The sequence below is a fragment of the Lethenteron reissneri genome, chromosome 43, assembly GCF_015708825.2.
Source record: "Lethenteron reissneri isolate LAM-NWPU_2019-01 chromosome 43, ASM1570882v1, whole genome shotgun sequence".
NCBI lineage: Eukaryota > Metazoa > Chordata > Hyperoartia > Petromyzontiformes > Petromyzontidae > Lethenteron > Lethenteron reissneri.
The window spans coordinates 1,684,936-1,809,824 of record NC_083821.1 but is presented as its reverse complement, the minus strand read 5'-3'; the positions used below and the strand labels follow the sequence as shown (position 1 = coordinate 1,809,824).

General features: G+C 52.0%; 3 protein-coding genes and 1 non-coding gene across 4 annotated transcripts; 1 reads left to right on the top strand and 3 right to left on the bottom strand.

The window, feature by feature from the left end:
* The first annotated feature begins 5,791 nt into the window (after nucleotides 1-5,791).
* Nucleotides 5,792-21,504, top strand: CLU (clusterin). Its single transcript, XM_061569311.1, has 9 exons — nucleotides 5,792-5,945; nucleotides 11,778-11,906; nucleotides 12,641-12,789; nucleotides 14,032-14,293; nucleotides 14,991-15,410; nucleotides 15,847-15,972; nucleotides 17,218-17,432; nucleotides 19,606-19,790; nucleotides 20,759-21,504. Exons 2-9 carry the CDS (start codon nucleotides 11,786-11,788, stop codon nucleotides 20,778-20,780), a joined length of 1,500 nt encoding a protein of 499 aa, XP_061425295.1. The 5' UTR covers nucleotides 5,792-5,945; nucleotides 11,778-11,785; the 3' UTR covers nucleotides 20,781-21,504.
* Nucleotides 21,505-41,544: 20,040 nt separating this feature from the next.
* LOC133353310 (RNA-binding protein 24-like) lies at nucleotides 41,545-69,169 on the bottom strand. Its single transcript, XM_061569447.1, has 4 exons — nucleotides 68,856-69,169; nucleotides 47,297-47,420; nucleotides 46,690-46,744; nucleotides 41,545-45,317 (listed from the first exon to the last, which is right to left on the bottom strand). The coding sequence occupies exons 1-4, from the start codon at nucleotides 69,021-69,023 to the stop codon at nucleotides 44,990-44,992; spliced, it is 675 nt and encodes a 224-aa protein (XP_061425431.1). The 5' UTR covers nucleotides 69,024-69,169; the 3' UTR covers nucleotides 41,545-44,989.
* Nucleotides 69,170-70,488: 1,319 nt separating this feature from the next.
* TRNAK-UUU (transfer RNA lysine (anticodon UUU)) lies at nucleotides 70,489-70,561 on the bottom strand. Its single transcript has one exon. It is a non-coding gene; the product is annotated as a tRNA-Lys (tRNA).
* A 13,712-nt stretch (nucleotides 70,562-84,273) lies between these two features.
* LOC133353359 (dyslexia-associated protein KIAA0319-like protein) lies at nucleotides 84,274-124,365 on the bottom strand. The gene is given in 22 exon segments (XM_061569547.1): nucleotides 84,274-89,101; nucleotides 91,071-91,159; nucleotides 91,397-91,487; nucleotides 92,255-92,377; nucleotides 93,430-93,572; nucleotides 95,156-95,315; nucleotides 97,425-97,563; nucleotides 98,364-98,515; nucleotides 99,243-99,391; nucleotides 100,517-100,649; nucleotides 101,802-101,925; nucleotides 102,175-102,403; nucleotides 103,200-103,329; nucleotides 104,247-104,339; nucleotides 105,532-105,619; nucleotides 106,607-106,719; nucleotides 108,235-108,333; nucleotides 108,985-109,234; nucleotides 109,673-109,783; nucleotides 110,433-111,022; nucleotides 118,426-118,600; nucleotides 124,164-124,365. Coding segments are annotated over 21 exon segments (3,300 nt in total). The 5' UTR covers nucleotides 118,547-118,600; nucleotides 124,164-124,365; the 3' UTR covers nucleotides 84,274-88,928.
* Nucleotides 124,366-124,889: the final 524 nt, after the last annotated feature.

Here is a 124,889-nt window from a genome sequence, read left to right as displayed (position 1 = left end):
AACGCTGAGCGGGATTGAAACGGCAGAGGACGTGTGAACACTTACCAGGGTTATTATAACATTGCTCTAACTCTTCAACGCGTGCGCCCATTACTGTGAGTATTTATTTTACCACGAATATTCGGTAAATCCTATAGGAAATAAACCTGACGATAAAATATATCTTGGCCATTTTATGATTAAATACCAACAAAGCGAGTTACTTTTAGAACTCCCGAGTACAGGGGGATTGTGGGAAGAGCATGAGAATGACAGTCGCCTCTTACTTTCCGTTGCAGGGCAACAAATGTCTCTCGACTGGCGATTATTAAATACATAACGAGTGAATGAGGCTCACTTAACGGGCCGGCTTGTAATCACCGTGCGTGTGTCGCCCCCACTGTGCGCCAGCAAACATTCGCATATCCCGCACACAAACAAACAAAGATCCCCCGTATAACCTGAACCGACTGTTGGGGCAAGTGCTGTTAGCGAGCACCTATGAAGGGCCGGCACGGCACGCGAGGGTGTGGGTGGTCGGCACCACGCCCGGCTGCATTTGTCTCCCCAGTGGCGATGTTTTAATGCACCGAACCAGGGGCTCATTTGAGGCTGAGTCGACCTAGGGGAGGCTCAGAACCGGTTCAAATAATCGTCACTGGTGTCGGCCGTGAGCGGGAATCGAACCCGGGTCGAAAGTTTCGTAGCGCAGCGCACTAACCGCTACACCACCGCTCCTCCACGCACACACAGACACACACACGAAGACACACACACACAGACACACACACGCAGATACACAGGCAGACACACACAGACACACACACACGCACAGACACACACACAGACACACGAAAACCCCCCCGCAGCAGCACACACGGACCGGACGCACTCTGTACAAACAAAGATATCGCTACTTACTAACACAATAAACACAAACTCGAACGTCAACACCGTCCGCATGGAGCTGTCCACGGGGCGTCCTCGCGAACGACGCGGCCACGCGCGGCGCAGTGACACGGAAACACGGACACGTCTCGCCAAGCCGTGGCACCCACACGCGCCGCGTGTTTGCGAGCACCTATTGAGGTCGGGGCGATTGAGTGGTGGTGGTTGGCCCAACGACAACACGACACACGGACGCATCTCGTCTCGTTTATTCGTACGGGCGGGGCGGCGGTGAAGTTGGCTGGCGCGCTGCGCTATGAACCCCCGTCTCTCCGGGCCACCCGAGTTCGACTCCCACTCACGGTGGGTTCGATCTCCCGGGCGCGGCAGGATGAACAACGGCGCCAAGATTATTCTTAAAACGCACGCCGCATTTGTGCAACCCGGAGCCCCGATGCTGAACGAGTAGAGCAAAGTCGATCCGATCCGAAAGTAAATCCGCGTGTGGTGGGGTAAAGCGGTGGGCTCTTCTGCCACCTCTGCCAAGACGTCTGGCCAACGTGCAAGAGGCGAATGAGCCCACAAAGTCCGCGAGAGGGTCGAAAAGAGTGGAGGGGGCAGTGGCGCTCAACCTCGGGTCCGTGCACCGCCGTCTCGCGTCCGCCGTGCGGCGCTGTCGGCCCCAAGCTGACGAGGGGGTGAGGTCAGTGCCGGAACACATTGCCCTGCGGAGGGAGCTGGTAGGAACGTTGGGTTGCTCGGTCAATGGCCAGGGTCAACGGCGGCGTGGTGTATTCCGCAAATATGCCCGACTGTGAGGGCGGGCACAAGCCCCTCTCCACCCAGTCCCACCCATTTTTGGATTCACGACGGACGGACGGACGGACAGAATAATCCCCTGTGGGCTGGTGTAACCAAAAGGTTTCAGTTTTGTCACCAGAAAAATGGGGAAAACCCCTATTATTATATTTTGGTACTGGCAAAGGCCTCATGATGTAGATACTTGACTATTTGTTTGTGTTTCTCCCTTGTGATGGGACTTTGTAGGATGAACAGTGAGATTTACAAGGGCACGGGGTGACCAATGAGGTCTGAATTGGTCTGTAATAAGGTAGGGTGACAGGTGTGGTCTAGTGTAGTGTATAGTGTAGTGCGTAGTGTAGTGTAGAGGATGAACGTTGAGATTTATAAGGGCACGGGGTGATCAATAAGGTCTAAATTGGTCTGTAATAAGGTAGACACTGATAAGGGGTTGACAGGTATGAACAAGGTAGACACTGATAAGGGGTGACAGGTATGAACAAGGTAGACACTGATAAGGGGTTGACAGGGATGGTGCTCGTACCATTGCCCGGTTGGCTCGTTGGTTAGGGTTAGCGGGTTAGAGCTAACGGTAGGGATAATACTAATAGCTAGTTCATTATGGCTGGGGTAGTGTTTGATTGACTAGGGTTAAAGTAGACCTATCACTCGCAGCTAATAGGAAGGGCTATATGGCTAGGGCTAATAGGACGGGCTATATGGCTAGGGCTAATAGGAAGGGCTATATGGCTAGGGCTAATAGGAAGGGCTATATGGCTAGGGCTAATAGGACGGGCTATATGGCAAGGGCTAATAGGAAGGGCTATACGGCTCAGGCTAATAGGACGGGCTATATGGCTAGGGCTAATAGGACGGGCTATATGGTGAGTGAGAGCGCATTCCATTGGCCCGTAGACTCCTCCCAGGCACCGCTGGGCCCTCCTCCCCCGCTGCGAGGCGCGCGTTGTCCTGCCGAGTGTGGTTCACGGGCTGTGGTTCACGAAGTGTGGTTCACGCGGGCTGTGGTGCATGGAGTGTGGTTCACGTGAGCTGTGGTTCACGCGGGCTGTGGTTCACGAAGTGTGGTTCACGCGGGCTGTGGTTCACGGAGTGTGGTTCACGGAGTGTGGTTCACGAAGTGTGGTTCACGCGGGCTGTGGTTCACGGAGTGTGGTTCACGAAGTGTGGTTCACGCGGGCTGCGGTTCACGAAGTGTGGTTCACGGAGTGTGGTTCACGAAGTGTGGTTCACGCGGGCTGTGGTTCACGGAGTGTGGTTCACGGAGTGTGGTTCACGAAGTGTGATTCACGTGAGCTGCGGTTCACGAAGTGTGGTTCACGGAGTGTGGTTCACGAAGTGTGGTTCACGCGGGCTGTGGTTCACGGAGTGTGGTTCACGGAGTGTGGTTCACGCGGGCTGCGGTTCACGAAGTGTGGTTCACGGAGTGTGGTTCACGTGAGCTGTGGTTCACGGAGTGTGGTTCACGGAGTGTGGTTCACGTGAGCTGTGGTTCACGTGAGCTGTGGTTCACGGAGTGTGGTTCACGTGAGCTCCGGTTCACGGAGTGTGGTTCACGGAGTGTGGTTCACGGAGTGTGGTTCACGCGGGCTGTGGTTCACGGAGTGTGGTTCACGAAGTGTGGTTCACGCGGGCTGCGGTTCACGAAGTGTGGTTCACGGAGTGTGGTTCACGAAGTGTGGTTCACGCGGGCTGTGGTTCACGGAGTGTGGTTCACGGAGTGTGGTTCACGAAGTGTGGTTCACGTGAGCTGCGGTTCACGAAGTGTGGTTCACGGAGTGTGGTTCACGAAGTGTGGTTCACGCGGGATGTGGTTCACGGAGTGTGGTTCACGGAGTGTGGTTCACGCGGGCTGCGGTTCACGAAGTGTGGTTCACGGAGTGTGGTTCACGTGAGCTGTGGTTCACGGAGTGTGGTTCACGGTGTGTGGTTCACGTGAGCTGTGGTTCACGTGAGCTGTGGTTCACGGAGTGTGGTTCACGGAGTGTGGTTCACGGAGTGTGGTTCACGCGGGCTGTGGTTCACGAAGTGTGGTTCACGGAGTGTGGTTCACGTGAGCTGTGGTTCACAAAGTGTGGTTCACGGAGTGTGGTTCACGGAGTGTGGTTCACGAAGTGTGGTTCACGGAGTGTGGTTCACGGAGTGTGGTTCACGGAGTGTGGTTCACGTGAGCTGTGGTTCACGGAGTGTGGTTCACGGAGTGTGGTTCACGCAGGCTGCGGTTCACGGAGTGTGGTTCACGGAGTGTAGTTCACGTGAGCTGTGGTTCACGAAGTGTGGTTCACGGAGTGTGGTTCACGAAGTGTGGTTCACGCGGGCTGTGGTTCACGGAGTGTGGTTCACGGAGTGTGGTTCACGCGGGCTGCGGTTCACGGAGTGTGGTTCACGGAGTGTGGTTCACGTGAGCTGTGGTTCACGAAGTGTGGTTCACGGAGTGTGGTTCACGGAGTGTGGTTCACGTGAGCTGTGGTTCACGAAGTGTGGTTCACGGAGTGTGGTTCACGAAGTGTGGTTCACGCGGGCTGTGGTTCACGGAGTGTGGTTCACGGAGTGTGGTTCACGGAGTGTGGTTCACGAAGTGTGGTTCACGTGAGCTGTGGTTCATGGTGTGTGGTTCACGGAGTGTGGTTCACGTGAGCTGTGGTTCACGGTGTGTGGTTCACGGAGTGTGGTTCACGGAGTGTGGTTCACGCGGGCTGTGGTTCACGGAGTGTGGTTCACGGAGTGTGGTTCACGAAGTGTGGTTCACGTGAGCTGTGGTTCACGGTGTGTGGTTCACGGAGTGTGGTTCACGAAGTGTGGTTCACGTGAGCTGTGGTTCACGGTGTGTGGTTCACGGAGTGTGGTTCACGTGAGCTGTGGTTCACGGTGTGTGGTTCACGGAGTGTGGTTCACGGAGTGTGGTTCACGAAGTGTGGTTCACGCGGGCTGTAGTTCACGGAGTGTGGTTCACGAAGTGTGGTTCACGCGGGCTGTGGTTCACGGAGTGTGGTTCACGGAGTGTGGTTCACGGAGTGTGGTTCACGAAGTGTGGTTCACGTGGGCTGTGGTTCACGGAGTGTGGTTCACGGAGTGTGGTTCACGAAGTGTGGTTCACGCGGGTTGTGGTTCACGGAGTGTGGTTCACGGAGTGTGGTTCACGGAGTGTGGTTCACGCGGGCTGTGGTTCACGGAATGTGGTTCACGGAGTGTGGTTCACGCGGGCTGTGGTTCACGGAGTGTGGTTCACGAAGTGTGGTTCACGCGGGCTGTGGTTCACGGAGTGTGGTTCACGAAGTGTGGTTCACGCGGGCTGTGGTTCACGGAGTGTGGTTCACGAAGTGTGGTTCACGCGGGCTGTGGTTCACGGAGTGTGGTTCACGAAGTGTGGTTCACGCGGGCTGTGGTTCACGGAGTGTGGTTCACGGAGTGTGGTTCACGCGGGCTGTGGTTCACGGAGTGTGGTTCACGGAGTGTGGTTCACGCGGGCTGTGCTGCGGTACATGGGCTGTGGTTCACGCGTGGAGGTTCATTCTGGAAATCTCTGAGCGGCGTGCGGCTGACGCAGCTCCACGCGGAGGGTGAACTGCGTGAGTGAGTGTGTGTCTGTGTGTGTGTGAGTCTGTGTGTGCGTGTCTCAGTGTGTGTCTGTGTGTGAGTGTGTCTCAGTGTGTGTCTGTGTGTGTGTGGGAGCGGTGGTGTAGCGATTAGCGCGCTGCACTATGAACCTAGCGACCCGGGTTCGATTCCCGCTCACGGCCAACACCAGTGACGATTATCTGAACCGGTACTGGGCCTTCCCTAGGTCGACTCAGCCTGAAATTAGTACCTGGTGTGGTGTGTAAACATCGCCACTGGGGAGACAAAGGCGGTCGGGCGTGGTGCTGGCCACCCACCCCCTCGTGTACCGTGCCGACCTTCATAGGTGCTCGCTATCAGGACTTACCAAACAGTCCACACGGTATTGAGCCCTCTGTGTAGCGGTGCGTGCGTGCAACGTTACGGGATTTACAAATGCAAATGTGTGCGCGTGTGTATGGCTATGGTATGGGCGTGTGTGTTTACGTGGTGGGGGAGGGGGTGTTTTCGTCTTCTGGCATGTGGGATTCATTGGCAAGCAAAGGGTGCACAAACGCTTCTAATCTCATCGCATTACTGAGTGCGTGGGTGTGCGCGTGTCTATATATACACAAACACACACGTCTGGCCTCGCCATACACAGGGCGCTTGGGGTTAGACGACCGACAGAGCAGTCCAGGTACAGCCCGGCCACAACCAAGGTTAGTACCGATACTTCATCACCACCACCAACATCATCATCCATGATCAATCCACTGCTGGATGGAGGGATCTCTCCACCCAGTAGCCAGCTGACGCCTGAGCTTATTGATGTCATCGCTTCACCCCACAAAATCATTCCAACACAATCATCATCATCAGCCATGATCTGTCCACTGCTTCATACATTATTAGAGTTGTTTAGGGAGATGGCGATCTTCGTTTGCATTTTGTGCAAAGTATTTCATTTAATCTGGCGTGTGAAGAACTAAAGACTACATATCTGCTTGCCATAACAACAACAATTATACATAATAACGTAATAACCCTCTGTCATTCCGAGGCTGGGTGAAGGTCGCGTGAGTTCTTTGACCATACTTCACCACGTTGGTCAGTGCGTGTTGGGTGGAGGGGAGGGGGTGGGGAGGGGGAAGCAGGGTCAGGTTTGCCGGGTTCATATAGCGGTGCGCTAACCACTGCGCCACCGCTCCACCCCTGCACCTGCAAGGTCTTAATTTGTGGTCCGTTAGTTGCAGAGCTGTGGTTCTAGGAACCTGCCACAGCCGGGTTCGAGTCTCGGGTCAACATCAGCGGCACGGGAGTGGTGTTTTCCTCTGCCCTCCTTGACAATCCCGCACTGACCAGCGTGGTGAAGTATGGTCAAACAGCCCCCCTGGACGACACGGCGTGGGGAGTCCATCCATCAGGGATAGAAAGCTGATCAATGTAACTTCTAACGGTTGTTCTATGGCAGGGCGAGAAAGCTGAGCGGTCGGTGTTAAGTTGAGTAAACGCGCATTCGTCAATAGCACTGACTTAAAATAAAAATATATAATGGGCAACGTTTCGGGCAATGTCCCTTCTTCATGTTAATTGTGCTTGTGCATCACTGCCAACGCAGCAGCATCACCAACGTCACGCATTGAATGTACATCCTAAGTCTATTCTAGAAGGTGCACACATCTGAGCGACCGATATAAAATCATCGAGATATTCCAGGCGGGCCAAATAACTTGTTTACGCAAAACAACGGCGCGACAAATGTACGGAACTCGGTTCCCAGTGCCATGCAAGGGCAATGTACTAAAATAATAAACCTCGCCACAAACCATCAACATCGCTTCACAAGAGCGACACTGCATATATGATCCTACCCATGCAGTCCACATGTCTACGTTGGCCCCACGTGTTTACTGGGCAGCGAGCGTCGTTCAGTCTGAGAGTTTCTGAAATGTCGAATTTACGGGAAACCCGATCACACGAAAAAAATCGTTCAAATCTGCTTGCTTATCCGCTCTACCGTTTACAAGAGTCTGGCGCGAGACGCCAGGGCCCCGTCTCAAAATCGTACAATGGATAGAGCCGCGCGCCACTGAATCTTTGGACGGAGATTTGGCGCGGGTGAATACGAGGCTAACGTTTCTGGCAATGGGCCTCTTACTCTTCAAGGTTCGCGGCCCAAAACGATAGCGTCACGGACGATTGTAGGGCAGTGTAAATGATGAGGGTGGTGATGTTTGTTTCTTCACTTGTGCTTTCATGCACATCTTTAAACGGACTCATGTCGTCTTCGTCGTGGTCATCAAACTTGTTCCCATTCGTGACGGCTTCCTCCATGGTCCACGAGATGGGGCGGCAGCCTACAGAGGTTCAGAGTTTGTTGCGGTCCAGTCGCCGGGGGCTACGCACCGAGCGACTCGTCACATTCAGTTCATACCGCCGACGTTCCAGCTCTGAACATCTCGAATACGTTGGTGTGATTCTATATTGGTGTGAATATATTGATGCGAATATGTAATCGATATCATAATATAATGAATATATTATACATATCTAATATATCCTCATTATCGCAATATATTGATGTCATATATTGATGTGAATATATATAATAAATATTAATTGTAATGAATATATATAATCAATGTATAATATAACATCATTAATACCGTAATATATTCATGTGAAATGGGGTGAGACGAACATTGCTCTTGGCGGTAACATGGGTTAGAAAACGGCGCCCCCTACCGCGTTGATCAGAGGTCACTTGAAGAAGCGACCTCAGAGGCAGCTCTGTGGCATCCGCTTCCGCGGACCACTCTCTAACACGCAGCGGTCGAGACACTGGCGCGAGGCTTCTGAGCGGATTACGCGCTCGAGACGCCGAGAGCGCAGTTGGGTGTGTGTGTGGGTGGGTGTTTGGGTGTGTGTGGGTGTGTGTGGGTGTGTGTGGGTGTGTGTGTGGGTGTGTGTGGGTGTGTGTGGGTGTGTGTGGGTGGGTGGGTGGTGGGTGTGGGTGTGTGTGTGTGTGTGTGGCTGCGTGGGGGTGTGTGTGTGGGTGCATGTGTGTGTGTGGGTGTGTGGGTGGGTATGTGGGTGTGGGTGGGTGGGTGTGTGTGTGTGGGTGTGTGTGGGTATGTGTGGGTGTGTGTGGGAGAGAGAGAGAAAAAAAACATAACCCATGAGAAAGTTGCAATAAAATACATCAATATTTATTTATGGTATGAGTCTCAGACTCGGAGCCGGGGGGTGGTTCAGGGTTAGGTTCAGGGTCAGTCAACATTGGCACAGGCGAGGGTTGCAGAACAAACTCCCTGCCAGGACAATTCTGCTGATCTGCCCTGTTTTTTAAGTCCACTCACGCACGCAGTGACCACGCGTGGGATGTGAGTCTCACACACACACACTGCCCTGTCTCAGCCATTATTTATTCTGAAATCCGCCACCCACCCCTCCCCCCTCCCACCCCGCGGGTCTCCCGCGCAAGTTTCTGTGTTTAACAAAAAATCTCAGTTCACTGCGGTTACAATTGCCGCTGGGATGTTCTCATAATCCATCCTCATCACCATCGTCGTCGTCGTCATCATTATTATCGTCATTATCAGACAATTTTTTATTGGAGGGGTTTTTCTTCTTCAATAATAAACTTTTGTGTTTATTGTTGACCGCCTTCTTTTGTACCGTCGTGACCCCGAGTTTCCAGTCTGTGCGGCCGCACAAGCGCGCCTTTGTGCACGCACGGCGAGCGAGCGCGTGACGCGGATCAGACTCGACAATGGGGTCCTGTTTCCCCACTTGCCCCCCCCCTCCTTCCCTACACCCCCCCCCCACCGCATCCCACCTCCACCACCACCAACCCCACACACTCGCCCATTACAATTCCACAATCTTGAAAATCGCCACCGCGTGTGGGGTTTTTTTAGACGCGTTCATCAGAAACCTGCGATTCATGTTTTGTTTAACATAATAATCGTTTTTTTCCCCCTTTTTTCTGGCGACGAAACTGAAACCTTTTTACGAGGAATCACGTTTACATTAACCACAATACTTGCGGTCAGAATGCAAACAAAAAACACACTGATCATTTGTTTAACATCTCACTCAAATCTTTTCCCTGGAGGCCGCGGAGTCTCGCCTTGCAGCTGTGATTGTCGACCTCAAGCGCTGCCCACTTGAGTGACAGGCATGCTGCAACTATCCCGAGCAAGCCGCTAATTACACGTGCTAATTAGATAATCTATTATATAATTACAATAACCCCACCCACTCCTCCTTCTCTGATCTCTGCACCTGATGGGTTCACAGCGATGGCGTCTTCCTGCCCGAGTTAAGACCGAAAGCAGGTGGATTCGTTCACTATTCTGGTAAATTCGCCCGATGATGCTGGTTGATGTAGTTGCCAGCGAAACGTCGTACTACTCAAATTGTACATTTTGTGGATTTACTCTCCAACACACCGGTGGGCTGAAGTAGCAACTAATTGCTGTGTTGTGTTTACTTAACAAACCTTGCTGGTTGTGTCGGGTGGTGGAGGGTTACGACACGTTTATGCTTACGTTATCTAACCCAAACACCTTTATTATGAAGCCTCTATATATATTCAGCCTATACTTTCTCGTACTCCTATAAAACGGGTCTATAACAGGTTAGATGCACGACCTTAGCCATTGGGTTTCGTTATCATCAAGGCGAGATGCATCCGCGTGTCCAAACATAATTCCCAGATCGTTCCGGCTAAAAGTAAAAAACCTTTTAGAATCCATCATCATCGGTCATGGTCAGTCCACTGCTGGATGAAGGCCTCCCCCAAGCCACCGTCGTCTCTCGTGACGCATCAATCCGTCTTGCTCCGGCATCGCGAGCCGATGCGAGCCCGCCATCTCAATCAGATCCCTCTCTCTCGCCAGCAGTGGAGATCCTAGGTACTACAGATCCTAGGTACTACAGATCCTAGGTACTACAGATCCTAGGTACTACAGATCCTAGGTACTACAGCTCATAGGTACTACAGATCCTAGGTATTACAGACCGGCCCACAGAAGTGAGATCCTCAACTTATTTAATTGACCTCTGGTCCACACAATAGGCCCTGCAGTGCTTTCACTGGGTACACTTTGTAACTTGTGGGTGCACTTTGTAAGTTGTGGGTACACTTTGTATCAAACGCGAGGCACTGGGAGATTCTTGCTTGCTTTGGCAGCCGCGTGTGGAATTTATTATCTGGCCACGATTGACTCCATGTGATGAGGCGGGTGCGATGGTTATGAGAATGATGATGATGATGATAATGAAGACGGTGAACACAAGGATGAATACGATGATGACCTTGATGATAAAGACGTTGACGATTAATACTAATGCCATGATGACGATGATTGATGATATTGGTGGTGATGAACCTGACGACATTCCCAGCGTGCGTAACCATGGCCATAAAAACACGGCAATGACGACGACTCCGCAGACGATGACAAAGATGATGATGCGGCTGATGATGATAATGACCTCGTTTCTCCATCCTGAGCTAGTGTTGCCAGATTAGGGATAAGTCTTTAATCTGGCAACAGTCACGTGCCCACGCGTAACCACGCAGGTGAGAGGCAGCGCACTTGAGAACACGGCTCAGTGTCCTGCTGCATCACTCACTTGGGGTGACACGCAGCAATCATCGGCCCCTCCTGGCAGATTAATGCCCACTAGTAGGCGCCTGGTGCCGAGTCACTTTGTGCCGCACAGGGACAGCTGCCGCTGGGGGGGGATGCCCATTGATCGTTTGAGATGTCCGCGATGTTTTAGTTTTAGATAACATCGTTCGTACAAATCGCATCTGACAACTGCTGTGGGAGAGACGAGCTGGAAGGCAGTAGACCAGGCGGTTGGCCTCAGCTACCAACAGTTGCCTAAGCTCTGCAGTCCTCTGTATATTAAGATATTTTCAGTCAATCAATGAGTGTCATATACACACACGTGGGAGGAAACTGGAGCTCCCGGAGAATACCCATGTGCGCGACAGGGCAACTCTGGCCCATACACAAGTGGACACACGATATTCGTCCACATTTGCTGTACTGCCATAATAGAGGTTTGTTTTGGGTTAGATCGCGTAAATATATACATTTGTCGTGAAACCCGCCACCACCCGACACAGCCAACTAGTAAGGGTTTTCACGTAAACAGAACGTGCCAATTCATCACGAGTACAGCACACCGGTGTGTTGGAGAGCAAAGCCACAACATTTACAAACTGAGTACGACGTTTCACCAGTAATTACAACCAGCTGCATCAGGCGAAAGCCAGATTTGTGAAGTCCACCTACTGCATCGTCTTGGATGTGGTCACGGCCATGACCATCCAGATGATACACGGTTCTCCGACGTGTCGAGATTATTCAAACGCCACAAATGCAGCAGCAGCAACACAACGACAATCGGCACACCACTAACTCGCGTGCGGATCTCGCTGTGGATGAGTGAGCCGGGAGAAATCGAGGATGTGGAACGGGGAGAGCGACGGGATGCGGATGAGTGATGTCTCACGTCTCTGCGCGGGGCAGGGACAACCATGGGAGCGACGGCATCTCGGCGGCTGCTGCTGCTCATGCACGTGGCACTGCTGATGATGCTGCTGATGATGATGATGGGGGCAAAGCCAGGCGCAGCTCTCACTGTGGAACAGCTTCAGAGTAAGATGGTGGCGGAGGTGATTGAAATGGTGGTGGTGATGATGAATGTTGGTGACGAGGATGATTGTAGTGGATGATGATAATGGTGTTGAGGATGGCTGTAGTGGATGATGATGATGGTGGTGGTGGTGAGGATGGCTGTAGTGGATGATGATGGTGGTGGTAGTGGTGTTGAGGGTGATTGTAGTGGATGATGATGGTGGTGAGGATGGCTGTAGTGATGATGATGGTGGTAGTGGTAGTGTTGAGGATGATTGTAGTGGATGATGATGGTGGTGGTGGTGGTGAGGATGGCTGTAGTGGATGATGATGGTGGTAGTGGTGTTGAGGGTGATTGTAGTGGATGATGATGGTGGTGAGGATGGCTGTAGTGGATGATGATGGTGGTGGTGGTGGTAGTGGTGAGGATGGCTGTAGTGGATGATGATGGTGGTGGTAGTGGTGTTGAGGGTGATTGTAGTGGATGATGATGATGGTGGTGGTGAGGATGATTGTAGTGGATGATGATGATGGTGGTGGTGGTGGTGAGGATGGCTGTAGTGGATGATGACGATGATGGTGGTGGTGGTGAGGATGGCTGTAGTGATGACGATGACGATGATGGTGGTGGTGAGAATGATTGTAGCGATGATGATGATGGTGTGACTACGAGGCCATCGCTCCAGCACCGCTGGCTTGAGTGCTGCTGCCACTGCCGCCACTGCTAATGAGTGTCCCCCCCCCCCCCCCCCCAGAGCTGTCGACGGACGGGGAGGCGCTGCTGGACCGCGAGCTCAAGCGTGGACTCCGCGGACTGCGCGTCCTCAAGACGTTCACCGACAGGAACGAGGAGAAGCACGCGCGCCTGCAGGCCGAGCTCAAGCGGGCACTCGAGCAGAAGCAGGTGCCGCGGCGGGGGGACATGACGACGGTGGTGGGGATGGTGGTGATGGTGGTGATGGTGGTGGTGATGGTGGTGATGGCGGTGGTGGCGATGGTGGTGGTGAAGGTGGTGGCGATGGTGGTGGTGGTGATGGTGGTGATGGTGGTGGTGATGGTGGTGTTGGCGATGACGACGGTGGTGGTGGTGATGGCGATGACGATGGTGGTGATGGTGGTGATTGCGATGACGACGGTGGTGGTGGTGATGGTGAGGATGGCGATGGTGACATATGTACGCATGTTGAACTTCTTTCGCACCGTACGTATCCAACCGTGCTAATCGGAGGCACGAATCGGAGGTTACGATTACAATGACGCTGCTGCTGCTGCCGATAGCTCGAGCAGGGGTTGGCGATGCTCTACGACGACAAGGACAGCCGGCAATACTTCTAATGGCAAAATCGCAGCCGCTGCAACGATTTAAATAAGACCGCTCGCTCGCTCCTCTAAAACATCGACGTTCGTCGATTCTCGTCGACGGCTCTCCCCCCCCCGCCCCCCCATGGGTGGACAAAACCCGATTTTTCCAGCGGCAGGCATCGGGTTTTTTCTTTAATACAATTAAACCCGATTTCGGGGAATTAAAACCTGGTTTAATAAAAACGAAACTGATCCAAGGCTTAGGCTGCTTCCTCGTCGGTGCTGCTATCGTACTCGGGGGGGCCGTCGGGCACGGGGTAGTCGTACAATGCGGCGGGCAGGTTGGTCGTGATGAACACGAGCTTCTCCTCCACAATCGTGGGTGCCAGTGAGTTCCTTAGCTGGGAATGGATGAAGCCCATCGTTGAGAAGTGCGGTTCTGCAATTAGAACTAATTACACCGGATTTCTCCCAATCTCAGATGATCGGGTTTAATATAAAAAGACAATTAAATATTCTTAGGTTTTTTTCGGTAAAGTCACGTAGGTAAAAAATCAAAATTAATAAAAAATAAAATAAAATAAAAAAATCACGACGTTTCAGAGGCAACACAAGCTTCCGTGCCGTGACGGTTCCACCTGAAGACGGAAGCTTGTGTTGCCTCCGAAACGTCGTGATTTTTTTATTTTACTTTTATTAATTTTGATTTTTTACCTACGTGACTTTACCGAAAAAACCTAAGAATATGAATACTTGCAGTCACGAAAGCTTCAAATCAAGACAATGAAACCCGATTGTAAAAAACCCGACTGTGCCCCCCCTCCCTCCGCTCTGCACCCCACAGGAGGCCATCGAGTTGGCGAGAGAAACTCGCGCGCGCCTGGAGACGCGTGGCAAGACGTGCAACGCCTCGCTGTGGCCCGCCTGGGAGAGCGAGTGCCGCCCCTGCCTCGAGCGCTCCTGCAAGCGCTTCGTGTCGCTCACGTGCGGCGGCGGCGGCGGAGGAGTCAGCAACTTTGGCCGCGACGTGGACCGCTTCTTCCAGAGGTTCAACCCCTTCTCGTTCATGCTGGGCGACGAGGCGGACGAGTGGCTCAACTTCACGGGCAAGTGGGGGCACGGGGGGCGGGGAGATAGGGGGAGATGTGGGGGGGGGGGCTGCGGGGTTGACGTCCGTCATGTGGACGACGGAAACCGAATTGCCACGTGAGCATTGATTTCGGGCTGGACGCGCAGACTTAACGGCAGAACAGCGGTGTGCAGCTTTGCCTGTGAAGCCCTCGGCTTCATCTAGATCGGTGTGTGGGGGGTAGGGGTGGGGCATGGATGAGTGAATCCCCAGTTGATTCCAGGGCACCGCGGTGGGGAAATGTTAACTACCTCGCCTGGTATACAGGAGGTCGTGGGTTCGATTCTAACCCTGATTTCTGCTGTATGTTTGGAGTTTGCACGTTCTCTCCGTGGTCCCGTTCGATTTTTCTCCGCGTCCTGCGGTTTTTCCCGCCACATTAAGAATCAACGTGCGTTTTAGAGGATTTTCCTGCTGCTTTAAATTTCCACGCGATAGGCCGCTTTGTTGGGCTACCGAGCGTGGCCACGTCGCTTCTGACAAAGAGCTGTACAGCTCGAGTGGACCTTACCTGGTAAATTAAAAAAAATAATGGAAAAAAACTGTTCGTTCACCTCGGCCCCATTCCCCCAGCGGTGAAAAGGGGGGGGGGGGGGGGGTACGCGCCGTGGCACTGTCACATGGCTCTGTTCACCGGCGTTCCTCCTTCCCTCTTCCTCCCTCCTCCTCCTCAGACGTCGCCAACGGTGACGGCGGCAAATCATTCGACACGATGGAGGAGCACTTCCACAATCTGAGCAAGGAGGTCACAAACCTCTTCCAGCGCAGCTCGTCGGCCCTCGCCTCCGTCACTCCCACGCTCGCCGACACCCTCGGCCAGGACCTCGTCCGCTGGTTCCGGACGCCGCTGCCTTCCCGCGCCGGCTTCCGCGCTCCCCGCTCGCTGGACTGGATGGACCACAGCCCCTTCCTGCGCTGGCCCGAACGGACGCCCCTGCTCGGCCTGTCCGAGGATCCGCTCTTCTGGTCTTCGCCGGCCAGCATCCGCCACGGCCTGGGGCCGTTGGTGTCGATGAAGAACCTGCTGGGACGCTTGTTCGGCGTCCAGAGGGAGGTGGCGACGGCCGGGGACAAGGAGGAGGAGGAGCACACGGGTACCGCTGCTGGGGCACGCTGCCTGTCGATGTGGAGTGGTGTATAGCCGTACGATCATCTGTGTCGACATCCACGCGTTCGTCTGCCTGTCCCTCTTGCGATCTCTCTCTCTCTGTGTATACGCGTGTAGAGTACACACATCCAGCCAGCATTCTGGGCCTTGTCCGTTGTTCTTCTCAGCCATCAAATGAATGTTCTCGCTGATCCCTCAGTCAATGCGTACGCCTCTTCATCTGTCTGTCAATCCATTTCAACCATATACTTGGCCTTTTAACATATCCATCTTCATATTTATCCATGTAACCATCTTTTCATCAAATATCAACGCATTTGTCCGTCCATCCATTCGTCAGTCCATCCCAACCCATCTGCCCATAATTCTCAACCTGCCGGATCCTCTATTTTACCCCCTCGCCCTCCCCGCGTGACCGTCAGTGACCAGCAGCGGGGGACTCGGACAGGAGGGGGGAGACGCCTTCCGATGCAAACAGATCCAGCGCAGCTCCAAGGGCTGCCTCGCCATGAAGGACGAGTGTGAGCGCTGCCAGGCGCTCATCAGGGGTGAGGAGGCTGCTCGCGGGAGCTTTGGGGGGCGTGGGGCGGAGGGGAGGGGCACCCGAGACGCTAGGCTTGGGCCCAATAATCCATCAGCACCAGGGAGGGACGCCACGGTGGCTGGGAGATGTTAACTACCTCGCCTGGTATGCAGGAGATCGCGGGCTTAATCCCGATCCTGACGCCTGCTGCTGCTGTATATTTGGAGTGTGCGTGTCTCTCACCCTGTGTTCATACTCTTAGTTCTTTCGGTAAAGTCACGTAGGTAAAAAAATGAAATTAAAATTCATAAAAAATAAAATAATAAAAATCATTATTAAAATTAATAAAAAATAAAATAATAAAAATCATGATTAAAATTAATCTTCTTCTTTAGTGCTGCCTAACGGCGTGTGCGACTTCACAATGATATTGGTCCCGGTATAGCATTAATAAAATAATAAAAATCATGATTTTTATTATTATTATTTTTATTAATTTTAATTTCATATTTTTACCTACGTGACTTTACCGAAAGAACTAAGAGTATGAATCCTTGCAGTCACGAAAGCTTCAAATCTAGAATTCTCACCCTGTGGTCGGTGGATTCTTATCTGGGTCCTCCGGTTTTCCCCTCCACGTTGAGAATCAACAACACGCGCTTACAGTATTTGGCTGCTGCTATAAATGTCAACGTGATGAGTCACTTTGTTGAGCTGTCATATGTGGCCTGGTCGCTTCTGAAAAAAAGAGCTATACAGCTCAGTGAGCCTTATCTGGTGAACTAACGAAAAATTATTGTTTAGTTGTGAGTTGACGAGTGGCGGTGGTGGTGCAGAAGCACTGATAACAAAATAGAACTCAACATTTGTGACAACACTGTTCATTTATAGTAAAGAAATATAGGCGACGTTCCGGGCAATGGCGTGTCTCTCTCCGGTTTTAGGGACAAGCAGCGAGGGTGGATTTCCGCGCTGATGTTGTGAAACTCCCTCCCCGTGGGCTTCGGGGTGATGCCCCGTACCCCGGCTAGCCGGGAGAGTCGGACTGGGGACATAGCATTGACCCCTAGTGCAAGGCGTGGGTTGTCACTTTAAAATCATCTACATCGACACACTCATTTCTTCAGAACTGATTTTCGTGTTTAGCTTGTCGTCCTTCCCCCGCACCTCCAATTAGCGCGGTTGGCCACGTAGGTCGCGAAAGAAGCTCAACACACGTACGTACGTACATTTCGTCGTCGTCATTGCTGTGATTGTTACGGCGACGCAGAGTGTCCGGAGCTGGGCAAGCTGCAGCGCGAGCAGTCGCACGCGCTGGACGCAGTCGAGTCCAGCTGGGAGCGCTACAACCGCACCCTGGATGTCACGGGCCGCCACCTTCGCGAGAGCGCGCGCCTCCTCGACAGCATGATGCACCGCTTCGGCTGGGTGTCGCGCCTCGTCGAGAGCCTGGGAAACAGCTCGGTGGACTTCCACGTGGAGACGGTGAGGCAGAGGTCGCAAATGGGTTTTGATTCATATTCTTAGGTGTTTTTGGCAAAGTCACGTAGGTAAAACATTAAAATTAATAAAAGTGAAATAAAATAAAAATCACGACGTTTCGGAGGGTTTTGATTCCTTACCCGTACCCGTACCCGGCCGCACCAGGGTCGCAATCGGGTACCCGTACCCTACCCGATACACGGCTACCCGTACCCGGCCGGGTATCGGGTAGGTTACGGGTACGGGTACTCGATTGCGACCTCTGGGATGAAGCCATGTTGCAGGCGCGGGTGGGTTGATTCTAGGAACTTGAATTGTGAGAAGAGACAAGATGTTGGGAAATGAGTGACAAACGGTTACTCACCAGTGACTCACGGCCTACCCGTACCCGTACCCGGCCGCACCAGGGTCGCAAACGGGCACCCATACAAGGCCGGGTACGGGTAGCCGGGTATCGGGTAGGGTACGGGTATCGGGTACCCGATTGCGACCTCAGCGGTGAGGTCGCCTCTCCCTCCCCCCACCACTCCCTGACCCCTGGCGACCCCCACCCCCCGCCCCGGTTCCTCTCCCAGCTCACACCGCACGGTAGCGAGATGTTATCTCCCTCGCCTGGTGTGCAGGAAGTCGTGGGTTCCATCCCGAACCTGACGCCTGCTGTACATTTGGAGATTGCGTGTTCTCACCGCGGCCGCGAGGATTTTTCTGCGGGTCCGCGGGTTTTTCCCTCCACGCGTTTGGAATCAACGTCACGCGTGGAGGAGCATTTGGTTGCAATGGATGCCCACGTGATGAGGCACTTCGCTGAACTGCCATGTGTGGCCAGGTCGCTTCTGAAAAATGAAATTGGTTCAGTTCACCGCTCCTTGCGGCTCCTATCGGTGTGGCCTGGGGACTGTTGGGGCAGGTGGTGTCAGCAAGCACCCGTTAGAAAGCCGGCGCGGGTGACCAATACCACCCCCGACCGTCTTTGTCTCCCCAGTGCCGATATTTTCACACCACACCACGGTTCTCATTTAAGGCCGAGTCGATCTAGGGGAGGACCAGGACCAGTTCAAATATTTGTCACCGTCGTTTGGCCACGAGCGGGAAACCAACGGCTCGGGTCGCTGGGTTCGTAGTGCGTCGCTGTGCGAACCACTGCACCACCACTCCCCATCTCGCACACGCACTCGGATAGAGGGGTGACGATGCTGCGGCGGTGACTGGACATTGCCCACCCACTTTGAAACAGCGCGCTAAGCGACACGGCGTCTTTGCAAGCATCGTAGCCGCACTAAGCGGGAGACTGGAGGGTATTTTTAAATCCTTTATATTAAGTTTGCTTGCTTGCTTGCATGCTTGCTTACGACCGTGCAAATCTTTCGGTCGTTTTTTAACCCACTTCCCGTGATCCAATCGAGCTGACATTTTCCACACAGACTCGTTGTGCCAGACAATTAATGTTCGTGAAAAAAAATTCCCAAAATTTTACACTTTTTAGGCAAAAACAAATTATTTTACATATATTAAAATAGAACTCATTTATCGCTTTGGCTGAACGTCACAGTATAAGAGCCCAGAGCGTAACCCCTCCACAGGCCGTGGCGGAGTAGCGCAGTTGGTAGCGCCCTCGCTTCCCATGCCAAAGGTCACGGGATCGATCCCCGCGTCCTCCACAGGCGAATATATTTTTAAATCCTTTATATTAAGTTCGCTGCCACGCATATAAAGGATTTATAGTGAAAAACTTAGTTTTTACAGGTTATACTTATTTCTCTCCAAACCTTGCCACTCTGCTACATGTAGGTGCCCGCACCTACACGTAGCAGAGGGCCTCGCATTAATGAAACAACGAATCTCCCCCCTGGTAAATCTTAACGAGATACCGACCGTCGTCATCTCAATGGTGGAAAACGGGTGGGGACATCGCTCCGATCCCCATGGGTCTGCTAACGACACAGTTCAACCCAAAACCGGAGGGGCACCGCAGTTTCTCAGCGTAAGCACCGCTCCGGTTGCGCCACGTCGGTTCAGGGGGCGGGCCTCCTGCAGGTCGGGGCACCGCACGAAGACGAGAGCCGTCGCATTCGTCTGTGTCTGCTATCCGGCGACCGCCCCAACGGTTGCCCTTCGCCCATCGTCGCGAGCCCCCACCCCCCCTCACCCCCCCTCACCCCCCCGGGGCCTCCTGCAGGTGCTGAGCCGCGAGGGTGGCGAGGGCGCAGCGGGGCCACCGGACACGGCGGTGAGCGTGCGCCTCTACGACTCCCAGGAGCCCGTCACCTTCTCCGTGCCGGGCTCGCTGCGCTGGGACGACCCCAACTTCATCCGCACCGTGGTGGAGCGGGCACTCCGCCAGTACCAGGAACGCGCCAGCGGGTACGCCCCCGTCAGGGAAGTCCCTCTTGAACGTACTTCACCATCCTGGTCAGAGAGGGGTGGGGGAGGGGTGGGGGAGGGGTGGGGGAGGGGGGGGGCGAGGTGATGCCGTGACAGAGGATCCGTCGCGGAAGGGAAAGAATGAGATGGTCTAGTTGACCAGGCTTGTAGGATAAGGGATATAGGTTTTGATTTATAGGATATGAGATATGGCATATAGGATATGGGTTGTGGGTTATTGGATATGGGTTATGGGATATAGGATGTGGGTTATAGGATATGGGTAATGAGTTATAGAACACGGGTTATGGGATATAGGATATGGGTTATGAGATGTAGGATATGGATTATAGGATATGGGATATGGGTTCGAATCCCCACCCTCGGAATTGTTTTGTTCGTCACCCCCTTGGCGGCTGCAGCGTCCCTCCGAGTGAAACTGTTTTTGTACTTTAGAGACCCGCTGTCAGTGATATTTGTATGCAATTTGTTATTTCATACATTATCGTTACATTTCATTCAATGAGCTCCTCTCCTCCCTCGAGGCCCACAAGGGTTGTTTGTGGGGCTGTCGTTTCTTGATTAACCCCCCCCCCCCCAGTCTACTAAGTTGAGGGGGGGCAATGCCCCCCTCCCCCACTGCCACCACCTATGGTTGCTACTCAGGGATCAATGCCACCTGTCAACCAGAGTTCGACTCCTGGCCGAGGTCCACGTCAATGCTGAGTCGTCCAAAACTGCTCCTCGGCCTCACGTCTCATTCATCAAACCCTCCCTGACCAGCACGGTGAAGAATGGTCAAACGACCCCACCTGACTAATCAAGGGCATGGAGAAGCCTTCGTTAAAGCCGCGTATGGGACAGAGGCTGAACAGCGGCCTTTGTTTCGTGACTTTAAATGTGCGCTCTGCAAATAGGATTCAGATTTCCATTGTGTGTGTGCGTATGTGCGCTTTTTGTTGTTTCAGAGAAAATGCTACCGTCAAGTAAGAGGGAGGAACTGGGATTGAACCGGAGGCTCAGTGAGCGGAGGCCGCACTGGGGTTACACACCAGCTAGCGACGTGTTAGCAATGCTTCAACTCGTTGAACGTTCCTTTGATTTCAATTCCCGCTCCCGTTAAACCTTAGCGGTGCATATACAGTAGTAGTCCGTGACTGGAGACGCGGTGTTGAATTGTGTTGTTGAGCCTGTGGCATCGCTCTCAAGTGTGCAGGCGGTGCAACTGCACCGGGACCCATGGCTCACCAACTACACCACTGGATTTGAGACGCTAATCACCAAGGCTCGCAGAGCCAGACGAAGGCCACCAAGTCAGACTGGGGCTTGCCCACGCTCTGACAGTGAAGCCAGTGGTGTAGCTATCGAGTGTGCAGGCGGTGCAACTGCAATGCCATCCCCCCCCTTTCATCCTTTGCACCAGGGCTCATGCCAACAAGGCCACGCCACCGTTAGCACGCAATGATTGTTTACGCATTATTCAGAGATTCGGCTGCAGCTTTATTAACCGCACACTTTAACGCGCTATTTGCACAGCTCTTAACTGCAATGCCGGGGGGTTGCCCCACGTCCGACTAACCATGGGGCACACTGCACCGACACGATCCACACATATATACGTAACCAAGAGCATTGCGTCCAGAGAAATCCTGATAACCGTGCGTCCGTGATATCTGCTCGTCCTATTAACCGCAAAATAAAAAAGCAGACTCGAGAGCGTCTCGCCGAGTGTTTGTCTCGCCGCGCGGGGGTGAGGACGCCGAGATGCACGCGGAGTCGCCGCCACATCTCCGTTGCGAGCCATGATGGGGAGAGAGAGAGAGGCCTTCAAGGAGCAGTGGGCGATGGAGGAGGCCGTGTGCTCGGTGGCAGATGACGGAGAGCTCTGCATGGAGATATAAGCTACCTGTCGGAGGCTGTTGGCCTGCGAGAAGGGCTGCGTGCAGAACGAGAGAGAGAGCGAGCGAGAGGTGGGGCTTTACATAAAACAGAGTTTAAAAATGTAAAAAAAAAATTACGAAATGATGAACGAAGCAAAGTACCGAATACACCGAGCATCTTCTTGTTTCCACTGATCGTTGATGATGGGGAGAGAGAGAGAGACGGCATCGACGGAAGGGACTTCGAGCAAGAACAGAGAGCAGGACGGCACGGGCAGTGGGGCTGGGAGACCCGAGCAGGAGAAGTTGCCAGCGAGGACGCAGCGGGAGCACGCGGGGAGGACGGTGACGGATAGAAGAATGTCGAGAGGCTCTGAAAGGTGACCCCCCCCCCCCACCCCGGGTGGGACAACAGGGTCGGAAGAAGATGTCTCGAGTTCGAGGACCGTGCAGAATACACGCTGTGTGTGTGTGTGGTTTAACACACTGTGTGGTTGTGCGCGGATAACACACACACTGTGTGTTCTTGCCGAGTGTGTTCAACCACAGTGTGTTCAAACACACACAACCACACACAACCACACACAACCACAGTGTGGATTTACAGCAGCGTTCTTCACTAATTTTCAGAGCCGGGGGGTGGCCAATGTCGCCGACAAGACATCTGTGTGAGGGCCGCCACAACCGTAGTCTTCACTTGAGTCACGGCAACTTTAAATCGCGTGCACGCTCACCTTCAGGGTTCACGTCGTAGCGTCATTCCACTCCTGCCGCCACCAGGGGTCGCTATGTACTTACCGCCGTAACCACAACATTCGACGGTGATGACCTGACATCTTTCCCAGTCTTTCCGCTCCCTCTGTTGGCAAGAAGGGACAGGGCAAGGATCGGGTGCCGAGTGGTGGACACTCGAATTCACGCAACCGGAAAAATGTCACGCGCACACACACGTTCATTAGATATCGGTTTTCAGCCGCCAATCACAGTTTGGCTGCATAAATGTCATGTACATCGTAAATGTCATGACTATCATGAATATTCATGACATTTAGCCGCTAAGGGGGTGGGAAACAAAACAACTCCGAGCGTGAGGATTCGAACCCATATCCTATAATCCATATCCTACATCTCATAACTCATATCCTAAATCCCATAACCCGTATTCTATAACTCATAACCCATATCCTAAATCCCATAAACCGTATTCTATAACTCATCCCATATCCTATAATCCATATCCTACATCTCACAACCCATATCCTAAATCCCATCAACCGTATTCTATAACTCATTACCCATATCTCAAAACCCATATCCTATATCCCATAACCCATATCCCATAACCCATATCTCATAACCCATATCCTATAACCCATAACCCGTATTCTATAACTCATAACCCATATCTCATAACCCATATCCTACATCTCAACCCATATCCTATATCCCATAACCCATAACCCATATCCTATATCCCATAACCCATATCCTATAACCCATAACCCACGCCACTCGCCACATCTGGACGAGTTTGTCCTCATCGTTTGAGTTCGTGTCGAGATATGTATTAATTGGTGTGCGCGTGTACTTGTGTACGGTGTCTCCCCTGGTCGACTCAGCCTCAAACGAGTACCTGGTGCGATGTGGAAACATCGCCACTGGGGGGAGACAAAGGCGGCCGGGCGTGGTGTTGGCCACCCACCCCCTCGTGTGCTGTGCCGGCCGTCATAGGTGCTCGCTAACAGCACTTGTCCTTGCAGTCTGTCAAGGCTATAATGGGGGGGTTATTTGTCTTTGTATGGTGAACTTCTTTTGCACCGTACGTAGCCAACAGCGCTATTCGGAGGCGCGTGTGTTTCGATGAAGAGGTGGAATGTATCTCTCCTCCACTCACGATCGCCCACTAATTTCACTCCCCGCTTGCTTCAAGCACGCATTTTGTTAAATTGTATTTGTTGCAAGCGGCGTCGTCCCAGTTTTTATTTCCGCCCATTTCACTCGAGGACCGATCACTTTTGTATTCCACAGAGGCCGTCCATAAATGACGTCACGCACCTATGGGGGGGGGGGGTCAGACATTTGTGACGAGGGAGGGGGTGAGAAATGTGACTTCAAATCAGAATGCGCAATTAAATAAATATAGACAACACGTTCTGCTTAATTTAATATACTTTTTACTAAATGTTTTCTCCTACATCAGAGTGCAGCGGCACATTAAATACGCACTAAAACGATAATTGTTTAAAGCGATTTGAAGCATGTTTTATATATTTTTTGGGGGGTGGGGCAGAGTTTTGTGACGTCATATTTGAGGCGGGGGGGGGGGTCTGACTTTTTGTGACGCCGTGTGACGATGGGGTGGGGGGAGTTAAAAATCGTTCAAAATCGCGTGACGTCATTTATGGACGGCCCCTTCCCCAACACCCACAGGGCTATCAAAGCCGCACAGTGCTCAAGGCTCTCAAACCTTGAACCCGCAACCATCGACCGCCTACTCAAAATCCACCACCACCGCTCACAAACAGCCCTGCAAACCTTCCAGCCAAACGTTTCTCCTCGCCGTGAACTCTTCAACAAAATTCTAGATTTGAAGCTTTCGTGACTGCAAGGATTCATACTCTTGGGCTTTTTAGGTGAAGTCACGAAGGTTAAAAATAAATTTAATAGAAGTAATAGTAGAAATAAAATAATAAATCACGACGTTTCGGAGGCAACACAAGTCTCCGTCATCAGGTGGGACCGTCACAGCCAGATTTACTGTCTCAAGTGAGGCCTGATTACGGAGACCTGTGTTGCCTCCGAAACGTCGTGATTGATTATTTTATTTCTATTACTACTTCTATTAATTTTATTTTTATTTTCTACTTACGTGACTTTACCGAAAAATGCTCTTCACCACAATCAGCACGACCGTCGTCCACAAAGAGGACGATTCAACCCCCCCCCCTCACATCTCGCAGCCACTGCACGACAACGCGGAAAGCCATCATTTCCACCACCAACTTCACGAACATCTCAGATCCCACAACAGCAACAGCAACCCGCCACTAATAATAACCATGATAATTAGCGACGGAGTTTGTCACCACGGAGTTCCGTGCTGCTTTGCGTCGCCAAAAGGTGGCAGCATGGGGTCAGAACTCAGATTCTAGATTTGAAGCTTTCGTGACCTCAAGGATTCATATTCTTAGGTTTTTTCGGTAAAGTCACGTAGGTAAAAAATAAAATTAAAATTAATAAAAGTAAAATAAAATAAAAAATTAAATTAAAATCACGACGTTTCGGAGGCAACACAAGCTTACGTGGAACCGTCACTGCACGACTGCTGCATCAAGTAACTGCTGCATCAAGTAACCGTCACAGCACGATAGCTGCATCAAGCAACTTGATGCAGCTATCGTGCTGTGACGGTTCCACCTGAAGACGGAAGCTTGTGTTGCCTCCGAAACGTCGTGATTTTTATTTTATTTTTATTTTACTTTTATTAATTTTATTTTTTATCTACGTGACTTTACCGAAAAAACCTAAGAATATAGAACTCAGATTGTAAATGTTGCCGATTTTTTTCTCCAACACTTCAGTGTGTTGGAGAGCAAAGCCATGTCAATGTTGTGTAATTAAGGTTTTGGGTTCGATTTGCCAGAGTATTCTGGCAAATGTTCCCGATGATGCTGGATGTAATTACCAGCGAAACGTCGGACTACTCAGATTGTAAACGTTGTGGATTTACTCTCCAACACACCGGTGGGTTGAAGTAGTCACTAATTGGCGTTTTGTTTACGTGACAAATCCCCTTACTAATTGGCTATATCGGGTGGTGGAGGGCTACGACACGTTTATACTTACACGATCTAACCCAAACATCTTTATTATGAATACTATTGCTCGCGAAAGCCTACGTGTTAAACTAAATGTTGTGGATTTGCTTTCCAACACACCGGTATTGCTGTACCAGTTACGAATTGGCATGTTCTGTTTACGTGACAAACCTTACTAATTGGCTGTGACGGGTGGTGGCGGGTTTAACGACACATTTATATATTTACGCGATTTAACCCCCAAAAAAATCTGTATTGTGGGGTAAGAAAGTCCACTCGTCTATCTGGCCATCGCCCAACAAATTTTCCTCCTGCAGCCCACCCTCTCCCCTCCCATCACGAACATGTCACCCGCTCATCTTGCTCGTCCTCGTCTCTCCCTCCTGTCGTGCGGGTCGGAAAAAACGCCGAGACGCTGCCTCCTCCGGCAGGCCGCGGATGTTGGGGCCTGTTGGAGCCCAGTGCTCCTCAACCTTTTGTTTCGTTTTTTTTTTGTATTCCGCTGCACCCACTCACGTTTTCGAGATGGCCCAAACTTCGCGGCCACACCGCACCAGCGACTGGATGGGTGCGTGGGGATGCGTGGTGGCTGATAGATAATATAATTGACGAACCCCGTTGCTCGTTCTGATCTCACCGAAAACAAGGAAATCAAAGTGGCGCTGCCAAAATCCGTAACAAGAATTTTCCCAACTGCGCGAGTGTTTTTGTGTGTGTGAGTGTGTGTCTGTGAGTGTGTCTGTGGCTGGGTGTGTGAGTGTGTCCGTGGCTGTGTGTGTGTGTGAGTGTCTGTGTGTGTGTCTGTGTGTGTGAGTGTGTCTGTGGCTGGGTGTGTGAGTGTCTGTGTAAGTGTGTCTGTGTCTCTGCGTGTATGAGTGTGTCCGTGTCTGTGTGTCTGTGTCTCTGTATGTCTCGGTGGCTGTGTCTGTATGTGTGTCTCGGTGGCTGTGTGTGAGTGTTTCTGTGTCTCCGTGTCTCTTTGTGTGTCTCTGCGTGTGTCTCCTCCTCCCTGTGTGTTTGCCCACCTGTGCATGCGAGTTGGGAGGGCCGGGGGGTGAGGGCTGACGGCTGCTTAGGAGAGCGGTGGGGGTTTGGACCTTGAGGTTCTTTTCTACGATTCCGAAAACACCGGGGCACACCCGGGACTCAACGAAGCCATACCCCTCCGCATAACAACATGCAATCGTTTTTTACACATCGCATCAGTCACACGGTCTTCTGGGACCGCATACCTTTCAGCAGTCTTGCTTCAAAACAGCGCACGACTCCGGACCCGGTTTCGACACGCGGCGTCTCATCGGCAGTGTCAGGCTTGCAATGTTTGTGGTGAATTACCGGACGTTTATATATGCCAGGGTCCTAGTTGAATGCAACACCATATAATAGCATTATTACGTAATAAGCATTCTCGTAGGCTGCAGTGCACCGTGCAATGTTGGTTGTCTGTTGCTTGCCGCTTGGCATTTTGGAGCCGTGCTCACCGACCGTGATTTATTTTGACTTAAAGCTTTCGTGACTGCAGGAATTCATATTCTTACGCGATTTATTTATTATAAGTAAAACAACAAATCTAGGCTGACAAAATTACGCGGAATGTGCCGGCATTGCTTTCGCAAGCCTGACTCGTGATGAGACCCACAAGGGCCGAAGCCGCTCCAGCGTTTGCTGGCTTTTGAACAAATGCTGCGTCGATAGTATATTGGTCTCGAACGCCAACAGGCTGATGGGCCAAAACATATTTCACCTTCACGTCGGGACACAGAAGGGAATTTGTGATATATTCTGTTACCCATCGTGCTCAGTAAGAAGGCGCACTGAGAGTGAGTGAGTGTAATGTCTCGCAAGACTTGGAGGAGATAATTGGTGGGAGAGCGATTCACCAGCTGAGAAATCCCCCCCCCCCTCCCCATCCTAAAACCAACCCCTAAATACATTCCCATCTAAACATACACGTCTTCAGTTTCACTGCTGATACCACGAGCATCACGTGGTGGGTTGGTGGTGTTAGCGGTGCGGCGGGGGATCGCATTTGCTGACCCCAACACGGAGTGGGTTGGGGGTCAGGAGGCTGTGGGCGCAGTGGTCAGCAGCACGGAGCTCGCCGCTCCGACTCGATCTACCGGCGCGGCACTTGGGAACAATGGGGGTGGGGGACGTTTATTAAATCCCAACTCCCTCCCTCCCCGTGGGCCCAGCAGTTGAAATGGCTTACGCCACAGTGAGTCTATGATCGGTGAGTCGCGTGCGGTGGGGTAAAGCGTGGGTACTCCCGCTTGGAATCATATGAATACTTCTTCAAAGACGCCTGGTCAGCCTGCAGGAAGCAGACCAAATCAACGCTCGAGAGAGAGAGGCTGGCTGTCTCTAGCCCACAGCCCCTCTTCCTCCAGCAGTGCGGTGAGGGATAGCAATTGCAGGGCTGCGCCTCTACCCGTGGGGGTGTGGAAGGGAGAGAGGGGGGAGTGGGGGCTCTGGCTGCAGGGGGTGAAGCCGGCCACGGCCCACGTGGTGTGCGCATCACGCCACGTGGCCGGCAGGCTGGGGGTGGTCCCGTGATGGCCTGGCTCGTGGCACGCGCGCTCACTCCGCACCTGCCCTTTAAAGCAGTGGCTCCCAGGCCGAGGGGGTGCGCTGTTACCCTCCTGGGGGGCACACGTGGTAATGTCTCGGTGGGTGGTGGTGGAAGGGGGGAAGTGGGTAACGCGAGGATGATTTATAAACGTGTGAAATTATATCGTGCGCGAGAGTCATTGGTGAATAAGCGCGTGTGAATTTGCCCATATAAGATAACTACGAGAACATTTACATCCTTATGGTGACCTATAACGATACAGAACACCTTTCTAAACTCATTGATAGTAAACTATTTTGTTTTCCAAGAGCAACCAGCTCGGACGAGCAAATTACGTGACGCGTGCAGTTACTTCGGTGGTAAGGAGACCTCACGAAATGGACAATTGGTTAAAATACTGATGTTCATTAGTCGTACATTTAGATTTGAAGTTTTCGTGACTGCAGGGATCCATACTCTTTGGTTCTTTCGGTAAAGTCACGTAGGTATAAAATAAAATGAATTAAATCACGACGTTTCGGGCGCAACACAAGCGTCCGTCATCAGGTGGGACAATTGTTTCTTGCTGTGGTTGTCCCACCTGACGTCGCGACTTAATTTATTTTATAACCTACGTGACTTTACCGACAGAACCAAAGAGTATAGTCATACATTAGTCAAACATTTCTCAGAACCATGTTGGGTCAGGCAAGAGGGTGTCTCGTTTGAAACGGGATTCGACACGGGGGGTAGAAGACCACTTGATTTACAGCAATCGTTGTGGTGCGTCTAATAAATATTATATTAGTTCGTACGCCGATGTCCATGATCGTTCTTCATAGCCATTGTCCATCCGGCACGCCGCCTCTTCCACCACTGAGGGTCACAGCGGTGAGCGAGTGGTGGTTATTGTTGTTGTTTGTTTGTGCACCACTGCCACAGCAGCAACACAAACACGCGTGACACAATGTGTTGCGTAATGTACCAAGAAGGCGCATTTCCCGAAACGTCGCCTGTTATGCATCTTTGTTTCCTGTAGGGCGATGTTGTTCACGAATGCATTGAGCTATAATCCGATGGGTGTGTGAGTGTGACAGAGAGCGGTAGTGCGCTGCGCTACGAACCTGGCCACCCGGGTTCGATTCCCGCTCACGGCCAACACCACCAGTGACGATTATCTGAACCGATCCTGAGCCTCCCCTAGGTCGACTCAGCCTCAAATGAGTACCTGGTGCGATGTGCAAACATCGCCACTAGGGAGACAAAGGCGGCCGGGCGTGGTGCTAGCCACCCACCCCCTCGTGTGCCGTGCCAGCCTTCACAGGTGCTCGCTCACAGCACTTGCCCCAACAGTCTGTTCAGGCTATACAGAGGATCTTTGTCTTTGTGAGAGACACAGGTCAGATTTGATTAACCGTATTGAAACCGCGAACTAATGCGTGATGCGTCTTACTTTCGGGAGCGTCTTATAATCGGGAGAACCACGACAGCCCCGGACTCTGCTCGGTCTGTGGAATGCAATGGTGACCGCCGGCTGCGTCGAGGCGTTAAACCTCATGACTGTATGCCACTCACTCGCCGGGTGGTCGTGATGTGTGTGTGTGTGTCTCTCTGTGTGTGTGTCAAGTGGGGAGCGGTAGTGTAGCGGTTAGCGCTACGCTGCGCTATGAACCTGGTGACCCGATTCCCGCTCATGGCCAAAATCGGTGACGATTGTCTGAACCGGTCCTGGGCCTCCCCTAGGTCGACTCACTCCAGGAGGGTTGATGGATCACACACGGATTTCACGCAACTCCCTCCCCCTGGGCGTCGATGAGGTTGCCCTGCTCTGGCTCGCCAGTGTGGACTCCGCCTGTTGCCGTCGGTGTGGGATAGAGTGTTCCTCCCTCGCACGCGTGGGGTTTTCTCTGGGTATCAGTTGTGAGTGCGAAGGGACTGGTGGCCACGGGAGGTAATGACAGGGGAGTCAGTTGTGAGTGTGAAGGGACTGGTGGCTACGGGAAGGTAATGACAGGGAAGTCAGTTGTGAGTGCGAAGGGACTGGTGGCCACGGGAGGTATTGACAGGGGAGTCAGTTGTGAGTTAGAAGGGACTGGTGGCCACGGGAGGTAATGACAGAGGAGTCAGTTGTGAGTGCGAAGGGACTGGTGGCTACGGGAGGTAATGACAGGGGAGTCAGTTGTGAGTGTGAAGGGACTGGTGGCCACGGGAGGTATTGACAGGGGAGTCAGTTGTGAGTGCGAAGGGACTGGTGGCTACGGGAGGAAATGACAGGGGAGTCAGTTGTGAGTGCGAAGGGACTGGTGGCCACGGGAGGTAATGCCAGAGGTATCAGTTGTGAGTGCGAAGGGACTGGTGGCTACGGGAGGTAATGACAGGGGAGTCAGTTGTGAGTGCGAAGGGACTGGTGGCCACGGGAGGTAATGACAGGGGAGTCAGTTGTGAGTGCGAAGGGACTGGTGGCCACGGGAGGTATTGACAGGAGAGTCAGTTGTGAGTGCGAAGGGACTGGTGGCCATGGGAGGTAATGATTGGGGAGTCAGTTGTGAGTGCGAAGGGACTGGTGGCCACGGGAGGTATTGACAGGGGAGTCAGTTGTGAGTGTGAAGAGGGACTGGTGGCCACGCGAGGTATTGACAGGGGAGTCAGTTGTGAGTGTGAAGGGACTTGTGGCCACGGTAGGTAATGACAGAGGTATCAGTTGTGAGTGCGAAGGGACTGGTGGCTACGGGAAGGTAATGGACAGGGGAGTCAGTTGTGAGTGCGAAGGGACTGGTGGCCACGGGAGGTATTGACAGGGGAGTCAGTTGTGAGTGCGAAGGGACTGGTGGCCACGGGAGGTAATGACAGGGGAGTCAGTTGTGAGTGTGAAGGGACTGGTGGCCACGGGAGGTAATGACAGGGGAGTCAGTTGTGAGTGCGAAGGGACTGGTGGCCACGGGAGGTAATGACAGGAGAGTCAGCTGTGAGTGCGAAGGGACTGGTGGCTACGGGAATGTTCGAGAAGGGAGCGTGGTCAGGTGACGGAGGACAGTGGAGTCTGCCGGTGGACCGAGCGTCCTGAGTCAGCGAGAATGATCGAGAAGGGGGGCGTGGCCTCGTGTCGGTATAAAAGGGGGAGATGCGCTGGAGACTCGGGGCTGTTGCAGTGGGGGTCTCCGCCTGACGTTAAGTGGACGTGTCTTCAATAAAGTGCCATCTCAAGAGAAAGTGTAACACGAGTTTCAACCGGCGGTATTATCACTATTATTGTTGTTGTTCGAGGCCGGTGGTGTGAATGCAATTTAAATGATTGCCCGGTCGCCCCCCTCCCCCGTTTCCGCGTTAAACGTTAACCGAGCCGCTCCGCGTGAACACGCGCCTTTGTCGAGCCTCCTGCTCGCCACGAATATTATTGCTCCTGACAATGTTTAACCAGAACCAGGATGCACGCTACCTGCCCGCTTGTTTGTATCACGAGACAAAGAGACCCCCACTCACCCTACCCCGTGTAGCCTTAGCAGACTTTTTTCGGGCAAGTGCTGTTAGCGAGCACCAATGAAAGCGCCGGGCCGTGGGTGTGAGAGCACCACGCCCGGCCGCCTTTGTCTCCCCAGTGGTGACAACATCGCAGCAGGTACTCATTTGAAGCTGACCTATATGTTATCTGTAATATTATCCGTAATAAAGGTTTTTGTTGGGTTAGATCGCGTAAATATAAATGTGTCGTTAAACCCGCCGACACCCGACAAACCTTACTAGTTGGCTGTGTCGGGTGGTGGCCGGTTTTAACGACACAGTAAGGGTTGTCACGTAAGCAAAACGTGCCAATTAGTTACGAGCACAGCACACTGGTGTGTTAGAGAGTAAACCCGCAACATTTACAATGAGCGGGAATCGTAATTTGTGTGATCATGTTAGCAGCGCATTGCCGCTAACCGCTGCACTACCGCTCCCCACAAAAAAACTAAAACACAAAGACAAAGATCTTCCTATAGCCTCAACAGACTGTTGGGGCAAGTGCTATTAGCGAGCACATATGAAGGCCGGCACGGCACACGAGGGGGTGGGGTGGCCAACACCCACAAAGAGAAACACGCACACACACACCATCCCCTTCTCGACGTGTGTACCCCTCACCCATCCATGCTCTCTCCCCCCACCATCATCACTGCCGCCCCCTCCACTCAGCACAAGCCCAACCCCTCACCCGCTGCTCTCTCCGTCACCCCCTTTAATCCCCCCCCCCCCGCTACCCTCTCCTCCTCACCCCTCGCCACCCCTGGCCGCCTCTCCCACCCCCCCAGGAAGGGGGCAGTGAAGCAGGAACCTTGGGAGCGGACCTCCCCCAAGACCGAGCCACTCAGCCGAGGACAACCATGGAAATTGAATTTTACTACGACAACAACAACGACGACAACAACTACAACAACAACTAAAACAACAACGCAGAGTGTCGAGGATTTTTTTAAATCAGAATCTTTATTTACACTGCAGGAGGAATCTGACGAGCTGTAAAGCGCCTTTTCACAGATGTCCAGTCTGGAGCACGGGGTCAGAATGTTACAACAAACAAACAACAAAACACGATAGGAGCGCAAAGTGTCGGGTCCTGCCAAGTTTTTACAGTCGGGCGCGATGTTTCTGTCGCGCGTAATCCCAACCGTGTCATTTACAGGTGACGTTCTCGGCGTTGTTTGGTTAATGCCGATTACATTGTATGGGGGGTGGGTGGGGGTGGGGTTCGTTTAGCTACGGCAGGAGGAGGCAACCGGAGAACCCGGAGTAAATGAACGCAGAACAGGGCGAGAACGGACACAAGTCCACGGAAAAATGAGCCCGGGTTGGGAATCTAACCCTGCTACTCATCCTCCTTGCCGTGTCGCATAGTCTTGCCCCGTGGTCGCAAACAACGACCCTTACGGCGCGGTGTCCCTTAGCCTCAGGGAACTGTACGACAAAGTGAACGCAGCTCCGACTGAGCACTGGAACATGTCGTCTGCCAGTCGGAGGGGTGGAGGGGTGGACGACTGCAGCTCTTGGTTATCCCAATCAATGAACGCGACTCAACAAAACCCCGTTTCATCTTCTTGGTTCTTTCGGTAAAGTCACGAAGAATGGAAATAATAAAATAATAAAATAAAACATAATAAAATAATTCTCACGACGTTTCGGCCACAACGCAAGCAGCCGTCCTCAGGTGAAGACTAGGTCTGTCAGGGAGACAGAAATTTTAAACCCCGTTTGCCCAACAGCTCCCAGCAAACGCTTGCCACGCGTCAATCAGACGCTCGGCCACGGCTCACCATCGGGTGGGCGAGCGATATCTGATGCGGCCCTGGGTCCCAACCACCCTCTCTCCACCGGCGGGTTTGCTACTGGGTCATACTTCACCGCGCCGGTCAGGGCGCGCGAGTGAAGGGGCTGAGCCAGGAGCGTTCCAGACGGCGCTCGCCACTGATATGAAAGCCGTGGCCGAGAATTGAACTCGGGTCGCCCTGGTTCGTGGCGCATGTGCCCTAAGCCACGACCAATTTAACACGCAGGAGGCTTTCGCGACCAATATCATCGATAAGAGGTTTTTTGGGTTAGATCGCGTAAATATATAAATGTGTCGTTAAACCCACCACCACCCGACAACCCTTACTAGTTGGCTGTGTCGGGTGGTGGCGGGGTTTAACGACACATTTATATATTTACGCGATCTAACCCAAAAAAATTCTAATATGGAGCCACGACCACCACCGCTCCACCCTTTCATTCGCTAATTGACTCTTCATTCATTCAATAAGCCACTTATTTATTCATCCAAACAAGGGCACGCGAACCTCCGACTGACCGCCTTGCAATAGAATGCGGGAGCCTTGAGAAAATAGTGTCATCCGTCGACCCTCATGGGGATTTCCCTGATAACCAATTAGCTAATTAATCACTTAATCGATTAACGTACCAATTGATGTATTGATCATGACCGTATATGTTCCTACGTGACGGGTTTATTGTACGCATGCGTTCGACATTGGAGGAGGTTCGTGCAGAGGCCACGAATAACTCGCAATCGATCTTCAGACGGGGGCAGGCACAGAGGGCGGCATCGTGCTCGCATGCATGCGTTTGTGAGTAGCCTTCAAGTGTTTGCCAAACACGGCAAAGTGTGCGTGGGTGTCTGAGTGTGTGTGGTGGTGGGGTGTGTGTGTGATGGTGTAAACATCGGCACCGGGGAAACAAAGGCGGTCGGGCGTGGTGCTGCGCTCCCCCCCCCCCCCTCTCGTGTGCTCGCTAAGAGCACTTGCCCGAAAAAGTATGTAAAGGCTATACGGGGGATCTTTGTTGTTCGTCAGTGTGCGTGGAAACACGTGTGAGTGTGTGCCACACTCACTGACTCACAATCTTAAAGTCACCAAAACACACTCACATTGACACAGTCGCACTCACACCTTCACCCTCGCACGCTCTCACACACACTCACACACACTCACACACTGACACACTCACACCTTCGCTCTCACACGCACTCTGACACACTCGGTGTGCGCAGCTGGGTAAATATTGATGTCGCCTATCCTCCCCTTCCCCCGTACGGGGTGCCCCCCCACCTCCCCCCCACCTCCACCCCCCCCTCCACCCCCACCTCCCTCCCCCCTCCACCTCCCCCTTTGCGCCAGGTGGCTCCCACCGAGAGAGCCGGGAGACCCACGTGGCCGGCTCCCACGTGGGGTCCGCGGACACAAAATCTTGCAACCCACGTGGCAAGCCTGCGGTGTGAGTGGGCTCACCCATCCAAAGCAGACCCACCAACCCCCCCGCCCCCCCCGCTTGGCTTCGGTGAGATTGGGCTAGGGGAGCGCAGATAAAGAATCTCAACGGCGCTCCGCCTGGTTAAATATGGGACGTCAATAAAATAAGCGAGTGTGGCCTTGTAGAGAGGGGGGGGGGGTCTGGGTTCAGCTTGCAAGGAAGGCGTGATGCACATATAGGGTCGTGGGTGGCCACGTGTGTTGTGTGTGATGTTTATTCCCTCGTTTGATGTTTAGTGTGCCACTGACTTCAAATAAAAAAACACGCATGGTGAAGTATGGTCAAATCATATATTTTTTATGCTGGAGAAATCCGATGAGCTATAAAGATCTTTTTCATAGATGTTTCAAAGATGTCCATTAGATGTCCAAATACCCCCCCACCTCCCACCACGACCCGCACGGTGTGTGTGGGGAGGCCCTCATCCAGCAGTGGATTGACGAGAGTGCTGGGCGCGAACTTGGGGTCCGCTGCTGCTGCTGCTGCCCGCGCCGCGTCGCTTCAGACGGCACCCGACTCGGTCCACGCGGGGAGTGGCCGGGGACCTTTGTCCTGGCGAGTCACGCAGCTTGCAGAGTTCACACAGCTCACACACACACACAGATACACACACACATACACACACAGCTCACACACACACACACAGATACACACACACACAGCTCACACACACACACAGATACACACACACAGATACACACACACAGCTCACACACACACACAGATACACACACACATACACACAGCTCACACACACAGATACACACACACAGATACACACACACAGCTCACACACAGCTCACACACACACACAGATACACACACAGAGATACACACAGATACACACACACAGATACACACACACAGATACAAAGACAAAGATCCCCCGTATAGCCTTCACAGACTGTAGGGGCAAGTGCTGTTAGCGAGCACCTATGAAGGCCAGAACGGTACACAGATACACACACAGATACACACGCAGAGATACACACACACAGATACACACACAGCTACACACACACAGCTCACACACAGATACACACACACACAGATACACACACACACAGATATACACACACAGATATATACACACAGATACACACACAGATACACACACAGCACACACACAGATACGCACACACACAGCTCACACACACACACAGATACACACACAGATACGCACACACACAGCTCACACACACAGATACACACACACACAGCTCACAGACAGATACACACACACAGATACACACACACAGATACACACACACACAGATACACACACACACAGCTCTCACACACACAGCTCACAGACAGATACACACACAGATATACACACAGAGATACACACAACACGCACACAGATACACACACAGATACATACACACAGAGATACACACACAGCACACACACACAAGAGATACACACAGATATATGAGCATACACATACAGATACATGGACACACAGACACACACACACAGCTCACACACACAGATGCACACAACACACACACAGATACATGCATACAGCACACACACAAAGATACATGCATACAGCATACACACAACAAACCACTGTTGGTGGCCTCGTGGCGGTTGGTAGCCAGCGCACCGCATCCTGCCGCCTTTGTCTCTCCCGTGGCGATGTTTACACATCGCTCCAGGTACTCATCTGAGACCGAGTCGACCGAAGGAAAGCCCAGGAGTGGTTCAGATACAGCATTCGTGAGCTGGAATCGAACTCGGGTCGTCGGGTTCGTAGCGCAGCGCCACCGGACCACCCCGAATACTGACACACGCACTCACGCACAAGACACACGCGTGGAGTTGAAGGGGTCTCTCCCCTCCTTCCCTCGCGTCTCCCCAACTCAACCCCCACTCATCCCCACTTCGTCCCGTCCCCTCTTCGTCTCTGTGGAGCAGGAGGCGGCGGCGTGCTCGATCGTTCGAGAGCAGTGCTGCTGCTGCTTCTTCTTCTTCTTAACCCTGGCTGCACGCTGCAGCCCCTGGGGTCGCGAGATGACCTTTCTGGGGGTGCGAGGCACGGCCAGATTTGGTTTTAGAAGGGAAATAATCGCAAACACAAATTGAGAACGGGCACGTAAGTACAACTTACTTTCACCATTGGAACCTCATTTGCCAGTAGCAAAATATGATAATTGGTTTTTTACCCTTCTATCTGGCAACAAAACTGACACCTTTTTTTACAAGGAGTCATGTTTGCATTGACCACAATACCTGCAGTCGGAATGCAAACAAAAAACATAACTCTGATCATGTATGCACTGTCCTTGAAATTGATTGGTCCACACCCGAGACAGCTTTCTTTAGAGCCTAGTCTCACATGGTTTCATCAAACGCTGTGTAGTTATTAACATTCTAATTAATTTTACGGTAAAGAGCCACTGCTCTCATGACATCGCAACAGCCTCGCGCCTTGCTACGGCACACGGCGAGAGCCAACGGTAACATGTCACATTGGCGGAAATTAAAGTCCTGCTTATTTTTGAACGCGTAAACATACTTGCTTCCCGCCTCCCCCCCCCCAAAACCATCATGGACCGGCGTGGTGAAGTATGGTCAAAGAATCACGAGCCCAGCGGCCTCGCGTCATTGTTGCCTGCGGGCAACATGAGTGGCCGGTTATCGCAACCTCTGCTGGACCTCCCTTTGGGCGATTCAGTCTCAGCGCCTGGTGCGGTGTGTGAATATCAACACTGGGGAGACAAAGGTGGCCGGGCGTGAGGCTGGTCACACCATCCTCTCGTGCCCCGTTGCCGGCCTTCATAGGTGCTACTCGCTAACGGCACTTGTCCCAAAGTCTGTTAAAGGCTATACGGGGGATCTTTGTATTTGTCTTTGCTTATACCAAGTATATTCCTTTTTTGCTTGTGGTACAATATTTGGTCCACAACATCTGACATCTCTATCTGAGCAGAGCTGAGCCAGCGACGTTTCTAATTCCCAACAACTTCCCTGTTTGTTAAGAAAAAACCCCACCACCACTACCAACATCAACAACCCCCAGTTTCCTCCTTCTATAAACAGGGGGCCGCAATCCGTGTGGATACACATAGTTCTTTTTTACTGAGGCCTCAACAAAACACGCACGCACACGCGTGTCGGTCAGCTACGATTTCGCAACACAAACAAAAAAACAACCACGTTACTATTGTTGACGTGGTCGTAGTTTTGTCCCACATTTGGAACTCATGGAGGGCGTTTGACACCGTGTCCGCTCAAAATAAAAACCCACTTCAGCTGTATTCGCAAAACTCAATCAGCCGAGAAATATGAAACGTCGACAGTAGTGGCGGTGGTGGCTGCTGCGATCCAGCGCTGTGGGGGCAACAGCGAGGGTTGATGGAACACCAACACACACAGATGTTGTGGAACTCCCCTTCTTCCCGTGCGCGTCGAGGAGGTGTCCCTACACATGGCTCGCCAGGGAAAAGCGGTACAGCAAAACAACGTGGAACTCCACCTGCATCATCTGTATGGGATCGAGTATTGCACCCTCGCACGCGTGGGTTTGCTGCGCGTGCTCTGGTTGCCTCCAACATGTATACACACTCAATAATTGGCAGCGAATATATTTTTGTACACATATAGAGGACTGCAGAGCTTGGAGGGAGGGATTTGGCACCGACTCGCCGCCTTGCTGCTGGCTTCCCGCTCGGCTGTGGTTCCTCCCCGCGCCTCTGATTCGTCCTCCCACCCCCCTCCTCTCTCTCCACGAGCACGAGCGAACCCCGTGGGGTGGCGGTGCAGTGTGACGAGTTTAATAACGTATCCTCGTTGGGAAGCTAAACACTGCACACAACATAGGGCCCTACCGACTACACTGGGACGTTTGGCCAATTCCCTTCACGTCGCAGAGGGTCTCGTAAAATCTACACAGGGGTCTCAAGTATATTGCTGTGATGGTCTCAGCCAGGTCGCCAATAAGCTACACACACAAAAACCACGAGGTTTGGGTTTAGCACTTGGAATTGGATACACTTCAGATTTACGAATTTCACTCTCAGGTTCTCGCGTGATGAACATTACTCACCTTTGCCGGGGTGTGGGGATGCAGATACTCACCCCTACCTCGTGGACCACAGGTCACGTACACGGATTTCAGCAGTAGCTCTGTGACATCCGCACATCGGGGTGTACTCCTCTGCGAGTGATCCGGTGGATTATTAATGACAAGACACCCGTCACGCAGGTAGAGGCGGGACCCCTGCAATTGCCAGCTCGTGCCACTGCTGGCGGAAGGACCTCCAGTCAATGGGGCTCTAGAGGCGATTGGCCTACTCTTCCACGCTGACCATACAGTCTTGGAAGAGATGGGCGTACCTACACGCGACCCTGCACATCATAGGTGGGCTACCTATGGTGTAAACCATTCATAACGGCTGGGTTGGACAGAGGCGGGTCAGGGAAAACACGTGTGATTTCAGAAACGTGCCCTAATTTGTCCCACATGCCTTGCCGGGAGATCGAGTCGAACCGGCGACCTCTGGATCGCAAGTCCAGTGCGGCGCGGCTGACCCATCGCATCGGCATTGTGGCAGCAGCAGCAGCGGCAGCAGCGGCATCTTTGGAGGCGCGCACGCGTCATAGGGAGCGTAGCCCCCCGACGAACGCGACCACCGCTCCCACCGCCGCGTCTCCCTCCATCCAGATCTCCGCTTCACCACCGCTGATCGTTATCGGGCGGCGTGCGGCCACGCCGGGCAGAGCCACAGCATCTGCCGAACGCTTATCAGGCCCGAGCAGAGCTGCTGCCCCCCCCCCCCACCCCTTTCGCGACCACCACCACCCCCCACCGATCACCGCCGCAGAGCGCACAAACATCCCTCGGCGATCCTGCAAAAGCCTCACCACCTCGACACCCCCACCCCACCCCACCCCCACCTCTTTCTCTCGGTGGCAAAAAAAAGATGTTGAGATTCGTTGCTTAGTCGAGGGTCATTCTACTGCACGGGTCGAGCTGGTGATGTCATTAACCTGCCTGTGTTGCTCTTTCTGTATCTCGGCGTAAATATTCTTCAAGAGTAATCATCACGGCTCAATGTATCACCTGGTAGTCGACTTCAGGAGGTGGCGAGTCGTAGCCGCAGCCATCGCCAGAGGAAACTGGATGTCGTGGGCTGGGTTGGTATTGACATTTTCCAGATCGCCTACCGGGACAGCATTGTGCGTGACGATCCGAGTGGGTGGTGGGAATCGAACTTAAGACTCGCAACTGCCAGGATTGTGATCTGCTGTCGGTCCATGTAAATGCTTGGTCCACATGAGCCGTGGGTTTCCATGAACGGGGGTTCAGTGTCAAACACGAGTTTTATCTGTAACAGAGATGTTTCTGATCTCGGGCTCTGTGTGAGTATATGGGTCTCTCTGTAAGTCTATGATTTTCTAAGTCTATAGACCTCGAATGTAAATCGAAGTTGGTCTATGGGTCTCCATGTAAATCTATGCAAGTCCATGGGTCTCTCGAACCCTTTATGGACCAACCAGTCTGAAATAAACAGGAGCCAGCCCCCTTGGAAATGTCAGTGGCCACACGTGAGATGCCCGTGTGGAGGTAAACACTCCCCGCCCGGAGTGACTGCTGCCACGAGGGTCGTCGGCCTGTCGCCAACCGTTCTGACACCAGCTGGAGAAAGCGCCAGAGCAGAGCGAGCACCACGAGAGTTGCTGGAGGGAGAGGTGGGATGGAGGGGACGCTGTCACAGCACCGGAGGCGAGGTCAGAGTTGAGCTGAGCGAGGCGGCTCCATACCAGCAGTCGGTGGGTCATGCTTCACGGTTCGGGCTGGACGTGGTAGTATTTGGTGGCCGATGCGAGAGTCGGGCCGTGTTAGGGGCGGCTGTCGAGTGTGCCGGCGGTGCGACTGCACCGGAGTCCATGGGTTGGGCTGGAGGGGCACAGGTGCCGGGACACGGTCAAGGCTGGGGGGCGGGGGGACTGGAGCCGTGCCAACCACGCGACGCCACATGGCTGGTCGTGGCAGGTCGGCCTCGCGTTCGTCCTGGTGGCTGGTGGGCTCGTGTCGGCCGACTCGCGTGTTGCATCCCACCGCTCCTCCTCGTCGCCACCCCGGGACTTGAAGGCGACTCTCCCCCTCCCGCTCGCCGCTCTCGTTTCTCGTGTTTACAGCGGAAATGTTTTTTTGTCGATCAAGGAGAGAGATTAACGAAGGGCGAGTGGCACTGGGCAGAGTCCTCCAGCGAGCGTGTGCATCGCTCCGATAATCTCAGCTAGCGGATTCTCGATTACAAAGACGCTCTGGAAAGTAAGACGCGCCCTGCACTTGTTGCACTCGACGCAGACAAGATCCCCCTCCACCCGTGTAGCCTGTAACAGACTGTTAGGGCAAGAGCTGTTAGCGAGCACCTATTAAGGTTGGCAAGGCACACCAGAGGGTGGGTAGCCAGCATCACGTGCAGCAGGACAAGCCTCCACCGCCACCCGGCTCACCTCTGAACCCCAATTCGCCCGGCAACAGCAGCTCCCCCAGCTTAATGGGGGTGGCTTGCCGGGTGAAAGTATAAAGTCTGAGCCCGTGTCCCTATAAACACATCATCACCGCCGCCACTGCAGTATCACGAAGACAAAACAAGGCGAGATGGATGTTGGCTGGGTGGAAAAAACTGTTCCCGGAACAGCGGCGGGTGTTCCGGACTCTCCCGTCCGATACGAATCACGGTCAAGAACGATGCAGGGAGCGCGCAGGGTGAACGGACGATGCATTTATTGGCATATCCACCATAAGTGAAATGTTGTGCTCAGTGTAACGCCAACGAAACACACAGACGTTCCGCTCTGTGTGCGAGTGTGTGTCCGGCGTTGCAACTAAATTACTTGTATTATCATGAATTAAATGTTTAACATTTTCATCTTTGTTTAAGTCTATGCACGTGACTTGTACAAAAAAACCCGACAAGTATCCGTTCTGCTATTTGCACATGATGCATCTTAACATTTTATTTCTTACAATAATGTTACTAATAGTACTCTCAATAATAATAAAGACGATAACGATGACGACGATCGTAAAAACGAATTGTAAAAAAAAATTGACCAAAGATGTACAGCGCAACGTCGTGTATCTGATCCGCCGAAGGACTGACAAGACAAATATTAGGCGTACGTGTCAAATGGTCGCATGAGTGGATAACCCCACAGACATCAACAGTGGCGCTACACACAAGCAGATTACGGAACAGTGAATGTACGTGAGATCAGCATCGCGCGAAAGGCTCAGCTCTACGGACACCTCGGGGAAGATGACCGTCACGCAGCACTTGGGGCTGCGAGCGGTTAATCGATCACGGCAGACGCGTGACGGGTCGGATACGCGACGTTCTACTGTGCCACGGAAGCCCCCTTCGGGGATGATCTTCTTGAAACCCCTCCGGGGCTGTGGGGTGACGGAGGAGTTTGTAAACAGTTTAAACAGTAGCTTGTAGTCATCACATTCGTAACGTGGAAACGCACGGCGGCGCGCACACTCCCACCAGGCACAGGTGCAGCCTTGCAGTTGCTCGCTCACACGACACTGCTGGTGGAAGGGGCCTCTCCGCTAAGAGGGAGCTTTTCGGGGCTTATTTTGGCCTACTCTTCCACGCGGGCCAGCTTGCTTGGAAGAGGTGAAAGCAGCCACACTTGACCCCACCACAAACGACCTGCAGATCGCCTGCGGCGTAACCCATCGACACCGCTGGGTGGGCAGAGATGGGTGGGTGGGGTGGGGTTAAGAAACTCGCCACTCCGCCCATTTTGTTTCAACTGCCACGCAGGGAGGTGGAATCGATCCGGCGACCTCTGGATGGGGAGTCCAGCGCGCCGCTGATCGTTGCACCGCTGTGGCAGCATCCCGTGCGCCGTCATGATACGTCACCAAACGTCGTTACCCCAAATTAATTTGCGTAAATGAGTCCCCCCCCCCCCCCCCACCCTGAGCGACTATTTGTTTCCGCACGCGAGCGCACGGTGTTGGCGAGTTGTTAAGACGCGAGCCTTCTGGAGACAAACACTCGATGATGCGCCCGTCAAAAAACACGTTTCCTCGCTTGTGAGAATTACATTTTCACAACCAATTTTACTTGCCAATGCGCTGCCCTACAACGCGGGTTCCCTAACGTCTGCCAAATGACGACACCGCCCATTAGAAAAATACCCACAATCCAGTTGCTCACAGTTGTGTTACAACTCCACATTACCCTTCACCCCCCCCCCACCTCCCCAATAAGCCCCACCACAATTATCCAGCATTTGACGTCACCGATTTACGCTATGAAAATAAATAAAAAAGCAACAACAAAATAAACACGAGGAAAATACCCAGGGACTCCTTTACGGAGCCGTTTTAGATATACAACTCGACGTCCGCAGACTAGGACAGTCGATGTCCGATGCTGGCTCGACGTACAAATCTGCTGGCGTACGGTCGAATGTCGGAGCATCTCTCTGCATGGCGAGCGACGGAGAGGGAGACTTGGAAGCCGCCGACATCTTTGCGAGGCTCAATCGTCAAGATTCTCAGATCTTTGTTTTTTTTTCGATTATTCATCTCATCATCATCGCGCTGTCGATCCCTGGAACAAAGTCGAACAGACCGACGGTGGCCTCTTCGACCGTGCTCTGCCTCGTTCGTGTGATCATAAAAAAAAATAACTGCTCCAATGCGTCGTCTCATCCTTGCCTGCGAACGCAAGATTGATTTCACGTTGCATAGATTGTCTTCATGGAGTGGGGGGGGTGCTGTTGAGTGAGTGAGCGAGTAATTGAACGAGTTAGTAGGCAAGCGAGCGGGCAAGGGGTTGAGTGACTGAACAGGCAAGTGAGCGGTGAGCGACGGAGCTGTTTAGTGCCCGAGTGGCAATACTAGTGAGTGAGTGAGCAGGTGAGCAGGCGAGATCTTTGCTCTGGATCCGAGGTCCCGGGAGGGTTTGTCCACGGTGACACTAAGAATCTGGGTTGGTCCTAAGCACTCGCCAAAATCCACAGCATGCCGAGGACTGCAACCGGACTATGGTTGGTAAGCAGGAAGCAACAATAGCTGTTATGAGAGACAGCCGGACTGAAGCCAACAAAGTCACGCAGCCAGTCTTACAGCTAACTAGCCAAACAGGCCGACTGCAAAAAGCAAGTCACCCAGCCAGACTACAGAACAACAAGTCACACAGCTGGACACATCACCTAGCCACAAGCCATCAGGAGACACAGGCAGACTTACAGCTAGTCTGTAGGCAGCAGGAGACACAGGCCCACTGCAGGCTGCACGAGACATTCGCAGACTGCAATTAGACGACAGGCAGCAGGAGACACGCGCGCAGGATGCAGCGATACTTTGGGCGGCACGAGACACAAGCAGACTACACGCAGCAGGAGCCAGGCAGACTGCAGAAGCGGACTACGGAGACCCACTCGCCTCTCCTCCACCTCGCCCTCTGTGTCGAGCTGCAGGAGGAGGACCGTTGTCTGTGGCAGCGCAGGAGTGAGGGGGGGGGGGGGGTGAGAGTGGTGTGCGTTTCCTTTTTACACCGAACGGACCCAGGAAGAAGCCGGCGTACCAGGCACGCGGCCGGTTGCTGTCGAGACCCCCGTGGCCGGTCGGCTTCGCCGTAGTTTCGTGTGTGTCGTCCCCCCCCCCCCCACCCCGGGGTTCCGTTTCGCCGTTCACATCGGAGGCATCGTTTGCCGCAGTGATGGTGGTTGCGGTGGAACAGTGCGCCGTGCGCCGCCGAGACGGAGCAGTGTCGTCAAAAGTAAAGACAAACGGAACGTAAAAAATAGAACAATAACGATATAGCGTGTGAATTCATTAATATAGTGCTCAACATTGTTACGCTGCTGCTGCTGCGGCTGCTGTGCGTCGACATTCAATCTTCTCGCTTCGGGAAGGTTAAAAATAGAGACCGGGCGACAGAACGTGTCTGACCCATCGCAGCAAAGTAGTCGGTACAAGCTCAGGGCGTGTCATCGTTCGTGTTCATTATTCTTCCACTTGCGATTTTTTTTTCAGAATTTTCCACCGTTAACTTTTTTCTTTGCTTACCAATTATTACCTTCCCTCATTTCTGTTGTCGTTTTTTTTTTTCCTTTTTCCTTCCCGCGCGTCGCCGTCGAACGATCACCATCGCCGCCGGCCGGCCCACCCCCCCCCCGCCCGTCGTCTCACTGCACAACGCGATCCTGCATCGCGGTCGGCACGACGTACTGCTGGTGGTAGGCCGAGGCGCCGGCGGGCATGACGCCGCCAGAGCCCGGAGCCGGCGCGTATCCCGCGTACCCGGCGGGGAGGAACGCCGACGCGGCCGCGGCCGCCGCGTAGGAGTAGTCGTACGCTCCGCCGTACTGCGCCGCAAAGCCGCTGCCCGGGTACTCGAGGTAGCAGGGCGTGCTGGCGCCGGTGCTGGCGGCGCCGGCGCCCGGAGACGTGTGGGCTCCCAGCAGGAGGCCCGGCTGCAGCATGGCGTGCGGGTAGACGTATTGCGTCGCCAGCCTGATCGCCGAGGGAGACGGACATGGGCGTCACCACGACGGCCTCACGCGCGCGCGGGGGGCCCCTGCCGCTCAGCCGACCGGTGGCGGTGACGAGGGCCAGCGAGGCCTAGCGGCCCCCCCCCCTCCTCAACAGCCGCTATTTGCCACGAAGTGACAGGGACGTCACCACGGCGCTTGTGCCAGGCTAGGTGCACGTTAAGGCCACGTGAAGTGTCTAATGCCCGCTGGCAGGAGGTGACGGGACAGACGCAGGTGCCATGGCTTAAATGACCGAGATGAGTGGCCGATGCACCACCTGTGCCCCCTACTGTGTTTTAGCCACCCGGCGCTCCGCTCGTTGTTGCGAGCATCGCTCCTCCGCCCTCCGTTGTTGTTGGAGGGCGACTGCCTCCAACTGCCCAGTAGCGTCCTTCATGAGCCTCCTCCACTGAGGCCGATCTTGACACCGCTGGTACCAGTCATCGGCAAGACCACTCCGCTCCATATCCTCTCGTACCATATCACTCCATCTCTTCTTTCGCCCGCACTGCGCCTATTTAACCCCTCTATTCGACCGAACAAAAGCCGATTTGGCATGCGGTGGCTGGGCATGCGGGCTACATGACCCAGCCAACGCAGCCCCCTCTCAACCCGGCGTTCCCACACATCCCGCACGGTAAACATCGCGCAACTGGACCTAGCGAGAGAGCGTGGGAGGCCACTGGTTGGCATAGCACGCGGCCGATTGACGCAACCGGAGAACACATGCCCTAGGCCGTACCAGGTTACATCGCACTGCTTAGCGTTGTTTCGCAAGAAAAATCTATCATTGGACGGGACCGTACACTTTCCATACTCCCACGCCAAAAGCCACGGCCATCTCTCATGGGCTCGAGACGACGACTGCTGTTTGTCTTGCAAGGTCTCGCAGAAGAACGCCTACATAATAAATATACGGACAGATATAATATACCGCACTGAATGGATGGTGCGTGGATTGGCGACCGTCATGCACAAACAGGGCGACAGTCGGTGCTGCTCAATGAGACTGTGAGAAGCAGCAGCATGGCGATCACATTTGTTCCACGGCTACAATGTGGCGGGGGAAGGTCATAGATCAGGGGTCAGGGGTCACGGTGGAGGGGGGCGGCACCGAGACCCCGCTGGACCGTGGGGATCGCCGTTTGATTCCCACGTGGATCGCTTTGTGCTTGAGAAACATTTCCCGCTTAGTTTGGCCTGCATAGCAGAGCTTTACAATACCATACTAACGATGATGATGATAATGATGATAATTTGACGGCGATGATAATGATGATAATTCGACGGCGATGATAATGATGATGGTTACCACGACAACGAGGAAGATGGGAAGAGGGGCGCAGACTCACCCGTACTGCTGCCGGAGTAGAGCCGGGTGGATCTGCTGCATACCAAGGCCAAACCCTGCGGACAGCAACAAATGCACGCACGAAAACACGTGAAAGAAAACGAGTCAACAAAACGAACGCACGCACGCACGCTCACGCGCAGACAAATACACCCATGAATGCACAAAATGCATTGCAGATATACACACACGAACATACGCACACAAATCTACACACGCATACATGCACAAAACACATATTATCGCCGAAACATACGTTTTGGGCAAGTGCTGTTAGCAAGCATCTATTAGTTGGCACACGAGGGAGGGTGAGTGGCTAGCACCACGCCCAGCCACCATTGTCTCCCTAGGTGGGGATATTTACCCATCGCAGCAGGTAGTCATTTGAGGCCGAGTTGATCGAGGGGAGGCCCAGCAACATCCACCTCGCCCCATAACATAGAATTAATATGGACAGGCGTAACTTGTACTCTCGTGGTAGTGCCTTATGCCCACAATATCGGGTGAGAGATTCAGCCCTGTGTGTGCCCCATTGATATTATTTTTCATGAATCCGGGGAGCCTCTTGAGCTACTTGAGGCCCTAGACTTTTGCTTTGTTGCCCTCACCTGGCTGCAGCACGCGTGGCTTGGCCCCCAGGTACGCCAGGTTTACGTTGGCCTTGCGCCCGTCGATTATAGGGTTCGGGTCCTTGCAGGCTCGTTCCGCTGCTCCCCTTTCTCCCATCGTCACCTGCAAACATCGTCATCGTCGCCATTATCATCACTACCACCGCCATCACCACTAGCAGCAGCAATCAGCATCACCACGACTACCACCACAGTTAGCGGCAACAGATTCATCAGCACCACCATCATCAATAATATTTGTATGCAACAGATACAAAATGATAAATGTTCAAGCAGTGCGAGTGTGGTAAACATCTGTCAGATGGCAGAAGCCCTCCTCTCATCCTCCTCGAACACAACAACGCGAGACCACACGCAAACCCGAGTGCATCGGAGGCCATCGCTCAATTGGGCGAACAGTGTTGCCCCATCCACTCGTGGAACCTCTATCCTCGTTGAGGACTGAGCTCTCATCCACCGTACTGTGTTCAACCACCACCACCTTGCAGGTCATACCCACCCACCCACCCACCTTGCAGGTCATACCCACCCACCCACCCACCTTGCAGGTCATACCCACCCACCCACCTTGCAGATCATACCCACTCACTCACCCAGCCACCCACTCACCCAGCCACTCACCCAGCCAACCACTCACTCACCCAGCCACCCACTCACCTCACTCACCCAGCCACCCACCCACCCACCCACTCACCCACTCACCCAGCCACCCACTCACCCACTCACCCAGCCACCCACTCACCCACTCACCCACTCACCCAGCCACCCACTCACTCACTCACCTAGCCACCCACTAACCCAGCCACCCACCCACCACAACACTTCACTTTTGGTTTCTTCCCTCGCACTGCCGCACTTTAGAATTCTCTTTGCATCATCGACTCTTTCCCCAATCTCTTATAAGAACCTTGTTCAACTTAAGAAACGTGTTACACTCTTGTCCATTACATTGGCAATAGTACCGCTTGTCACTGGCCACTTGGCGTTTTGGGCCTTCAGGCCTGTGCTCAGCGGCCGCTTTCGGGCCATGCCGCGCGTCGTTCGGCACAATGGCCGGCATTCCGCTCCACGTGCCGGGACCTTATTCAGGAATGGATTCAGGAGCTGCAGACAGTTCACGCATTGCACTCCTGAGCTCGCTTGCTCACCCACCCACTCGCCAATTCATTTGCTCAACAATTCACTCGCCCGCCCACCCGCTTACTCATTTACTGCCAGAGAGAACTTTGGACAGAAGCAGCTCCCAGCACGTGCGAGCGAAACGTCGGGCACCGGCGGCAGGCTTCAAACGGCAACAAAACCCCGGAGCGCATCGTGGAGCCGGACATCGCGATCGTGAGCCGCCGACGCCACGGCCAGGCCGATGCCCCCCCCCCCCCCCCACAACGAGCAGCGGAGTCTCTGGAAGCGGCAGCGCTCGCAAGGGAACAAAGGGGGCTCCGCTACTGCCCTTTCCCGTCTTCTGAAACATTCTCTTTGTTCTGCCACCAAAGTGACGACAATCGACCTATCTTCATCGAGCCCCGTGGCGTCGGGGTGCAGGAGGGGGCAGAGCCCCCCACCCCGCGGCCATTGAAGGCTCAGTGCCCCCCCCCCTCAATATTATTATTATAAATTCCTGTATTCTAGTCAAAGAATGTAGCTCGAAAGACATTCATGGCGGTGGTTGTTGTTGTTGTTATAATGATGGTGACGATGGTGGTGCCAACAACGATGGGAGGTGGAGCGATGAATGCAGCCCTTGCTGGGTGGATCGTTATGTCGCAAGATTCGCGAGAGACGGCGGCAGTTTGGGGAGGGCCTTCATCCAGCAGTGGATCGACCATGGATGTTACGGTGACTAAACTTGCGGTTATAACCAGGGCAACCTCTACCACAACATCCACTCACAACGTAACCGGCGTTAGCCAAACGTCGCAATGCTGAAACATTACTTGCAAATTACTCGATTGCGATCACACCGAGCAAAAAATTAGCGGAAAAACTAAAAAATAACGGCGAGCGGCAAAACGCGCTCCGGTGAGGCCACGTTAACCGCCCCTCCATCCTCGCTCCATCGTGGCCCAAATCTCTGGTCGTGGGGTCACACGGGGGTCACACGGGGGTCACCAGGTCAGGCCGTCACGGGCATCGCACTCATGCCGTGTAAGGAGGGTCCGTCGTCGCCACGCGCTTTCAGGGCCCGGCGCACAAATTCACAAATTCACAAATTCAACGCCCCGAGGCGGAGGGGGGACCTGACGGCCCCGAGGAGGCCCAATCCCAAATCCCTGCCCCCCTCCCCTCCCGTCTCCACCTCATCGATCGCGTCTCTTATTGAACCCCCACCGGGCGCGGCGACTCAATTCCATTAACGGCGGTTTTAACGCGAGCGAGCGTCGCAGAGAGCCGCCATCGACGTCCGCGGGCGTTTTGAAGTCGGCGGAGCGCGGCGGGCCCGGGGCGGCGCAGCGGCACCAGCGGGCCGGCTCGCAATCGCGAGGGTGCGAGTTCGAATCCTGGTTGGGGGGTGGTTGACACAGCCCATCATCACTTTCCTTCGGGCGTCGATAAAGCAGGTACCATTTCATGGGGAAGCCAAGAGCGAATGTCTATGCGTAGACTCGTCCCCGCCACGTGAATGTGGAATTTCAACCACTGACGATATTCACTGTACAGCCCTTTTGTCAATCCACTGCTGGATGATGGACTGCCCACCAGCGGCGTATCGGGTGTACAGGCGGTGCAACTGCACCGGGGCCTACGGGTGTCAAAGGGGCCCAGGATTTGGGATACGAAGAGGAATGGGGGGGGGGAGGGGGACTGGGGGCGTGAACTGGAGAGGGGGCCCCGTTCCATTCCTTGCACCAGGGCGCTCATACCAACCATGCTACGCTACTGCTCCCCATTACGTTTTAGTCACTCGGGTTGATTGGCCATACTTCACCACAGTGGTCAGTGCGGATTTAGTGACTGGTTGGTATATCACAAGTCGCTGATGTTAGCCGTGGTTAGGAATCAAGCTCGGGTTGCTGCTGGGTTCACAGCGCAGTGTGCCGACCACTGCGCCATCCCTCCCTCCCACCGCATAATGTCAAATTCCCATGCTATTGTGGGTCTCCAGCTGTCCGTTAAAAACATTTATAAATGATAGTCATATTATTTACACATCTGAGTGGACTATTCTTGCCTGGTTAAACAAAGCACATTCATTGACCAGCAATCATCCAAACATATATAAAGTACCAGCAATATCCAATAATGGTGCACGTATGTGTGACACAGACACACTCAACAAAGACCCCCCCCCCCCCCTTACAGCCTTAAAGAGAGATGGTTGGGCCACGTGCTGTGAGCGAGCGAGCACCAATGAACGCCGGTGCAGTACTTGAAGGAGTGGGTGGGCCAGCACAACGCCCGGGCCGCCTTTGTCTCCCCAATGACAATGTTTATGCAAGGCAACAGGTACTCCATATTAAGGCTGAGTCGACCTAGGGAAGACCCAAGCACCGGTTAACATCATCGTCACCGATGCTGGACCTGAGCGGGAATCGAACTCGGGTCGCCCACCTTGTAGTGCAGTGCTCCAACCACTGTCACACCACTACCCCAAGACACACACCGACACATGGATACCTATATGGTATGTAAAGGGTTCTAAATATGGGGTATGTAAAGAACGCGTTTCAAGAGTTATCAGAGAACGCCTATTAAGTCCGGCAGAGCATACGAGGGGGTGGTGGGGGGCCATCACAACGATTGGTTGTCCTGCCTCCTCCGTGCTGACATTTGCACACCACGCCAGGTGCTCATTTAAGGTTGAGTCCACCTACGGGAGGCACAGCGTGACATTGCCAATGATGACGATGTCCCGAAGCACCGACCCAGCACCTCCCGTCCAGCAGCACGCGTGCGAACGGATGCGAAACTTTATTTTCCAACCGTTTCCCACATTACCGCTTGCGTGAACAAACCGATCATTGGCCGGGTCACCGATTGCTTAACCAATCAGAGAGCCCAGCTCCGTCACGAATCAATCTGTCCGTCCACCAACCTATGCCCTGTAAACAACTGGCCACTCCTTGGCCAAATTCTGGTGCTGCCAAGCGGAAAGTGGGAAGGGAGGGGAGGGAGAGTGGCGGTGGTGGTGTGGTGGGAGAGGGCGCGCGGGGCTGCGTGGCCCCAGATAACAAGTGGTCGGCAGGGGTTGGCGGGTCGCGGTGGCGAGCGGTGGGGAGGCACGGCGCGGGAACACCTGGGCCACCGCCGGCTGCTCGCTCCACAAAGAGGGGGCACCGGCGATGGCCGTCACTCAGTGGCACGGCGGGCCAACCATCGAGTGTGCAGGCGGTGCAGCTGCACCGGAGCTCCATGGAGCCACCAGGCTATGGAAGAGGGGAGACTGGACATGCGTGGGGTGGTGGGGGGGGTGGTGGACTGCATCTAACTTGGTGAACCAGGAGGCAATGTCAACCATGCTCCCAGCACCCATAGACTCACTTCCGATAAATCGACTCGCATACAGACACACTCACATATTGCTTAATATACCATTGGCTTACAGAGAGACCCATACATAGACTTAGATCGATTTCTTGACTTGCATAAAAACCCATAGACTCGCATATTGATGAGGACGAGAGACTTGCATAGAAACCCATAGACTGAAAACCAAAATCCATGGATTCATATATAGACACACACAGAGAAAACCTCCATCGGCTCAAATACAGACCCCATGGATTTACAGTGACCCACAAGCTAACACAGGGCCCGGTGAGACTCCACCGGAGCCCGCAGGCTGGATGGGGCCCCAGGCTGCGGGGCTTCGAAGAGGCAGAGGGGAAATTGGGCAGCCCCCCCCCCCCCGGCCCACCACCCCTCTCCCCATTTAATTCCCGGCGCCAGGCCCCGCGCGAACAACGCCGAGCCGCTGGGCAGAGCAGCGAGTGGACCCATTCACATTCAACACGAGTAGTGAAAGATGTGTGGCAACGCTTGGAATATTGTGACACGCATAGAAACAAACGCGCGCACACGCACTAATACATTTGGACATATGTGGGGATATATGCTAATGAACATGGAGGTCGATGCACATAAACGAACACGTACAAGTAAATATATACGCCTGCCCATGAACATATTTCTACAAAAGACAAACATCCCGTATCGCCTTTAACAGAACGTTGGGGTAAGTGATGTTAACGTGTAGCACCGGTGAAGACCAGTACAGCACACGAGGGGTGAGGTGGCCAACACCATATCCGGCCACCTTTGTCTCCCCAGTGGTGATGTTTACACATCGCAGAAGGTACTCATTTATGGCCGAGTCGACCTAGGCGATGCCCAGGACCAGTTAAGATAATCATCACTGGTGTTGGCCGTGACCGAACTACTACACGAGCACTCCCAACACTCCGACGTGTTTCATGGTTGTACCGCACACGCCGTTTGGCACAATGGCCGACGTTTCACAGCCCGTGTCGGAGTGCTTCCTGAAGAAGGTACCAGAAAGTGCAGCGGAACGTCGGAACATCGTGCCGGCCAACCCGCGGGCACGACACGAACACACCCCGTAGTAACGACCAAGAAAATGTACACCGTGGAATGACTGTACACTGCTATTCCACTTCCTGATACAAAACAAAAATCCCTTGATTTTAAAAAAACCAAAACACGTTTTGGATTCGCTAACAGCAGCGGTAATAACCATAGCTGGAGTAATAATAATTCGAATTTGCAGCTTAAACACGACAAGCATCTGGTAAAATCCATTTGAAATTTACGTAAGAATTTGCCGAATTCAAAGCGTGTGTTTTTAAATTATGGGGGGGGGGGGGTTTCAGGGTCCCTAAACATCTACGGATCGAGAAACGAATTCCTCTGCCACCTCGTTTAGGCGCACAGGCGGCGGGGGGGGGGGGTTAAACAAAATAATCCCCGCAATGGCAATCGCTCTCGCTCCCTGTAGGCGCACTTCTCCGTCACGAGCACGAGAGAGACACACAGAGGGAGAGACGGCCACAATTAGGACGTCCGGCGGTGCGGCATAGGCCGCGTGATTGATGGAGGTGCCTCGCCAGGAGGATCCCACGGGGATTAATTTCTAGCGGCCCACGTGGCCTTCATCCAGCAGTAGATTGATCGTGGCTGCCGATTGTCATGATGGTCGTGAGTGACGATGGCGGTGGTGATGATGATGACGATGGCGGTGGCGGTGATAATGGTGGTGATGATGACGATGGCGGTGGTGATGATGACGATGGCGGTGGTGATGATGACGATGGCGGTGGTGGTGATAATGGTGGTGATGCGACACGAGACCACCAAGATGGGAGTGGAAGCGTCAGGAGCAGCACTTGAATTTTCACTCAATCCTCTCCGTGTCACTGGTAGACTGGAGTAGGTGGCACGTGACGAGTAGTGACGGCCATAGCGAGAGAGCTGTACTGGATGTGGTGTGCCTGGGTGAGGAAATCTTTTCCGGCTCGTAGACCCAGCCGGCCCCCTTGCTATTCAGCCCTCACTGGGATTAATTTCCGGCAGGCCCACGTAGGGACGTGAGCCGCCGAGATGGAGTGAAAACTCTGCCAGGTCAAATTTGTGCCGCTAATTGGAGAAGGGATGCCATATTCACATGGTGGTGTGAGTGATGGTGGCGGCAGTTGTGGTGGCGGTGGTAGTGGCAAATTGCCTGGTGGTTTGGGTCCAAATTTTGGCTAAAGCATGCCGATGTCTCCATCAACATCATCATCATCATCCTCTTTTGTATTCAAGATGGAGCATTGCCATCGCCACGCCTAGCAGCCTGAGTGGCGTGTGGTAAAGACGCTGCTGCTAGCAATTACCCCCAGTGTGTCCTGGCGGACTGTGGCCTTTAGCAGAGCCGAGGTAGTTGTTAGAGAGCTGCACCTTTATCTTTTTAGAATTCATAAGCCTACGTGTTAAACTGATCATTTTATAATTTTCACTGCAAAGTGATCAGATACAGAACAGTTACTAGAAACCCTGGAATGGCTCCTAAAATCTGCAACAAGTCATCGTCGCAGAAAGTCGCCGGCTTTATCATCGGTCATTTTGACAACAAAATACCCGCTTTACTCAAAGAAGCGCATCAAGTTTGCCGCTACACATCGCGATACAAATCAATGAGTTTGCAACACTGGGACCGACCGGGGGCCCAGGCGATGCAATTGCACTGCCTGCACACTCGACAGCCAGGCCACCCGCGAGTGGGAGCTGTTGCCCGGGTGTGAAGACAAAGCTCATCGGGATTTTATGGCCATTGAGATGCCATCCCTTGCCAGCACGAGCGGGGTGTAAAATAGCCACGTGCTGCCGGGAAAGGGTTCCCGTAATTCAGTGTTGGGAAATAAGAAATGACGCCAGCGATACACATCACGGCGTCCATTCAGTCAGACACACGGGCACGGCAGTGCAAGGCCCATCCCACCACGTGTGCTGTCTGCTGGGGCTCGTGCCGGGAGCGAGCACCTTTTAGGGATGGGGAAAATGCACGCGTGGAGATACACACGCACATACGTCCAAAACACTCGCAGGCACGCAAGCACGGAACACACATGCATACATACGACAACAAAAGCATCGACTAAAAACTTTCGTGACTACAGGAATGAATATTCTTTGGTTATTTCGGTAAAGTCACGTAGATATAAAAAAATATATATAAAGTGAAAAAAAAACCCACTAATGTAGACTGTAGCCTGGTTATTAATCGAAGTGAGTGGACTGGCAGTCTATAATGTAGACTGTAGCAACGCTGTTAGCGAGTGCCTATTAAGCGTGGCACGGCACAAGAGGGGAGTGCCACGCCAATGCTGAAATCTACACACCACACACACACACACCCCACTCACAACACACACACCACGCTTACACACAACACTCACCCATCCACAACACACACACACAACTCACCCATCTACAACACACACACCACGCTCACACAACACACACCCATCCACAACACACACACACCCCACTCGCACAACACAAACACACCACGCTTACACACCCATCCACAACACAAACACCCCACTCACACAACACACACCACGCTCACACAACACTCACACCCCACTCACACAACCCTCACCCCATCCACAACACACACACCACTCACCCATCCACAACACACACCCCACTCACACAACACTCACCCACCCACAACACACACACCCCACTCGCACAACACTCACCCATCCACTTCACTCCCACCTCCCCACACACCACGCTCACACAACACTCCCCCATCGACAACACACACACCCCACTCGCACAACACTCACCCACCCACAACACACACACCCCACTCACACAACACTCACCCATCCACAACACACACACCCCACTCACACAACACTCACCCACCCACAACACACACACCCCACTCGCACAACACTCACCCATCCACTTCACTCCCACCTCCCCACACACCACGCTCACACAACACTCCCCCATCGACAACACACACACCACATTCACATAACTCCCCATCCACACGCACATAAACGCCACTCGCACAACACAAAGACAAAGACCCCCCGTGTAGCCTTAACAGACTGTAGGGGCAAGTGCTGTTTGCCAGTACCTATGAAGGTCGGAACGGTACACGAGGGGGTGGGTGGCCAGCGCCACGCCCGACCGCCTTTGTCTCCCTAGTAGCGATGTTTACTACACACCGTACCAGATACTCATTTGAGGCTGAGTCGACCTAGGGGAGACCCAGGACCAGTTCAAATAATCGTCACTGGTGTTGGCCGTGAGCGGGAATCGAAACCGGATGGCCGGGTTCATAGGGCAGCGCGCTCACCGCTCCACCACCGTACACACACACGGCAAAACACACACACACACAGACTCACACAACAACAACAGCCATTCGCCACTAAGTGGCGGTGACGTCACCACGACGCTTGTGCCAGGCCACGTGCACCTTGAGGCCACGTGAAGTGTCGAACACCCGCTGGCAGGAGGTCACGGGGCAGACCCAGGTGCCACGGGTCGACTGACTGAGATGACCGCACAACACACACCACACACAGCTCAAACAAAACACACACAACGCACACCCTCACGTGTATACGAGGAGCAGTTTGCAACGCGTGCGAGTAACAACGGGACGAGATAAACGCAGAGACTCACACTTTGGCGCGATACAATCGCAGACTTATTTTGCAATTTTCATTCATTCATTCATTTCGCTTCGGCTACTCAGCGCTTCTTTGCCGTGTGGTTTTTCTGCATCCAGGCGAATCTAAAACTGCGTCCGGACAGCATTTGAGCCCCTCCAACAAGCATAGACCGCCAAGTAATTTCACGAGTGCCACGCCTGGCCGCCTTTGTCTTCCCCCCCCCCCCCCCAGTGCTGATGTTTACACATTCATAGACCTAGGGACGGGCTCAGGATGGGTTCTAACCCCGTTCGCCACCGATGCCATCCGCGCCGGGAAGCTGACAACTGCTCCTGACAACAACAGAGCCATATATAAAATCAAACAAAATATCAACGCAATATCCTAGCTCTACACATAAAGACTTTCTTTTAAACTGAGATGTTTGCACACAGCGTTGGTGTACGGTGCCTTTTCTGCAATATTTTGCTGTCTTTTCTTGGATTTTATGTTTGCACAGTCACATAGTCACTTTAAGATGTTTTCTTGTTCATGTTTTTGTTTGTTGCGGTTGCACCCTATTCAAGAGCCGAATGGCTCACAGGGCTATATCTAATAAATGAAACTGAAAACTGCTTACAGAATCCATCAGTCGCACGCACCTCTGGGATTGTATAACCTCAGCAGGATGGTCTCAAGACGAGCAAAACACTCGACTGGTTTCGACACAAAGTGGTCTCATCAGTCCGCCCTGCTTTAATCAATGCTGGTAAACTGGTGATCTTACAGGCACGGAGCCCTTTCAACACTTACGCTATGGAGTTCCAAAATTAGACGGTCGAAAACATCAAATTAGACGGTCGAAAATATAAATTCACGAAATAACCAAAGAGTATGGATTCCTGCAGTCACGAAAACTTCAAATCTAGAGTCAATCGGATGTTACGTCTCCTACACATATTGGTTTCTAGTCATGAAAAAAAAAACTCCGTAAAGTACTTCTTAGATTTAAAACAAAAATATCGAGGCTTTTGGAGCCAGTTGCTAGGGTCGGCGAGCACCTATTAAGGGCCACCACCGACAATGGCCACTGCACAATTCTCCCCTTGAGCAAGTGGGGGGCGATGGTGGCGTCAGCCTTGTTGTTGTTGTTGTGCCCGTCCTCCTCCGGTGTTGATATGTACACAGAGCCCGCGTGTGTGGTGGTGGTGAGTGTGGTGGTGAGGGTGGTGAGTGTGGTGGTGAGTGATGTCATCTGTTGAAGGAGCCATGGGGGGGGGTGGGAGGCACGCAAACAACTCAACATCGCCGCAGAAATTCGACCTGGGCAGAGTTAAACGAGAGCCTGGTGGTGGTGGTGGTTGTGGTGGTGTTGGTTGTGGTGGTGGTGGTGGTTGTGGTCGCGACAACGTCGTCGTGCGCGCAAGTCGAGAACAACCCCGGAGTTTGAAGAGAACTTTAAATAATTTACGCGCTCACGCGGAAAGTATTCTGAATGTAAGCGAGAGTTTAGACGGACGGTGTTTGTCGTGCAAGCAACACGGTTGCCACAGCGATGGCCACTGGATATAGATGCACAAAGCTAATTAACTCGCAGAGCCTTTGAAAGTGCTCATCGCAAAAGCGCGAGACAAGAAAAAAAACATTAGCATGAATACGCATGCATTTTAGATAACTTTTTCGCTACATGCGATTATCCTCAGAATGCTTACGACGACGATGATGATGATAACATTATCATCGTCACAATAATAACAACTAGTATCTTTAGCCACACAACGAGATGACATCACACGCCGCTGGCCTGCAGTGTGAATTCTTTTAGCGCTGGTTTTCATCGACGATGTCTGGACGAACTTTCAGATACATGGGGCCGATTTTCAATAGGATAAGTTCCTATCAGCAGAGACCCGTGGGCCCTCACACGGGGTCCCGTGGGCCGTCACACGGGGTCAGTGGGTACACACACAGGGTCAGTGGGCCGTCACACGGGGTCAGTGGGTCCACACACAGGGTCAGTGGGCCGTCACACGGGGGCCCTGTGGGCCGTCACACGGGGGCCTGCGGTGGGCACGACTTGACGATGCGCTCTGCCGTTTGTTGCGGTGCGCCGCGGTCACATTTGGGCCACACTTTTATTCACCACGCGTCCAGAGGGCGAGCGCCCGCCGTGGCCGGTGTGGATTCAACGGCAGGCGGCACCGCTCGCTGCCCGCCCTGGTGACCATCCCACACACGTTGCGGTTTCAGCCTTGGTTAAGGAGCGCTCGACTCTTCCTTCTCTCAGGGTAAAAACGAATGGCACACGCCCCCCGCCCCCCCCCCCCCCCTTGCTCAACTCCATCTCTCTTCCCCTCTCTCCGGAGACGCACGCACGCAAAAATAAATCCCGAGTGTGTGTGTGTGGCCCTCCGCTCCAAAAGCTGTACAAATTTGCGGCTCCTTCGAAGAGCCTTGGGGAAAGGTTGTTGTGGGGTCTCTGAGAGGGCCGACTCTCGGCTTGTTTTTTTGATGGCTTGCTTGCTGCTGCACAAGCACCCATCGCCACACACGAGTGCCTCCCAGGTTCATCAGTCTCAATTTGTTCCGCGCGGCCTGCCCTCCCGAGTGTTTTGTTAGAGGCGAAACGCTCGACTGGCACCACGAGGGCTCCCAACGTTCCACCGCCGCCGTGACGGCTTCTCTCCGCCGCGGCGCGCCTCCAGGTCGTTACGGCCGCGTGCCGTTCGGCGCCATGTGTCCGACGTTTCACTCCACGTGCCTGGGAGAGCTTCTTTCGGGGAAGTGAAGGTCACCAAAACCAACGCGCGGTCAGCGCACGTTGGCAGCGGCCGGGAATCGAACTCGGATCGCCAGGATTTGTGACGCGGTGGTGCTAATCGCTGCGCCACCGCTCCACCCCTGCACACTGCGAGGCAAGGGTTGGCGGATCACGCAAAGACCGTCGTGTGCTGTCAGCCTTTCAAGCCGCTGGGGCGGCAGTGCAGAGAACGGGTTGTCGACCTGTCTGTGCAGATGGCGTTGTGGGTTTTCTCTCGGCATATTCTGGCTTCTTCTCAGAATCCTCGACAGGGAAGTCACCAAAATTGGCAAACAATGTGGCAGAACCCTCGGGAAATGGAGTCTTGAGACTCGGCAAGGCTCCCCCATATAAACCGAGAACAATAATATTCCATCTGTCCCATTGAACGGCAACAATCGCCAACGCACAGACAATCTGCGATTGGCGACTCCCCTGACGCCAGTCCCTGGCGATACAAACCCAACGGGCGCTTTCATAAAAGCAAAGTTGATCATTTACAAGTGATGCAGTGTTACGTGGTGTTGGGGGGTGGGGGGGGTCGTTGTGTGTGGCGGTGGTGGTGTTGGTGGAAACCTGTTTCGTATCGTTAGGTCGCCCACCACTCGCGCGCGGCGGTGAGCGATTCGAAAATATTCGGCCTGCAAGTCGCAGCGTGCGCGCCGGGCCCCAAGTGGCGCGTGGGGTGGCCAAAATCGCATTTACCGAACGCCGCCGGAGAATATATTATATCCCCACGCGTTACTGGAGTCAAAACGCAGTCAGCGTTTTCGCTTTTACTTTTTGTTGTTGTTCTCAAACCGCGGTATTTTTAATTACCAGCAGAAGCGTTGGGACGACGCGCATAGCACCGGACCTGGCTTCGACATTCAGTGACTCATCAGGCTTGACTCTGCTGATGACACCCCGAATGTCGTCGAGTTTGCTCGAATCAGCCTTGCAAGCCGATGAAGCAGCGAAAGTTCCAACCGGCCCAAGAATTTGCTTGCGTTGAACCAATGCTGCTGAATGTATGCACTGCCAGAATGCCATGTGGCTGATGGTATAAAATCAAAATGTTGATCTGCCAAGGGGCAGATATGTGAAGGAAGCACACTGTCTGCCAATTTATGTGGTGGCATATTCGCCACAACGACTGCATGATTATTTTAGGCGTTTAATTTTAGTCAAGTCTCATTTCACCGTGACTCAGTCTTGGTCGACTGATTCCACGCAATAACATCAGAGCATCCAATTGATGAACGAATTAAAATCGTTATCAACAGTAATACCCCGATATACACCATCCTACGTTACACGTACTTTCACTACAACCTGCTCAACCTATTGATACCCAATCCCGTGTAACGGAGCGTGTACCTCGCCGTAACGTTCTTCAGATTTACGAACATTCCCACTCGGCCCCAAACGATTTAAGTTCCACGGCAAATATTCACGCGCCACATCGCGCCCAAACGTGAGCAACCCTGACTGGCTCTAGTCTCTCTCATTTCTACTCTATTCGGATTCGTAACCGCCACACACCGTATTTACGGCGACTATAATTATACAAGTGTGAACTCGTTCTTTTATATGACAAACAACAAACAATAATATTTGCAGTATAATAGACAGAGGTAATATATATTAATATATCAATGCTATACACTTACTTTTCACGCCGATAATTGCACAGCAAAGATGTGCAATGGGTTACTGAGCATCCTCTCTTTAGGTACTGCACCACGTTACGAGCCACCAAAAATATGCACCGATTTACGTACTTTCAATTTACCTTCTTGTTTTCAGGAACGCATCCCGGGCGCAAACAGGGGTATGCCTGAAACATTTACAACCACTCGCCGTGTGTGGTCTTGCTGGGCACACTGCAGTCTCTAGCAACGTTATTAAATCACCTCGGTCTGAGGGAGTTCGCGAAATCTCTTCTCGTCACGGCCACGCACGCCTTGCTGCTTCGCGATCGTTCACGAGCATTTCTTCTTCTTTGTTGGAAAAGGTGGGCGCAATATTCCCCCTCTCGATTACGGTCCTAACCGAATTTGCTTGACACACGATGCCCAGGCAGAGAGGAAAATAATCCACGTAGTAATTATTGCCAACTGATCACCCGACATCTTTAAAGCGTCTGGAATGTGGACGTCTACAATTATGCAGCTGCCCTCGGGAGTAAAACACTCAAAACACAAACACCTCTTATCTTGTAGCGGGGGGGGGGGGGGGGGGGCTGGCCCATTGGGGACCCTTCACTTTAAATATATTGGGAAGACCCCCCCCCCACCAACAACCTTTCTATTTATAAACAAAATCGATATAGACATGAGATAGAAAATGCAGTGAGATGAGAGAAGCGAGATACCGATGGGACGCAGATGGGACACAGAGGTGCCAGTGAGATGAAAGAAGACAGAAAGAGAGGAGACAGATGGAGACGAGAGACAGATGCTCTCTGTGTCCCGGGCTGTCCCGGGCTGTGCCGGGCTGTGCCGGGCAAGATTGAAGCTTCGTTTGAGCGAACAAAACAAGAAAAAAAGACTGTAAATTGACTTTGGCCACTGCAGTGACGTTATATTAAAGCCCACGGCAGTGTCGTCAAAGTGACACAAGCCAAACATTCTGGAGGGACGCTTCAAAATCGTACGCGTCACTTTCCCTCGAGCTTCTGGATTGTGTGTCGGACGGCCAAGGACCAGGGCCAAATTACGTTTGAGGGGTGCCAGGGCTGTTCTCGTTAGGGGGGGGGGCCTTAGTAGTAAAGTCAGTTCCTGTTCTCGAACTCTGTTACCAACACCACCACCCTTAGTCGACAAAGTCAAACACTCCATTGTTAGTCACCACGGATACGTATTTTCAGTTCCGTTTTTGTTAAATCTATGAATTGTAAGGTTAACTGAAGGTTAAAAAGTAACAAAGTTGTGTTAATCATGCCACAAAACTGGTAATATCACACACTGCCGGAACAGTCCGGAATGCTGTTGCAGCAATTATCTTGGCACCCAGTAACATCTATCTCACCTTGTATATGGCCTTACATTTTTTTTTACAAACTTGTTCGTAAGATTATAGAAACATAGGTGTACAATAATACGGGATTACCATGGAGAGGCATACCTTTTATTCTAGTGGTAGTGCCTTAGTCCAATAATCACTACTCTCCAAGCCCAGCCTCGCAGCGTTCCGGAAAACATCGAGTGAGAGATTAAGCCCTGGTCTGGCGAATGGCCTAATTACCTGTACGATTAATTACAGTTCTACAGTATTGCATTTCAAGCATTCATTCACCATCATTATTACTGTCAAGCATGGCCAATTCACTGCTGGACTAAGGCCTCCACTACATCCCATGACGCTCGCGACGTATAACGATCCACCCACAACCCGTTGGGTACATCAGCCACGAAACATCGGTTTATTTACTTATTTATATTTAAAATATTTCCGGGAGGCCCTAAAAATCCGAGGCGCCGGGCTACAAACCCATAAAGCCCCCTGCGTTAATCCGGCCCTGCCAAGGGCACACAAGTGCATATGGGCAAGATAAGAGCGCGGTGCGTTTGTTATTGTTGTGCGTGTGTGTTATTTTAAAACTAGTCCAAACCAACACTGTTAATAGATTGCCTTTTATTATTGTTATCATCATTGTTGTTTGTGCGCTTACACCCAACACAAAAAGGCGGAGGGAAAACAAAGGGGCTCGCAATATGGAGAGCAATGTCACGAGAGACAATTCCACGTGGGCCCTATGCTTTTGTGCCGTACGCAGTGCAAAGTGAACATTGGTATATTTTTGTATGGGCTAATGGCAATTGAAGTTAAAATATTTAACCAAACCTAAGACGGCTCAATGCCAAACCAAAACACCCTACATCATTGTCAGACGTGGCCCACTCCACTGCTGGATGAAGGCCAAACTTCACACCGCCAAACACGAAACCCTACCCCACCAAACCCTATATGATCGGGATCAATCCACTGCTGGATGAAGCCAAATCCTACAATGCCAAACCACCTGCCACCAACACGTACATCATTGGCCACGGTCGCTCCACTGCTAGATTAATGCAAGTCCTATTACACCAAATACATTCGGCACCAATCCAATCTCGAATTTAGTTGCGAGTTGCACCTGTCCCGCCTGCTCTCACCTGTGCTTAATGCCGCGAGGTGAGTCTGAAACCAAGCGAGCCAGACAATGAACACCCACAACACAAAGGGACAGCTGCTAGGATGTGTGTGGTCCTGGCCATCCGCCCCCTCGTGTGCCGTGCAGGCTTTCATAGGTGCTCGCTAACCGCAGTTGCCCCAACAGTCCGCTAAGCCTATATGGGGGATCTTTGTCTTGTGTATCTGTATGGATTTGTGTAGGTCTTTGTGTGCCTACCGCATGTGTGTGTGTGTGTGTGAACAGTGGAGCAGTGGTTAGCACACTGCACTACCAAACCGGCCACCTACCAAGTTCGATGTATACTCGCTCACGGCTTACATCAGCGATGAATATCTGAACCGGTCCTGGGGGGCTCCCCTGGGTCGACGCAGCTAAAAACGAGGACCATGTTGCTGGCGGTACCACCCCGTCTCGCGCCGCGTTGTCCCAACAATCTATGTAGGCCACACGGTGGAATATTTGTCTTCACGCGTTTATTTGTGTTCGCACTGGAGGTGTGATGATGTGAAGACGAAGATTCCTCGTATAGCCTACGCAGACGGTTGAGACACGCATTGCTAGTGAGTGCCAGTTAAGGTCGAGATGGTGCAACGATGGGCCAGTGTGGTGAGCTCTGCAACCAGCCACCTTTGTCTCCCCAGTGCCAACGTTTAATACACACCGCACCAGGTACTCATTTAAGGCCGAGGCAACCTTGGGGAGTCCCAGGGTGGTTTCAGATAGCCCCTATTGATTTTGGCCGTGGCCGAGAAATGAACTTGGGTCTCCACGTTCGGTGCGCTGACGCAAACACACTCTCATGTACAATTGAGATAAAGTACTCAAATGAGTCACCATCTCATACAGAAACTGTACACCATTTCCCACCCATTTCCATTAATACCAACTCGATATTAATACAGATTACTGCTTAATGTCGACGTAGTGAGGTGGTTTTTCTTGCAGCAATAATCAAGAGTGTTTCTAATCTACAGTCTTACACCGGGAAGCTTTATCCAGTCAATTAGTTAAGTAATATTCCAGTTTAGATAGGTCAATCAACACAGTGTTCCACTCACACCTCATGCGACTTGTTTGTCTTTGGAAACAACGAGTGGTTGGAACACATTCCGTAACGAATCATCATCATCAGCCATGATAAACCCACTGCTGGTCAAGTGGTCGCCATCTCTCGCGGTCCTACCATGTAACAACTCACGGAGCAATCGCACACGAGCCGATCCCATCGCTCCACCACCTTGGACATATCCTCTCGGGACCATTTGGCTCCTCTGGCCACCACCCTCCAATTCGAGGTGTCTGGACAAGAGCCCACTCGACTTCTCCGACCAGTTACGATGACCATCCCCTTCGATTCAACTCCCAAGAACACTCCGTAACCTCTCCGTGTTTCTTCGTGAATTTGTCAGGTTTTTGTGTTTTGTCCCACGTGCTTCATTTCAAGCCTCATCACAGCAGGCAACACGCATTCATTAGAAAAACGAAATTCATTCAATACTTCTGAGAATAAATGCAAATGTTGTAAACGGCTTCAGGATCTCTTGCAGTGACAGAGGGGATTTTGGTGTGCGTGCTTGTTGATGTGTGGCTCCTTCAAAAGGTATCTGAAGGTGCTATTCGGCCTTTGGTAGGGATAGAGTTCTCCACCCCGTGTTTAAATAAACAGACTTTATTCCGACCGGCTGAGACCCCATTGAAACCGAACATGTCCTTTGCAAAATAACAAATACGGGCTCATCCAAAACTTTGCACACAAAAATTACTGTGGAATGTTTCTGACAAACACACACTCACAAAGACAAAGACCCACCCCCCACGTATAGCCTCAGATTTTTTGAGCCAAGTGCTGTTCATGAGCGCCTACGAATGCCGGCACGGCACACGAGGGGGTGGGTGGACAGTACGACACCCGGCCGCCTTTGTCTCCAAAGAGGTGATATTTACACATCCGCACCAGGTGCATTACTTATTTGAGGTGGAATTGACTTAGGAGAGGCCCAGGACTGGTTCGGATAACCGCCACTGGCGTTGCGGCCGTGAGCGGGAATCGAACTTTGGTGGCCAGGTTCGCAGCGAAGCGGGCCAGCAGCTACGGTGCCACTCCCCACACAATCCGACACGAGCAATGCCTACATCATCTACATGATATCTACACAACATTATAGTGGTAGGAACCTCCTGGTTACACCAGCCCACAGGGGATTAGTGTCCGTCCGTCGTGCATCCAAAAATGGGTGGGGAGGGGCTGGGTGGGGAGGGGCTGGGTGGGGAGGGTGGGGCTGGGTGGCATGTGGGAGGAGTGGGGCTGGGTGGGGAGGGGAGGGGCTGGTCACCCCGTGGTGCCCTTATAAAATACAACGTTTAACCTACTCACGCCGGCTTGTGCCCGCCCTCACAGTCGGGCATATTTGCGGAATACACCACGCCGCCGTTGACCCTGGCCATTGACCGAGCAACCAAACGTGTTCCTACCAGCTCCCTCCGCAGGACAACGTGTCACTGGCCTGCAAGGAGAGTCACCCACAGGGCGCCACGTGACTGTGGGGGGGGGGGGGGCAGCTCTCCTCCCGTGGCACGTGGAGGACAGAGCAGCACAATCCGTTGTACTGCACTTCTATGCTCGCGTGCGGATATGCTCGGCACATTCGCCAAACCGCACTGACCGGCGAGGTGAAGTATGGTGAACTAGACCGACCACGACCTGCATCGCCCCAGCGGCAGCCTATAACGCCTGTTATGCACGGCTGCCCCGGGCACCCCATACAAAGCCTATCCAGGCTCAAGCCGGCTTAGCTTTCGAGCTCTTACGAGATGGGGCACATTCCGGGTGACTTGGTCATAGGTGTAAATATAACATTCACACACGCACACACACGCACACACACACAACGAGTGCTTGACATTAAAGAATGAAACCACCAAAACAATTTTACTTTTCAAAATCCCTTGAGGACAAAAATACACGCGCACACACCCGCACCCACACCCGCGCACACACACGCACACCTACACACGCACGCACACACACGCGCGCACACACACGAGTTGAACGCGAAGAGGCGATTGTGTTCGTGAAGAATGCATCAGACGCGAGCAACGTTTATTCCATTCGACTCTGGGAAAGCAACACAATCACCCTGCCTGACACCAACCACACAACCACCACCTAGCAACCACCAACCACCCTGCCTGACACCAACCACACTACCACCACCGCCTACCACCCTGCAACCACCTACCACCCTGCCTGACACCTACCACACCACCACCTACCACACCACCACCCACCACATTGTCTACCACCCACCACCAACCACCTACCAACAACACCGCCCACCACGCCGTCACCTATCAGCACCCCAACACACCCCACCCCATCGCATGTAACACCACCGATCAAGTAAACCACACGGACCCGCCATACACCGCACAATCACCACCCCCTACAACCACAAAAGGCAAAGATAAAGATCCCCCGTGTAGCCTTCACTTAGTGTTGGGGCAAGTGCTGTTAGCGAGCACCTATGAACGCAGGCAATGTATACGAGGGGGTGGGTGGCCAGCACCACGCCGGGCCGCCTTTGTCTCCCCACTGGCGATGACTACACATAGCACGAGGTACTCATTTGAGGCCGAATCGACCTAGGGGAGCCCCAGGAGCGGTTCAGATAATAATAATAATGGTCACTGCTGTTCGTGGCCGTGAGCGGGATACGAAACACACCACCCCACCACCCCTCCCCACACCACCCCACCACCACCCCCCACCACCACCCCCCACCACCACCCCCCACCACCACCCCCCACCACCCCCCACCACCACCCCAACACACACACCAGCACACCACCCCAATACACACACCACCACCACACACACACCACACCACCCAACACCAACACACACACCACCACCCCACTCCAACAAACCGCACGACACCACCCCACCCCAACACACACCACCACACACACACCACCACACCACCCCAACACACACCACCACACACACCACCACACACACACACACCACCCCAACACACACACACCACCCCAACACACACACACCACCCCAACACACACCACCACCCCACCCCAACACCCCACCCCAACACACACCACACCACCCCACCACACACCACCCCACCCCAACACACCGCACGACACCACCCCAACACACACCACCACCACACCACCCCAACACACACCACCACCACACCACACCACCCCACCACACCACACCACCCCACCAACACACACCACCCCACCCCACCACACACACCACACCACCCCAAACCACGCCACCCCAACACCACACACCACACCACCCCAAACTACACCACCACCCACACACCACACCACCCAACCCCAACACACAACCCAACCCCACCACACACACACACACCACCCCACCCCAACACAACCGACCATCAGCGCCACACACCAATCCATCTCAACACACACCGCTCCACCACCCATCAGCGCCACACAAGGCACGACTCTCTACGCCACAAAGAGCCCCCCACGTGTAGCGTTGTGTGAGAGACCCCCAAGACAAAGCGCTGTTAGCGAGCGCCTATTAGAACCGAGGCAGAGTCGGACCCGGCTAGCGGCATCGAACCCAGAGTCCTGGGCTTGTCGGCCGAACCATGCAGCCACCTCCCATATCACGAGAAGCGAGATATTTAAAATATATCTACAAGGATTCTGTTGGAGCAATCGCTGTTAGCGAGCACCTATTGAGGCTCGAGGGGCACACGAGGGGGTGGTGGGTTTGGCCACCTCTGTCCCTCCGGGGCCCTTTGTGAACGCGCTCGTTCTGAGATAAGAGTTTGAGGCCGAGTCTACCTACGGGAGGCCCACAGTCGGGCTCTGTTTGACACCACTGTTGTTGATATTCTGTTGATCCACGCGGTTAGGCTCGAACCCAGATTTTGTGCGAGTTCGTTGCGCAACACTGATGGTAAGTATTCACACACACACACACCACTACACACACACACACACACCACTACACACACACACACACCACTACACACACACACACACCACTACACACACACACACACCACTACACACACACACACCACTACACACACACACACACACCACTACACACCACTACACACACACACCACTACACACACACACACCACCATACACCCATACACCACCACCACTACACACACACCACCATACACACACACCACTACACACACACACACCACACACACACCACTACACACACACACACCACACACACACACACACACAACCACACACACCACAACCACACACACCACCACACACACCACCACACACACCACCACACACACCACATACTCACAACCACACTACCACCACACACCACACACACTACACCACCACACGCGCTCGAGGTTTGTGGATCATCAATGGGAGAGGTGGAGGAGGAGGAGGAGACGCCAGCTCGCCCAATGTACTCACAAAGCCATATCCTCTGGACTTGCCCGTCTGCCGGTCCGTGATCACCACGGCCTCGTCGATCTCTCCAAACGATTCGAAGAAATTCCTCAGGGACGCGTCCGTGGTGTGGTAGGGCAGCCCTCCGACAAAGATCTTGGTGAACGTGGTGTCCTTCTGCATGATGTACATGGCGTGGGTGCTGCGCGTTCGGAGGCTCCTCGTGTGCTTCACGTGGCCGGGCGGCACGGACGAGACGATGAGAAGATGATGGAGGAGGAGGGTGCGCGGCGGTAGGCGGACACGACGGTGGCTTGGTGGAGAGTGAACTTATAGACTCTACGAACTGCCTGTGGCTCACGCACCCCCCCCCTCCTCCTCTCCCTCCTCCTCCTCTCTCCCCTCCCCACGCACACACGAGGCTTGGCAGGAGCCCCACCTCCACACGAGGGGCAGTGGCAGCTGAGAGCGCGATCCTGGGTCCACCACCCAACCCGCTCTGCTGCTCAGCCCCCCCCTCCACCTCCGCCCCCTCCACCTCCCCCCCCTCCTCCCCCCACCTCCACCTCCCCCCACCTCCACCTCCCCCCACCTCCCCCCCCTCCACCTCCCCCCACCTCCCCCCCCTCCACCTCCCCCCACCTCCCCCACCTCCACCCCCTCCACCTCCCCCACCTCCCCCCCTCCACCTCCCCCCCCCTCCACCTCCCCCCCCCTCCACCTCCCCCCTCCACCTCCCCCTCCTCCCCCCCTCCACCTCCCCCCCTCCACCTCCCCCCCCTCCACCTCCCCCCCCCTCCACCTCCCCCTCCCCTCCACCTCCCCCCCTCAACCTCACCCCCCCTCAACCTCCCCCCCCCTTCAACCTCCCCCCCCCCTTCAACCTCCCCCCCCCCCTTCAACCTCCCCCCCACCTCCACCACCCCCCCTCCACCTCCCCCCCTCCTCCTCCTCCACCTCCTCCACCTCCCCCCCCCTCCACCCCCCTCCACCTCCCCCCCCTCTTCCCCCTCCTCCTCCACCTCCCCCCCCTCCTCCTCCACCTCCCTCCACCTCCCCTCTTCCCCCTCCTCCACCTCCACGCGCAAGCGACAACACAAAGCTCCCGGGCCTCCGTGTGTGTCTGCTTGCCCCTCCCCCCCACACACCCATCCACACACAAAGACAAAGATCCCCCGTATAGCCCCCACAGTCGCTTGGGGCAAAGTGCTGTTAGCGACGAGAACCGATGAAGGCCGGCAGCATGCACGGAGCGCCTTTGTCTCTCACACTCAATGATGCTCAACACGTGGGTCACCTGAGCGTTGGATTTTCCTGAAACGTTTTCATATCGGAGGCGAAGTGATATCTGAACCTGTCCTGGGACTTCCCTAGGTCAACTCGGCCTTAAATGAGTATCTGGTGCGGCGAAAAAGTCGGCCGGGCGTGGTGGTGGTGGCCACACGCCCCACCACTCCTCTTCGAGTGGCGTTCCGGACTTAATAGGTGCTCGCGAACAACATTTTCCCCAACAGTCTCGTTAAATGCTCCATGCGGAAATCTTTGTCTGCGTCGGTTAATTTAAACAAATTTGCATACCACCAAAGTTTTTTCAACAATGTTTTAATGTTTCAGATATGTAAATAATGACTTCATATTTAAAAACAAAATATAATTGCGCCCGAACAGGGACTTGAACCCTGGACCCTCAGATTAAAAGTCTGATGCTCTACCGACTGAGCTATCCGGGCTCTCAGCGAGCCACTGGAGCGGTGGCGCAGTGGTTTGCGCACCGCGCTAAAACAAAAAACCACCACATTGCAGGCTCATGGCGAACATTCAGTAGCCGGTTACATCTGAAGCTGTCCTGGGTCTTAAATGAGCATTGATGGAGACAAAGGCGGCCACACCGATGGCTGCATAATCATAGCCTAACAATATGACATTCTGATTTAAAGCATTCGTGACTGCAGGGATTCATATTCTTGGTTCTTTCGGTAAAGTCACGTAAAAAGGGAAGTAATAAAATAAAATAAATATATAAAACAATAAAAAAAATTCTCACGACGTTTCGAAACGTCGTGAGAATTGTTATTGCTTTATATATCTTTTTTATTATTTTATTATTTCCCTTCTACGTGACTTTATCGAAAGAACCAATAATACAATGACATTCGTTTTTCAGATAATCCGGTAAAACTCCAGCCCTGATAATAACAAGAAACTCAATAGATTAGTCAATACGACAGTTGCTTTAAAAGGAAATAAATGTATAATAGGCAACATTTCAAGCAATTGCCCTTCTTCATAGCACGTGACTATGGGATTGTTTCGTAATCGTAATCAAGTGCTATGAACAGGGGTTTTTGCCTGAAATTTCGCCTTTTGTATATTTTATTTTAAGGCCACAAACAGTGGTACTGACGAATTCGTGTGATGTTGTTTTTGTTCACTGTGCACGTGCAGGGCATGTCCATCAATAGGGCCACTTGAATGATCCTCTCCGAGGTAGTTCTGTGATTTCACCTTCCGCGGACCGGCTCTGTCGTGCATTGGCGCTCATTGTGAGAGTTGAGAATTGACACTGTCTCGTGACGTGCCACCAAGATTAACATTGAAACAACATTTGTGGAGGAGGAAATTAATACCGTACGTTCAATAAAAATATATATTTAATTAGGAACTTTGTTGAAACTGAAAACGCGAAGTGAACTTGGCCGAAAACATTTTCAACTTTTTGGAATTCATTCCAGCTGTTCCCTCCCAAAACCTGCGTTTCCGGTTTTTCTAATCTTGTGATGAGACAAACATTCCTCCATACACAAACCCCGACGAGGCATCGTCACAGCGTCCCATTGTTTTTTCACAGTTGACTCGGCTTGGCTTTTCACAAATGCAGTTGTGTAATTACACTCATCTACATATTGCCTTTTCACGATGAGCTTATTCATTTATGCATTTCAAAGTTCCCCTGGCTCAGAGACTTAACTATTTTATTATTGCGTATGATGTCAATTTGCCAAATGTCCACGAACTCTGCGACCAACTCCCCTCTCATCCACGATACTACTCTCCACGACGAGAGGGTTTCAGGAGAGAGAGAGTTCATGGAGTTTTGCGGTTCCTCCTCCTCTGTTGAAAGATACAGACAGACTCCAGTGGTTTTACTGTAGGTCAATCGTTTGGATTTCATGGCCACAGTCGCATTGTGGCTTGTCTTTAACGTATCGCTGTGTCTCTATGCGTCTCTATGTATATCTACGTGTCTGTATGGGCCTACGATATGGTCCATAGTTTGGGTTTCATGGCCACAAATACGCTAGTGGCTCTCATCTTTAATTTCCCATTTATGAAAGAGACGTGCCCATTGCCCTGCTGATGATGTTCTGATCCGGACAATTATTTCGCCAGCGTCTTGATATATTTATCTGAACGGGTTCTCATGTGCCTCTTGTTTGACCGAAAAACACATTCCTGCGGAGGGAGTTGGTAGGAACGTTGGGTTGCTCGGTCAATGGCCAGGGTCAATGGCCAGGGTCAACGGCGGCGTGGTGTATTCCGCAAATATGCCCGACTGTGAGGGCGGGCACAAGCCGGCGTGAGTAGGTTAAACGTTGAGTTGTATAAGGGCACCACGGGGTGACCAGCTCCTCCCCACCCAGCCCCACCCCTCCCACCCCCCACCCAGCCCCACCCTCCCCACCCAGGCCCTCCCCACCTTCCCCTCTCCACCCAGCCCCACCCCTCCCATTTTTGGATGCACGACGGATGGACACAATAATCCCCTGTGGGCTGGTGTAACCAGGAGGTTCCTACCAGTACATGTGTATGTGTACACCTCGTGTGCCATATCGGCCCTAATAATCGCTCGCTAACCAGTGGCGTAACTAGATTATATTATCAGCTGAGTGCGTCCGGCAATCGGTCAAGTGGAGCACCAATAATCGATTCGTCTCGCACGGTCGCACCCAGACTCTGATTTATCCCAGCTCCGCTTGGCCCAATCCCATCGTGACGCTCACGGTCTCGAACATTTAATGCTGTAGGGGCGCTTCGTCTTCACAAAAACGCAGCCACTCCAAGCTCCGTGGTAGTAGTAGTAGTACCTCTTTGCAATATTACGTTATTGCCCTAATTAAATACAAATGCCAAACGTTAATGAAGACATTCTCATTACAAAAAATAAAATCAAACCGCGTTTTAAATAAGTCTTGTTGATCTATACTCTCTGGGTCTTTCGGTAAAGTCACGTAGATAGAAAAATATTTTTAAAAATCACGACGTTTCGATTGCAACACTTCCGCTCCCCACACACCTACATACGCATTCTCACACACACTCACAGATAAATGCACGCACAATCACAATTACATTTACTTTGTAAAAACATTCATAACAAAACGTACAACTTATTTCAGCCACAGTCCGGAGGCGTGACGTCACGGCGGCCACGTTGCACAGGGCCTCGAGGCAGCGACGGCGGCCATGTTGCATGAGGATCGTTTTCGTGGCCGCTGATTGGCCGGCGCGGCGGGCGTTATGACGTCACTCCCTGTCATCACGCGAATGTCAACAGCCTCGAAAATCCCACAACGCGTCAACCCACACGGTTTACCACGAATTCCTGTACAGGGAAAGTGAGTTTTCAGGTCCATACGGCGTACAGCCGTTTTAAATGTTTTTGTCTATTCGTTTGTGTTTCTCCATTGTGATGGGACTTTATAAGATAAACGTTGATATTTATAAGGGCACGGGGTGACCACTAAGGTTTGAATTGGTCTGTAATATGGTAGGCACTGATAAGGGTTTGACAGGTATGTAGTGTATAGTGTAGTGTATAGTAGTGTATAGTGTAGTAGTCATACCTGTCAACCCACAAGGTGTATCCGTATTCTTGTACAGGGAAATATAATTTTCAGGTCCACATGGCATACAGCCGTTTCAATGCGGGCAACAAGTATTTGTGTTTCTCTCTTGTGATGGGACTTTGCAGGATTAACTTTGAGATTTATAAGGGCACGGAGTGACCAATAAGATCTTAATTGGTCTGTAACAAAGTAGGCACTGATAAGGGTTCGACAGGTATGGGAATCCCTTCTATTGAAATCGTGGTAACTTATATAATATACCTGGTTAGCTGGTGCTTGGGCCCACGCATGCATTGTTGTTTGTATTGTTTTGTTGATGTAACTCGCTGGCCGGCACCGACTGGACAGTTGTGAAAAAGAGCTTTACAGCTCACCGGATTCCTCCAGTATAAATAAATAAACATTTGATGCGCTGGTTTGTTTGTCCTCGCGAGAACTGACGTTCCCACAAAAGCGTCGTGGCAGCTTTATTTTATAATTGTACTTTTCATATAAGTTAGTTAATTCAGTGCTGCTTTAAATGGTTGTGATTATTGGATATTTTGTCCGCTGCTCAACTATTCACCTGCCTATTTGCAGAACAGATCTTCAGAAAACATAAAAAAGACATTAACATCAGACCCCACGGCTGTCAGTGCAGTCTCCAAACCTTATTAACAATGCGGCCTCTCTGTTTATGCGTCACGGTGAAGGGGTATTGCCCAAAACGTCGCCGATTATACTATGCAGTGTTTCCTTTTAATACCACAGTGTTTTTACGAGAGTGTTGACTTTTTTTCGTAGAAAATACATTTAATTGTGCTGATACATTACGTACTACTGCCAAAGCAGCATCGCCAAATGATTGATGTTCGCAAACTCATGGCTGGGACGAGGAATCATTATCCGGGTTTTGCATTCTGCAATTCCGGAGCCTCCGAGAATTGCTACTGTTTGTACATTCTGTATAGTGTATATATGCTGTACTGTAGTCCTATACAAACATATGAAGGCAGACAAAGAAATCGGTTTGACCACACGCATACAATGACACCTGCACACACACACACACGACGCCAACGCTCCCCCACACACCTACGCTGCATGTGTGTCTGTGTAGTGTTTATTTAACCATTGCAAATATCAATCCCGTTCACTGTCTTGTTCAGGCTAAATGAGTGCAGGCAGCAAGAGTGAGAACTCTTCTCCACAGCCATGACAAATTCCCACCCCGAGATCAATTTGGACGCCGCCACTGGTCAACACACTTTTTCTGGCATAAGGTATTCCAACGGTTTTAAGGTAATTTTGGGGTGCTGATTCCAAATCTGGCATCAGTTGTTGTCTATCACATCAGGTTTTTGAGATATCAAATATTGCATTTTCAATAAAAACTGCAGAAGAAAAATATTAAATAAATGTGGATATCTACATAAAATGATATTATAAACACACTATCCTAAAAATACAGCACAATATTTTAACACTGAAGCAGTCACTGACTCGCAACAACTTGCAATCATAAGTGACAGAGTTAATTTCGGGTAAAATAAATTAAAATGGGGTATGCCGATAGCATAAAAATGAGATGTGATAGAGCAAATCTGAGATCATATTTGGAATCAGCACCCTGAAATTAGTCTAACACAGCTGTAAAAGTTCAGGCCAGAAAAAATTTTTTTTTTTGTTGACCAGTGAATTATCAACGGCCCGAGAGCACACAATGGGAATGGAGGGCCCAACCGAGGCTCTCAACACAAAACACACGGGCCGCTTAACTCGCTTGCCTGCTACCCGAAACAACACCGGACTTTTGCTTTCTATTAAGATCAGTGCGAAAGGTAAATGCACGAAGGCGCGGCCCTGCTAGCGGAAGGGTCTCCCGCGAGAGGAACGCTTTGGACAAAGCTCAGAGTGTTTTGGTCTACTCTTCCACACCGGCCAGACGTATTGCAAGCGGTGTGGGGGGGGGGGTGCCCATACTTGACCCCACCAAACGCGACCTAACCGATCGACTGTGGAGTTATCAATTTAGGGGCCGTCCATAAATGACGTCACGCGATTTTGGACGATTTTTGACCCCCCCCCCCATTCGTCACACGGCGTCACAGAAAGTCAGACCCCCCTCAAATATGACGTCACAAAGCTCTACCCCCCCCCCCCCCCAACAATAAAACATGCTTCAAATCGCTTTAAACTATTGTCATTGTAGTGCGTATTAAATGTGACGCTGCACTCTGATGTTGTAGGAGAACACATTTATTAAAAAGTCTATTTAATTAAGCAGAACGTGTTGTCTATATTTATTTAAAGTTGCGCATTTTGATGTGACGTCACATTTCTCAACCCCCCCCCCCCCCCATCGTCACACATCGTCACAAATGTCTGACACCCCCCCCCGCCCCCCGAGGTGCGTGACGTCATTTATGGACGGCCCCTTCCACCCTGCCGCGTGGGGATATCGAATCGGCGTGTGCGTTGCAAGTCCGGGGCGCTGCCCATCACCCCGCTGGGGGCAACGTGGTGCCCCCCCCCCCCCCGACTTTAATAATAACAGCCACAGAGGTGTGCGCTTTTCGAGATGCACCCGTCAAATCTCACACATCCCACTCAAGCCCGAGCCCAGAGTTTCCCTTAGGGAGGCACGGTGAAGAGAAATTAAACGTGGGTGGAGGGGGGGTAGCGTGGCGAGCAAGGGAGTGGATACCCCCCCCCCCACTCCACCATTCCAACCCCCTCTCGCTTGGATCGTCCGGCGCCTGGGCACAACCTCCGGTGCAGTTGGACCGCCTGCACACTCGATAGCGACCTCCAATAGGTTATAGTCCCTGGGTCCGATGTGCGTCGACTGATCTCTGGGTGAGTTTGTGTGTCTCTATTCTGAGTCTATGGGTCTCTGAGTCTGTGTGTCTCTATTACGAGTCTATGGGTCTCTGTGTGAGTCTATGTGTCTCTTTTACCAGTCTATGGGTCTCTGGGTGAGTGTGGGTGTCTCTTGCGAGTCTATGGGTCTCTGGGTGAGTTTGATTATCTCTATTGCGAGTCTATGGGTCTCTGGGTGAGTGTGAGTTTCTCTATTACGAGTCTATGGGTCTCTGGGTGAGTGTGGGTCTCTGGGTGAGTTTGTGTGTCTCTATTACCAGTCTATGGGTCTCTGGGTGAGTCTGTGTGTCTCTATTATGGGTCAATGGGTCTCTGTGTGAGTTTGTGTCTCTCTATTAGGGGTATATGGGTCTCTGGGTGAGTGTGGGTGTCTCTTGCGAGTCTATGGGTCTCTGGGTGAGTTAGATTATCTCTATTGCGAGTCTATGGGTCTCTGGGTGAGTGTGAGTTTCTCTATTACGAGTCTATGGGTCTCTGGGTGAGTGTGGGTCTCTGGGTGAGTTTGTGTGTCTCTATTACCTGTCTATGGGTCTCTGGGTGAGTTTGTGTGTCTCTATTACCAGTCTATGGGTCTCTGGGTGAGTCTGTGTGCCTCTATTACGAGTCTATGGGTCTCTGGATGAGTTTGTGTGTCTCTATAACGAGTCTATGGGTCTCTGGGTGAGTGTGGGTGTAAGTGGCCTCCCTACCTACCCACTTACCTGGCGATCCAATAACGTGTTCATAATCTATATAAATCAAATATATGATTAACATTTTAATTGAATCCCCACACACGAAACATTTTAGTCCACTCTTCGATTGGCCGTCTGGTCCGATACTAATTCATCATTCGTCTGCCATGCTCACTCCGCTGCTGGATATAAGGCCTCCCTGCACACGCGCATGCCCATTGTATCCGCCAGCATCCGTGTCAGCTTCCGTGTCAATGGCATCGGCGCCGCCTGTGGTTGTCATCGACACCTGGAGAACAATGGAAGGGAGGCGTTTCATGTCGACTCACCAGGTGAGTCTAATTCTCCCTTCTCCCCCCCCTCCACCGCATCAATTAAGTAATTACAGTCGGCACGCGCTCTTCTTATCCACACATCCGCACTGCACGCGAGGGAGTGGGTGGTCAGAACCACGCCCGGCTGGCTTTGTCTCCCCAGTGGCGATGTTGACACATCGCACCAGGCACTCATCTGAAGCTGAGTCGACCTAGGGGAAGCCCGCGACCAATTCAAATACTCGTCACTGGTGTTAGCCGTGAGAGGGAATTGAACTGGGGTCACCGGCTTCATAACGCGGAATCGGAATCTGTATTTATACTGGAGGAATCCGATAAGCTATAAAGAGATGTCCATTAGCGCAGTGTGCTAACCACTGCGCCACCGCTCACCCCACGCACACTGCGGAGTGAAAGCCGATGACCAAATCACCCGGAATGCGCCGGTCTCGTCCGATCCTCGAAGCTAAGCAGAGTTAAGCCTGGATGGGTGTTTGGACTATCTTATTATTATTACTCCGCTTGCTTACCCGGGAAAGCCTCACTGAGTCTCGCAACTCGTTTTCAGGAGGGTCCTGCCAAGTTTTCGAGGAAAGGGGCCATGATCGCGATATTTCTATCGACTCATTTGCGGTGTAAATTCCTTTTTTAAGTTTGCATCGTGACGCCGGGCACACGATGGCCTATTATTTTTCGAACGACGTCACGTGATCGTTTACTTCCACTGTGCAGCAGATGGCGGCGCGTCGTCGCATCGCGTGGTTATTACACCCACGGTATTAACCAGGGCGGGCAATGGGTTCGAACCACGAACCTCTGTACACCCTGAGAATATATGGACAGGAGCCAATGGTGTTTTCATCGTGCGTTTATTTTTGTATATTTGGAGCTTGCGTGTCTCTCTCTCTCTCTCTCCCCCCGTGGTCGCGTGGATGGTTCTCCGGATCCTCCGGTTTTTCCTTCTACGTTTCGAATCAACATCACGCGTTTAGAGTATTTGGCTGCTATACATTTCCACACGACGTTAAGCCACTTCGTTGAGCTATCATTTGTGGCCAGGTCGCTTTTTAAAAAAGCTGTATAGCTCAATAAAGTTAAAGTATAAAAAAAACCTCCAAAAATGCAATTCTTGCTCCTCCCGTTCGTCCACCCTAAATGGTAACGCGATTACCTCGCTGACGTCACTCGTTACCCAAATAATGATGGGGGGCGGGGGGGGGCTTTGTGTACACACGCACGTACCAGTGTCTGTGTCTAGCACAGACCTGTCAACTCCCCGACGCAGACAGAGGCAGGAGACATCGAGATCTACAGTATGGAGACACAGACACACAGAGATGTAGAGATTGACAGAGAGACGGGTAGAGGCAGACACAGACAGTCCGAGAAATACACAGAGACAGTAGAGTGAGATGAGAGGGGAGAGGTAGGAGAGTGCGTGGAGGGGAGTGGAGTGAGATGAGGTGGGAGAGGTAGGAGAGTGCGTGGAGGGGAGTAGAGTGAGATGATATGGGAGAGGCAGGAGAGTGCGTGGAGGGGAGTAGAGTGAGATGAGAGGGGAAAGGTAGGAGCGTGAGTGGCGGGAGGAGAGTGAGATGAGAGGTAGGAGAGTGCGTGGAGGGGAGTAGAGTGAGATGAGATGGGAGAGGTAGGAGAGTACGTGGAGGGGAGTAGAGTGAGATGAGATGGGAGAGGTAGGAGAGTGCGTGGCGGAGAGTAGAGTGAGATGAGATGGGAGAGGTAGGAGAGTACGTGGAGGGGAGTAGAGTGAGATGAGAGGTAGGAGAGTGCGTGGCGGGGAGTAGAGTGAGATGAGAGGTAGGAGAGTGCGTGGAGGGGAGTAGAGTGAGATGAGAGGGGAGAGGTAGGAGAGTATTTGGAGGGGAGTAGAGTGAGATGAGAGGGGAGAAGTAGGAGAGTGCGTGGCGGGGAGTAGAGTGAGATGAGAGGGGAGAGGTAGGAGAGTGTTTGGAGGGGAGCAGAGTGAGATGAGAGGGGAAAGGTAGGAGAGTATTTGGAGGGGAGTAGAGTGAGATGAGAGGGGAGAGGTAGGCAGGAGTGAATCCATGGAGGATATTGAGGGTGGTGTCACGGTGTGGTCGATGATCGGGGATCGTGCTGCTGGGCACCCGTGGAGGATCTGCAGATGCGGTGTTGTGGTCTGGTTTGCGGTCTGGGTGCTGAATCTGGATTTTATATTTTTTATTCATAGCGCAGCCAGGGCCGCAAGCGTGCACACGCTGAGCTCTGCATACAATCCCTGGGGCCAAACAGCTGCAGATAAATATTTGGCATACGGATCATATTTACACATGCAGCGTATACAATACCCACGCACACTTCTGCTTTCGTACATTTGATTTACCAACTTCGCACACGGACGCGTGTCTCAATGAACGTTTGCACTTCAATGAACACTCCTCGTCCAGTCCACCTCTGTGGATGTGACCGGTCCTGTGCCACCTTCCGGTCTACCTGCGACAACAGAAAACGATGTCTGCACCCAGCACACCACATCCAGTCTAGCTCTGGCTATGGCTCTGGCTCCGAATAGTCACGTGCCGCCACCTATTCCAGTCCACTCGGAGCGATTTGCAAAATATTCGGTGACAAATGAAGCCTGGCGATGAGGTTACAAGGAATGGCACGCAGCCACAATGGGACGTTCTCCGGGCAGATGGAGCGATGGAGTCAGCTGTTGAGTGCACAGCGGTGGCTCGGAGATGTTAAATACCTCGCCTGGTATGCAGGAGGTCGTGGCTTCGATCCCGACCCTGACGCCTGTGTAGAGTTTGCGTGTCTCTTTCCCCGTGGTGTGATGTTAACTACCTCGCTTGGTATGCAGGAGGTCGTGGCTTCGATCCCGACCCTGACGCCTGTGTAGAGTTTACGTGTCTCTCTCCCCGTGGTGAAATGTTAACTACCTCGCCTGATATGCAGGAGGTCGTGGCTTCGATCAAGACCCTGACGCCTGTGTAGAGTTTGCGTGTCTCTCTCCCCGTGGTGAGATGTTAATTACCTCGCCTGGTATGCAGGAGGTCGCGGCTTCGATCCCGACCCTGACGCCTGTATAGAGTTTGCGTGTCTCTCTCCCCGTGGTCGCGTGGATTTTTCTCCAGGGTCCTCTGGTTTTTCTCTCCACGTTTAGAAACACGCGTCAAGAGTATTTGGCTGCTTTACATTTCCACGTCATAAGCAGCTTCGTTCGGCTAGCTATCATTTGTGGCCAGGTCGCTTTTAAAAACGAGCTATATAGCTCTGCGGCCTTACCTGGTTAGATATAAAATCAAGTAATTATATTCGCTGAAGAAAAGTAAGTGGGCTTTGGGCAGGACACGGCCCTGGATGAAATGATTTCAGCTGGTTGAAACTATCGATGGAACGGCAGACGGAGGAGGGAAAAGACGCACCTGACAGCGCGTCGAGCAGCTGAGAGCGACAATGACATCGGCTCGTGCACGAGCAGAGAGAGGCTCTGGGTGCATCTTTACATCGCGGCGTCGTGAGAGGAGGCGGCGACGGCGGCGGCGGCTTGGGGGCTCTGGGTGCATCTTTACATCGCGGCGTCGTGAGAGGAGGCGGCGACGGCGGCGGCGGCTTGGGGGAGCGTCAGAGCCGGCCCAGCCACTAAGCGACCCTTGCAATTGCAAAGGGCCCCGTGGCGAGCAGAGGGCCCCCTAGAGTCACTGCTAGCTAGTGGGTGAAAAAAATCATACATCAAAGGGACCTCCAACCAAATTTTGCTTAGGGCCCCCAAAGGTCTAGGGCCGGTTCTGGGAAGCGTTCATTCGGTGGCGCGTGAGTGCGGCGGGCGTCGGAACGCGCTGGAGGTGACTGCGGACTCGATCCCGCGACGCTCACTGAGCGCCTCGAGCGAGGAGTCAGAGACGCGTGGAGTGGGAGCAGCGGAGAGTGGAGAGAGAATTGAGGGCAGGAGAGAGAGTGGGAGATCAGGTTTAGAGAGTAGAAAGGTGAAAGATTGGAGAAAGTGGGGTTTCCCTCCACAGTTAGAAACATGCGTTTAGATTATTTATATTAATTGGCTGCTATAGATTTCCACATAAGCCACTTCCATAAGAGTTTTCTTTTGGGTGAGATCGCGTAAATATGTGTTGTTAAAACCCGCCACCACCCGACACAGCCAACTAGTAAGGGTTGTCACGTAAACAGAACGTGGCCAATTCGTCACTAGTACAGCACTAGTGTAGTGTATAGTGTAGTATACTAGTACAGCACACCGGTGTGTTGGAGAGCCAGGCCACAACATTAACAATCTGAGTACGACGTTTCGCCAGTAATTACAACTAGCTTCATCAGTCGACAGCAATACGTGTGGTCACCACATCTACGCCTCTATATAAGGACACGAAACAGGCGGACTTCTTCACAAATCTGTCTGTGGTGGTGGCGGGTTTTAACGACACATTTATATATTTACGCAATCTAACCCAAAATAAACCTCTATTATGGATGACATTGGTCGCGAAAGCCTCCTACGTGTTAAAGTAAGCCACTTCATTGAGCTATCATGTGGCCAGGCCGTTTCTGAAACAGAAGCTAATAGCTCAGTGGGCTTTACCTGGTAAAATTAAGAGTTTAGTTTTATTTGTATTGTTTTTAACGATGTTTTCCTTTCTTATACTTTGCACTCCTGTCGTGTTTTAGTTTTGTTGTTGTGACGTTCTGACCCGCCCCCTACTGGACATCTGCGACAAAAAAAGCTTTACAGCTCATCGGATTCCTCCTCCAGTAATAAATACAGATTCTGAAAGATGTGAGAGTCATGAGAGTTGTACGGGGAGGAAAAGCGGATAGGGGGGGAGGAGAGTGTGGAGAGAGTCTTGTGGCACTGCGTCTTGAGCCAGCAGGGCTTTGCTTGGTAAATAGAATGGAATGACATCGCCACAGTGGCTAGGAGATGTTAACAACCTCGTCGAGTGATAATTGTTTTTTTACCCTTTTATCTGGCAACAAAACTGACACCTTTCTTTACAAGGAGTCATGTTTGCATAGACCACAATACCTGCAGTCATAATGCAAACAAAAAACATAACTCTAATTATCATAGATATGTTTTTTGTTTGCATTATAATTATCAGTTGTTTTTTGTTTGCATTATGACTGCAGGTATTGTGGTCTATGCAAACATGACCTCGTCAAGTATGCAGGAGGTCGCCCTCTACATTTAGAATCATGCGTTTCGAGTATTAATTCGGCTGCTATACATTTCCACGTGATAAGTCCCTTTGTTGAGCTATCATTTGTGGCCAGTTCGCTTTTGAAAAAGCTGTACAGAGCTCAGAGGATCTTATCTGGTGAAATAAAACGTAGTGTTAGTTTTTTGACCATTATTGTTAACTGGAGATTCTGCAATGATCGATATGGCACACAAAAAACGCTTCCTGCATATAATCCCAACCCTAAATCGCTACAATTGCATCAAATCGTGAGCCTTACAGAACATCACAAGATTTCATAAGAGGTGTTTTGGGTTAGATCGCGTAAGTATATAAATGTGTCGTTAAAACCGACACCACCCGACACAGCCAACTAGTAAGGGTTGTCACGTAAACAGAACGTGGCCAATTCGTCACTAGTACAGCACACCGGTGTGTTGGAGAGCCAAGTCACAACATTTACAATCTGAGTACGACGTTTCGCCAGTAATTACAACTAGCTTCATCAGGCGACAGCCAGAAGTGTGGTCACCACATCTACGCATCTATATAAGGAACGAAACAGTAAGACTCTCTACAAATCTGGTTGTCGCCTGATGAAGCTGGTTGTAATTACTGGCGAAACGTCGTACTCAAGATTGTAAATGTTGTGGCTTGGCTCTCCAACACCGGTTAGTGCTGTACGAGTGATGAATTGGCCACGTTCTGTTTACGTGACAACCCTTACTAGTTGGCTGTGTCGGGTAGTGGCGGGTTTTAACGACACATATTTACGCGATCTAACCCAAAAAACTCCATTACGGATATTGGTTGCGAAAGCCTCCGACGTGTCACAAGATTTAGGAGTGCCGACTGGAAGGCCAAGCCAGCGTGGGGTGCACGGATTCATGGATGACTATTGTTACACATTCATCCCCCATCAATCGCGTAAGAGTAGATGTTTTTCAATTCGTACGCGTCGTGTGTATTTAATGGTACAGCGAGTTTGAGGAGGTCTTCGTCCGGCAGCGGAGAGTCCATGGCTCACGGTGATTAAAAGGTGGACGTAGTCGATTCACGTGACCACTCCGTTCACTAGAGGCGCACACATTGTTCTATTGAAGAAACGTGTTAACACCCTTATCCATTGGGGCGCCACGGTGGCTAGAAGATATTATCTCCCTCGCTTGGTAGACAGGAGGTCGTGGATTCGATCTCGACCATGACGTCTGCTGCTGTATATTTGGAGTTTACGCCTCTCTCCCCGTGGTTGCGTGGAAATTTCTCCGGTTTTTTTCCTCCACATTTAATCATCATGCGTTCAGAGTATTTGGCTGCTATACAGTTCCACAGAAGCCAATACGTTGAGTTATCATTTGTGATGTAGCTGTATCATTTGTGATAGCTATGTCACTTCTGAAAAAGGGCAATATATAGCTGTGGGCCTTACCTGGTAAAATAAAAAAAATAGTTGTATAGCTATTGAAGCTTTGACAGTGCTGTTTGTTACTGGCCTCTCTTGACGTTTTGGGCCTCAGGCCCCGCGCTCGGCAGCAGTGACAAGAAACAAAACGACACCAACACACCGCTTCCGAGAGGGACAAGACGCACACCCACCGAGGCTTTTTTGCAAAGTGGGTGCAATTTGTATTCATTGTTTCATTTTTACTTTACATTCATTTGTTTCCAGACACAGCCACAAGGCATTAGAATAAATAATCCCTCCGAGAAAGGAGAAAATTGTAGCCAGGGAAACAATACCAGGCTTGAATGATGCGTAGGAATTGCACCAGACCCCAAAAGCAATTTCCATCTACGGACAACGGCGGTTTTACGCGGAGGAGAAGCCATGGCAGAGCGGGAATTGCTGTCAATTATTGACAAAAGAAAATAACAATTCTTGGCATCAAAATGAAATTGATAACAAAAATCAAGGCCCGACGCGATGTGGGAGCCGTTACAAGCTTGGGGAGACGGCCGCGGAGATGTCACGGGGATTCTACTCCAGCGTGGCAAAAATATCCCCAAAATATATTTGCGCGTGGACAAGCGGAGTTCTCTCCAAAGCTCTCCGACACGAGTTTGGGGGTCGTGCCGCGCGTCCTTCGGCAAGATGTCCCACGTGCTCCGTTCGCGCGGGAGCTCTGAGCGCGCCGCACGGGAACGTCGAACATCGTGCCGCACGGCACGACCTGCAGACAGAGCGGGGACCCAAACAGCGAAAAACCGACGCAGAGGTTTCTCTAAGCCTACAGCCGCGCAAGCGTGATGCAAAGCAGGCGAAGAGCATTTCCGAATGTGGCGTCTGTTGCGAGAGTTTGCGATTGCACGTGGCGACCCTCATGACCTTTTGAGCAAACTCAACGCAAAACTGAGAAGCAATGTAAAGATGTGCGAGCATTCTTTCACAGTAGTACGCGTCGTGTATGGACACACACACACATATATACTACACATCAGGAATAAAACAAATCCCTCCAGAGAGTGGTTTAACCCTACGACCGCAAAATAATATTAACAATTCCAGTTTAATGGAAAGTAGTGCCGGCACAGGTAGCGGAGGATGTTTAATCTGTGGCCCGAGCCGATGGTTCGAATTAACGAGCACGGACACAATCGCTGGGCCGACATTACGTCACGTGGGAGGCTTCATTTCAACCGGGCCGGTCCGGTGTGCCGGCGGCCCAGAAAAAATTTCCACTCCCGGCACACCGCATCCAGTATACCCCCTCTCGCCTCGACTGCTTCTACAACTCACGTGCCACCTAGTCTAGTCGAGTACCAGCGAGCCAGAAAACAATTGCCCAAAACGTAATGCTCAAGTGGCCCGCTGATCACTTCCAGCTACCGCCTGGCGCTCCCAAGGGAAAGACGCGACTTCCCCTACGATGCGCCTTCAGGTTTGTTACCACGTGTAATTCGGCACGATACTCGAATATTCCGTGGCTCAAGAAGCTCCCAGCAGGAGCTGCGAAACATCGGTCATCGTGGCAGGGTAAAGGAGAAAAACATTTAGCCTTGCATTATTTAACAGCGATGCGATTTTCATTCAGCTCATTGGGCTTAATTTAATGAGGTGAGATTCCAGCGAGTTGAATTATCACATCTGTGAGAGGGAGACCTGGACAATTCCACTTAGCGGGGACAGTTACGCCAGCTTTGTTCGCACCAACATTTTTAGGCGCGAATCGTGTTCACATTACGGGTGCCCGTTTGAGACTCGGGCACACGGCGGGGCTGCTCGTGCGAACGACGTCGCAGTCTCGATAACGTCCTCCGCGCAGCGGACGGCGCACGCGAGACAACAAACCGGGTGGCAGCAGCAGCAGCCGCAGGAATCGAACCTTCGTCTCGGTTCAAAGTGGCGAACACTCGGACCCGCGCGGCCACCCAACGTTGCATTGCGAACACCCGTGGCGTTATTCAGCTATGCCCTTCCTTCTGGAGACCAGGTCACTGGGTGCGGTACAGGTGGCTGGGCATGCCCCTTGGAAAAAAAAATATTCCATGACACCTGGAAAAAAACAAACAACTGCAGCATTGCAGTTGTTTGTTTACACCACTACTGGCAGAACGGCGTTCACTCGAGGGAGCTGTAGACAGCCCCATCTAGAAGGTATTTTTTGGCCTACTCTTCCACGCTGGCCAAACGTCTCGGGGAAAAGAGTACCCAGACTTTACCTGCCGATCGACCGTGGTGTTAACCGCTTTCACTTCTGGGTAGACAAGACGCGGTGGGAGTGGTGGGGCAGTTTAAGAAACGTGTCCAATTATTTCAACCTCCCCACTAGGAGGTCGAACAGAACCGGCGACCTCTGCATCGCAAGTCCAGTGTGCTGACCATTGCACCGCAGCTCGCGACAAATAATGAGACGCGGCGGCGGCGGCGGCACAAGCGGCCGTCGGCAGAGCTCCAGTATCGCCAGTGCCCAGCCGCGCTGCCCACGCCACGGCTTCCCCTCGAGCCGGCGTCCAGACCCACGCCAGTGGATCGCCCATTCAATTCGCGCAGTCGTCCCCCATCCCATGCCCCCAGCCCTAGCCGTCGGTCCCATCCGATTGTCATTAGCGGTCACAGATATGGAGTCAAGCTTTTCCGCTGGATTGGCTACGGGTGGCGTCACGAGTCGGGGGTGCGAGTTCTACGTTTTGGCAAACGCAGGCTCCGCCGTGACGACGGCCGAGGTTCAAGTCCCCGGTTTGCCGACCCGGCTGGAGGGGCAACAGGTCGCAATGTAGTCCCAACGTCCGCACGACCGGCAGCTTCGCGACCGCCCGCGCCCTGCGCTCGTCGTCCCACTGCGAGCGCGAGACGACTCTTTGTTGCCGTAAACCGGCGGGTGGGCAGCCTCAATTACCTCGCGCGCACAGCCACTCACTCGTTCACAAACGCGCGCCTCGGCCGCTTCCACCACCCGCGAGAGAGGCCCTTGTGGCAATTGAAGTGACTGAGCGCGGCGCTAAAATTAGAAACCGTCAGGTGAAGAAAATATTCCCCCTCCCCTCGTGCGGCTTGCAGCGAGGGATAAATGTTGTGTTGGCCGATGTTTCGAAGCGGGGGGCCTCACGTGGCGGCCGCGGGCAGTGTGAAGGCCAAGTCGCGGGGGGCAGTAGCTTCCCCCACCACTCCCGTAAACAAATCAGGTAAACATTTCGGCCCCCCTGGAGTTAAAAGCAACTCCCCTCGTCGGGAGCTTGACGCGGCCCATGTGCTTTGGCCAGCCGGCTCGCCCACGCGCAGGCGACTCAACAAACACGACCGGCTAATTCGAAACAGACAACCCGACCGTACTGCAGAAGCGTCACGCGGCACGCACACGCTGCACGGTGTCTTGACGGAGGAGGATTTTCCCATATCTTCGTGACCCCCAATCCCGGGTCAGTTTTTCCACTTTCTCCCATTTACCTCCTTTCAAGTACAAATTGAGTTCTTGGGCAACACGAGTGCCTGATTTAGTTTGTTGTCCTTCCCCCGCACCTCCGACTAGCACGGTTGGCTACGTACGGTGCGCGAAAGAAGTTCAACACGCGTACATCTCGCTAAACAAGGTCACACGGCACACGCAGAGAAGGGCGATCCGAGCCGAGTCGTGATCGCAAAGCGGCGGCGTCGTCGGGTGTGCGAGGGCGTGCGGCGTGCAACGACAATTTGTCGTTGAAGCGGAAGAGCGCGACGACCGTGACGTGGCGGTCCGCGGCGTCTGGGAAAACGCCGCTATAAAGTGACCCCTCACCCCTACCGCTCCCGCGTTGCTCACAAGCCAGACAACCCCCCCCCCTCCTTCTCCGTACATGTCGGAGTGCCGGGGGGGGGGGGAGGGTGGGGGCTCGGCGCCGGCAGCGCCTCCGGCTTTCAGTGGGACCGTAATGCACCGGCACGTGACACACGGTCAACAATGCACTGCTTCAGTGGCGGTGTCGCGTTTCGGTTAATGCACCGGTGCGTGGTACAGTATTCCGTATTTCCAGTCTCCCCTTCTCGGCGAGCGCGTCAACACCGGACACTGCGCGACACGTCAACGGGCCACGAAACGCAATCCGCTCCCCGAGAAGCAATGTCCGCGGGGGGGAGGGGGGGGGGGGGGGCCGGTCCCCGGGAGCGAGCCGCTTTCTCGACGACAGTCCCCTCTCTCCCGTTACGACGGGACGGGCCATCGGCAAAGGCGCGCACTCCCAGACTTCGTGTCGCCGCTTCGCACCGCGTTGCCTTTTCTTCTTTTTTCTCCTTCCCGTAAATTGCATTTGTTTGGAAGTTCAAACAATGCCACAAACCGAGGCTCAAGTCGGTTCGGCAACAGGAGCAGCAGCAGTAGCAGCAGCAGCAGCAGCGGCGAGACTTCCACATTCTCCCCTGGGTTCAGAGGGTTCAACCAGCAGAGAAATCCCGAGGGTTGCTCTGCACCGCTTTTTGTAAGTTTTTTTCTCCAAGCGTTCACAGGCAGCGCCGTCGCATCCCCCCCCCCCCAGCTCCTTCCACTCGAGAGTCAGTTCGGCGGCGACGGTCGTGACGGCAGCATCAGCAGCAGCAGCAGTTTCGGCAGGAAAACATCGCAGCTGTGCGTTGTTCGTCTGGCTGGCACGGTGCGACCGCTGCGTCTTAGCGAGGGACAAATCTACTACGGGGGAAAAGGAGGGAGAGGCCGGGAGCTGGGAACCCGAATGCGGAGAAAGGAGGCAGCCGGGACGGGGGGCGGCGGCGCCGGCGGCGGTATGGGTCGTTCGTCTCCGTTGTGCGGCGCTCTCGTCAGATGCTGGGTTTGGACGCGATGCTGCCGTTGCGGAGGGCGCCGTTGTGGCCGGCGAAGAGGCGCTGCTTCTCGTTGCCGTTGCGCGAGAAGACCGTCTCCTGGTCCGAGTCGAGGTCCGAGTCGGACACCATGATGCTGGTGCTCTGCTGGGGCCGCTTCTTCCTGATGCCTGTGCCGGCGGCGCCCGGGGGAGACGCGCGGGGGTCAGAGAGACACGCGGGGGTCAAAGAAACGCGTGGGTCAGAGAGACACGGGCGTCACACGACTGAGTTGCCCCCACTGCACCAGCCACGTTCTACTGTCTCTGACTTCTCATCGCGTGTTTACTGCGCCACTTTGTTAGACCTGGGCCTCCCCTTGAGAAATAGCTGGGTCTTGGTCTCAATGAGTTCTCATGGACACGTACAGCCCTTCCGTTAAACCACTGCCGGATGAGCACCATCCATGGTCGTGGCGGCTATTTTGACATTTCACCACACTCGTTGGTGAATGCAGGGGGCGTAGATGTGGGTGCACAGAATTACAGTTCCACAATAGATGTTGCTGCACTGCCTCTGCTGTCCACCACGTAGCAGCTTGACTGTGCGTGGTTGGTGCTTGTATGGGCACCAAGGACCAGTTCAAGACGATATCACTCGCCACTGATGTTAGCCGTGGCCGGGAATCGAACTCAGGTTGGTTATCGGGTTCCCAGTGCAGTGCGCAAACCACAGCGCCACCACTTGCCCCCGCATCCCTCTCTGACTCGAAATACAATTATAGAACATTTAACTTGAAAACACTGTGCTCTTCAAAAAGTACGGCTTGAATTCAAATAATGTCGCGCGAATGTTAACTCCTCTCTGCCTTGTTGTGATGACAGCCCTGGCTATTGCTCAATAATCCGTGTCGCTATCCTCGCGTTCCCTAGACCAGCCTGCAACACACAACACAGAGCGGACGCGCGCACACACACGCAAGCACAAATGGTTGCAGTTTCACGACAGCAACATTGGGTTTGGAAGTTACCCACCAAAAAAAGTAAAATCGTCATTAAATTATCCGACGCAGAATGCTTCGAATCATCACGACCCACCATCGCGATTCAAGCATCGCTTCTTGCGAGACAATTACGACACCGACCGAGAGCAAATCATTGATTCCCACTCGCACGTTTTGACTCACGGGTCGTGGAATGACGATCCCCAGTCGTTAAAACTCCTCGACTTGTGAGGGTTGGTGGGGGGTTGGTGAATGATTACACGCCGCGTTATTGCAGTGACCCCCACCCTCCGTTCATTACTCAACACGGACGACCTCTGTCAACGCGTCTCAAACGCCCCAGGACGGTGCTCGCCGAGCCTGGACGCTGAACGGCGAGTCCGGGCGTGTCAGGGAGAGCGCATCGGCTGCTCCGGTGCTCACTCTGGCATTGTTAGCCTTCTCACAGGCTCCCCCACCCGCCCGCCTCTCTCCTGGACAAAACCTCGCCGGTTGAGGTGCCGTGGCACGCCAAGACCTCGATGGCACCCTCTGCTGGCCGACCTGCTGGAATGCAGCCCGTGACTCCTTTGGCACGACCACCAACGGCGGCCATCGTTATCACGAGGCTCATTCGACCACAACGACCGGTTGGTTCCTCTCATTCAGGCTGCGTTAATAATGATTATCATAAATACAATTTATTGGTTGCGCACGTCTCACCGAACGGACGCATTGTGTTCAACCACCAAGATTTATCTTTTTTCCTCGCACTGCTCTACTTTTCCCGAGTAACTTTGGTCAATTCAATGAACACGTTAGTTCTCATCTCCTATATGATCACATTCGTGCTGTCCTGTGTTCCACCCAGTTACGTTCCGATTGTGCCGTTGGCATTTACATTGGAAACTATCGCAGCGAGCAGTGCACTGCCTTGAGTCGGAGAGCAACCCTGGGAGAGAGGCTGGATCTATACAGAGCTCCCCCTCGTTGGAGTCCCTTCCGCCAGCAGTGGCATGAGAGCGAGCGATTGCAGGGCTGCACCTTTACCGTTACCCCGCCCGTCAACTGCGGACCAGGCCCCCCGCACGTTACAGGCTTTCAGGCCGACGCCGAACAATGTTTAGAGTAAGTTATTTATATTTGTTTACCCGCGGTGCGACTGCGGGAGCACCCACCCCTGTGGCTGGGCTTCATCTCCATCTCGTGGTCGTCCATGTTGTTGAGCATGCTGTAGCGTGGCTTCCGGCGATCCTTCGACCGTGCCCTAAGAGTGAAAACCCACACGGCAGCGTCAGGCACCGCGCCCCCTCCCGCAGCCAAGACAGCAGCGAAGGTAGCAACGGCGGTGATGGTGGTGATGCTGGTTTTGGCGTGAGTGGTGGCGGTGGTGACGGTGGTGGTGGTGGCGGCAGTGGTGATGGTAGTGGTGGTGCTATTGTTGATGTCGGTGGCAGCGTTGATGGTGGTGGCAGACGAGAAGGGGTCGAGCGGACGCACGTACCTCCGGCACCAGCACACGGTGAGCCACGCCAGCAGCCCCACGGTCACCGCCACCGCGAACGTCGTGAGCGTCACGTAGAGCACGCTCCAGTCTGGGAGACACAAGGATGAACATCAAAGATCCGCCAACGCCCCCCACGTGCACCGTGTAACAAGGACTGTCGGGGCAAGCGCTGTTGGGCGAGGAGCCTACGAAGGCCGGCACGGTGTGTTGCACAACGATTCTGGCTAACAAAGGCCCAGGCCTGGTTCTCGCACGACTGCCACCGACATTAACTGTATCCAGAAACCAGCTGCAGTGGATTTGTAGCACAGCGCGCGAGCCACGACATCACTGCTCTGTAGACCAACATGTAACACGAAGATCCCACCATGTATAGCCCACAAACTATCAAAACAAGTTCTCTTAGAAAGCACCTAGTTAGGCCTATGTGGTTCACGAGGAAGTGCTGTAGCCAGAACCACATCCGGCCGCCTATTCACCCCAGTATTGATGTTTACTCACATCACCAGTTCCCATGTAGGGCTGAGTCATCCCAGTAAAGGCCCAGGAGCAGTTTAGAATAAGGGAATTTACATGGCTCAACAACTTGAAGCGCCTCGCATAAAATCGGCAACGTTCCGATGGCCCAATGCAGATCAGCCGAGGGGACCCCCAGCGGTAGCTGTCCCTGCACAGCACAAGGCCTACGTAGCACCGGCCTGCGAGTGGGCATCAGTCTGCTAGTTCAGATAAGCGCCATCGACGTTAGCCGTCGCCGGGAGCCGAACTCGGGCGACCAGCTTCATAGCGCAGCACGCAGATCCGCTGCACCGCCCGCCTAGTACGCCCGAAGGCTACACGTCACCGCAGCCTTACCGCAGTTACTCTCGCCGTCGCCCAGCTGCGTGCGGATGACGTTCTCCATCCAGAACGGGAAGCACGTACAGCGCTTGGTGAACGAGTCGCAGCGGCCGTGGCCCGAGCACGCCAGCTGGCACACTGCTCGCTCGCAAGCCGCGAGCATGCACGCGCGCGCGCGCACAGAGGTGAAGATCACCCACGTAGCCTTTTCTAGATTGTTTTCTCACCGACTCCGCCCGTTACCTTTAGCCCAGATATATCCCGGCTTAGGATTGGATACCGGTTACCCGATAGTGGCCGTGCAGTTACCCCTTGTCGCCCACTAGATGGCGCTCTCTTACTACACGAGTACAGCACACCGGTGTGTTGGAGAGCAAAGCCACAAATCTGGCTGTCGCCTGATGAAGCTGGTTGTAATTACTGGCGAAACGTCGTACTCAGATTGTAAATGTTGTGCCTTTGCTCTCCAACACACTGGTGTGCTGTACTAGTGACGAATTGGCATGTTCTGTTTACGTGACAAATATTACCAATTGGCTGTGTCGGGTGGTAGCGGGTTTAATGACACATTTATATATTTACTCGATCTAACCCAAAAAAACTCTTATGGACAAATCTCAACACTTGCATGCATTGCCTGGTATCTGCCACATATGCCAGGCCATGGCCATCATCCGTGGCGAGCGAGATATCTTGACACATCCTGGGGCATGACCCTTCACAAACCCACTAGTGACCACCACGGTGAAGAACGGTCAAACAACCCCTTTCACCGACACGGCTTGGGGAAGGAGGCCTTCGTCCAGCATAGGATTGAAAAAGGGTTGTAACTTGAACTTCTTTAGCACTGTACATAGCCAACCGTGTTGATCGGAGGTGACTTATCATGTGGAAATGTATAGCAACCAAATAGTCTAAACGTGTGACGTTGATTCTAAAAATGTGTAAAGGAAAACTAGAGGACCCGGTAAAAAATCCACGCGACCACAGGGAGAGAGACACGCAAACTCCAAATATACAGCAGGCATCAGGGTCAGGATCGAACCCACGACATCCTGTCAAGCAATCTCTAAATCCGTACGCGTTTTAGCACGATTCGTGTATGAGTAAAGTAGCCTCTCTCTTAGCTAGGCACGTCATCTGTCACTACGACGCTCGTGTGCGAGATGGGGGCGATGGGCGGTGCTCACCGAAGGTGTCCACGCGCAGTGTCCGGAACGCCAGCAGGTTGGTCTTCTCCCTCTGCAGGAGTCGCCGCAGCATGCGGGCCACATCCACGCCCTTGTAGATCATGTTGGGCTGTTCCGTGAGCACGTAGAACACCAGCTGGGTGCTGCGCAAGGAGGGACACGGGCCGCGTGAAGAGGACGCGCGCTCGGGCGGAAACCGCCGGCAAAGGTACGGCTCGACCACGGAATTTAATTTTACCAGGTAAGGCCTCACTGAGCTACGTAGCTCTTTTTCAGAAGCGACCGGGCCACAAATGATAGCTCAACGAAGTGACTTATCACGTGGAGATTTACAGCAGCCAAATACTCTAAACGCATGTTTCTAAATGTGGAGGGAAAACCGGGAGTAACCGGAGAAAAATCCATGCGCCCACAGGGAGAGAGACACGCAAGCTCCAAATATACAGGCGTCAGGGTCGGGATCAAAACCACGACCTCTGTTAAAATCGCGTCACCGTAGAGTATCCTAGGGGACGACCGCCGTGGAGATGTCGCGATGAGATCAGTTCAGCAGCACTGAACCGTGAAGCTTGGCGACACCGTGGGGAGGCTTTCATGCAGCAGAAGATAGATAATAACCAATGATATTGTAAAATCCGACTCACAAGTCAGCGAAACACAAGGCCTAATTAAATGACCACTGACAGCATCATCACCTCGGTGAAATGTACACACACTTACCTGAAACCGCACATTTGCAAGGCTCGATAAATGGACTGCCTCTCACCAGTAGCATAGTGCGGTTGACATGTGCCCTGGAATAAGGAATACGATTTCCCCCCCCCCCCTCCACATCCCACAGAAGCCCCCCCCCCCGCTCCGGTTGCACCGCTCCCCCCACGCAGCGATAGCTACGGCGCCGAGCTCTCGCGGTTATCGCGGCGATTGCAGCTAACGAGACGGTTCATAAGGAACGGGGATCCGGCCCGGGTCTTTCGCGCTGCGCCGGCGCGGCGAGCGGGAGGTGCGCTCCATCAGCGACGCCGCTTACGTCGGGCTGCAGGCGCCGCGTTAATTGGGTGCGCGCGTGCACCTGCACTCCCGTGGCCTTCCCCACTGACTGTGATGAACGGATTAATGTGAAGTACGCTGCTGCTGCTGCTGCCTCAATGAACACATCAAAGACCCCGCTGTTAGCGATTCTAAAACCCGGCCATCAAGAAAAACTCAGCAAAAAAATTAATATATATTAGCGTCAGGACATTTTTTACACGTTCAGGCGTGCAAGCGCCCCTTTCTATAAATCAAGGGTTTCTATCGAAGCCCCCCGTCAACCTTCGCTCAGTGGCAGGTCGCTCACACTGCTCTCCCATGGTCTGGAGCTCTCTTCCCTCAACCATCCGTGCTGTCGACTTCGTGCCACTGTTCAAGTCCAACCTCCATACCTACCGCTTCTCCTAGGCCTATAACCGATTGCCTCTATAAAAAATTGAAGTAAATTAGTATGCCCACTGCATCCCTGATGAGGTTGCATTGCGTTACTCTTGTAGGATCTGCACACACGCTGCCAATTCACTTGTCTTTACCCAGCGGAAAGGTGCCACGGTCAAAGCACCTGACCCACAATTGAAAGGTTCCAGTTCAAATTCCGAGTCAGGGGCTCACACCAGACCTCTAAACCTCACGGCCATCCCCACCACCACCACACCCAACTGCACAACCGCCACCACCAGCACAGCCCACGCACCTGCTCTGCGTGTAGGCCTGCAGCCTCTGCACGTGGATGTCCGAGTCAAGGACGCTGAGCAGCACCGACAGCTGGCGGATCAGCAGCTCCTTCTGCTGCTGCTGCAGCTGGCTCACCGGCACGTCCAACACCAGCTCCACCAGCTGCGAGCTCTTGGGGTCTGCGGGCAGTGGCGGGTGGGTGGCGGCAAGTTAGTTTGTCCGGCCGGCCGTCATGTCGGCTCACGCAACACAAACCGCTCCGTCGTGACCTAACGCGCACAAATGTTGCCGAGGAGCACACTCGGCATCAAACCCCCGCCGACGTGTGTATGTTGAACTTCTTTCGGCACCGTACGCAGCCAACCGCGCTAGTCGGAGGTGCGACGATGGCGGCCCTGCCACCGAGGAGCAGCTCCCGATGTCCCGAAATGGGGTGATCACGACTCTCGATGACGGCAAGCGTCCGTGTCTGTCGGTCTCTCACCGGAAAAAATCACGCGCTGCGCAGGAGCTATGGACGGGGTGTGCGGCTGCGCACGCAAGCAACGGGTGGCCAAGCAGTAAATGACGCGTCCATGGTGACGCACACTTAGCGGCAGCAGCTGTGGTGTCGATGCTGCCGCTTGGCTCTATTCAGGAAAATGAGATGCAAGGTTGCAGAGGCAGGGCTCAATATCTGCCGGGTCTGTTTGGCTCGGAGATCCGCAAAATATTTCTGCGCCCGGCACACAGATATAGGATATCTCCCCACTATGGCTGTGGCTACAGACGGAAAATATTTGGCAGGAAATTAAGCAGCTCTCGATAGCAGCGATTTGTCGACTTAAATCAATTGTTACGCTCGCGATGCGTGTGCGGAATTGTGCGAGCGAGGGTCACTTATTAATGATCCCTGGACATGATACGGAAATTATAATTTCGGGTAATGAGAATGTACAAAAACTCTACATTCAAGACAAAAAAAAGCAATACAATTAAACCGTAAAAAGCAAGACAAAAATAAATATAAAAGTATTTGATTCTTGAATCGAATCGTGGACCCCGAATCGTGCAACAACTTAATGGAACCACCGGGGTGGGGAAATTGTTACTCGCATACTCCGAAGCGCAGCGAATTAATGCACAGATCAAGCACATTTCATTTCCCAAGCAGAACAGACAACGGTTTTGTCATCCAAAAGACAAGGGGATAGCGGGCGGGGGGGGGTTATCATCCGAGACGTGCGTCTGTACACAAAACCGCAATGCACAGTAACACAAGCCCACACTCTTGGAGTGCGTTTCCGCTCACACTGAATCAACAGTGGGACGGCGCAAACGGCACCGTAGATGAACGGGGCCATTCCCCTGCCCAAGGCTTGTCGCTCCATTTGGCACCAAAACAGATGGCGCAACAAAGAGAATTAAATTGAAAATGAAACTTATATTAACATAATGAACCTTCTCTCCCGTGCGCATTTCACCATGAAGCCGACATATGCCCATATTGTGCAAACGTAAAAGACATATGCGGCGTGGGGGGGTGGACAGTTGGGGGGGGAGGGGTCGGGGTGGTGCGGCCTTGCTGAAGAGGGCTTACGGTGGGTGGGGATGCAGTTCACAGAATTGTGTTGAAAAGGCGCAGTGAATGAGCCTCTAATTGAGCAGCCCTGGCTGGGCCACCACCCCAGCTCTCGCTCTCCCTCCCTCTCCTCTTCTCTGCTTTCAAAATTTCTCTCGTGCAGCGGAGAAAATGGGCTCACTGCCGTACGACGCAGCCTGGTTTTAATAAAGCGGTTAAATGCAGACCTCATCTCAAGACGCTGTTTAGAAAGACACGCGCGTTGACTGAGGGTGGGAACGGGTGCGGTGACGCGGCCCAGCGGTAGCGCGCTGGCAGCTTGTTGCGGAGGTTCACGGTTCGAATCCGGCAGGCCAGCCTGCTTATTACTGCGAATGTATTAACGATAAAGACTCTGCGCCGTCTGCAACACAGCGGATGGTAAAGATCCCTCACGAGTATGCCGTTGTGTGCCGGCATCTGGGATTATGTCCTTCCCTCGCATCTCCGATTAGCACGGTTGGCTACGTGAAGTGCAAAAGAAGTTGGACATACGTTTTCATTGCCCCCTCCTGGCAGACGACTGCCTGCTAACGTTATTGCGAGGACACGCCGCAGCAATAGAAGATCGACAAGGGGGGAAAGCCCCGCCTGCCGGCGAGCGGGTGCCCAACCGAGCGCGATGCGGAACGGGGAACGGCGGGGGAGGGGGGTGAAGCGAACGCACGAGGGCGCGGCAGCGGCCTACCTGGTTTCACCTCCACCGTGGCCATGTCCTGGCTGCTTTCGCCCTTGTTGTCGGTCACTTTGAGGCGGAACACGTACGTTCCCTCCACCAGGTTCGTGAGCCACAGCACCGGGTGGTGCTCGGAGCTGTTGAGAACCACCTGGGACAAATGCACGCACGCACGCCACCCCGCGGTCACCCGACCTGTCCGTCATTCCGTCACGTCCTCTTTTTGGGGGCGTGGCCCGACGGTGGCGCGTTCGCGGTTCGAATCTGGCAGGCCGCCCTGGTTATACTGTGGTGCCTATTAACCGTGAAAGTACTAAGCACTGCGGATGTCATTTGAAACGAGTAGGCCATTCGAGTCGGTGCCACGCTCCAAATTTGGCAACTTCTAAAAAAATACTCGCTAATCACTCAATTGGGATTACACATATCAACATCCTCCCCTGCTGTACAAATACTGCAGATTGTGTGAAACATAGCAACTTCCTTCGTGATAGTCTTGCCCTATAAGAGTGGCACAAATACCAAAATCACCAAATTAATATGATTAAAAGTTTTGCAGCTAAACACGTGTGAACCGATACCAAATCATCATAAGTAGCCGTTTGTGGCTCCAGGTTGAGGAGGCTACAAAGTCCGCCTCGGGTTTTCCAGTCTCTGGTGGTACCGTGTGGTAAAGGTGAACTGACGGAAAAACTGGAATGTGCTGGCAGTAAGCTTCATGATCAGTGCTTTCTCACATAGAGACCCTCAGACTCGCGCAGAGACCCACAGTCTCACACAAGAGACCCACAGACTTAAACAGAGACCCATAGACTCACACAGACCCATAGACTCACACAGAGACCCATTGACTCATAGACCCAGACTCACACAGAGACCTTTAGAATTATAGAATTAAGCTCAGTTGGAAAGTAATACAAATGAGAGGCGCCGGCGCGACGGAGCACTCACGCCGGCGGCGGGGCTGCTGCCGTCGCGCGTCCACTCGTACGACAGCGAGCCCTGGTCGTCCCAGGAGCGCGACCCGTCCAGCATGACCGTGTCGTCAGGCAGCAGCAGCACCTTGTTCCCGCCGGCCGTGGCGTGCGGGGGTTTGTTGTTCTCTGCGTGCGTGAGTGGGGAGGGGCGCGAGCATGAGCGGGGTGCGGCGCAAGCAGCAACAGCGCCCGGAGTGGGGAACGACGGCACGAGCGTCAACAGGGGTAAACAGCGCCAGCGCGGAGGCAGCGGTAAATGCGCGAGTGTCGACGGGTGACTAGGAGAGGGGGATGTAGCTACTTCCCAAACAGATCCGCCGCTGGTGACTCAGACGTCACGGCACCTGGGGTGAAACCGGGCTCTCGATTGAAGCCGGTTGATGGTCTCGGCAAAGTCGGTACGACCCGAAAACACGTCGGACATCTACAAAGCACAACCGCAAAAACCCACGCAGCAGCGTCGCTCTAGGCCAGGGGTCGGCAACCAAATTAACAAGAAGAGCCTATTTTATTATTCAGTAAAAAAACTCAATATTTCAGGAGCCGCAATGCATGTGGCGAATACAAGACGGTGGTCCTTAATAAACAACGTCACAAAGCGGCCCTTTAAAGAGCCGCGCGCGACTCTGGAGCCGCAGGTTGCTGACCCCTGCCCTAGATCTATAGCCGCAAAGCAGAGCGCAAAACATCTGCGGAGCGCTTCCGAGCGTCGCATCTTCTCCGGATTCCGTGCTTGCACGTGGCCAGTGACCCTACGGCCCTCTGTGCGGAGAGACGTTCGTTTCGTGGGCCGCTCGTGTTGCCGCCGGGCGGGCGGGCGCCGTGAAACTGCCGCGCTGGCGCCGGGCCTCACCCTCTTTGACGGTGACGGTGACGGACGCGGAGCTGCTCAGGCCCTTGGCGTCGAGCACCGTCAGGGAGAAGACATAGGTGCCCACCTGCAGCTCGCTCACCGTGGCCACCGCCTCGTCGACGTGATCCAGCCGCACACCTGGCGGCCCGCTGCTCGCCGCGCACACAAAGATCCCTCATGTAGTCCTTGCAAAGCGAGTGCTGGTTAGTGAGCACCTATGAAGGGCACACGAGACGGGTGGTGCAGCCAGAACCACGCCGGGACACGTTTGTCTCCACGGGTGCTCGTTTACTGCTGAGTCAGCCTGGAGGAGACCCAGGACTGGTTCAGATCAAACTTGCTACTTGAGTTAGCCATGACCCAAAATGGAACTCGGGGTACCCTAACCACTGTGGCACCGCTCCACCCGCTCGCTGAAAGCCCGGATAGCTCGGTCAGTATAATATTTCGATTTAAAGCTTTCGTGACCGCAGGTATTCATATTCTTGGTTCTTTCGGTAAAGTCATGTAGAAGGGAAATAATAAAATAAAATACATAATAAATACAATTCTCACGACGTTTCGAGTGTAACACAAGCAATCATCATCAGGTGTGAAAATCAAGAAAATTTGAAAATATATATATTATCTAAGGGCCCAGGGTTCAAATCCCTGTTCGGGCAATTATATTTTCTTCCACATTCAATAATATTTACATACCCAAGACATAAAAAATATATACTTTGGCCACATTCAATGCTGTTTAAAATAAATCACTCAGACAAAGATCTCGCATGTGGCGTTTAACAGACTGTTGGGGTAAGTGCTGTTGGCCAGCACCCACGACTTCTGATAAGCGCACGATGGGGTGGCATGGCCAGCATCACGCCTGGCCACTTTTGCCTACCCAGTGCTGATATTTGATACACCTGTAATGTTCTTGGAGGGAGACGGAGTCTTCGTAGAGGCAACACGGTTTATTATACCAAACAGTTTACACTTAAACCCTAACACACAAAGGGGTAATGGCCCCTTGTGCGTGTGTGTCAATCATGACCACCACACACCTTACCAGGTAACTCATCTAAGACGAATTTGAGTCGACCTAAGCGAGTCCAAAGACTGCTTCAGATAACTGCCACTGATCTTAACGCTGAATATACAATAATCCATTTAGCTGCGCTGGTCCCTCCTGCCCACCTCTCAGCCAAATCCTATACAACTCCCTCGTATTCTAAAGGTAGTGTGCCCCATCCAAGTACTAACCGGGCTCAAACTTGCTCAGCTTTGCCCACCTGATTTTCTCCCAGTGGTAGGATGCTATGCCCTGGTCGTCGGTGCTCTTGCTGCCATCCAGGCTGGTGCTGTCCACCGGGATGGTCAGTTCCTTGTCAGGCCCGGCCTCAGCCACGGGGGGGCGGTTGTTCTCTGCATGGCATAGCAAACAAAAAGCAAGCCAGGAATCCAGTCCATTAACCGAGCCTCATTCTTGTTTCGGGGCTTCGGCTTGAAGGGAATGTGCCATCGGGTACGCGCCGATGTGGACACAGACGCGCATTTCCCGCATATTTTTTTCATTAAAATACATTAGAAATTATTTATTTGCCAATGTTTAAAAAAAAAAGACCTGGGCATTGGTGTTTGGACAAGCTGTACATTATGCTTGATAGAGAATGTTTCTGTAACACGTTACGGATTGACAGACACAATAGTTCCCAGGCATCCCAGTATCAGCTCTCTTAAAACCAAGCCATTCCCAAACACTCGTTGTGAGGTAGCTATGCAACAACAATTAGCCCCCAGCTTCCCACTGCATGGCACAGACATGCACAAACACACATGCCACCAAAAGACAAAGATCTCCTGTATAGCCTGTAACACACTGTTAGGGCAAGTGCTGTTAGCGAGCACCTATGAAGGCCAGAACAGCACACGAGACGGTGTGTGGCCATCACCATGCCGGGCCGCCTTTGTCTCCCCAGTGGCGATGTTTACACACCGTACCAGGTACTCATTTGAGGCTGAGTCGACCTAGGGGAGGCCCAGGACTGGTTCAGATAATCGTCACTGATTCTGGCCGTGAGCAGAAATCGAACTCTGGTTGCCAGGTTTGTAGCGCAGCGTAGCGCTAACCGCTACACTACTGCACAAAAAAATAACTACATTAAATCACGACGTTTCGGAAGGAACACAAGCCTTCGTCATCAGGTAGGACAGCCACAGCAAGAAATAATTTGCTGGAGTGGACAAGAGCTGCTTGTAACAAGATATTATATAAGGCAAATTATTTCTTGCTATGGCTGTCCTACCTGATGACGGAGGCTCGTGTTGCTTCCAAAACGTCGTGATTTAAATTAGTTATTTTCATTTTTATTTTATTTTTATTCTTTTTTATTTTTTATTTTCACCTACGTGACTTTACTGAAATAACCAAAGAGTATGGATCCTTGCAGTCACGAAAACTTCTAATCTAGGATGCACATGCCACCTCACACACAAGCAACCACACACTAAAAGCTTCACACAATGATCCCCCGTGTAGCCTTCAACAGACTGCTGGGGCAAGACCGCGCAACTCACCAGGCTGAATGACTACGGTGACCTCTGCGGTGCTTTGCTGTTCAGCCGCGTCGGTGACCGTGAGCTGGAAGGTATAGTCGCCCTCCTGCATCGACGACAGCTGTAGGTAGGGTGTCCGCACACCCTGCACACACACACACAAAGACACCACCGGATAACCTTAACAGACTGTTGGGGCGGGTGTGTTTAGCGAGCACCTATGAAGACCGACACGGCAGAAGAAGGGGTGGTCTCACTAAAAGTCCACTCAGTCGCCTTTGTCTCCCCAGTACCTGATGTGATTATGAGCCCCCTGGGCAAACCAGCAGAAGCCCGAGCAATCGGGGACTAGAGAGCGGTTAACTCCTTCAACCTGGGTTACGACCTCTCTCACCTGCATCTCCAGGACCTTGCCCTTGGTGTTGGAGCCGAGCGTCCACTCGTAGCTCACGATGCCGTGGTCGTCGGAGCTCTGGTTGCCGTTGAGCGTGACGAAGTTGCGCGGGAGCGTGATCGCCTGGTTGGGCCCCGCGTTGGCCACGGGGGGGTAGTCCACCGCCTTGTTCACCGTCACGTTGGCCGTCGTCCAGTTGCTCACTCCGTCCGTGTCCACCACGGTGAGCCTAGACGAGAGGGCCACAGACCCCCAAACCATCGGCACCTAGTTGGCCGTGGTCGCACGCGCCCAAGTTGGTGGGTTTTCGCGGACGATGTTAAGTTGGTGGTTTCCGTTCTGTTCGCATGGCCTCCGTACGTAAGAGGTCCACGGGTGTTGCCGTCTTCAAAAGGAGTTGTAACACAGAAGACCTCTGTAGCTCTGAGAATATTTTGTGGATACGATCTCAGCTCTGCAAGCTGGACTGTTCCGCATGAGTCTGAGGATTTCTTTACTGAGAAAAAAATAATTGATGATGGCCGTTGTTTGTGTTGCTCTGATCATCAAGTCTGCTACTGCTGATGAAGATGGCAGCTGCTGCCAATGCCACTCTTGTTGTTTCGACTGATTATGCAACTGCTGCTGCTGATAAAGACGATGATCATGCAGCTGATGGTGATGGCCTCTGCAGATGACGTTGCTACTGCTGCTGTTAATAATGCTACAGCTGATAATGATACTGCTACTGATGCTGCTGACGATGATGGGGCTGCTAATATTTTTCTGCTGCTGTTGATGATGTTGTTGTTGCTGCTCACTCTGATAAGGACTCTGCTACTGGTGGCTATGTACCCGCCGCCATTAATGATCGTACATGCCCGTATGGAATCGGACAGCCTGCGTGACTCCCTGACCCAGAGCAAGAAACTAATGCTTTGCGTGACCTTCCCGTACCCTGGGTCACTCTCGTTAACGCGACTGCGACTGCCTCTTTCGAGCTCTCGCCTCGCTGAGCCAAGCAAACCGGACATAACTCGGTTCACCTGAAGGTGTAGTTGCCGGCCACCAGGCTGGACAGGTGCAGGATGGGCAGGTTCGTGACCCTCTCCTCGTGGAGGGGCCCACGGATCTGCTCCCAGCGGTAGCTCGCGATGCCGTCGTCATCCTGGCTCACTGCACGATCGGCACGAGACAAGCGCCGGCGTCAAGCGCCGGCGACAAGCGCCGGTGACAAGCGCCGGCGGCACGCATAGACGCACGACGAGGGTGGGGCGCAGAATCCTCGTATCGTTATCCATTGATTGTCGGCAACAGCAGCCGCCAAGACTTCTCGCTAATCCATCCAGAACCTGTGCATGATTTTATCTCATCGCTCCATCTCCTCGGTGGATGGCCTCTCGGATGCATTCCAAATTCTTGGCCTGCACTCCGTGATTACTCGTGAACATCTACAAGACGATTTGGATGCCTTTGACCAAATTAGAACTTTATCGGCGGTCACTAATATTATTTGTGAAGGCTAAGTGCTTTGGACACATGTTTATATAGACAAAGAACGATGCAATTAGATGGACTATGGAGAACAAATACTAATTAAATGTGTACAGGCGACTTATAGACTCACAATAATCACATAGTCTCACGCAAAACCGCAAAGAGCCTCATAGACTCACTAAGAGATCCACAGAGGGGCAATGGAGATGTGAAGGTTACAGGGCAGAGGGAGTAGAGGGAGACCGAGCGAGAGATGGGAGAATGCGGTGGAGCGAGATTCGACCTGGATGAATTGTGCCTTATGTCAATTATTATTAGAAGATGAACAGAACAGGACATGGAGAAAGAAAACCAGAGCAGCAAGCAAGAGTTGACAGTTCTTGAACATGAACTGGGGTAGCCAGCACAACAACAATTAAATCCATCTGTGTGGAGCTTTGAGTGTTATCCCCTGAGAGTTACATGTGTTTTTCTTCTTCTCTCCATGAACTCCAGCGTCCTGCCATAAGCCAAATCCTCTTCAAAGTCACTCGTCACCCAAACGCAGGACCCCCCCCCCCCCCAGGAAAAGGAGTGTGTTGGCCGAGTGAGCTCACGTTTGCCGTCGACGAAGGTGGAGGAGGTGGGCAGAGAGATCTCCTGGCTCTTCGGAGACACGATGGCCACAGGGGGCTGGTTAACCCGTGGGGCTGTGAACATCACAAGACAAAGACAAAGATCCCCAATATAGCCTTAAGAGACTGTTTGGGCAAGTGCTGTTCGCGAGCGCTTATGAAGGGCGGCACGGCACGCCAAAGGGTGGGTGGCGAGCACCACGCCAGGCCGCACTTGTCTCCTTAGTGACAAATTTTACAAATCACAGCAGGTACTTATTTGAGGCCGAGGAGACGCATGGGAGGCCCAGGACCGGTTCAGATAATCGTCGCTGGTGTTGGTCGTGAGCGGAATTCGAACTCGGGTCGCCGATTCATAACCCAATGCATTAACCACTACACTACCGCTTCTCACTGTGAGTATCCAGGCACATACACACGTGCGCAGAGACACAAAACGACAAAGATCCCCGACTGTTGGGGCAAGTGCTGCTAGGGAGCACCTATGATAGCCGGCATGGCACACGAGGGAGTGGGTGACAAACACCACACACACATACATTCACTCACTCACACATCACAAACACATAACGAGACGTATACAAACATGTTAAATCTATAACTTATACAGTACGCATTTATGCATATGAATATCACACTAGGGCAAACAGAGAAATGCATATCAAATACAGGTTGTGTCTTTTACAAGTGTACACAACTATTTTGAAAAAACGTTACTTGGGTACACTGTTAAATGACACACCCTGAATATAAACAGTGCACACCATCAGTCCATAGAGATCGTGCTGTAACAGTTGAAGATGTTGTGCAAGTGCGTTTGAGAGATTTACCTAAGCTGAGTTTGGCGGCATATATTAGTGTATACGGGAGATGATTCCATGCTGAAGCAGCGATGCGTCTGAGCGAGTGTGCTCATTGTGGATTTCACACTCGGAAAAGTTACATTGTTACGAATTTGGGATTGAGGAGCAGAGTTATAGTTGGAGTAAAGCGATGGTTGTTAAGTGGGAGGGGGATGGCATATAATTGTTTCCACGCGGATGCCCAATGAGCAAGTCTTCTATTGTGGGAGGGGAATGCCGCCACCACCAATCAGTGGTTTAATCACAGGCAGCTTGCTGGATTCAAATCCAGGATCTTGGCGGCGTTGCCTGTGCAGCGTCAACGGTGCTATGTCAGCGCCGGCTCGTGGTGTGAATGTAATCGGCAGCACCACAACGCATTCGGTGCAATCGTGCCACGCGACGGCGGGGCTGCGTGCGCTTACCCGGCTTCACCGTCACGTTTATGAAGCCCTCTCCGTAGGCCTTCTTCCCTATCACCGCCACCTTGTACATGTAGAGCCCTGCAGACAGCTGGGCACACAAGGATCAAAAGTACCCCCCGTGTAGTCCTTAACGCACTGTTGAGGGCAAGCGTTGCTAAGCGAGTGCCTCATAAGAACTGGCAAGGCACATCAAGGGGTGGTGTGGCCACATCACGTCCGTCCGCCTTTGTCTCCCGAATGCTGATGTTTAAACGCTGCACAAGTTATTCAGTTAAGGCTGAGTGGGCTTAGGGGAGGCTCAGCGCTGGTAATCACTTGTCTCTGACGTTGGTCATGGCTGAAAATTAAACCGAGGTCACAGGTTCATAGCACAGTGTGCCAAGCACCGTGTCACCGCCCCTCCTGAGTACAAACTCTTCTCTGAGTAATGGGAAAAACTAACATCACAATCAAAGCGTCTCCGGCTCGCATGAGCCAGAGGTGACGCTGTTCTCCACAGGGCAAGGCAACCTCTGAGCGTGCGGTGCAAAGTCCACATTCACAAGGCAGGCCCTGTCTGACTATTGGAGCAGAAAACAAGCTGCCGGGTAAGTCCATTAAGGGTGCTTTCATTCATCAGAAGTGAAAACTCACACTCAGAGGCACACATTGTAGCGTGCGTTGATCGCTCGGGAACACAGGCAGCCGGTTCGCAGTTCCCTTCAAAAGCTCCTTAAATGAATGCATTCACATTCACAACACATTTTTGGCATAGGCCACCTAACCAGCTGTCCGAGTGTATGCCGTAAGACCCTCCACCACCCTACACAGCAACGTGTACGAGCGTTTAGCAACACGGCAATAATTATTTCAGCTCACCAGTAAGTTGTCCAACAATATTCACATGTAAACCTGTGAATTATATTGTGCCGAAATGCAGTTCCATTTCCATCTCATTTTGTGAGGGCATATTGCTATGCTCATTTTCATCATCAAATACACATTTCCAAAAGCACTCCGCCATGCTGTTGGTCGTTTTCCTGCACCTCCAACGAGCACGGTTGGCTATGTATGCTGCAGAAGAAGTTCAATATACAGTACATAAGTTACCTTAGGACAGCTTGAGGGTTTGCGGGTGCTTATCCTCGATGGCGCCCTGGTAGTCCTCTGGGTGGCTGATGAGCATCCACTCGTACTGGTAGGTCTCGCCTGCACCACGTCGCATTGTCGCAGGCACAGCAGTGTCGTCAGTGTTGACGAGGGATCGCTCGTCACAGCAACACAGCCACTCGCCACACTGCAGACCACTGCAACACACCCACTCACCACACTGCAGGTCACAACAACACACCCACTCACCACAATGCAGGTCACAGCAACACACCCACTCACCACACTGCAGGTCACAACAACACACCCACTCACCACACTGCAGATCACAGCAACACACTCACCAACTCACCACACTGCAGGTCACAACAACACACTCACCCACTCACCACACTGCAGGTCACAACAACACACTCACCCACTCACCACACTGCAGGTCACAACAACACACCCACTCACCACAATGCAGGTCACAGCAACACACCCACTCACCACACTGCAGGTCACAACAACACACCCACTCACCACCCTGCAGATCACAGCAACACACCCACTCACCACACTGCAGGTCACAACAACACACTCACCCACTCACCACACTGCAGGTCACAACAACACACCCACTCACCACAATGCAGGTCACAGCAACACACCCACTCACCACACTGCAGGTCACAACAACACACCCACTCACCACCCTGCAGATCACAGCAACACACCCACTCACCACACTGCAGGTCACAACAACACACTCACCCACTCACCACACTGCAGGTCACAACAACACACCCACTCACCACACTGCAGGTCACAACAACACACTCACCCACTCACCACACTGCAGGTCACAACAACACACCCACTCACCACAATGCAGGTCACAGCAACACACCCACTCACCACACTGCAGGTCACAACAACACACCCACTCACCACACTGCAGGTCACAACAACACACCCACTCACCACACTGCAGGTTACAACAACACACTCACCCACTCACCCTATTGCAGACCACAGCAACACACTCACCACACTGCAGGTCACAGCAACACACCCACTCACCACACTGCAGGTCACAACAACACACTCACCCACTCACCACACTGCAGGTCACAGCAACACACCCACTCACCACACTGCAGGTCACAACAACACACTCACCCACTCACCCTATTGCAGACCACAGCAACACACCCACACACTCACCACACTGCAGGTCACAGCAACACACCCACTCACCACACTGCAGGTCACAGCACTTGATTTTCTGCTTTTTACCTCCCACTGCTCCATTTTGGATTCCCTCCCATCATCGTCGTCATTATCGTCTCTTTGCCCCAAGCTCTTACAACAAATAACCTTGCTCAATTCAAGGAAAGTGTTAGCTCGCATCAAATGAACAACTTCGATTGTGTCGTTTGTTTCTGGCCACTTGATGTTTTTGGCCTGTGCTCGGCAACTGTGTTATGAATATGAATGCGTGTGTGTGCGTGCGTGTATGTATGTGCGTGCGTGCGTATCTGCGTGCGTGTGTATCTGCGTGCGTGTGTGTGTATGTGTATGTGCGTGCGTATCTGCGTGCGTGTGCATGGCGTCGCTCGCGAGTCCCACCTGCCGGTGGCTCCGGGCTCGCCACCGCGTTGAGCACCACCTCGTCCTTGGGCAGCGTCACTTCCACGCTGTCGCCAGTCGACACGACCAGCGCCTTCACTGTGGGCACACGTGCACCGGCGAGGGACACTCGCTCGCTCACTCACTCACCCACACACACATACATACCTACCCTTACACACACTCGCTCAACCCGTTCAACTCACTTGTTCACTAAACTACTTATTCAATTACTCATTCTCCTACATACCCACCCTACTCACTCAACTAACCACCTACCCACCCACTCAGTAACTTCCCCACACACATACTTACCCATCCACCCACTCACTTAATTATTCAATTACTCACTCATTCACCTACTTACCTACACACCCACTCACTCACTCACCCATCCACCTACCCACTCACTCAACTCACGAGCTCGGTCATCTACTTACTCACTCAATCACTTGCCGATTCCCTTCCTCGTTCACGGTTTCCTCTCATCCACACTGTGTTCAACCACCATACTGAACATCACCACACTTCTCTTTCTGCATCATTCCTTGCACTGCTCCACTTTGGAATTCTCTCCCATCATCACCGTGTCTTTTCCCAAGTTCTGATAACAACCTTGCTCAAGTCAAGGAACGATTTGCACTATAATCTATTAAGAAATTGATAGTGCCATTTTTTGATAACCTCTTGACGTTTTAGCCATCTGGACCTGCGCTCAGTTAACTGTGTAAAAACAACAACAAAAAATACCCGGCTTAGCCGTCGATGAAGTGCTCATTGGCATTGGCGTGGTGGCGGCGGCGGTGCTGGGAGGCCAGCTGGCATTGGACGGTGGACTGGCGCTGCTCCACGTTTCCGAGGTGTTCGCCGAGGAGAGCGGCAGGGCTGGAAGCTGCCCGGTCGCACCGTCCAATCTGTCTCCCTTCTGTGCAGTGCTGGCACCGTGCGTCGAGGAATCCCCTGCCGGCTTCTGTTTCTCTGTGGGCTTCTGAGGGGGCGGCTGGCAAGTGGCAGCATTCGTATGAGAGACGGAACAATTCGTCGAATAAGTCGATTAATGATTCAATTAAAATTTCCCATCGACCGCTTTGCGTGTGGTCGGTAATACGGGCCCCCTTTAAACATGGCGGCCGGCCCCCGACATTCTGTAATATAGCAGCACCCTCCCAAAAGCATTCTCGTGGCTTTCCTGGGTAAATAATTGCCATTGCAAACAGAGTAGCCTCCAACATGCACAACTGTTGCAAAGCGAGGGTTGGCGACGGTTTGGAGAGGGCCTTCATCAAGCAGTGGATTGATCATGGATCATGATGATGATGTCGACATACACGATTTTACGCATATAACGTGAAAGCGAGAAACAATTTTAAGTCGGTGAATCCATTTAACGTTACAAGATGAGAGATCGGTGCAGTTAAGTTTGGCTTATGTCACACACCGGGCTCGTGGAGGAGGCCAGGAGGGCTTTGCCGGTGGTAAGACTGTTGCCATTCAGTTGGTCTTGGCTGAGGAGCGTCCTGACGTAGCCCTCCAGCTCCTCGTCAAGAGGCTGTGGGATGGGAGACGTCTCCATTGAGTTGTCAAACATTAATGAGAAAAATCGTGCACACGCATGGAGCGTGTAAAAACCTCCCAACGTGCGTTTGTCCTCGCCAGCATGTAACTAGCAGTGCGGAAGCCGACGGCTAGACGCAGGGCAAATCCAGTTCCTTTTGCTTTGGTTAGTGTCTCAAAGCTTTGGGAATCCCAGCACGACGAGGAATCCACATGCGCTGCAACCCGGGAACACGGTGGAGAGCTACCCATCATAATTATTTCTCAAGAAGCTAATTGTCGGGCCACGCCTGTACCATTAGGGGCAACACGAAGGCGAGATGTTAATTGCCTCGCCTGGTATACAGGAGGTCGTGGGTTCGATGCCAACCCTGACTCCCGCATATTTGGAGTTTGCATGTTCTCCCCGTGGTCGTGTGTATTTTTCTCTGGGTCCTCCAGTTTTTCCCTTCACATTTAGAATCAACACGCGTTTAGATAATTTGGCTGCTATAAATTTCCACAAGAGAAGCCACTTTGCTGAGCTATCATTTGTGGCCATGTCACTTCTAAAAAATAGCTCATAGCTCAAGTGGGCCTTACCTGATAAAATAAAAAAATAGTTTTAGTCTATAGTATCATTATCGTCATCATCATCGCAGTACCTGGGCCGTATTCATAGCTCCAAGCGGCGCTGGCGTCGTCTGCCGCTGCTCCGGGCTACTCAGCGGTTCCGTGACCACACTCTGCGCTGCTCCGGTCGTGGACGCCACAGGCCCCATCAACTGCTGGATGTACTCCAGCTCCGAGGCGGCGACCAACTCCGGCAGGGAGCTGGTGACATTCACTGCCGGCTCCGCTTCGGGCACGCCCTTCCGGCCCATCACCTTTCCCGTGTGGGCACGAGTGGACGCAGACAATCGAGCCGCCGTCACCGGCGCCGCCGGGTCGGCTCGATCCGTCGCGTTAACCGGTCCCGCCAATCGCTCGACGACGGCCATGGAGGTCTGCACCAATTTCTCCCCCTGGAAGGTGCAGTCCCCGTGCACCCGGCAGCTCACGGCGTAGCAGCGCTTCCCGTAAAGCCATGCCAGGTTGCAGGTGGGCCGCAGGCAGCAGGCGTGCAGGCAGGCGTCCCACAGCGAGCCGTTCGTGACGGGCGGCAGGTCGTTGACGGGGGTCACGTTGTCGGAGACGTTGGCCAGGACCACGTGCGACGCCGTGCTGTGGTAGTTGCACTCTTCCTCGCAAATTCCTTGCAGCAGCAGGCAGGGAAACGTGGGAAGGCACACGACACAGAGTTTTTTTTCAGCCCTTCGGTCATGGGGTTTGTTTGATCAGACTACACCACACAGGTCAATGTGGGTCAGGGAAAAGAGAACCCAGGACCGGCTCAAATATCTTTCGATGTTAGCCACAGTCGGGTATTGAACTCTGGGCACCGGATTCGTAGTGCGGTGCGCTAACCACCACTCTGCCACTGCTCCCCCCCCTCAATCCCCCCCACCGCCAACCCCTAATACATTTCATAATTTCTAGTTGTGGTACTCTTGCAGTGAGCAGTGGACCACCTCATGTAAGGAAATGGTCCTGGAAGGTCACATCACATCCATGCTAGGTGACCCGCCGATTATATGCCCTGCAAGGAGTGTTAATTGTGTATAAATCAAACCCAAACTCCTGATTCACGGAGCTGGAGTCAGCTAAATTAAGTGAGATGCCAAATGTAATGTGATTTATTCATGCGGTATTTAATAACCAGTAAGCACGTAACACTGCACTGATTAATCAATTAACGTCGATTCTTACGCTTGTAATAAATGCATCGAATCACGCATATTAGGGTCCATTCCTTGAGATTCATAAATGTGGCCATTGGCTCTCGTGACCTCTGTAGCCAATAGAGGTGCGGCATTCCCCACAATGCCAAACAAAGAGGCGATTCTTGAATTTAATCACCACCCCGGGGGGTGGGGAGCAGTGCCATGACAGCTGTGAGTGCTGCCCTGGCTCTCCCTAGAGCTTGTTAAGTGCGTCGGCTGCCCTGATGATGGCCTAATGCTCGTTAGTGCTGCCCTAGCTGCCCCTGGGACTCGTCGTTGTTGTTGTTTCTGGACCTTGGTCGCTTCATTCTGGGCTGTGCTGCGATGTTGTTCTCTCTCTCCACCCCTCCTCCACAACCACAACCCCGGATGCCCCCTCACCCCCATTTTTGTAAAACGTCTCAGGATGCAATTGCATTAGGACGCTTTATAAAATTAAAATATTGTTCTAATATAAGAGACATCTAGAAGAGCCGCGTGGTTATGTTTTTGTTGCGTCTCCTGTTATATACAGACTGGTGCGTTCCAAATTGTCGGTGCGGTGCAGGAAAATGTTCCATCCACCCAAACGCAACATCATCTGTGGGGGGCACCTGAATCAGAATATTTATTTATTCCTGGAGGAATCCAATGAGCTATAAAGCTCTTTTTCACAGATGTGCAGTAAGGGTGGGTAAGAACGTTACAACAACAAACAATACAAAACAAGATAGCAGTGCAAAGTACAGGAAAGGAAAAAAAATCACCCAAAAACATACAATTGAAACTAAACCATCCCCATCTTACCATGCAAAGCCCACTGAGGTGTTAACTTACTTTTCATAAGCGACCTGGCCACAAATGATAGCTTGACAGAGTGGCTTATCACGTGGAAATTTATAGCAGCAAAATAATCTACATAATGTCAACTTGGGACATCATCAGGCGCGCCCCAAGAGAACCAGGCTGACTCCATCAACGCCGCCGCTGCACTGGAGAAGCCGGTTTACACTGCGCCGAAAAAGTCGTGCTCTCACAGTCGCCTGGCGTTGTCGCACGATCCTTCTCTCGGCCTAGCCCGGGCTGGGGCGTCACCTGCCACGTCGTGTCACCCCAGTCGGCCGTGACGCAGACATGGCCAATGACATTTGGCAGAAGCCGAGCGGTGAACTTTAAGCATGTAGCCAAACTCGACGATGGTCAATGAAACAAAACAAACGCAACGGCAGCCACAATAGCACGTGGGTCACCCCGGCCCAAAGCAGGCTGCGGCTAACACGGCAACGCGAGGGCAGTCGCTGAGTTCCATCAGCACTGAGATTCTCCGTTCACCGCCAACCTAAACACTTCACGGCTCAACAAGGCCAAGCTGTCTTCGTACATTCGTACTGCCAGACATCTACGGCACGTGGAAATACAAAATTGTAACAGCTCGCACGATGCTGCAACGTCAGGACGATATTACCGTTACGACTTTTATTTCAAGCTATTCCGTCACATTTTTTAGTCTTACTTAAAGGAGTATGCGGACATGAACAATCGTCCTAGGAAGGGGGCTCTCTTGGGCACTTTGCCAGCAGGGACCCTAAGGAAAGGGGCTCGGTTGGCGGCTTTGCCAGGAGTTGGCACCGGAGGGTAGATGCTGCTACAATGGTGTCTCAGCGTATGTATCCCACAAGTAACTTTAATACAAATGTTTGTGAACCCCCGGGGGATATGAGAGTTTGTATGTGAACGTTTTGAAGGGTGCCGAATCCAAATATGACATCAGACATACATGTCCCATAGAGCATTATTAATTAATGGCGGCCCAACCGCGAGCCTCCCCTCTTGCACGAGCAATGTTGCTGGCCTAGGATGCCTGTCAGGAGACCTACGAAAGCAACGCCACCCACGCAGCCTACGATTACAAAACAGGTCGGGAAACCTCATGCATATGCATAGACGTAACACTTGCCTCAAACGCATTTGATGAGCAGAATGGAAGCCGATAGGTTGCTGTTGGCTGTGGCAAAAATACATTTGCATATTTGTGAAGTCTTTATGATTTTTCTTTGCACCCCCACATTTGTGAGCAGCAGTTTGATTAATTTCGCCGGATCTTCAATGGGGGTAGGTCCCTAACAGCCAAACAACTTTGAATTAAAGTTGTGTTCCTGTTGGATCATCTTAATGAGAGTGACACCCCCCCCTCCACCCCCGCTATGCACAGATGAACAGACGGGCGGGCAGGCAGAGCTAATGCGTCAACTCTTTCAACTTTGGTTGTTGAAAGCGTTAATAAAAACCTAGTTATATTAGATGAGTAAACAACGCGGAAAAGTCGCCTCACAACAGCCTGTTACCGCCTTGTTTATTGCACGGTGGTCGCCTATCCAAACATATTTCTGGACTCAACCCCGAGATCTGATTTGGTCATAAGCAACCTTTAGGACAAACCAGAACAATTGAGAAAAAAATGACGTACACACTGGGAAACTTATTTGCCTCAACACCTTTTCAATATGTATTTCATATAAACTACACGGAGAGTTGAAACGGTAACTCCGAGTGACAAAGTCACGAAAAAACATCCGTCCAATTTATTTTTATTTTACCAGGTAAGGCCCACTGAGCTGGACAGCTCTTTTTTCAAAAGCGACTTGACCATAAATGATAGCTCAACGAAGTAGCTTATCACGTGGAGATTTATAGCAGCCAAAAACTCTAAACGCATGTTTCTAAATGTGGAATAAAAAACCGGAGGACCCGTAGAAAAATCCACGTGACCACGGGCAGAAAGACATGCAAAAATTCCAAATAAAGAGGCATCAGGGTCGGGATCAAAACCACAACCTCCTGTATACCAGGCGAGGTAGTTAATACCTCGCCACCGTGGGTATAAAAAAACGCTGACGATTTGCTCTGGGGCAATAAGTTTTCACGTGGCAATACTGTACACGACGCCAAAATGCGGCTGGAGAGTAGCGGCGTTATACTCCGTACAGACATGGGCATGATCTTAGCACGGCCTTGGCACAACAGGCACTTAATCACGGACTAGACGTGCTTAAAACAATTATTATTTTATTGTAAAGAGGCTCTTGTTATCATGAGGCAAATAGTGCTTTGATACCCATCCAGACAACACACACACTCCGAAAGTGTTCAGCCTCAAGTTGTTCTAATCTCTGTTTGCCAGACAGGGTGATGTATTGACCACAATATTATTTTTCTTACCAAAAAGCTAATTGGTGACATTGCTCGCAGAATAGTTTAAAAAATACTAATTAAGCAAATCAGCCAAATAATCCAATGCAGTATATTGAGACTCCTTGTGACCTTGCTGGGTAATTAAAACATTTTTAAATATAACTTTGTGGTGATAACAGTGCATTGTCGTACTGCTCTTTCTATGCTCCCCGACGTCACCAACCCCACACTTCTCCAGCATGAAGTGTGGTTAAACAACCCACACGGCTTGAGGAGGCCCAACATCCAACAGTGGATTGACAAAATAACATTTTACGAACAATCTGGTGGTCACACATTCAAAGAAGGATAAGGCCCTAGCTTAATGGCAACCATTATTCTGCATGCTTAAACCAGGAGGGCCTTGCCGAGTCTCGTTAACATTTTTCAGGAGGGTCCTGCCAAATTGCCGCAGAAGGGGGAACATTGCCGCTACGTGGTCTCCAATTGACCAATACGCAGTGTAATTTTTCATATTTGGGGAAAAAAATTGGACGGTGGCGCTGGCAAACAAAAGTCTCCGAATGAAGTCACGGGACCTATAACCTCCGCTGCGAAGCGGACGGTACGTATCTTTATAGTTACTAACACAACCGCAGTAATAACCAGGCCGGCTGCGAAATTCGAACCGTGAACCTGTGCAATAAGCGGCGGACGCGCTCTCGCTGGGCCCTGTCACCGCCCTCACTCAAACCCCCCGGGAGTGGCTGTGAAGGGAATCTCAGAAGGGCCACGCTCTCGTTTCACCCTTGAGGGCCACTTCTGTCCTGTGGCGAACACGTTTACACAGAGTGTGGAAACAACGCTGTCATCTGGAGAGCACCCTCGGAGCTAATGGAGTATGTTTGTCTTGATCTACTGCGAAAATACTAAACTGGTTTTTTTAGCTGCCGGTCAGACCGGCAAGACTGGATTTGGCGGCATACCACAGCCACCTTTCTGCCAATACAACCAAATGCGCAGTCAACAGATTTCAAGGCATCCTGTTTATCACGTGTGCGTGCATTAATCAAGTGCACAAATTAATTATTTCAATCACACAGATCAAACATTAAAATAAATTAACAAAATTCAACAATTAGGTGACTCATTTAAAAAGGTTACTTCTATGCATGAAATGATTCACAACCCACACCCAGCAAAGTGATGATTTGTCACAATTCAGAGGGGTCATTCGTTTAAAGATGTAATTATTCTCATCTCGTTTTCACCATCTCCTTTGTATTGCTTGGAGTTTTCGTCTCATTTGTATGACTGTCCACACCATTAGCCTGAATTTCAACATTCGTACTCAATTTGCAGGTAATTTGTATACATTGCATACGGCTGATGTTTTTTCCCTTCGTAAGAAGGCACTTTGCGAAAAAAGCTTTCGCAGGGTGTGTGTCTATCCGGTATGACCCTTCCAAAGCGTGGTGGTTATAAAACATTTTTGTATAAACGCAATTGCTAAGCACAGTAGGCCCAAAGGCCCAATATGCCAGGCGGCCAGCAACAATCGAGCACCACTTAAGGTGTAATCGATAAAGAGTTCGTGTTTCTTTAATTGAGAACACCGGATGATTGGGTGCTTGTATTGTAATTGACCCATTATTCCATGTCTGTCGGTCACGAACATAAACTGGCAGTGCTAAAGATTTACCGCCTCATAAGGAGTGGACCAGTGTCACCTCTGGCCTTTGGGCAATGTGGTACTACTAAACTCCAGGCCATGAGCCACCGTGAGGGTGATGGGCTTCACCATCGCTCACTCACTCCACGCTTCGTTCTCCATACGACGAGCATTAGCACACCCAGTTCAAATCGTCTGTGTGAGAATCATTTATCTGCAATATATGCAAATGATATGCCAATTATAGACACATTTGATGTTTAGGGGTTATGGGGCAAACAGTACCGTACAAAAGAGACGGGGGAAATAGGAGCCCAAAAAGCACGGATTATTGGATTAAATATTTTGACCAGCCATCGCATGGCGAAGGAGAGTCGTTATTACAAGCTATAGGCAGTGGTTCCTCAAGCAGAATTAACACAAAAAAAGATCGACACATTCGTCAAAAACAGTGGCCTTAAAATAAAAAATATATAATAGGTAACATTCTGGGCAATGGCCTTTCTTTATCGCACGTATAATAAGATAAGGGAGAGGCGACACGGCGTTTTTAAGTGGATAAGAGTTGGAGACTACAGCCTATGGTATAAAGTGCAGTCTCCATCTCCTATCCACTGTCTCTCTGTCCTCGATATGTATGAAATGTCAGCTGTTTTTATTCTCAATTTTAACGCCACGGCGTTATTGACCGATGTATTGAGAGTTTTGTGTTTCTGGAAACACTGTAAAGGCGCAAAACGTTCAGACTGCAACAAAACCCCACCTCCCAACAGCGCGTTCTCACGAAAAGTAGTTTTTTTCTCGAAGTTCTGCGAAAACCGAGCCAAATGCCATCGCAATTGTTGATTAATTCGTTATCAGCTTGGTACTTCCCTCCAAATCCCAGAGTAGCCAGATGACCCACAGCCAAATGTTTCGACGCCTGCTTATCGTGAGTTTACCCTTCAGCGCCATGACCGCGGGTGCAAAAAAAATAAAACCCAAAACAATGGGAAATGCCACGCCCATTGCGCCTCCGGGGTAAGTGGGTGTCTGGAGCTGCTGTGATGAGGCAGCAGCGATGTTCGATGATGAGCACGGTTGGCTAAGTACGGTGCAAAATAAGTTCAACATACGTACATACATGATAATAGGATTCATTGTTATAATGAAAACATCCATGACTAAAGCACGAATTTTCCACCGCTTTCACGTGCTGGAAAATCCTTCAGTTCCTGAAGAAGCTCCCTGCACGAGGAGTGAAACCTCGGACATCGTGCCGAACAAGACGCGGAACAACCCGAAAACACATCAGAGCGCTACGGAACACAACCAAGAAATTATACGTGGTAGGAATAGGACAGTTGAGAAAAGTTTAATTGTAATAAAAATTATATTTCCATTTTTACGGGAAAGTCTCACGGAGCCTCGGGGGTCATATTTCTGAGGGTTCTGCATTGGGATTTTTGCGCAAGTTCCATTTTAATATGTATTGTGCGTATGGGGAGGAATCCAGCGGCCGGCAAAAACCCACCAAACACGAGTGAATAACACTCCAAGCCATGCATACATAAATTCAATGATTAATGGATCGACTGCTATCTCTTGGCCACCTTCCAACATAAGAGGGTTGTGGGAGTTTCAGAAATTTGTCCATAATCCACAAACACTTGCCTCCAAAGCACCGGATCACCAGGCTTGGATGACTGAAAATGCCACCCCTACTTTCAACGAGCAAAATCAATCAGGCGGAATCAGGGCAGGCCACATCGTGAGAGCAAATTATGAGAGACGAGAGGCTATTTGACCACCGAGTGGAAATCGAAGGCAAAAAAAAAAGCGGTGGAAAACAGCGGAAGAGACGGTAGTAAGCAATATAAATCACAGAGTTTGGAGGCCACTGCTGGATTGGAGCAAATGGAGAAATTAAAGAATAGCAGAAAAATAATAGAATAATACTTCCTACCGCCGGGCAAAGGCTGACCACAACAACCACAACCGCGACAACTCCGATGGCATGCGAGTGCGCATTACCTGGCAGGATCAGGAGGCTGAGGGAGCACAGCAGCAGAGCAGCCCAGTGCAATCCTGTCCACGCTGAGCGGCGGAAGGGCGGCGGCACGCTCTGGTGGACTTTATCCAGGTGACACTCCATGACTAAGGCCTGCGTGTGCCCCAGCTCACATCACCTGCCACTGCAAACCGTCTCCTGTTCACAACGCAACAGACAAAATGTTCCACATGTAGCTCACACAGGCTGTTGGGGCAACTGCAATTAGCGAGCACCGCGCATGTGAGACGGTGGTGTGATGTGGCCAGGGCCATGCCTTTGTCCCCCCCCAATGCTGTGCTTTCCACACGACACTGGGTACTCATTTAAACTGAGTCAAATTAGAAGAGGCCCACATTAGGTTCAGATAAACACCCCTGATGGCAACCATGGCCGGGAATGGAACTCGGGATGCCCGATTTATGGTGCAGTGCCCTAACCACTGCACAACCGCTCCCAACAATTCAACTAAACAAACACACACAGAGCAAACACGTGATGCAACCTCTTCGTAACGAGTATTTAACGTGACTTTTACTGCTCTGGTGAAACGCGATACAAATTTAACAAAAGCGATAGCCAATGTCATGTGTTGGACCAACAAAGACAAAGTTTGGCCACGACTGTAGCATGTGGCATGAGTCATACATAGGCTGGCATTATCATTCCCGAGATGCACATGTGCACACATATGCCGGCACTGTGGACTGTATGCAGGGCTTAATATCAGCCTGGTCTGTCTGGATTGCTGAACAAGAAAATATTTCTACACACTTGCCACACAAACATCCAGCCCACCTCTCGATATGGCTGCGGGGTTACTCCGAGCCACGTGCCACATGCTCCAGTCTACGAGCGTCTCGGAAAATATTCATGAGTAAAATGAAGCCCCGGCTATACGTAAAGGGTATGACCTAGTGTCGTATTTATTGTGCGAGATATACATGTATAATATTATATTCTTGGTTCTTTCGGTAAAGTCACGTAGAAGGGAAACAATAAAATAATAAAAATATAAAACAATAACATGTTCACGACGTTTCGATTGCAACACAAGCAATCATCATCAGGTGTGAAAACCACAGCAAGAAAATTTGAAAAAGTGGCGTTTTTTTCTTGTGTTGCAATCGAATGTCGTGAGAATTTTATTTTTTATTATTTTTATTATTTTATTGTTTCCCTTCTACGTGACTTTACCGAAAGAACCAAGAATATGAATCCCTGCAGTCACGAAAGCTTTAAATCAAAATGTATAATATCATTAATGTACAGCCCTTAGTCAATCCACCGTTGCGATGATGGCCTCCCCAAGGCATGTCAATCGTGAGATTTGTTAGATCACACTTCACCAGCCCTGTCAGGCAAAGGGGAGGAGTGTCCTGTACCAGTTCCAGTGTCTTTATCCGTGGCCAGAAATTGAACTCTGGTAGCAGGATTCACATAGTTCATGCTAACCACTGTGCCACCATTCCCCTCATATACTGTGCATGAATAAACAATTGCACAGCAGATTATTTTCATATCAAAAAGACACACACGGAGAGTCATGTCAATTCTCATGGACGCAATAGAAACATGAAATCTGGGACAAGTATAGCCCAGTCTATGCTTGCAACTCAACAAATCTGGCAACAATGTTGAAAGTATTTGTTTAGAAACTTAGAATAATGAACCTTTGTATCTGGCGGTATTTGAGGGGAGGCTGAATCCACATGACATCAAATGTTAAATTTGAAAATCCCAAAAGAAAATGTCAAGGTAAGATGAACAATCGAATAAAAGTTTTAGTTTTTTACTTAGGCTACAATAATTCAGTTGTGATGGTTTATACGCGTGCAGATACCAAATATTTATTTAACAACTCGTTTTTTCTTGGTATTTTTATAAGACTTTGAAGCTAAAGCCAATAAACCCACTGAAGTATGATTACAGATAATAATATTGGACAAGAGACAATTATGCTGCTGAGTGGCAGCTATGATTAGACAGCTTGACTCAAGATCAGAAGTATGCCGAGTTCAAATCCCGGTCAAAGTTGACTCAACCCATCATCCACTCCGGGATGATAAAATCATCACCACTGTGTGTAAAAGCCAACAGTGATGGTTCTGTTGAAAAGAGTGTGAACCCCTTTGCTGCTGATGATGCTCTTGCGGGTCACAGCCAATGGTAATTCTACTGTGGTTGCTGATGATGCTGCTAATCCTACCAATGCTAATGATGCAGCTGATGATGAAAAAAAACGAGAATGCTACTGTTGCTGCTACTAATGACGACGATGATGCAATGAATTTCCTTCTGCTGCTACAACAGCCGCGAGACTATTTGAGTTGACTTTGAGAACCAAGGTGAGAACACATAACGGTTACAAGACTTTTGGGGCAAGTGCTGTGAGCAAGCACCTATGGATAATCATAATCAAAACATGAATTTATTCTGTACTGGAGGAATCCGATGGGCAATAAAACTATTTTTTCAGCAGGTCAGCACCATGCTCAGCCGTCTTTGTCTCTCCAATGCTGATGTTTACAGGCTGTACCAGGTACTCGTTTAAGGCTGAATGGACCTTGGGAAGGCCTAGCAAGGACCCGTTCAGATATATGGCACCAATATTGTCTGTGACCGGGAATCAACTCGGGTCCCTGCGCTAAACCACTGTGCCACCGCTCCACACAAATGCAGCATAGACAAGGATGTGCTGTACATAACGGCGCTCATACTATTACATACTCTAATTGTGAGCAGACTTGTACACGTGCACAGGAAACAGAGCACACTGCCACGTTAGATACGGGGTGTGTGCATGCGTATGTACCACTGCCATCACATCACATAGGGACGTCACCATGAACAGTCTGATGGAACCGTAATCAACATTGCACAATAAGTACGTGTGATTCAATGACATAACATTTATATTGCACCACTTACAAAACCAGAGGTTTGCATAACACGGGTTTTGTCTACTTGCAATGCTATCTAATTTAGACGACTTATTACCCTAATAGAATAAAAATGCACAATCAGCAATTGTTGAAGCAACTCTACACGACCAACTTCGATTTTCTGGGTCTCATCAGCAGTCAGACTTGCCAAGCATCTGGTAAACAAGCAGCAACACAAGAAAATATTGATTTATATAACAACGAAATGTGACCGCATCTCCAGACACTGTACAGAAACACAGGGCATATTCAGTACATATGTATATTTTTAGAGTGAGTCAGTCATAGGTCTCTCCGTGAGTCTATGGGTCTCTGTGTTTGTTAGAGGGAACGGCGGTCAGTGACAGGTAGAGATGAGGTGTGGTCCTGAGCCTGGACTTAATTAGGGTCACAGGGACGACAGCACGGATTAGAGGGGGGAGTTCAAAACAATGCGAGCAGCAAAATCAACTGAGGGAATTTCCAGCTAAGGCTAACAAAAGCATTCGTTTAACAAAGCTGACTTTGCTGATGAGACCCAGATTTTTTAAAACATTCCAAAAATTTGATTTAAAAATCTGATGGTTCGTAAAAGTCTAAGTCCAATGAGTCAATGTATTCAATATCCTTTGATTTTATGGGAAAAACATAACTGATGTTAATGCATTTAACTTCCTCATTATGCTCCACTGCGGCGGTGCCATGGTTCGTGCACTGCACTTTGAACTTCGTGAACGGAGTTCGATTTAACACCAGCGGGAAAGTGGTGTCTGACCCGATCTTGAGCACCCTCTCGCCCAACCTGCACTGACCAGCTTGATGAAGTATGGTCACACACAACCAATGAACGACACAGCATGGGCAAGCTTTCATGCAACAATGGATTGACAAAAGGATGTAACAATGCAGTACTCCACTCAAGGAACACCAAAGAGTGAAGTTGGTCTCAAGTAAAGCGATACAATTCTCAAAATGTGCCGATTGTTGTGATGGCCAACAGCTATGTGGCTTAAGTCACGGGCCATCACAACACACCCACACACCCACACCTGCCCATCCTAATTTAGCCAAGCCCATAATGCTATTACCGTACTCATTACTACAATTGTTCAAGCAACATTCAGTACAGCTGACTGACGTGCGTTGGTCCCTGACAGCTCCTGTAGATTTGTTAAATGTTTAATATCGTGTCAGTTGTGTTTTTTACAATGCACTGTTGACTTTGGCCACGGTAAACGATATCACCATCACCACCGTCAGCCATGACCAATCCACTGCTAGATGACGGCCTCTCCAATGTGTTGTCATCTCTCACAGTCCGCAGATACTACTGGACAACAATCCATCTTCAGCTCCTGCGCATGAGCCAATTTCATAGCTCCATCTCATAGGCGAACGTCCTGTCGAACGCGTTCCCTTCGCTTGGCTGTCACTCAGCCGTGAGTCCCGTCCATCGGTCATCATTCTAAGGAACCTGCCCTGCCTCAGCTCCATTAGTTTTCTCAACAGTCAATATTCATCGTCTAACTTGTGTATGTTCTCTGATACATGCGTTACTCGATGTGTCTCAGTGCACAGTCGATCACATCGATAACCGTGGCGCCGTGGTGGCTATGAGATGTTAACTACCTCGCCTGGTATGCAGGAGGTCGTGGGTTCGATCCTGACCCTGACGATGCCTGCTGCTGCTGTATATTTGGAGTTTGTGTGCCTCTGAAGCAGTGGTCGCGTGGATTTTTCCCCGGATTTTCCCTCCACATTTATAATCAACATCACGCATTTAGAGTATTTAGCTGCTATACATTTCCACACGATAAGCCACTTCGTTGAGTCATCATTTTTGGTCAGGTCACTTGTGAAAAAAGCTATACTGTAGCTCAGTGGGCCTTACCTGTTAAAATAAAAAAGCTCATATATTTATGTTTTATAGATTAACCATGACGCACATGAATGAATAACCTTTAAATCAAGTTGGCAGACTACGCTTTATTGACCGTAGATATATATTTTTACTAATTGCAATTCAAAGCCTTCAATGCTGTCTGTACTACACCTCTGTATGATCACTAAGGTACAACAACAACGTTATAAAAACTATAATAACCGTTGCCAAGTCTCTATAACTGCCTCACATTCAAAATCAACAATCATAACAATAATGAACACACAGCAAGCAGGCGTTAACACATTTCATATTCAAACGTGTGCCTTACACGCTAAACATAGGCCTGACTAGATATATACACACATACATATATACCGCAAGTATGTCATTAAATAAGAAAATGTGTTATTTTAAAGAGGCCGGTGGAGCGGTGGTGCAGCGGTTAGCGCCACGGCTCTCCATCAGTGTCGGCTCCCATCTGAACCGATCCCAAATGGCCTTCCTCATCTTACAACTCGCCCTGACCAGCGTGGTGAAGTTATTCCCAGGCAGGCAGGCGGGTGGATGTGAGGCAAGGCAGGGCAGGGCAGACGAGGCCAGGCATTCATCCAGCAGTGGAGTGAATAACCTGTCATTTAGTTTTGACCGGGGGGGGGGGGGGGGGGCATTGGTTCTGATTCCAGTAGGTGGCGGTCACTGTGAACGCATCATCCCCATTTGAGTGCTTTCGACCGCTGCGAGAACATTAACATGTCACGGTATAAAGAAAAACGAAGCGACCACAACAATATTAATAATAGACCACCAACAAGAACAACAGCCAATAACGAGGGCTGCTCAACAACAACAGCCATGGCGGTTACCGCGTAACGCAACGTAACGAGAGGTTCGTCATCCGTGGCCCAGGCCTTACCGTCAAATCATGACGGCAAAGACAGCCGCCGATCGGCTCCCTCGTCAACCGCAGGCCACCGTCTCGGGGTGCTGCGAGAGAGGCGGCTCAGCCCCGCGGTGTCGTGCCGCTGCAATTCCCGCCGCGGGCTTCGCCTGCAAGAGCCGCCGTCCGAGTGTGTTGATGGTTGGGCAGGAGGCTGAGGGGGGCAGGAGGCGGTGACGTCACCGTAGGGGTGGGGTGAGAGGGGGGGGGGCGGTGACGTCACCGCAGGGTGAGGTGAGAGGGAGGGGCGCTCGGTCGTGACGTCACGGCGACTGCGCCTCGTCCGTTCCCAAACCTCCATCCTGAGGGTGGGAGGATTTGTCAACATCGTCAGCAGCTTCATCAGCACCATCATCATCAGCACTATGATCATCATCAGCATTATGATCATCATCAGCACCATGATCATTAGCACCATGATCATCATCAGCACTATGATCATCATCAGCGCCATGATCATCATCAGCACCATGATCATTAGCACCATGATCATCATCAGCAGTATGATCATCATCAGCACCATGATCATTAGCACCATGATCATCATCAGCAGTATGATCATCATCAGCACCATGATCATTAGCACCATGATCATCATCAGCACCATGATCATCATCAGCACTATGATCATCATCAGCACCATGATCATCATCAGCACCATGATCATCATCAGCACCATGATCATCATCAGCACCATGATCA

What these genes read in the sequence shown, in the direction of transcription:
- CLU (XM_061569311.1), top strand. Translation starts at nt 11,786, where the DNA reads ATGGGAGCGACGGCATCTCGGCGGCTGCTGCTGCTCATGCACGTGGCA. An exon ending in GGAGGAGGAGGAGCACACGG is followed by an intron (nt 15,411 to 15,846) that starts GTACCGCTGCTG and finishes CGTGACCGTCAG; the next exon opens with TGACCAGCAGCGGGGGACTC. An exon ending in TGGACTTCCACGTGGAGACG is followed by an intron (nt 17,433 to 19,605) that starts GTGAGGCAGAGG and finishes GGCCTCCTGCAG; the next exon opens with GTGCTGAGCCGCGAGGGTGG.
- LOC133353310 (XM_061569447.1), bottom strand. Translation starts at nt 69,023, where the DNA reads ATGTACATCATGCAGAAGGACACCACGTTCACCAAGATCTTTGTCGGA. An exon ending in AGTCCAGAGGATATGGCTTT is followed by an intron (nt 47,421 to 68,855) that starts GTGAGTACATTG and finishes CGATGTTTGCAG; the next exon opens with GTGACGATGGGAGAAAGGGG. An exon ending in CTACTCCGGCAGCAGTACGG is followed by an intron (nt 45,318 to 46,689) that starts GTGAGTCTGCGC and finishes CTCGGCGATCAG; the next exon opens with GCTGGCGACGCAATACGTCT.